The following is a 144,179-nucleotide window of genomic DNA, read 5'->3' on the forward strand; positions in this document are numbered from 1 at the left end:
CCTAACTGTCCGGTGGCTTCGTACAGGGACAAGTACGATCTCAAGTAATTCTTCTTGGTAAAGTCAGGTTCGAAAGGTCGGGTACACAAGGTCTTGCCATCGCGACTGACTTCGATTTTGGACACGCCAAAGTGTTGAAAGTAGAAAGGATTTTTTTCGGCAGCTCCGTTGAAGGCTGTATTCTCGACGATACCAACGATCAAACGTTTGGGTAACTGTCCTTGGAACAGATGATCTTCGATCATGGATCGCTGTCCCTTGGGAATGGTGAAGGTTTTCACTTCCACGCGTCGTATGGGATACTTGGCAGTCGTTCTGCTCAACGTCTGACTGATGTCGTTTCCCACTTTAGGTAACACTTCCACACGGCGTACGTAGAGTCTGGCTTCTAGGATTTTGGTTTTGTAACCGTCACTATCAGCCATCAAATGGAAAGCGGCACTGCTACGATTCAGTCTCAGGCGGACATCCACCCCGTTCAGCAAATACTTTTCTTGCAACCACATGTCCAAATGCAAACGATCCATCAGTTCTAAACTTGTGTCGGCTCCCGTGATTCTCTTTCTTCGTTCTACAAATCCATCATTGTTGTCTTTCTTTTCATCAGTTTCCAATATTTCAAACTTGGTAGGTTCGTCAGCTTCCCATACCACACAGGCATTGAGATGAGTGTTCTTGGCATCTATTCCGTACGTCAAGAGATTTTCCAGGTAGGCACGATAAGGGTAAGTATCCATGCTGCTGCTGACCAGTTTGTTATTCAAGTACAAGTCCACTCCACTGAACAAGGAATGCATGAAATTGTTGACGGGAGCTACTGCTTCATCGTCTATAGCACCTCCAGTCTTATCTAGAATTTTGACTTTCAGGTACAAGTAACTGCTATTCAGATCGATGTAATCTTCGGGCTGTCCTTTGATTTCAAACTCGATGGGAGCGGAATCGGTCAATGAGGAGACGGGGTGAAATTCCACCCACTGGGATTCTTGCATCGTCATCATCGTGGGGGGCATGGCAAACAGATCCAGTTCCGTCTTGGAACAAGCGCAAGATTCTCGGTGCATCATTTTTTTGTCTCTTTTCTCAATAATCGAAAACGTCTAAGTCTCGAACGGTTCTTCTTTTCTTGGCCTTTCTCGCTTGAAGTCTGGTGAAAGGGTGTTTTCTTCGTCGTCTCTTTCTGCCTTGTCCTTGCTGAATGCCTGACTCGTTAGCGTGCAGGGCATTTATAGGTGTTTCTCGGTGACCCAAAATGTCTTTGCCCGTTTGCAGCAAGACATTTTTGCCTGCCCTCATGAAGGCTTCTTTAGGGTTTTGTTTGTCGATGATGACATTTTGGAGAAATTCTTTGCCTTGCGTCAGTGCCGCATCTTTCAAGGCGTGCAATCCGCGTGTCACCATCGGTTTCAACACCGGGGCCACCGAACGAAAGGTCGATTTTAACATATCTCCTAAACCGTGTCCTCGCTGTCGAGTAACCCCTCGGTACACTGGATACATGACTTACGAATCGTGAGAAAACCGTTTTCGAAAATGGAGTTTCACCGTGACTTTTCCTTTGGTGAATGGAATATTTTGTCCCAAATCTCCTTTTATAGTAATGTTGACCGTGTCCAAATACGACTTACTGACAGGCAAATAGTGAGGATGTACAAATTCGCGGTGGACGTGGTAAGTGTTTCCACCTTCCTCGTCAGTGTTCGTGGCAGAATCCACTTTGAAAGGAATGACACGCAGTAACGGTACGGAGGTGTGTCCCACCACGTTATACTCCACCACATCGGAGTACACAAACATCAAATTCAGTCCTTGGTTCAGTTCTACCGGGGCACGAAATAACTTGCTAAAAGACTCGTTGTCGTAAACGATGGGTAATTCGCTTTTCTTCATCATGCTCATTCTCAGGTTCATGTCTCCGCCCAACATGTCATACAATTCAGGACAAAATAAAATGGACAGGATTTTACTCCGTTCAAATTTCATCAAGAAGCGACGAGCTGTTTTCTGGTACTCCATGGTGACACTTTTGTTAACATGCTCCAAAGCTTTCAGAAACACGGCATTAAACCTGGAGGCTATGGTGCTGACCAAATGTTGACCACTAAAATAATAGCCTGGGGAAATGAACAAGTGATAGGTGGTGTACTTTTGTGTACGGGTTTTCTTGTCATATTTGACATTGCTATCCATCCACTGTTGCAATTGTTCGTCATGAACTTCCACATCAAAAAAATTTTCATTGGGAAGGACATTGAGGACTTGGGTCGGGTGAATCATTTCTACTAAAGCCACTTCCCAATGGGCTTCGTGATCTAAGGGGATGGCTTGAGGTAATTTGGCCGTGTAACAGCACAACGTGTTCTTGGGAAACACCTCCATGGAACTGTCACTGGGTAAGGTTAAGTAAAATTGGTTTTGGTGACTCATAATTCCAGAGTTCTGTGGCTGTCCGAGGGGTTAGTGGACGTCAGAGGCGTGTCTCCGCCCAAAATGGGGTTCTGGTTGTGGTTGGAGTGGTGACTGGCACTGGCACCGGACACAAGGTTACCGTGGTTCCCGTTGGAGGTGAATTTCAGGGAGGGATTGGGAAGCAGGTAACCGATGCAACTGCTCAATAAAATGGTCCACAATTGTTTGTCTCCTTGTTGCAAACTCAAATTGGCGATGGCTGCCCCGATGACACAATACACCACGAAGATTTGGCAGAAAAAGACGATTTGCGTTTTAGGCACACGTTCTCCACACCACACCCACAAGGGTTGTTTTTGTAAATCTTGCACAGAAGAACTGGGTGAAGGAGGCGTGGTCGACGTAGCTGCGTCTGTGTGAAAAGGCATGATGGTCACTTCTTTTTATAGTCGATGACTTGCGAAGCGTCGATCCAAGAATCGAAACTGGGTGGATATCCTTTCCAACGTACTTTGACTTCTTTGACACGTCGTTTGCCCACTTTACGGGTTCTGCGTTCGAGAATGCTTTCGATGTCGTACACGTCGTCTTCTTTTTTGGTGACACGTTGTAACTCGGGGAAATAAAACGTTCCTTTGAGCACTTCTCCGTTCATGTCTTCCAATTTATAGACGGCAGGATGACGGCCATGCACTCGTCCAGTGACGCGAAACAATTCGGTCGTCCAGTTAGGTAAGTAACCTTTGTCGAAAGTGCGTTTGGTTTTGCCAATGCGCACCCAATCTCCTACGGCCAACATTCCACTTTTCTCGGGGACAGCCCTCGTCGGGGACGTACCAAACAGACGCTCAAACACCAACACTTCGTTCTCGGGAGTCACGTCTTGCGGGGCACGTCCGATGCTTCGATGGTAAGATTGGTTGTACGCTTGCACCAGGTGCGGTAAGATGTCGATGTACTTCAGAGTGTGGTGATGCGTAAAATATTTCCACATGCGTTCTTTCAAAGTGCGTTGAAAACGTTCCACGATGCTGGCTTTGGTTTCGGGATTCTCGGTGGTAAAAAAATGAATGTCACGTTTCTTTAATTCTTTTTGGAAAGCTTGGTTCAGAAATTCGGTACCTTTGTCCGTTTGCCATCGAAGAGGGTGACGACCGCTTTGTTTCAACACCCGTTACAGGGCTCGCACTAACTCACTGCTCGATTTGGAAGTCAAGGGTACGACCCAGGCAGATTTGGAAAAGACGTCGATGACACAAAACAAATATTTGTAGCCACGATTGTAGCTGGCCAAATGAGAGACATCGGCTAAATCGGCTTGCCATTGATGATCGATGCCTTCCACTCGGGTGCGACTTCTGGCAAACTTGCGTCGAATGGGTTTGTGTAAAGTGTAGGTAGCTTGTTCTTGTAACCATCGTTGCACTTGAGGTAAACGGAGACTTTTCAGTCGCGTTTTGGCAGCACGATACAATTTTTGAACTCCTGCGTAACCTGCAGGATGCGAGGGATCGTAGTAAATGCTGGCTAAGACTTTTTCCATTTTTTGTATTGGTTGGTGTGTTAATAAGACACCCACTCTTGGAGGATGCTACTCTTTTTCTCTTGAGGTATTTTCTTGGATTGCAATGCTTTGCGTGTGCGGCCAGCAATAGGTGTCGAAGAGGAGAAGGATGTCTGAGCGGGGGATATCGGTTCTTGTTTCACTTCTGTCTTCACTTCTGTCTTCACTTTCTTTTTCTCTTGAGAGGAAGAAGGGGTGGCCATCATCTTTTTAATCCATCCAATTCTGGAGGTAGGTGGTGTTGTTAACTTGCGTACTTTTTCTGGTGGAGTTTGAAACCCTTCCACTTCTTCTTCTCCTTTTTCTGTCTTGGTCACGGGTACTGGTGGTACTGGTACTGGTACTGGTACTGGTGATGGTGCTGGACTTTTCATCAAGGTCTTAAAATCTTTCAGAGTGGGTAGAGCTGTTTCGTCTAAAGCTTTCTGGTGAAAGAGTTGCAGTCGTTGCAAGAGTTGACCGTACTTTTGCGATTTTTCTGTTTCGGACAAATCTTGGCGATCCATCAAGGACTGCAATTCGTGTTGTAACTGGGACATCTCGCTCAAATGGGGATTGGGAGGTAAATGCGGGGTGTGTTGTTCTTGCCACCGATGGTATTCCATCCATCGTTTGTAAGGCACTAAAGCTAGTTTTCGTCCTTCCATGGGGTTGTCAGGGGTCGATTTTGAGATCTTGGAACTTCCGAGGCCTTTTTATCTTGCTCCCACCAGTCCTCCCAACATGGTTCCCAAGACTCCTTTCAGTATGGGGCCTAACAAGAGAGGTAAAATACCTCCACGTTGCACTAACATCTTCTTTTTTTGACGAATGGGAATTTTCTTTTGAACCATTTGGCGAAGAACGTGACGATGTTTGCCTAAGCATTGTTTCTGGTGTTTGGACAAAGGGATCGTGCCTTTCAAAACGTTCAAACAACATTCGCACACGGTATCGATGACCTCTTTGGAGGCCGTTTGAATGAGTTTTTTTCGTAGGGGTGGAGAAGCTTTGGACAGGACAGATAGCATGTCCCCATGTTTGGCTAAACGTGGTGGCAGTCCTTTCCTTTTCTTTCCTTGGGGTTTTCTGGAGGGTGACATCTTTGAGTCTTCAGGAGCACCAAAAAACACTGATACCCCGACTTGGTCACAGGCCTTTTTTATACTGGAACGCGTCGCCACTGATTGTCTTGACGTCGTATTAGTTTGAGGACAGGCATGACACGTCGTGCAGGGGTACGTAACGGACTAAATCGAGCCAGTTCTTGCTTGGACAAATCCAGTAAACCTTGTAACATGCCCGATCTTTCATGGACTTTGATTTTGGGAGAAGGTACTTTGTGAGCAGCAGCCACTGCCACTAAATTGGAAGGTCCTGCCACTGGGGAAGTTCTTTTGGGGGTCATCAACGGAGAAGTTCTTGGTGTGATCAACGTCTCCAAGTACTCTTCAGTTCTGGGTGTCATTAACGGAGAAGTGGACAAACGTGAGGCTGCCGGAGACGCAGTCACCGCCGTGGCAGGTCGTGGTTTGCGAGTGTAAGGTTGCGTCCTGGCCGAAGTGCCTCTCTTGCGACTAGTTTTCTGTGGACTATTCTTTTTCTGGGGACTTTTTCTCTGTTTCTTTTTCTGGGGGCTTCTTTTCTTTTTCCGGGGTGGTGGCGTCTGGTCAGAGGAGGGTCCTGCCACTGGAGAAGTTCTCCTTGGGGACCTGGTCTTTTTCTTCTTGGGGCTTCGTTGGACTTTTGTCTTGGGGATAACTTTGGGGGCATTAGGATCCCATCTTAAGAGTGAGCGAATGATGACCCCTCCTAGAGTACCGCTCCCTCCAGGTTTCAAAATGATTTGTTTTTTGGTTTGGGTGTCGATGCGGGGATCGGCCAGTTGGACCAAAGCGACTTTGTTTCGATCGAAAAAGCGTTTGGTTTGATGAGGAATCTGAATGATTCCTTGGAGTAATTGACGTGCGGTCACCGTGAACCATCGTAAGACTTCTTTGAGACTAGCTTCTAAGACACGAGCTCGTGTTTGTGGATCTTTTTCTCGACTGATGCCATACAAGGCACGAATCAATTTGACGGGAAGATGCGACTGAAGGGACGTCATGTTCACACTGTGTGAGACAGACGAAAAAGGGTCTGAGGTTTTTATAGATTTTTTTATGGAGAGTGAAATGAAGTCGAGGACGGAGACGTGTACAGGACAGGTCCTCCGTCTTGGCACCAGTGGTGAAACAAGTGGGTACGAAATCGCAAATCCTCGGGAGTCGTAGGTTTCAAATCGACGAGTAAATAGGCGTGTGGCGTTTGAGTGGCATCGTCGTACGCCTGAGTCAGCCAAGGCGTTCCTAACTGTTTGGCTAAGACTTGCACTTGCGATTTATCTCGAGGGCTTTTAAACAAGACCACGTAATGCGCATTGAGACTGATGGTGCGATGGGCTTTACTTTGTTGAAACAAATTTTGGGTGATGTAAACGACACTGGCATTACGGTGATGCCCTTTGCGCGTGAACCACAGTTTAATTTCTTCTTCGTCTTCTCCTAACATGTCGTCGAAAATGACCAAATGGGTTAGACGGGAGTCAGAGACGATGCCATCGTCTTCTTTAGGAATGCCTTCCACAAACACGATGAAATCGCCTTGACTTTCTCGCAAGAGGCTGTACGCCGATTGCCACTCTTTGTAACACCACACGATTCGTTGAGGGGGTCGATCGATCAAATGATGTTTATGTTCGATCAAACGTTTGACGAATTCGGTTTTGCCTGAACCGCTAGGTCCAGCAATGAGCATGTTAAAGGGATGGCGAAGATACAAAGCCTCCCAACTGGCACGATCTAAGTGTTCGTCGATGACTTTGACAGTAGAGGAAGAGGGAGCAGAGACAGCAGAGGTAGCCATAGTGTGAGAAATGTCACTTGTGACATGAAAAACAAACAAGACAAGAGTTTATATACTTTTTCAGAACACGTTTATTGAATGTTTTTTTCAAACATGAATACGAAAGACAAAAATACATAAAAGCCAAAGGCTTAAGTACAAGAATAAAAGGCACATGATAACCATGAACGTGGAATAAACACAAGTGTCTGTACAACATGTTTTGGGTAAAGTTCTAACCAGTTCTATAGTAGGGGGTAAGGTCACACAAGTGTCCTCCCGAAAGGGTCTTTCAGGCCTGTCCACGACAGTCCTGTCCTGGGTGACGGGTTCTTCTGGCACCGTCACTAACACAGGTTGAAAAGTAACTTTTTTCCTTGAATAACTCTCGTGCATACTGGGCCACCTCTTGTGTCCAAGCCTCAAAACCCTGGTCTCGGTGATGTCCAACATTTGACTCCTAACCAATCTGGTTTCTTCTTCGTCAACGACATGGTAAGTTACTTCAATGAACAATGAACTATTGGTCTTGGACGTTGTCCCTTTTTATATGCTGACCAATATCGATGTGACCGTACGGCAACGTAAAGTGATTGGGAAGTCTCACTCGCTTCTGGTACACGATTTGATAGATTTTTTCCAGGGGTCGACTGACGATGTGGTGAGTGGGTAAACGTACAATCTTGTTCGGTTGATAAGTGGTCACTTTAAAGTTTCCATCCTCTCCCGATTGCAAGGCTTCTTTCAATACCCCAAAGTTGACCACTCGACTGGTACGATGATTCAGAGTCAGTCCTTTCACTTTGCACGTCGTGTGCACTTCTCCTTGTTTGTCCCGGTATTCGTAGCCGTAATTTTTGGGACCACCACTGACGAAACTTAGAATCTTGTCGTCGGGATGCTCGTCTGTCCAGGCTCCTAAACGGTCTCCTTCGATGTCAGGGTGCTGTTGAATCGGGTGATGGATGTAAATGCAACTGTCCGTGTCAAAGTACAGGACGCGTTCTTCTAACAGTTCTAAAGCTTCGTACAATTTTAAGCGAGCATGAGCTGTCACGTAAGCCGCAATGATGACATTTCCAAAAGGGTCGTCTTGTACAAAGTCCAGATCTTCTTCGTAATTGACCAAGATCAAATCCTCTCGAACGACGTCCACGTGTTTCATGTATTTGGTTTTGTCGTGAATCATCTGGAAGTAGCGGGAAGGTTCTGTCAAATATTCCGTCTTGGGTAAACACGGTCGTTGTGCCATTTTACCCCACAAGCAATTTAACATCACTTTGGCAAACGATCGCCTGCCTTCGTTTTTTTCGATGTGGTCTAAAGAGATGCCTTCTTGTGCATAGTATTTCTCTTTGAATTGTATTTGGTCTTCGGGAGTGTGACACCAGGAAGGATAGCCGCTGGCTTCTTGTTTCAGTTTCAAAAAGGCATCCACGTAGCCGGCGAAAATGCCTTTCTGAGTAGGGTCACCCTTGTGGTACTGTTGTGTCTTGGGAAAGTGGCAAATTTCGTACACTTCTAACAGTTGGTATCCCATGTCCAGAGCTTTGAACAATTCCACGCTGACCCAGGTTCCCGTCAAGGCACGTTCTTCCTGGCTGTGATGGCAAGGTTGGTCCTGGTTGCACGTTTCGGCACAAGTACGGCACAAGGGAAACATCAGTTTGCCTTGACAATGGTGAGGTAAGACGGGATGGTATAGGTTCGTGGGAGGCAAAACTTTACACTTGATCAAGCCTTCGTATTGTCGAATGTTTTTCAGGTCGATGTGTTCCGTCAACAATTGCGGGTGCCCTACGGGAAAGCGACAATATTTGCACACGTAGGGATACAGCGAACACACGTCCAAGTATTTGATTTCTTCTCCTTTCTCTTCGTCGGCTTGGTACAGCAAACAGGTGGCATTGGTCCTTCCTCCGTACAAACTATCCCTCGGGTTCAGCGGGTCCATGAACTGGTAACTTTCCACGAGGCGTTTAAACTCGGGATCGGTTTTCAAACGGTGATCGTACTCGTGTTCCCACATTTCCACCACTTGGTATCCTTGCTGTTCTAACTTTAGGCGTCGCTGACAAGTGTCCTGGTACAAGTCTTCCATGGTTCGTTGCAAAAACTGATTTTTAGTGTCACGGTCAGGGTAACAGACGGGACATCCGTGAAATAAGCACCCGTTAAACTCGTACACGATCTTGGGGTTTTCCAAGTCCCAGCCATCTACCGAATACGTTCCGATGGTCTTTTCGCCTCCTCCGTTGCGGGCATGCTGAATCCATTTGTCTTCCTTGTCGCACAAGTAATGTAACCAACGTAGGGCTTTGACCGAGTATTGACGCTTGACATAGTGGGTCGTTTGAGGACTGATGACAGCCACGGTGTTTTCAGGCATGAATCGTTGGCGGTACACTAAGGAACACGCTTTGGCAATGGTGCAAGCTTCTTTCAAAGGATCGACCCCTCCGTGTTCCATGAACAGTTCTCGAAATTTTCCACAGCAACGTCGTAAAATGTCCACGTCGGAACGACAATACTTTAACATTTCTTCCTGAAAGTCGAAGGGGTCAGAGGCATGAGCCTGGTACCAAGCGTAGAAAGCTTCTCGTTGTTCGGTACGCATGTTGTCGGGGTCGTAATAGTGAGCCTCAGGTAAATGGGGTAGAACGGCATGTTGATTGGCTTCCGTATTGAAAAAGTGTGGAAAGTACCCTTTAGCCATTTCTGTCATTCCAAACGTTTTAGGCATTCGACTCAAAGGCATGGCTAAGTAACTCATCGAATCTTTAAACTGTACTTGTCCCACTTGCATGAAAATGATTTTGGCTCCGTTCAAAGTGACTTTAGGACGTTCGGTGCCTTGTTCCGTATAGTATCTGAGAAGAAACTGTCCATCGTATCCGGAAAAATTGTGAGCCATCACCGTGGCATGACGATGACAATCTCCGTAACGTTCGATGTCCTCTTGGCTCCACGTCTTGTCGATGGGGTCTAAGACCCATTGGGCAAAATCGGCTAACGTGTTTGGTCCCCGAAAGATTTTTTCACGCCCTCCGGGAATCTTGCTGCAGTGAGGGCAATGACTGAAGATAGGTTCTTGAATGCACTTCTCGCACGCTCGATGAGCCACGCAGAAATTAGGAATGTGAATGCCGGTCTCTTGCATGCATTCGAAATCGAAAAAGATGAAATTGCCTTTCTTCTTGTGACCGTCCTCTATCTCTAGTGGGGGTTGGTATTTTTGCACGTAGCATTGGTGTTCCAAGTCCACGATGCGGTGACAAATGTGACATTTTTTTTTTCCTGAACATACGTGTGCCTTGGTACTATTGGTACGTATGCATTGTCTACACGTTGGGCACAATCTCAAGAGTTGACAAGCACATTTCTGCTGTGAACCTTGCGTCTTCAGATGTTGTTGGTAACAGGTAGGACTGACAAACGTGCGCAAACAAGTCGAACAAGGCACTTGTCCTTCGCTCAGACAGGGTGGAGAGGCCAAACATCCTGAGCATTTCATTCCACAATGCTTGTGTTGCTCTCGATTGTTATAACCATAGTCACATTTCTCACAATAATAACTGTATCCCAGGAATCCAGTGATACTGGTAATGGTATCGAAATGGTCATCGTGATGATAGACATGAATGTATTTTCCGTCCTTAAAATCTTGGCCTCGAAACAACAGAGTTCCACGCATTTCTTGAGGGTGCACTTTCAAGGTGTAGCGTGGAGCTAGGGCATCTTGCAATTTTTGCATCTCAGGAATGCCACAGGGTGTGTCTTTGGACAGGCCAGCTTGTTGTAACAGGAGTTCTGCTTCATTTCGTTGTTTGGCTCGGTCGGATTGTTGAATAGTGTTCCAGGTTCTTTTCCATTCTACCGTGTCGTTCTTGTTGGCATAGGTTCGTCCCACCACGATGGCACGGGCTAAACACATCTGGTCTTGAGGGTTGTTAATTCGGACGAGACTCTTTTTGGTGTTGCGAAGGTCGTCCACCAATAACATCTTTTTGCGTCCTGTCCCTTGAGGAGGAGAGACGTGGGCCATTTTCAGTGTGGCTTTACCATCGGTGATGTCAAACTGGTCATTAGATTGTTGCACCTGTTGTATCTTGTCCATGACTTTGGAAGGGGTCAGTTCTGCGGGTCTGCTAAACTCGATCCAAACAGGGGATTTCAAACCGTCGTGATCTATGGATAGTGTCAAGCGATCGTCTTCTTTGGCTTGACATTGTCGCTTGAGTGCGGTGAGCAAAGAATCCCACATCTTGGTGATAAACCCTTCTGCTTTCTCCAAGGGTACGTCGGCCTTGAAATCTTTAAACTTCACCGTGTAGGTGTAAGCCATGGTTCTAAATTTTCTAGAGGAGCGCTTTTCCGTCTCTCGAATGGAATAGTACTTTTCAGGGTTGACTAAGGGTGGTGAACTTGGTTTAGAGGGTTCGGATTCTGGTTCACTCATGTCCTCTTCAAAATCACTGGCATGAATTTGTGCCAAGATTTCAGCCCTGGTACGAGGCGATAGATCACGTTTCTGCCTCTTACTTTCTTCTTCTTCTTCTTTCTTCTCGAATGAATAGGATCGTTTCATCTTGAGTGTAAAACGTCAAATGACTCAAGTTTAAACACCATAGACTAATTTATAGTCTTGGCAAACTAGCGTATATAAAAAGGGTGTGTGTCTTGTCCTTTCACTATTCATTTCACTCTCAAGCCGAGCACAACGATGGAAGAGACTACCCAGATGGAACGTTTCGTCAGAGCTTTGCGAGGGGTCATTAGAAAATTCTCTTCAGACCAGCCGACGGACTACTCTCCTTCCTTTCGAGATAAAAGTCAAGATACTTGCTATATCTGTCAGAAGAAAGGGCATTGGTCTTCAGAGTGTCCAGACCGTCAAAAAAGAAAAAAAAAAAAACAGGGGCTAAAAAAGACAAAAGTCAAGATACCTGTTATTATTGTAAAGAAAAAGGACATTGGTCTCCAGATTGCCCAAAAAAGAAACAAGAGGAGTCAGAAGAAAAGAAGGATTCTTCAGAAGAAGAGAGGGATTCTTCGGAAGAAGAGAGGGATTCTTCGAAAGAAGAGAGGGATTCTTCAGAGGAAGAAGAGGAAGAAAGAAGACAATTCTATTTAAAAGAGGCAAAGAAACAGGAGAAGAAAAGAAGAAGGGAAGAAAATGAGAAAAAAACGGTGAAGAAATTCAAAAAACAGAGAGGCTAAATAATGAGAAAGAAGAAGTGTACGAACTTTTTAAAGTGTTCTGTGGTGAATTGTGAATTGGATTGTAAAAAAATGGATAAAAGAATACATGAATGATATAAGGTAAGTGTCTTTGAGCTTTGATTTTAAAATAAGAAGCTACACTCAAGCACTCATACACAGACACGTACTATAAGGGTAAAATGGGTGGGGTTTATTTTTGAGTTATTGGCAAATTGAAATTGTATTTCTTTTCGAGAAATGTGGGTGGCCCTGAAAAGGGCCTTTTTTCTTTATGGTGTAGAAGTGAGTTTAACCAATCAACTTTAACTGCCTTAAGCCTTTGCCACGGCCAAGGCCTACTTCTGATGATTGGGTTGAAATCACTAAGGGTGGTAGGACAGGCTTAGTCACAGGGTTGGCGTGTTTAGCTCGGGAAGGTCGTATTCTCTTCGGTCGTGATAAAGAAGTCTGATACATTTGTTTCAGACTTCTTAACTCCGCTAAAATGTCCAACAGTACCGTAGCCGTTTGATTTTCACCCTCTTGTTTCTTTGCTGCTACTTCTTCTTGCTGTTGTTGCTGTTGTTTTTTTCTTACCTCTTCTTGTTGCTGTTGCTGTTGCTGTAGGAGAAAAGCTTGTTCCGCTTCCTTTTGTCGTTGCATAAATTTCTCCAATTCTTCTTTCTGTCTCTGTCTAAAATTCTCCATTTGCGGTAATGAAGAAGGTAACGAAGGTTCCGGAACAAATTCTTGCGAGGTAAGAAAATCCACAAAATCCCAATGTACCTCTTCTGAAAGTAAGTCCGGATTCCCTTGGGCAGTCTCCCCTGCTGGTGCACCCCAATGGATCGTTTTCTGAGTTTCCGTCATGTTGAATCACTGTCGCATAGATTGACTGCACACAAGCGCTAACAAATCTATATAGACCACGTGACGTCACAGACTGCTCTCTTCGGATTGGATGCGAGCTGACTGAATTTTGTAACGCGTGTTCGGATTGGTGAATGAATTCAATCTGTTTCAATCCTTCCTGTACCTATAAATAAGCGCAGTTCACTGCATTGATTCACCTATTCTCGTCGCTTCAAGATGTGGACCGCAGTTGAGTCATCCACCCTTGTGTCTTCCATGATGTTTAGGACGGACATGCTCATGTATGTCAGGTCCAAGTGGACTGTTGTTGATAGGACAGATACTAGTCAATGGATGAGGAGAGTTTACATAGAAAGACAAGGATGTCTCAAGAGGGTACTTGTGTATGGACCGGCAGTTAGAAGGAGTTTAAGAAGAAGAAGAAGAAGATGTGACAGATGCCATCTATGTTAATATTAATATTAACATAAACCCAAAGGCCCTTTTCAGGGCCAGCCATATTTCTCGAAAAGAGATAGCCTTTCCATTGCCTACCCCTTTTTTAAAAAAATTTAAAAAAAAAAAAAAAATCCCATGTTCAATTTCCCTTGACGCTATAAAGTCCCATCCTGTTTAAATTCCTTTGACGCTAAACCGTCCCACGATTTTTCTCCATGTTAATTTCCCTTGACGCTAATCTGACCCACGATTTTTCTCCATGTTAAATTTCCCTTGACGCTAATCTGACCCAGGGGTCTCTGTAATGCTAATTCCCATTGACGGTAAAGTGCCCCCATTTACTACTCATGTCAAGCAGAAATGAACTCAATTTTTGACAAGGTAAAGTCCAGCAAACAATATTACATTACAATAACATGTAATGAAATTTCAAAAAATTAAAACAAACAAACAATTAAATTAAATGTAAGTATTCATCTGCTGTTTATTGAAGATCATACAGACATCTTCAACATACGGCAGAGGAATGAAAATCGTTATTAAAGAAGAAGTTCGTCACCAGATCAGATCAGAATTAAACATTACATTGGACACGCCACAGTGGTATAATGGAAAGAAACTCTGGCTTCTTGATAGAACCAAGCTAAATTTAAATCTCATGGTAGTCAAACCAGATGTTCAAAAGATAAAGCTTTATCAAAAATATTTAATTTTACATCGTCTCTGTGACACCCAAACAATATGGATCTCAAGAGTGCAACCAATCGATTGTATTTCAATAAGGAAGAAAGGAAACGCTGGAGTCTCCCTCCATTAATATAAGTAATTCAAATTAACGGATACCATTTTTGCGTAGTGCGTTCCAAAAGCGTCCTGGCCTTTTATAACACATATTCAAGTTTTGCTATTTCCTCTGAATACTGGCTCGATATCTTTGGTAATGCATTTTATTACGGGTTTTGTTTATCTTGAAAGAGATGAGATCAACGAAGCACGCTAAATTATTCCGATTCAGTATGTATGCTCTTCATTCAGTTTAAACACATTTTATTTCTTTTATATTGTAAAATAACACGTAATGTAACTGGACAAAGATAATTTCGACTCGGATTGTATTCCCTAAAAATGATATTCAGATATGTAAATAAGAAACATCGCATTTAAAACAATTTTAATCAATATAGAGAGAGAGGGAGATAGAGATTGCATAATAGTTAATTGTTCGAATCTTCCAGTAGCTTTAACCTTTCTCTGAAGATGCCAAACTATTGTTTTGTCTCAATGGAATTCAACACTGCATAAAGGTTCGTAAACCTAATAATTGAATGAATCATTTATGCCTTGTCTTTATTAGTTTGGACAATTAGGAATAAATACTCGATGGTTTCATTTCCATCGTATGAGCAAGAAGGAATATGCTTCAAGTTGAATTTGATACAGATTATCACAAATAGCACTGCAACCTTAAAAGACTTACTTACCAGTAAGTATTATTAAATTATACTGCTGGTAGAGTATTTTTCCTAATATATTAATTTGATTTCCTGGTTATTTATTTTGCAGACACCAAATGATTATCATAAAATAATGTTGTTGTTATTAGACCTCCACATGGGGCCATCTTACGGTCACTGCTGTTTGGGATCTATAATTCCTATCATGATTTGGGTGATCAATGCAGTGGCATGGGAAATTTAATCAACTGAACGTGTACTCTTAACAAACAAATAAACACCATAACTTTTAAATTAAAACTTTATATCGTCGGTTTATATAGATCATATTTAATAAGAATGTCTGTCAGATTAGCAAACTTTCGAAAAATAACATTTCTTGTAGAAAGAATGTTATCGTAATGATGTTTTCTACTAAACTCCTTTTTTATAATGCGCTAACTGAACTGTCAAAGGATGCTTCTCTGCAATTTGTGTGTGTTGAAACAGGATTGGAAGAACTTAGCACAAAAAGGAAAAATAAAACCTTTTAAGGTGCATAAATTAATATAGAACTTCATACATGAATTTCTTTTTGGAAAATATTGATTACTCCTTTCAGTCACGTTGTTCCATAAACACGTTGGGAGTGTTAATACAAATGGTTCCTATTTACACCAGAATCTCAAGTGGCATACATTTTGGTTCACTCAACATTACCAGCAGTGGAATGATCTTCACGAGAGTATCAAAAATATGCTTCATTTCTCGTTTAACAGAAGTTTTAACGACGAATACAAATAACGACAATATACTGTTTATTCATTTTATAAATGTTCCAAAATTGAAATTTCATAGACAAAATTTTGCTTATTTTAGGTCAAGTCAGAGGTCATAGTCACTTATGCACTTTGTGGATTTTCTAACTTTGTCTCCATAGGGATCAAACTCGGAGGATTAGGAGCTTTGGTTCCTAACATAAAGCAGGAACCTTCTAGTATGGTACTGAGAGCAATGATAGCGGGAAATAAGGCCTGCTTTCTGACGGCGTGTATTGCAAGAAAGGGTTACCACTTTATCTTGTCCATTCTGTTTTGTTCTATTCTGGTTGCATGTCAACATGTACATGACAAAGTCTTCCACTGTCAGTAGCACCCGTCAAATTATGCAATCTGATCATGGTTCACCTTACAGGAGGTATGTACAAATCAGGTATGATTGCCCGATTCTTAATCGTTTGTTTTTATACATGGGATGAAACTCTGCATTAATGAGTTTATGCTCTAAAGCTTTTATGCTGTGTTTTCATTCAACATATTTTGCCAAAATATGAGGAACATGCTAATTTATGTACCTTGTATCTGAGATTAGTAAATGTGTGACTGGGGGACAGTTTTGACTACTTCTGCTGCCCTTTCATTAACCTTAATACCAATGTGACTAAACAGCCTACAGTAGTCAACGCTTTTTCCAGACTGTATGAGCAAATCACATTTCTCCAACAGCTGGGATATTGCTGAGCTTTCAACTCCTTGTGAGGAAGCCACTCAGTGTTTTTTTTTTATCTTAGCAATGGTAGCCAAATTTAAAAGCAGATTGGCTTCATCTGTACAAATTTCAGATCCCTCTATGCCAGATGCTGTCAAATGTTTTAGAACAATTTTTTTTCTCAATTAAATATTATTAGTAATGGCACCTATATCTAACTTCAAAGCATTGTTTATAAAAAAAAGTTAAATGTTTTTATATGATTGTATTCTGCCTTATCTAATCAAGTTTCTGTTTAAGTTTTTATAAGTTCTTTAAATGTTTTTTTCTTTCCTTGAAAGATTAGTCATGGTGTCCATAACTGAAGGAGGATCAGCATCATTTGTAGAAATTCTAAAGGCCATTATGCTAACACACACCTTGCCAAAATTGGTTGACACTATGCCAGCATTCTCTTTGTTCTGGCAGTTTTGGAGAAAAGTTGAAAATAGTAATTATTGATGGCCAATGGATGAAATTTTCTGTTTATTCTAATGAAGCCATATTTGAGTGCATATGGATGGAGGCTATTCGGTATTCCCTCACCCAAGCTTAATATTTGGCATGTATCATGTACGTATGTTGGTATGTATGTATTATGTATGTAGGTTGGTATGTAACTATGCATCAGATTTAACTGCACATCAGCACAAAACTGGTCATACTGTACCATTTAAAAGTTCTAATAATGTAAAGATAAGATACAAAAACAACTTTAGATAAACCATTCCTGATAAATGTAAACATGTAGTCAAGCAAGATAAAAGGTACAATTGTTAAAACTCCTTAAAAGATATGTAAAATAAATTTCAAGGATCAAAAATATAAAATCCTTAACATATTGGGTAAAATCTATTACATCAACTGAATTCTTTTAAAAAATCCAAGACTTTCTATCATGGTACATTATCATAAACGTTCTTAACTGAGTTCACATCAGAATATATTTTTGCAGGGTAGAATTTGATAAACAGGACAAAAATGTGTTCCATTGTCAGTGGTAGGGCATGTGTTCTAATCAAGATTTACCCTTCAAAAGGTAAGCTCGAGTTAAGATAAACACTTGAACGTTCATTGTAATGTGGGTACTGGTAACTCCTGACGTCAATGTGGTTAAAAACAAAACGCAGAAACTCCAGCATCTACAAGCAGTCATTGAACCATTGCAGTATTTATTGAATATTGCACATATATGAATAAATATTTTGACAACTAATTGTATAATATTGCACAGTCTGCATATAACACAGAAACATGTCACTTTATGATTTACATGGATCACAATCCTATTTCTTCACTTACTAAGCCAGGATATTGCACACAATAATGACAGTCACCTTTGTCAACTTAACATTTAAAATATTACTGCAAGCATTATTAAATTTACAACAAAATATCTATATCTCCTTCTTCACACTTAAATATATTCCTTAAAATGAAAGAACAAAACATGTGTTGGAATGTTCACTGGTCTATTGAAAATTTTATTCAATGCAATTTTCAGTTACAAGTTATTTATTCTAAGGACACAGTGAAATTTCATTAACCCAATGAAAAACATCAACAGCCATAAAGTTGGGTAAGTTCTCTTGCATAATATAAAGGTCCAATAATGAATACATTTCAATATATTAATCCTTTTTATAGAGTCCTTATTAGCACCACAGTCTGATAAACAGAATTTAATTAATAAGACACAACTGTAATTGGTGGTAATTAGTATTGGTATGGCTGTTAATATCATTCAGTAAATCTTGTAAGTAAATCATCAATATTTAATGGAATGTGCAAAATCATCACATCATAAATATAAAATTACCAGTTGAAATAAAAATAATGTACTAAAAATCAATAGCATTAAGAAAGCTGGTACTGAAATGTATAAAGTAATTATTTTTTAAAAATCACAATCATTACGAGCATATGGTCATTCTGACAGTTTGTGAACAGAGCAAAGTTAGAATCACTGAACCGCTAGGATGTCTTAAACATGCATCCCTCTACTATAATGCTGAAATTTAATGACACATGCTCTCCGAGTATATCTAATTTATAGCTATCAGCTACAGTGTGAGTTTTGTGCTCAAAATGTTTTTAGAATAAGGAGTATGATTTATGTGACACACCTTTGCCAAGATTGACTAAAAACAAGAATTCTTCAGTAAGCCATCTCATAATTCAAATACCTTACATCATTGCTATAGCAAGGAAAGCAGCTCTCTGTTGCCTACTTTTGCCACTGCTAAGTAGTACCTCCAAAATGAATATGCCCCTCAAGTTTCATGACTGTATATTCAAAATTGTCAGAGCTAATGCAAAACTTAACATGATCACTGGAGCATGAAAAATAGTCCCTGTAACCCTGACCTGCCAACTCTGTTAGTAAGGCAGTCAAAAAATTTCCATCAAGTTATACAATTTTTCAGAAAGGTATGATGAAATATCTACTGCTATTGTCAACATGGAAACATGCATCTAAAAATGTTCAGAACTGTGATCTGAGACTATTGCAGTGATGGCAAACATTATGTTCAACTAAGGTTAGTAAAGCAAAAGTAGGCCTTAATTACATCCAGTACAGTTCGGAAACTGCAGTTCCAAACCTCATGGAGCTCAAAAGCTTCTTGCTATATCTCTCAACTGGACATGATCTTTACGTTTATTTTGTATTTCAAGTGGCAATGATAATCATCTATCCTGCCAAGAGACATACTAAAAATCAACAAATAATGTCCGATAAATGTAATTGTTGCCTTTTCTGCTTTTTTTTTCTCCAAGAATTTGAATATTTCTTTCAATTGTTCTCTTAAAATTTCTACAAGGCTTACTGTACCTTTTATCTTCAAAGTATTTTTGTTTATTTGATGCCATTTCTAGACAATGTTCTAAGCACCAGCTTAATCGTGCAGGCACTATGTATGAAAATTACGAGCAATTTAAAGCATCAGAGTTCCTACTGAAAATGTTATACTGCTTCCCTGACTCCACTGGCTCTAATATGAAACTCAAATCTGGATAAGCTAGTTTCCAGATTTGACCATAACAGTCTTATTTGTGTAATTTTGTTATTATTCCAGAAGTCCATAATTTAAAGGCCAAAACTTGCAGCCAAATAATAAAGGTTGGCAGGTCTATGTTCTTTTGCTTGCAATGAACACTATGCTCTACAATGAATGCAACTAGCCTTCCATACAACAGTTACTGAGAAACTGCACCAATTGTAACTCAACATGGGCAATTATACCAAAAGCAACAGTGTAAGAAAATGATTCCTTCAGCAAGGTAGTTAAAGTCTACGAACACATATTAGCCTTGACTAGACCTACACAAGATACAGTTCTTTGTCATAAGTTACAATGTTTGTAGAGTGCAACCTTTAGGACCAAAACTTAATAAAGTAAAATTTTCATGAAATCAAACTAAATTTTTGGTCACACATTTTTTCTTCTTTAATTGAAATTAATTAAACCCTTCCTGGAAACTGAAACCCCCATGAAGAAAGCCAAATTTTTGCATTAAAATGAATCCATAAAACCAAATCAGAAAAACATGACAATCAATTTTTTCTTTAAATCGCTCGAAGTCATGCAGAGTAATAAATGAAAACAGAAATAATTAAAAATTCAATGAAATCGTCATTACCCACCAAAAACTATTATAAAAATGTACTGGCTAATGATGTTATGTGTCAAATTGTATCAGCATGTAGTGACTATTGATTTTATATGTCAAACCATATCAACATGTTTTGACATTTAATGTTATATGTCAAATCATATCAATATTTACTTGTAAATGAGGGGTCACCTGAACATATCTCTTTCTTCTAAAGCTAAAAACATTTTCCGTTAACCAAAGACTCCTCAAAACCAAATATTTAATATGTCCCCAAGGGATTCCAGTCTGAAATGGTTCCTCTGTACTAGTGTAAAGTATCAGTCCATCACCAAATTAAACAAACATCAGAAATGCACACAATGGACGGGAGGAACAAACAGTCTTTAAATAATGCATTATTTTTGTTTGCTCTTCAACAAGTTACAAATCTCTTTGACAAAGAATTGGAATTTTAGAGATGGATACATCATAGAAAGTAGCACTTAAGTGTAATACCAATATAAACAAACGCTATTAAAAAAACAAGACCCCTATCATGCATATGAAACGACTGGTTATCTTTTCAAAACAGATGACATATCAGATGCTAGGTTATCTTTTCAATACAAATGATATATTGGATGACAGGTTACCTTTTCAAAACAGATGATTTTCTTGATATTCCATATCAATTTTAACTCCAATAATATTAGATAGTAATAGACATTGGTTATTTTTAATCTTCTGTACATATACTAATGAACATATTAAAAATTAACAATCGCAATTAATTAAAATATAACAACTGTAATTAATTAAAATATAATAATTGTAATTAATTAAAATATAACAATTGCAATTATTAAAATATAACAATTGCAAATAATTAAAATATAACAATTGCAAATAATTAAAATATAATAATTGCAATTAATTAAAATATAAATGCAATAAATTAAAATTATTAACAAATGCAGTTAAACCATTATCAAACAACTTTAATTAAAATAATATTATATATATGAGACAGTAATGGACACTGGTCATTTTCAATCTTTACACATTTTTTTGAACAATTTCATGTTCACATTTCTCATTGACAAGGTAAATGCCTTTTTTTATTTTTACTAATGAACACATTAAAATATAACAATTGCAAATAATTAGAATTATTAACAAAATACAATTAAACCAATATCAAACTATTTTCTCAACGCAAGAGGACAATTTAAGCAAGTATGAGGTACAAACATCAAAAGACACCATGCTCCAGTAATTCACTCATTAAAAGAATTAAATATAATATTCAAATCCCAGTACTCCTCCAAAAGACTACTGTTTATAGGAGTGAACCTTCCTTATATGTTATCACCTTATAGTGAGGTCATTTGTACACAACATTACAACTAATAAAGAAATAGGAACACATACTCATACAAAACAATGTGCATGTGTCTCCCTTTGTTAATTTTCATATCATCTGACTTTTGTATAAAGGACACACTGTTGCTGTCCCTCAAGTGTCCTTTATAGACATGCTTTCTTGTGTATAATAAAATATACTTCTTTCAAAACCATGAGTCATGATCTGATAATGGTTTCTGGAAAAATATTAACCTTTTATTAACACTGAAATGGCTGAAATTCTACTAAATACATTGGTAACTGTAAGGTAATCAACAGACCATGAGTTTTTTCATATAAATTAGCAATTTGATAAAGTTACACTAGTGAGCAATTTGCTTCAAACGTTATTTTTAAATAAACGTTTTTCATGTGCAGATATATAAAATCATTATAACACAATTCTAATAACATAGCAAACAAAATTTTCTTAAAATAAACATCGGTGAACAGGCATGAAAATGCTAAAGAGTTAATTATCACTATTAAAAGCAAAACAGTAATAACACTTTTGTGACAAAAATCATATATGCCTCATATTTCAAGGTCAGTACTTTAATGGACACAAGAAGAATATAAAAAAGGCCATATAAAATCACAACATACATTTTGCTTGCACAATGAAAAAATATCTTTAAGTTTTAACAAAGTATATCTGTAAAACTAATAAACCTCCCTCAATAACTTGTGCACAGTGGGATCCAAAAACATAGACCGCACTATAAGCAAGGGCACAAGTTATCGAGGGACCTACATAACAATATGAAATGATACCATCCTCATTGGACATCAAATAAAACTGTGGAGGGGGGCAGGGCGAACTGGTCTGTTGAATGCCTGAATACTTGTTTTTAAAATCACATTGGGAATAATTGTCAATCAATCATACTGTCTAACAAAGTTATTTGTTTTTATGTAAAAATGACCTTTATTTTCAAGAAACCCAACAGATGAGAGATCGTTAACAATATTCCAACTGGTTTCATCAACATTCACATCTACACAAAAAACATGTTGTTATTGTTGTTATTGTGGGGTTTAATGCCATTTTTCAGCACACGATAGGCTATACATGGTGGCCAGTATTAATGATGGAGGAAAAACCCAGGAAAACCCCGGAAAGAACCACTGACCCATGAGAAGCTACTGACAAGCTTTCTCACATACCCACATTGGCTGAATCTTAGACTCGAACCGCCGCAGACAGAGGTGAGATGGCAGTGATCCATAATGAAGAGCGCTTTAGACCACTCAGCCACTTGGGGCCCCCACAAAAAACATTGTGTTTTACATCACTCCTTATGTTGTTGAGTTGTTTAGTTCCCTGACCCGTCTGCTTCCTGCTTTGTTCTTTACTCTTGTGGAATGCAATGCTAGGAGGATACTACAGAGGCAACCAGACTAGTTATTGGTTCAAATTCACAGTCAAACAAGATTCCTTTTATTTAAAAAGAAGGAACATTTACTTTGTGAAACAGCAGTCATCGTTGAAAGTCAATTTTTTGTTTGTTTTATTAGTCAAATAGTGATGCCATGATTTTATTGCAAGTAATAGTGAAACTTTTCTCACTGAGGAGGAAATATCCCAGTGCCAATTCAGGAATTACAAATTAACTACAAACTAGCTTCTCATCAACAAAACATATCTGAGAAACAGAATTTTATATCAAGTATTCATTTCACTTGGTTGTCTTGCTATCGTTGATCACATTTGTTAATGAGTATGATAATTTAAGGTAGTTTAATTACATTACATTCACCCAAACAAACTGTAACAGTGTTCGATTGACCACTTGTAATGAGTTGACATGATATTTGAATTGGCCACTAGCTCTTACACAGTTTTGGATTTGCAGGACTTTAACTTTTCATTTATTCCAGCCCCTTTATTTTATACAAAAGACGTAATTAACATGATAATACGAAGGAGGCCAGCTTTTAATTTGGTGCAACAATACAACAAATACTTATGCAAATTACATATCAAAACACTGTCAGCACTTAATTAGGTTCACAAAGAAAGCTTGCGTACATGGCTGTTATGGTAGACTGACATATTTCACGTTTAAATACAACAGGACACATTGTATTTATGATCAATACACTTGAACCGAACTGAAAGAAATAACTAAAACACGCATTTCACTTCATAAAAAAATCTTATTTAATGTTTATTTATTTATTTATTAAAGTGCTGTCTCAAGTAGGCGTTAGTGACATTTTCATTGATCAAAATTTTGTTGCATACTGTTATTTACAGTGTACCAAGAATGTTGTTTGGAAAGAAATTTTAACAAAATACATGACTTCTCAAATACATGACTTCTTATCAAAAATTAATAATTTTATAATGTTGATTCAAATCTCCAAGTCATATCAACCATTTTCAATGACAAAATGAGCAATATGATGGGGTTTCAGTTGTCAATTTTTATTGCAATTTTTTCTTTACATTCAACAAATGCAGGTCAAATTTTTGGTACTTTCTAGTAGGAAGGAAAAGGGATCCATGACTGACCCAGTGTTATAAAGCAGGTTCATGAGTTACCAGGGTGTGAGTTATTGAGTAGTATACTTAAGAGTCTGAATATAAAATAATACTATCATGGTTTGTTCCATGCTATTTACTCAGTCATGCTATTTATTATGCCATGCTATTTATTATGCCATGCTATTTACTATACCATCATACACACAGTATGTGATCACCTTTCTAGTAATGTTACTATCACCCCATTAACTATTATTTTTAGCTTTTGAGTCAAAAGGAAAAAGTACAAATTCATTCAATATAAATACCATTTTCAACATAACACCCACAAAATACTTTTAATTTGTCTAAATTAATTAGGTTAATGATCAGAATATTAGAGCACAATGATGATGTCATACTGTCCCCAACACCAGAATTGACATTACAAGAGTTAGCTCCCTATGTCTATGTTAAGACTTCTCAATTCCAGATGCTCATGCACTCTCCCCATATGGTCCTTTTCAAGAAAAGACATGTAAAAATCTGTTTTAGAGACTGATTTAACTCATAAATTTAAATGGTAATGACACCTTAGACATACATGATGGAAGGTACAGAGAAAGTAATAGATTTAGCAGTTTCTTTCCTCCAACTGGATATGCTTTGACTGACCCAAGTGAACTTAGAAGTGACAACTTCTATAAACATTTTAAAATGGATGTGTGCTTATTAAAGCATATGCAAATATTACACTGAATACAGCAGATGAAAATGTAAATTATCAGGGAATATTTTAGGATGGCAACTGTAGCAATATTTTAAAATTTACATTTTTCAATTACCTTTTATGACTCTGGTGCACATTTATTTTACAGGTTATTATTCACTGCTGCCTGATGTACCAATAATTTGAAATGTTTATATCTTGTCAGCCACGTTTTGACATAATTCAACTTACTTATAGAGGTTCATGTTTATGTCATCAGAATCCTGCTTCTTATGTCAATTTTAATATGTCTGTCTTACTAATTCACAGCACATCAACACAATGATGACAATATTGCGCCACTTTAAAGTTCTACAAATGTATATATAAAGAATTGCAAAAAAGCCTTGATGAAGATAAACCCTTCCAAATAAACTAGTCTAGTTCCAAGAAATATAAAAGCACAGTAAACCATGTATAACCTTCATACCATACAAAACAACAACTAACTTATAACTTTAATGTCTCAAGAATTATGCCATCTGAGTTCACGTGAAGAGAAAAAAGCTTAAAGAAACACTGATAATACCTTTCTTTCCCTTTGCATTGAACAATAAATGAATGCAACAAAATGCATCTACATTATTTGCACTTGAAAGCAAAGTGATCTATGGACAGTCCACTTTTATCCTTAAAATAATTTATAGCACAATAAAAAATACCATAAGACTGGGAAATGAAGATCCCACATTAAAATTACACTCACAGACAGTATACACAACGAAAATGTACCAATTAACAGACTACTGATGAGTTTATACTTTTTGTGACAAATCAAGCACATCTTATATGCCATGCAACATCTATGACATGGATAACAGTGCATATACAAATACAAAGCATTCCAACTATGTAGTATGACATGGATAACAGTGGATATACAAATACAAAGCATTCCAACAATGTAGCATGACATGTATAACATGAGACAACTAAAAACGTTCTGTTCAAGACAGGTTATAAGTTACCTTTAACACAAATTTAACTATAAAATGACTTAAGAGAAATATCATTCTTGAAGTAATTGTCTCTATGGCCAGAGATTGAGCACATGGCTAATTTTCTAAGGTTTTAATATATGACAATATATTCAATGTCAAAGAAAAACAGTTTGTTATCTATGTTTCTGGGTTGATCATCTCTACAAATGGTAAATGCTAAGGCAGCTCAACTAGCAATAGTTGAGACAAGTCTTACTCTGAAACTACACAATTTTTAAATGCAGCAGGCTGATATATAGGCACTTATATTAATAAACACTGCATATACACACTTATAAGTCAATGCTTTTTACTGAATATTCTATTCATGCAGACTATGGGTTGTCTTATACACACAACATACAAATATCTATTGTAATGTTGGAAACTCTGCAATAAACAAAGATACTGTCAATTCAAATATGATTATGTTTTCATGTCACTGTTGCCATTCACAAATGCATATATGGTATGCGCTCTGTTTATCCATATCATGACAGTATTTATTCCACAGTACTAGTATCTACAGTTATTTTGGATTTTAATAAATTGAAACAATTACAGTTAAATTAAATACTATCCCCCACAAAGTGAAGTGTCTGTCAATGTTGTTTACCACGGGAGTTAACTTGCAAGTATATCACTTTCATTTCTGTGCAAGTCCTAATAACATGCATTTGTATTAATATCTGTGTGTTGCTGTATAAACAGTGTTTAGTGCATTAAAAGTTTTGATTTAATTTGTATTTTCCTTTTCCATAAGTTAGATTAAATTCCCAAATGAATATTTCCCAAGTTTCCTGCAAGTGCATGTGGCCCAATAAGTCCTTGGCTTGTAAAGGGAGCACTCTGTTTTCCAGTTGACAAATCCTTTGATCGACCTATGAATTCAATACATGTAATTATTCTGTGTCAATCAGAGTTCTACAACTTCCTATGCTTGTCTGACCGTAATAATTTAGCTTGTAAAGGCAGCACCCACATGATAGCCCTTTGATCAAGCCATGAGCTTGATACTTGTGCAGTGCCAAGTAACAGTGGGTGGTCATTTCAATTGCCTGTATTTCTGCCACACAACTGAGATGTGTTCAGTTGCAGCCTGAATAGATTTCACAGACTGCATGATCAAAGTGTTACATACAGAGCCAAAGCAGTCTCTACATAAGCACTGACATATGGCAGTGAAGCAGAGGAAACAGAGTCAGGCAAGATTTACAATGACTAGACAGTGATGGAGGACTTCAGAAATTTATCTGACAATGAGGATGAATTCTTGGGCAATATATATATACCAGATATCAGACAGAGACATTTATACAAATAGTTAATCACAAAAATGTGGACTTAATTTTCATTTCTTTTTTGTAAGATGTGGAGTTAACATATTATGGAATACTGTGAATCAGATCATTCTGACCCATTTTTATACTGGTATGTGACCTATAATTGAATCCATGGAATTATCATATAGATATAAAATGTCAAGCATTATGGATTTTTAATGGATTTAATTAGGACAAGTTGTAAGTTGTCAATTTATTTTTGTCACATATTCCACTCAATAATATAATTGTATTTTACACAGCTTTCATCTATTTTTTATATCTATCAATCTGGCTTTGTTTATATTATATGGGGGTTGACTTATAGTCAAGACAACTTATAATCAAGTATATACTGTACAGAAAATGGTAATTATTTGCAACTATTTTTCAATTTTCCTGTTTAATTATAATTAGTACATCATATATAATAAGACATCAAAAACAAAACAATGGTTCCATCGAACACTGTATAGTAATGAGATGATGTTGTTTTGGGTTTAACACCATTTTTCATCACACGATAGGCTATGGTGGCCAGTTTATACTATGGAGGAAGAACCCAGGAAAACTCCGTGAAAAAGCACCAAACTAGGGGAAGCTACAAGCAATCATTCTCACATACCCACATTTTCTGAGCCAGAGACATGTGGACAGAAGTAAAATGGCAGTGACTGGTAAAGGCGAGTACCTTACACCACTTGGTCACCCTAGGCCCCTCTACTAATGACATTATTATCTATGCTTTTGTGAGATTTATAAGCTCCGACACAAAATCACAAAACTATTAAGTTACTGTAAAAGTCAATCATCTCAGTCATACTTGTCAAAGTTATAGAGACTGGGTCTCTGAAAAATATTAATTAGAAAAAGAAGATTTTATAAGCTGATCATAGAATATATAGGGAGAATGACATAGTTGTATTATGACTAAATACCACACTTTTAAGTCACTGAATACACAAATTAGCCAATATGAAAAGCATATGGCAGTACAAATAAATAATTTTAACATATACATCATCATGACTCACCAAGCACTGAGTACATCCTTAAGTTCATGGTAAATTGTGTTATATCCTTTCTAATCTTTTCTCTCTATAAAGACTTGAATGAAAAAATTGGCATGTGCTTCACCAAAACAATATAGGGATGTTATAGTGATTTTGGAGATTAAAAAAAATAGATAAAAGAAGCAGTGACTATACAGTCACGTTTTGTTCCAAATTGGCAGAAAGAAGAAGTCTCATATAGTGTAAGCATTCCTTTAAGGTGACACTGATCTTACATGCTATATAAAACAAGCTCTCTAATCTCAGCTTGGAAACAAGACATGAATGCAGTTTTGTAATATATTACATACCCTCTCTTTTATGTTTCCAAAAGGTTCCATGTGAATTGAATTAAAAACAAATCCAGTTATATGTAAAAGTATGATTTGATATTGACACCTGGTCGATAGTGAAAACATCTAATTAGTTCCAATTTGAGTGTACAACAGAGAAATATGAAAAATCATCCACACTGAATGCCAGATAAATACTGTAAGATTAAACTGGTATGAATGAAAGGAATTTATATGAAATATTTGACTTGCTGGGAAGCGTACAATGTCTGCCATTAATCTGTTAACACAGGAAAGCCAATAAGCACTTCTTTTCTGTACTTGCAAATAAGTATAGATATGCCAAATATTTTTCTCTATTTGTAGAAGAAACTTTCAATCTCACACATGTGCTTAAACAGGTTGGTCACTTTCATGGCACTGTTCTCATCAAAATTGTTAAGGACTTCTTCAGTATCCTCGACACACTTTTCCTCGAACTCTTGTAAGTTCTGGAGAATCATGTGACCTTTGGGATCATCCTGCTCCAACAGCTTAACCAACTTCTCATGACCTTTGTAAAGGTCATGACGACGATCAACTGTTCCCTATAATTGAAAAAAAGAATATAATGTAAAGCTGAAAAGAAATTCTTGCTTCTCCTTTCAGAACACTTGTACACATACACAGTAAAACCTGTTAGAATGGTCACCTTTATATAGCAATTCTCTGGTCTCACATTCTAATTTACACACTTCCTGTAAATTTCCAATATAAATGTCATGTATATAATGTTCACCTGCTTCCGTAGTCAGCAGCCAGGTGTTTTGTAACCAAATAAATTGAGCATTTGCCTCATGAGAAGGTATTGTTTAGATAAATGAATATCATGTGAAAAATGTGTTTTGTTATCTTGCTTGTACTCGGCATACTACGTCAATGAAACTCAAAGTTGACAATATCTGATTTGAAAATGAGGCAGGTTTTGTATTAGGGTAAAGGGTTAAAGCAATATAGTTTTCTCAATGGTGCAAAAAGTAGCTGTATGATCACGACAAAAATGGAAGTCACCTTCTGTACCTGTGTGGCAAATATAGTTTGATGTCTTCACCTATTTACCTGTAAATTAAGCTATCTCTGATGAAAAAAGTTCTTCTCTAAGAATCCATACAAGTTACATCCCATTTCACTAGGGTATGGGATCATTCAATATTTAAAACTTGTCTGTAAAGGTCTATCAAGTTTTGGTTCATCTGTCAAAATGAATATCCATATATGGCTTTTCTTGACTTATGACAGGCCTCTCACATAAGCCAGCTGTCTACTGATTCATCACAGGCCTCTCACATAAGCCAGCTGTCTTTTGATTCATCACAGGCCTCTCACATAAGCCAGCTGTCTTTTGATTCATCACAGGCCTCTCACATAAGCCAGCTGTCATTTGATTCATCACAGGCCTCTCACATAAGCCAGCTGTCTTTTGATTCATCACAGGCCTCTCACATAAGCCAGCTGTCTTCTGATTTCAAAGAGATGAACAAATGCCTAATCCAAATATTGTTTCTCAAGTGTGAAAAGCTGTTTCTAAGCCTAATTTAGTCAGGTTGACTAACCAAAGAGTCAGGACTCTGTTTTACAGTCATATAAGTTGACTAACCAAAGAGTCAGTACTGTTTTACAGTCATACAAGTTGACTAACCGAAGAGTCAGTACTCTGTTTTACAGTCATACCTAAGCTGTAAACTAGTAGTGAAATTAGTGTTTTGTCATGATGCACAAAACAAACCTAGATCAGTTATCATTTAAAGTGCCAGTGATAACAAAATATATATGACAGGTTAATGTGAATCTTGTGTGGAACCTAAATTTGTGAGACAACATATCACATATTTTATGCTTTTCTTGATTCATGTACATAAAATAATAATAATAATAATAATAATAATAATAATAATTGGTGCATGACATTTGTTTAAAAATCAAATGAAAAATGTTTACAAAGGCCAGTTTTGCCTTTCCAATAGGTGGTTGCTATTGACAGGTTTGACTTATTCCATACTTACCTTACCTTATTCCATACATGAATATTTTACTGTACCATATTCCACATAATAACATTTTACTGCCCCTAATTCCACATAAAAGTTTACTGCCCTTCATTCCATGTAATAACATTTTACAGTACCTTATTCCACATAATAACATTTTACAGTACCTTATTCCACATAATAACATTTTACAGCACCTTATTCCACATAATAACATTTTACTGTACCTTATTCCACATAATAACATTTTACAGTACCTTATTACACATAATAACATTTTACTGTACCTTATTCCACATAATAACATTTTACTGCACCTTATTCCACATAATAACATTTTACTGTACCTTATTCCACATAACATTTTACTGTACCTTATTCCACATAATAACATTTTATTACATCTTATTTTACATAATAACATTTACTGTACCTTATTCCACATAATAACATTTCACTGCACCTTACTTAACATAATAACATTTTACTGTACTTTATTCCACATAATAACATTTTACAGTACCTTATTCCACATAATAATATTTTAGTGTACCTTATTCCACATAATAAAATTTTACTGCACCTTATTCCACATAATAACATTTACTGTACCTTATTCCACATAATAACATTTTCCTGTATGTTATTCCACATAAGAACATTTTACTGTACCTTATTCCACACATGAATATTGTACTATTCCTTATTCCATATAATAACATTTTACTGTACCTTCCACATAATATTTTACTGTACCTTATTTTATACATGAATATTTTACTGTACCTTATTCCACATAACATTTTACTGCACCTTATTCTACATAATAACATTTTAATGTACCTTATTCCACATAACATTTTACTGTACCTTATTCCATACATGAATATTTTATTGTACCTTATTCCACATAATAACATTTTACTGCCCCTTATTCCACATAACATTTTACTGCCCCTTATTCCACATAACATTTTACTGTACCTTCCACATAACATTTTACTGTACCTTATTCCATACATGAATATTTTATTATACCTTATTCTACATAATATTTTACTGTACCTTATTTCACATAACATTTTACTGTACCTTATTCCATACATGAATATTTTATTGTACCTTATTCCACATAACATTTTACTGTACCTTATTCCATACATGAATATTTTATTGTACCTTATTCCACATAATAACATTTTACTGTACCTTATTCCACATAATAACATTTTACTGTACCTTATTCCATACATGAATATTTTATTGTACCTTATTCCACATAATAACATTTTACTGTACCTTCTTTCACATAATAACATTTCACTGCACCTGATTCCACATAACATTTTACTGTACCTTATTCCACATAATAACAATTTACTGTACCTTATTCCACATAACATTTTACTGTACCTTATTCCACATAATAACATTTTACTGTACCTTCTTTCACATAATAACATTTCACTGCACCTTATTCCACGTAATAACATTTTACTGTACCTTATTCCATACATGAATATTTTACTGTACCTTATTCCTCATAATAACATTTTACTGCACCTTATTCCACATAACATTTTACTGTACACTATTCCACACAATAACATTCTACTGTAGCTTATCCCATACAATAACATTTTACTGTACCTTATTCCATACAATAACATTTTACTGTACCTTATTCCATATAATAACATTTTACTGCACCTTATTCCACGTAATAACATTTTAATGTACCTTATTCCATACATGAATATTTTACTGTACCTTATTCCTCATAACATTTTACTGCACCTTATTCCACATAACATTTTACTGTACACTATTCCACACAAGAACATTCTACTGTTACAGTAGCTTATTCCACAAAATAACATTCTACTGTACCTTATTCCATATAATAACATTTTACTGTACCTTATTCCATATAACATTTTACTGTACCTTATTCCATATAATAACATTTTACTGTACCTTATTCCACAAAATAACATTCTACTGTACCTTATTCCATATAATAACATTTTACTGTACCTTATTCCACATAATAACATTCTACTGTAGCTTATCCCATACAATAACATTTTAATGTACCTTATTCCACATAATAACATTTTACTGTACTGTATTCCACAAAATAACATTTTACTGCACCTTGTTCCACACATCAATATGCTGAGAAAACACATAAAAGATATACTGATGGCCTTAAACCACAAACTTAAGGAATAAGAAGATATGGTTAAAAGTTTTAAGTAAATAATTATGTTCTTGGCAGGTTTTACCGGTTTCTACCCCTCCATGTAGCATTCAGGGAACTGACACACCTGCAATTAGGAGCAGATATTTTCATTCATTTTTTGGCCATAACAGCTGGGTGTGCTTATTCTGGCATGTGTAGTTATTATGACATATATACAAATCATGCTGCATTCCTCCTCTGATTAACAATATACTTTATACCGACAAGCTTCCTTAGTGGTGACTTATGAGTAACCACTTCAATTCTGTATCATTTTACTTAGTTAATATCATTGATGAATTGTTCTTTATGGCTGTTGTATTCTTTAATAATGCTCAATATCTTTAATTAAATAAATAAATAATGCTGAACCTGAAATCTGGGTACAAGTTTTGCTGGATCTTCATCTCCAAAATCTGGTGACTTTGTTAAAACCCCAACAGTAGCCCCTGGACAGAATATAAAGGGCTTATATATGCTGATCTTTGGATTGGGAGTTGCTGTAAACCAGTGGCATGCTGGGATTAATGAAGCACCAGGTGGCAGCAGAGATACTTGGCTCCCAACTGAGGCTCTGATTGTTCCACTAACACAAATGCCACTCTCCTCATCTCGAAGAATCTTCATCATACTCTTCAAATCAAACTGTGCTAAAATTAAAGCATTAACAAGCAATAAATACACGTTTTAGAATAAATGTTATGTTTATCTGAGAATGCTGACCCACTCATGTTAATGTCAGGAAATAAATTCTGCTGCCTCTTGAATCCAGCAACTGCAAAAAGATGTAGTTGTGTTTTTGTCATAGACAAAGGAAAGAAACTCTAACCAAACTCAGTGACTATGGCTATATTCTCAGTTTTAGATAGAGTGAAACATCAACAAGGATGCTTTCATTTGCTGGGGATTAACAGCAATGTGACAGGTAAGTATTCTCAGACAAAAAATAATTTACAAAAATATTTGTTTTCTACATTCTCCAATCACATTAATATTAGCAGAATAAATAACAGATGGTGGCAATACTGAGCTTCCTACCTCTACCAATGCCACCCTTCAAGGAAAAAAAATGAAACCACAATCCCTATAGGAAAAAAGTCACATGAGCCAGGTCCAGTCTACCAGGTTTAGAGAAAAGAAACTAAAAGTTTTCTTACAGAGACAAAGTTCTAGATGAATCCAGTAAAAGTGCTGACACATGCAAGTGGTAAGGCTATGCTGACTTCAAACTGGTCTGGTGATGGTTTGGGCTGAGCCACTAGACCTACCAGATTTAATTCTTGTCTCTGCAAAGATTGATCATGAAGACAAGAGCTACAAATAGTTGACTGGTCATGGTATACCAGTCCCTGAAAACCCAACACATTCCTTTATGCATCTTCAAAGTACCAGTTCTTCTAACTCATAAGCTTCTCTCCATGACCAACAGCATAAATTCTTGTTTCTGCAAGGTTGTCGTGAGGAGCTCCAGGCATAAAGGAGTAGCCTGTCTGAACAGTAATAAATCACATGTAACTGTGACTGCAGGCTGTGTATTGGAGGAATATTTCTGGAAATGTCTACACCTAGATCAGGAAGATCACTCACCCAAGACTTGTCCCATCTTAATTATTTTCAGCACCAGTATAATGGGGGTGTGGATGTGGGGTGGTGTAGGCATAGCCTGAAGATCCCTTCCAATTCAACAAATGCATTCACAGCCATGACTTCTAAGTCAAGGTCTGGAGAGATAATCATGGGCAGTTTGTGATTCCATGATCATTGGACAACCCAAAAGTGCATATGTCAAATATGCTGAAAGATTGACAGATGGATGGAACCATCCTCTGTGAAGGGGTCTGGCCTCTTCTTCACAATGAGTTTGCCAGAATACTAAGCCTGTCAGGAATATGATTTCAACCCCCTCCTCCCTCACTATCTCATACAGTTTATCCTTCCAGAATAAATGAGTTCACTATGGCCTCCATTTGTAGAAGCCTGATGTGATTGGATAAAACTTCTGGCCATCATTCATCTTTACCGGTGATGCAACTGGGCAACAGGCGGGAGGTCTCCCCAACAATATGAATTGATGAACATATAAATCGTATGTTCCAACGGAACTCCTGTTATGTGCCATTGTTGGCTGCGCTACAGATGATGGAAGATGCTATTTCATTTGAGATCATAATTTGTTGACAGAATTCACCAAAAAATGGGTGCCAATGGGCCAGAAGCAAATGATGCATGAAATAGGTGGCCAAAAAGAACCAAATCAACTGCCACATTGAACTGGCTAAGGAACTCATGAAACTATCCAGCAGAAAACCAATCCCTGTGGAAAATAATAACATGTGTCATATATGTAGAAGGCAAACAAGGTATAGGTTGGTACACAACTCCATGCTCAGGTATACAAAATGCTGAGATCAGCTGAGATCATACTTGTCCCAACTGACTAAAAAATCTGTCTCAACAGATGATTGTTTTTGCCCATCACCAACAATAAACTTACCATGTGCTTTTGGAAGATGTCATTAAGATATGCCATAATCACTGTTAACAAGGCAGACCAGAAAAGAGTGGAACAGTTGATGATATTAGCAAATGCCTATGGTATGATTTTGAGACCAAATGGGAGAGTGCAAAATTGATACATGGTTCCTTGGAATCTGACCAGAGGAACTTGCATGTAAAAGTGTTTATATGAAACTATGCGTCTGTTATGTCTAAAGAGTCCTTTTTCACAGAAAGTCTAACTGATCTTGATTATCTTCATCTTGAAGCCTGATGTGGCTATGTACACGTTGCCAAGTATAGCACAGATGAAGTAGTAAACATGTTTCACATTAACTAGGAGATGGCATGTAGGACGTTCTTATCCATCTTACAAAACAGTATGCTGCTCATGTTCACTGTTGTAACATTCTTATCCATGGATGGTAGCTCAGTGCAGTAATCTTCTTATCCATGGATGGTAGCTCAGTGCAGTAATCTTCTTATCCATGGATGGTAGCTCAGTGCAGTAATCTTCTTATCCATGGATGGTAGCTCAGTGCAATAATCTTCTTATCCATTGACGGTAGCTCAGTGCAATAATCTTCTTATCCATGGATGGTAGCTCAGTGCAGTAATCTTCTTATCCATTGACGGTAGCTCAGTGCAATAATCTTCTTATCCATTGACGGTAGCTCAGTGCAATGATCTTCTTATCCATTGATGGTAGCTCAGTGCAATAATCTTCTTATCCATTGATGGTAGCTCAGTGCAGTAATCTTCTTATCCATGGATGGTAGCTCAGTGCAATAATCTTCTTATCCATTGACGGTAGCTCAGTGCAATAATCTTCTTATCCATGGATGGTAGCTCAGTGCAGTAATCTTCTTATCCATGGATGGTAGCTCAGTGCAGTAATCTTCTTATCCATGGATGGTAGCTCAGTGCAGTAATCTTCTTATCCATTGATGGTAGCTCAGTGCAATAATTTTCTTATCCATGGATGGTAGCTCAGTGCAGTACTGTTCTTATCTATGGATGGTAGCTCAGTGCTCAACATTGAAAAGTGACAACAGTACCTAACATGATGAAAATTATGGTGGTAGCTGGCTTTTCAAGGAGAAAGCCTTAGAGTTACCCAAATCTCAAATTTGGTCTGTCAGATGATTGAATATATAGCCAGGTGATTTTTGTTTAACTAAAATATACTTTCACAATTGACTTAAGAGGTCTGCACCTCAAAATCATAGCCAGAATGTTCTGAAAGTAGATGTAATTAAACCAAACATCCTTGGTTGGTCAAGTCAAAAATGGCTCAGCAGATGGTACAGAGAAAAAGTTATAACCCTTAGGACTGCACACAGGGAAAGTTTTGAAAATATTTATTATGCATTAATTTTACTGTGAACAAATCCAAAAGCCTTTAGATTGCTTCCCAATGTAAATTAAGAATATTCAGCATAATCTGTTTGATACAAAGTACACAGATTGAAGTATTTGCTTTGATTTCCAGACCATGCTGGATAGGAAGCCATGTTGTATCCTTAGGTAAGACATTTCCCCTTCAATACCATGTTGAGTTCTTAGGAAAGACATTTCCTCTTCAATGCCAATGTTGTGTCCTTTGGTAAGACATTTCCCCTTCAATACCATGTTGTGACCTTGGGTAAGATATTTCCCTTTCAATGCCAATGTTGTGTCCTGAGGTAAGACATTTCCCCATCAATACCATATTGTGTCTTTAGGTAAGACATTTCCCCTTCAATACCATGTTGTGTTATTAGGTAAAACATTTCCCCTTCAATACCATGTAGTGTTCTTAGGTAATACATTTCCCCTTCAATACCATGTTGTGTTCTTAGGTAAGACATTTCCCCTTCAATACCATGTTGTGTCTTAGGTAAGACATTTCCCCTTCAATGCCAATGTTGTGTCCTTAGGTAAGACATTTCCCCTTCAATGCCATGTCGTGTCCTGAGGTAAGACATTTCCCCTTCAATACCATGTTGTGTCCTGAGGAAAGACATTTCCCCTTCAATACCATGTAGTGTTTTTAGGCAAGGCATTTCCCCTTCAATGCCAAGTTGTGTCCTTAGGTAAGACATTTCCCCTTCAATACCATGTTGTGTCTTAGGTAAGACATTTCCTCTTCAATGCCAATGTTGTGTCCTTAGGTATGACATTTCCCCTTCAATGCCATGTTGTGTCCTTAGGTAAGGCATTTCCCCTTCAATACCATGTTGTGTCCTGAGGTAAGACATTTCCCCTTCAATACCATCTTGTGTCCTTAGGTAAGACATTTCCATTTCACTGCCAATATTGTGTCCTTAGATAAGAAATTTCCCCTTCAATACCATGTTGTGTCCTTAGGTAAGACATTTCCCCTTCAATGCCAATGTTGAGTCCTTAGGTAAGACATTTTCCCTTCAATACAATGTTGTGTCTTAGGTATAACATTTTCCCTTCAATATCATGTTGTGTACTTAGGTAAGACATTTCCCCTTCAATGCCAATATTGTGTCTTTGGTAAGACATTTCCCCTTCAATGCCAATGTTGTGTCCTTAAGTAAGACATTTCCCCTTCAATGCCATGTTGTGTCCTTAGGTAAAACATTTCCCCTTCAATACCAAAGTTGTGTCCTTAGGTAAGACATTTCCCCTTCAATGCCAAATAAAAATTGCTAAGTCACAAAGGGAAAACACCTTTAAACACCAATAATTTTATACAAAAATTGGGATTAAGAAAGATTCAAATTGATGAAACTTAATCATTGCTGTGTAAAAATACTAGTTATACTATTCAAGTTTCTATACTTTGTGCATTTCTGTATATATGTTTTTCAGTTGATGTTCTAAGCAGTGATGGGGAATAAAGACATCTGATACAAAAAAAGTGGCAGCCATAACAAGACTACACACTATATATATATATATATATATATATATATATATATATATATATATATATATATATATATATATATATATATATATATATATATGACTTGACCAAGTTACATCTGTGATGTAACCAGGCTATCCACAATGAGACTAGGTTATACCCATGATGTAACCAGGCTATCCACAATGAAACTAGGTTATACCCATGATGTAACCAGGTTATCCACAATGAGACTAGGTTATATCCATTACGTGACCAGGTTATCCTTGTGTCCTGGTTATATCAATTACATGACCAAGTTACTGTAGCATAATCAGTTTTTGTGGGGGACCAATTTTCGTGGTTTTCGTTGCTGTCCCAAACCATGAATTTAAATCTCCAATGAAAAATGAGCCACGTAGGATGATGCCCCCCCCCCATTTTCTTAGTGTTTCATTCCTAGAGATTAATACAGCCACTTGTATTTGATAAATCAAGGTCAATACTGTAATCTGGTCATTAAATATTAGCTTTTACATGTGTTTCTTTTATTTTTCTTATTTTAACCTTTTGAAACAAGAATTATAATCATTTTATATTGTTTCAATGCACACATTCGATAAGGTATCCAATAGCTGTAATTTTACACTTACTGCCTTAAATCGATATGTGAGGTAAGTAAGGATAGAAAATAGAGACAAAGCATAAGGTATTCAAACAATAGAAATACTGAAAATGAAAGAAAAAATAATACAAAATAACAGCATATGAAAGTTAAATTTAATACTTATTCAAATCGATCCTTCATTCGAGTACAACTGTTACTGAAATATTTAAATCCTTCTGAAAGCAAATTTCATTTTATCCATGCATTTTTAATCCAAAAGAACAACAATCCTGTAAAATACTATAACTATTTCTTGAAACACTATTATTAATGAAACACTATGTACATACACTAATTACAGCAGCATATTAAAGCTCACACTGTATCAACACCATGTCAATCAAGTCTCATGTTACTCACAAATTCTTCTCAGGTAAATAATCCCCAAATTACTGAATTAAACAAGTCCAGCTTTCTCAAAACCATTGATAATTAGGTCTGATCTTTCACTCAGTGCTGCGTGAGCTGCAATTATCCATTCAGCATGATCTGGCTTGATTAATGAGGTTGCAAGGTTTACTAATAATATACACTGATCTTCACCAGTAACATCTTTTTCCGTAACGGTGTCCATGACCTATTTGGCATACCACTCATGGAAGTGTGATTTTAATTCTTCTTTGTACTCTTTATTTACAATCAAGTCTAGTGGTTGAAGTTGGTCTGTACATGAGGCAGGTCCAAACATTAGCTGCCTGGTAAGCAAGCGCCTGCACCAGGAACTGAGGGGGTGGGGTCTAAGTTGAATTTTACCAATCTTAAGTCACTGTGTTAACGCCATGATCATCAGAAAGTACTGATGGTGCAACTTGATGGACAGTAGTTTAAGTAAGAGATCACTCATATGTACTTTAATAATCTGACTTAGTGTTGTTGGCTGTGTTGTCTTCCTTTAATGTTGAGCACTCAAATGAAAACATGGCGAAAGTGATTAATCTTGACAGGTGTTTTATTTGTGCTCATGGAGATGGAAGTATTGTTTTAGTGTTGTTGGCTGTGTTGACTTTGACTGATGTTATTCACTTGGTAGAAAACATGGTGTATGCATTGAACTTGCCAGGTCTTTGATTTGTGCTTGTACAGAAGGTAGTATTGTTTTAAACATAAAAGTAACCACCGCTTGTGTCGGCATAGTTTTATTCTTTTGGATTCATTATTTTGGGTATTTGTAGAGGTTAAACCAGGAAATTAAATACCTACTAATATGTAAACTTTGAGAGGCAAAACCACGAATTTAAGTACCCACAAAAATGCCTTTATTTACAAAACCACGAAAATTAAGCCCAACGAAAATAAATGATACTACAGTATATACATGATATAACCAGGTTATCAGTAATGAGATTAGGTTATATCCTTGGCATGACCTGGTTATATCCATGATGTAACCAGGTTATCCATAACAAGATTAGGTTATATCCTTGGCATGACCTGGTTATATCCATGATGTAACCAGGTTATCAATAATGAGACTAGGTTATATCCTTGGCATGACCTGGTTATATCCATGATGTAACCAGGTTATCCATAATGAGACTAGGTTATATCCATTACATAGCCAGGTTATCGAATGTGTCCTGGTTATGTCAATAGCATGACCAGGGGTTATAACCATGGCATGACTTAGTTATATTCATGACATGACCTGGTTATATCCATGATGTGATGTTATATCCAAGACATGACCTGGTTATATCCATGATGTGATGTTATATCCATGACATGACCTGATTATATCCATGATGTGATGTTATATCCATGACATGACCTGGTTATATCCATGATGTGATGTTATATCCATGACATGACCTGGTTATATCCATGATGTGATGTTATATCCATGACATGACCTGATTATATCCATGATATAATGTTATATCCATGACATGGCCTGGTTATCCATGACCAGGTAATATCCATGATGTGAACAGTGATATCCATGACATGACCAGGTTGTCTGACCAGAATATACATGACATAGCCAGGTCATATCCAAATTTGTGTTATAAGGATGTATGATAACATTTTTGTAAAGATGAAGACGGATCTTAATGTACACTTGCTAAGTTTAAATTTTGTACATTTTCACCAACTGAAATTACAGCCACTAGTCTGATTTTCGTGATACCAACACATTATTATTGCTAGCATCACTGATCTTCTAACTAGCTGACACTCCTCTTTCCTAAACGAATAGTAGTTTGCATGAACTCAGTGATGCAAGTCACAATTCTTTTTGCATACCTTCATCTCTATTAAGACCATACCACTGTTTTTATATGTCAACAGTTCATCACAGCATCAGACTAACAGGATTCACATATATTGGACTCACTCAAAATCAGGGCCCCAGGTGTCAGAGTGGTCTAAGGCACTCACCTTTACAGATTGCTCACACTTCTCACCTGTCTACATGAGTTCGAGTCTCACCTTGACCAACATGGGTATGTGAAAAAACTTGCCAGTAACATCCAACAAAATATACTGGCTGCCATGTATTGCTTATCATGTGCTGAAATAAGGCACTACACCCCATAAAACCAAACTAAACCAGTCATAATTATACCAATGCTTGCATTGAGTGCAGCAAAGCCTTCTTAATAATTTTAGTGATAGAGCAAAAAGAGCATAATAAATGAATGGGACTCTGGCATGCAACATCTTTAAAGAAAAGGGCCAAGCCTGAAAAGTCAATAACTTGAACCACAGCCCATAATTTCATAAAGTATTCCAAGAAAATAAAACCATAGGCTGCAGTAATCAGTTCTGAACTAAATATATCTCCAAACACCAGAGCCGATTATAAAACCTTGGCATGCAACAGTAAAAAGATGTAATGAAAGCTCATCCCCAATGCACTAACCAGGCTAAATAACTAATTTACCATCTTTAGAAAGATCTTTTAGAAGAGCATTTCCTTTCTCAAATCGATCTACTGCTGTAGTGGAGGGATTGTTCTCCAGCTGAAAGACACTGCTAAAGTTGAATGGGCCATCTTCTTCCTTATAAAGGCCAGACGCCTTAGCTTCCTCCATCAGGCCGGGTGACATCAGGTCTATCTTCTCCTGAATTGATAACTGGTTGGAGATGTTCCTCACCCCTTCTGTAAAAACAAAAATCAGTGAAGAAAATGTAAATCTATTATAAACAGAACTGCTTGAATTATCTTTTATAAATTCATCTGTATGTATGAGAAAGTGTGCTCATGTGAAAAAGACAGGTGGGATATAATCAAACATGACTAGACTTGGTATAAAACTGATATTATCTTGTCACTAAGTATGTCTGTTAACAGTGTGATCACATTCATGTTAGTCATTTTGATATCACACCTTTTCCGTTGTATCACATTAATGTTAATCCTCATTCTGATATCACCACTTTCTATTGTATAACATTAATGTTAATCCTCATTTTGATATCACACCTTTCTGTTTATCACATTAATGTTAATCCTCATTTTGATATCACACCTTTCTGTTTTATCACAATAATGTTAATCCTCATTTTGGTATCACACCTTTCTGTTTTATCACATTAATGTTAATCCTCGTTTTGATATCACCACTTTCTATTGTATAACATTAATGTTAATCCTCATTTTGATATCACACCTTTCTGTTTGCAAATTATCACATTAATGTTAATCCTCATTTTGATATCACACCTTTCTTTTTTATCACATTAATGTTATTCCTCATTTTGATATCAAATCTTTCTGTTTTCCTGCAAAGAAATGATGACAAAAAAAGATGATCCTTAATTCCTGCCTATAAATTATGACATTTTAAGTGCAGCATACATACTTGCCTCACACAAACTGATTCAAACAATGACATTTTCAGGGTAGACCAGTAACTCTTTCATAATTTGTGGTATTTATTTCAATAGTTGCTGGCATTACTCTAATAATTTTTGAAAGATGATCTTCCAACATTGTTTCACTGACTAAAACTCCACTCTTCCAGTTATGCAACTCACCAAATGTTCACTCCCCCTGAATTAATTCTTATTCAAACAGCTGTTGGAGAAATATAATAGTTTATAATTTTAATAACCTCAATTCAATCATATGAAATGTTGTTTTCTGGAATTCGTTCTATGGTCCTTCAAACAAAAGCTGTAAGTAATTACAAAATCAGACCAATTCATTCCCTCTCAGTCAAGCACTGATTAGAAACAATGAACAAAGCATTTCTAGGAGCATGATCAAACAGAAAACAAACCTCCTGTACAAATTAGGGACTTTCAACTAAAAACAAAGTCACCAATATTCTTGACATATTTTCACATCAGATGTTTAAAACAATGGTGAAATACTACTAAAACTTTATTATATCAAACCTTTATTTACTCTGCATCACCTTAGTTCTTGTGTACCATGAAACAGTAACCTCAAAAGATAGATTACAGTAAACATTGGCTACAGTTACTAAAAAAGTCCCTTTTTCATATATTTATATGATGACATATTAGATAAAATTATTGACTGTATTAATATTGGATCTGGATAAATCCACTGAATTATAATTTGTGTATAATTCAGCTACAAACATTTCATTTATTATTCATAAATTTTTTCAAAGATCTTGAGTGAATTTTCTACAGGAATTTCATAGATAGCAATGTCTGACAGTCAGGTCAGACAATGCACAAAAAGTAACAGTCAATCATGTGTGTAATTATCAAGGAGTACCTTAATTACATACCCAATAAGCAGTACAGAAAAGGTGTCATTCAAGTCATAGTGCTTGGAATTAGGTAACAAAATAATGAAGTAACAGATTAATATCTAATGGATACCAGGAATCATAACTACAAAACAGCACGTGCATCACATATCAGCAGGTTCAACAACATGGCAGGCTGAAATTATGGCACACTGGGACCATGATGCTAAATGGCTCTGGCAAGAATAGTGGTATTTGATGTTAAATTAATCTCACAATTCACACAATTTTCAATCACTTTATAAACAAATCATTAGCCATTCATAAACTTGGCAACACTTTTTTAAAAATGTTGTTTAATCATAAAATGTTCTGTATCTCATGGTGTATTTGTCAAAGAATGATTTGATGTTTTGCTTTGTACTGTGCATCAGAAAAACTAGCAATAACATTTGTATGGTTTAAATGAAAAACTCATTTTTTATCTTCTCTTTCTTAATTGACTATATATTCACTCTGAATGTAATTACCAAACCTGATAAATTGTGAACTTGTCTCGACAGTTCAGAGGCTGAAATGGCACTCACCCAGCTTGAAATGGATAGTGAAAATCTCAACCTGTCAAGTGAATTTTTCATACCCTCACCTGACTGGGCAAATGCTGATTTTGTGATGACCAGTGCTTCTTTAAATTAAACGGATGTTCTGCTGAGATTATTGGCAACTTTGTTAACTATGACATGTCCTCATTGGAAAATAGCTGAGTATAAGGCACCATCACTTTTTATCCGAGTCACTTTTTTATGGATACCATCAAAAGCGTTATAATTAGGGACCTCTCTATCTAGTGGATGCCATAAACATCATTATAATTAGGGACCTCTCTATCTAGTGAATGCCATAAATATGATTATAATTAGGGACCTCTCTATCTAGTGGATGCCAAAAATGATAACAAGGGTATACTGACATATATAACACAGTAGTCATGTAATAAATGGTAATGTGATTTTACTGTTCTAGCTTTATGATAACAATAGAGCCATGGGCTGTACAATTTCATGGCCTTACCAGTAATTTTCTCAGCAGCCCACAGTTTGCCCACAGTCTCCAGGACCCAAGCTTCTGAACTGTCAGCAATCAGGAAGCTGTTGTAGTAGGTCCATTTACCACCCTCTGAACATGGTCCTCCCTGACCAGACTGACTTAAAAAGGATGTTATCACATCTAAAGCTTCTCTAGCACTGCCTCCTCTCTCCAATCCCAGCCTAAAGGTAAGTATGCAAGAATTTTAGTTTAATGAAGCTTTATATTTACCATACTTGTCATGCTACTCAAGTCCTGTTACAGGATGTCAGTCCATAGTGAAGTCCAGTTACAGAATGTCAGTCCATAGTGAAGTCCTGTTACAGGATGTCAGTCCATAGTGAAGTCCTGTTACAGGATGTCAGTCCATAGTGAAGACCAGTTACAGGATGTCAGTCCATAGTGAAGTCCTGTTACATGATGTCAGTCCATAGTGAAGTCCTGTTACATGATGTCAGTCCATAGCGAAGTCCAGTTACAGAATGTCGGGTCCAAATTGCTTTCTGTCACATTTGGTAAAACTCTGTTGAGTGCTTTCTGAGATGAAGTAGTAGACAAGTAACAACTTTTATAAAGTTTAAATTCATGAATGCCAGAATTTTTTCTTTTTTACAATTTGGTCAAATTCTTCTCAGTGGTTAGAGAACTGTTGTTGTTGTTGTTGTAGGGTTTAATGCCATTTTTCAGCACACGATAGGCTATACATGGCGGCCAGTATTAATGGTGGAGGAAAAACCTGGGAAAACCCTGGAAAGAACCACCGACCCACGAGAAGCTACAGGCAAGCTTTCTCAAATACCCACACTGGCTGAATCTGAGACTCAAACCCACGCAGACAGAGTTGAGATGGCAGAGATCCGTAACCCAAAAGCGCTTTAGACCACTCGGCCACTCGGGGCCCCCATGGTTAGAGAAAGTAGTAGTAATAGGGTTTATTGGCATGTCAGCAGAATATTGGCTATAAGGTGCAGATTAAAAGCAAAGTTATTCAAATTTAATTGTAAAGAATTGCAAATAAAGATAAAAAGCCTTCAAAAATAAAAATAAACATGAAATACTAAATGATAAATGTTGAAAACAAAGTTGTTAAAATTGTGTAAGTGCATATAAAATAAAAAAGATCATGGCAAAAGCTATAAAATCCTTTAAATATATGGTCAAAATTTCTAATATAAACTGCATTTACTCAAAAAGTCCAAAAGTTTTTCTGGTGGTACATGATCAAAGAGATTCTTCATTGAGTTCACATCAAAATGGTGTTACATGATCAAAAAGATTCTTCACTGAGTTCACATCAAATGGTGGTACTTGATCATAAAGCTTCTTCATTGAGTTCACATCAAATGGTGGGCATGATCATAAAGCTTCTTCACTGAGTTCACATCAAATGGTGTTACATGATCAAAAAGATTTTTCATTGAGTTCACATTGAATGGTGTTACATGATCAAAAAGATTCTTCGAGTTCACATCGAATTGTGGTACATGATCAAAAAGCTTCTTCAATGAGTTCACATCAAATGGTGGTACATAATAATAAAGCTTCTTCATTGAGTTCACATCAAATAGTGGGTACAAGATCATAAAGCTTCTTCATTGAGTTCACATCAAATGGTGGTACATGATCAAAAACATTCTTCATTGAGTTCACATCAAAATGGTGTTACATGATCAAAAAGATTCTTCATTGAGTTCACATCAAATGGTGTTACATGATCAAAAAGATTCTTCATTGAGTTCACATCAAATGGTGGTAAATGATCAAAAAGAATCTTCACTGAGTTCACATCAAATGGTGTTACATGATCAAAATGATTCTTCCTTGAGTTCACATCAAATGGTGGTACATGATCAAAAATATTCACCAAGTTCACTTCAAATGGTGGTAGACAATCATAAAAGTTCTTCAATGAGTTCATTAAAAAAATTCTTATTCACTGGGTGGACTTTAAACACACTGGAGAAGAGTCTAATCCATCATCTGGGAACACTGGCAAGATAATGACTGTTCCATCTTTCAAGAAAACAATTTATGAGTACATGTAGTGCCTAAAAAGAAACAAGACTGGTGTGATGATGAGATCTTCGCACCAGCTCAGTTCTTTTTAAGTACTATTTCAACACCCTCACTGGGTCTTGTAAGATGAGCATGAGTTTAAGGTTGGAGAAAGGTTTCACCACAAACAACTGATTGACATGTAGGAGCCTGTTCTTTGCAATAAAAGTAGAGTTCATCATGAGTGATACTGACCCATCCAGACAGAATTGTTGATAGTTTGGAGTGATGGACAAACCATGTATTTCACTGATCCTGTCTGCTGTAGCTAGGACAGGTGAGAACCAGGTCTTACGTTAGAAGTGGAAGAGTAGTTCAAATGTTGCCTTATTCAACAAACTTAGAACCTATGATAGATTCCACTTTGAGCACAAAGCAAATGCTTTTGGGCATGACACATCAAATAAAAGTCATCAGAAGATTGGAAAGGTCTTTCACTTCAAACAGTAATCTGGGATACTGATGCCTTAAGTTGAGAAAGGTGTACTTGCTTGCACTACTTTAAGCAAATTCTCCACTTTCCCTCACAAGCTTTCAAAGTGGTAGACCATCTTGCCTGAGTGATTCTCTCCACCACTTGATGCAATAATTGCTTTTAATTGAAGGCTTGTTTAATATGATCCAGATGTGTAGGTTCAACAGATCTGGGTTTGAGATGTTTCAGCAAATGAAGAAATGTTACTATTTTCCATGTGTTATGTATATTCAATTTAATTGTTTATTTGGTAGTTTGTTTATTTATTTTTTTTCATTACATGCTATTGTAATGTACCACTGTATGCTGGAATTGATCTTGTCCAAAACTAGGTTCATTTCTGCTTGACCTGACTGGCATCTTTTTTTAAACTTCATTTTATGTAAACAACTAATACATAGCTAAATTAATTTCCATGTGTATGGGCTTAATATCAGGATCTTTATTAACAGAAAAAGTAAATATGTTTATTTGGTCAGGGTTTTGGACTTTTATAAGTGAATTTTACAGGTTATGGTTTTGATTTTGTAAACATCAGGATCATTCTAGAACAGGGGTGCAGTACCCCTGGCCTGTGGGCTGGATCCAGCCCACAAACATGTTCTGTCTGGCCCTCAGGGCAAATTAAAACAACACAGAAATCTGACCCGTGAACAGTATTATATTAAAGAAATTAGTGTTTGTGGCTCTCAAGTGGTCTTAAAAAATGCAATCTGGCCCTTGGCTGAAAAAGGTTGTGCACCCCTGTTCTAGAAGGTTATTTTCCATCAGGTAATGTTTGTTTATAGAAAACGATAATTGTGATCTGAGGTCAAGTAGAGAACTATATAATCTTGTAACTGTGAGAACTTTGTCATTTATGCTTTAACATCTAGCAATTTCAAGTTGTATTATGTTGTTACAAGTTGAATTGAATTTTTTTCTTTCAAATTATTGAATTCAAGTGACTATTTTCTCTGGAAATACAAAAGTGCTCTGATAAAATTCTTGGATAAAGACATTCACTGGAATTTATACTGAATTCAAACCTGGAATTATATTACTGTGATTCAACAAAAGACTAATGGCACATCAATACTTTAATAGCTACCACAAAGATGTCATCAACTGCAGTTCTTGGATTTCTTCAGGACTTTTACTGAATTTTATTCAGGACTTCAAATTATTAGGACTTGTGTCTGTAATTATTGGATTATTTTGGGATTTAATTCGCATTACCGTAAGTTTTTTTTCTTCTTCTCATTTTCACTTTGTATTCTAGGAAATAAATTATGTGTTAAACTTTACATAGCTTTCCCACTTTCAGTTACTTATTTTAAGAGCAGACTCGTAACACCTTGGAATTTCCACTGCCAGATTTATCAAGCTGCTTATCCATGGTTTTTCCAACTTGACATGAGCAATCAGGATGAGGCAGCATAGAAAACGTCTTGCCTTTTGCAGAACCTTTGAAAGCACAGGCATCCAATCATTCCAATCTATGGATTCAGGTCTGGGGAAACAAGTTTTTGGAGTTTTGCATTCCACCTTGTTGCAGACAGATCCAATAGTGGTTGATCCCAGCAGGAACAGATACAACTGAAAACCAAGTGATGAAAAGGCCATTCTGTTTTTTGTAGCTGATTCCTTTGGGGCATCCAGTATGCTAGTACATTTATCCTGCAAAGAATCTGACAAACTTGATTTGTCACTGATGACACCACCTTATAAAATCCCAAATAAGCATGCAGCGGTCTGGGAATTTGGTTTGCCATTGCCTTCTGAGATAATTCATGACAGTGGAGTTGGTGTATAGAACAAGACTAACCTTTCCATAAAGCTTCTCCTGCCACCAATAAAGTGCTTTCTCTATGGATTCCATCTCTAGATACTGGTATATAATATATAGGTCTGAGTAGGCCACACTCCATGAACAGGTGACCCAGAGAGATCAGGTCCCATGTGGGTGAAATGTTGAGTTGGTGTGATGTTGGATTTTTCTTTCAAAACAAGGCATCCAAGACTAAGGCTGATGGGGAGTATAACAAGGAATTTCACTGCTATATTCCAACTACAGTTCACCTGCTATTTTTGAAATATGTCATCCATGTAATTAATTGGTTGTCATGGTTGCAAAGATGGTTCTGAAGTGAGACACTACTCAATCCATACTTCTGGTGAAGACCCCTGGGACTAGTGTTGATACCAAAAGCAAGTGCCGTGAACTGACATGTTGTATCCCTGAAGGTGAACAGAAGGAGCTTGCTGTTTTGATTTGTGAATTGGGACATGTAGGTAAACATCTTGCAAATTTAGTTATTACAAAATCTCCCTCCTAAACAGCATTTAAAACCTGAATTGGTGTCTCCATTTTATACTATGGTATGAAATGACTGACTGCCAAGTTCCATAACTGGTCAAAGAGTGTCACTGGCCCTTGACACCAAGAACAATCTTTAGTAAATCCCAGTGATTTTGTGTTGCAAACAATAAACACCTGGTGACTTTGTGTTGTAAACAATAAACACCTGGTGACTTTGTGTTGCGAACAATAAACACCTGGTGACTTTGTGTTGTAAACAATAAACGCCTGGTGACTTTGTGTTGCGAACAATAAACACCTGGTGACTCTGTGTTGCGAACAATAAACACCTGGTGACTTTGTGTTGTAAACAATAAACACCTGGTGGCTTTGTGTTGTAAACAATCCCTACCACCGTTTTCTGCAGTGTTTATTTCTCACTGCAATATGTTTAAAGTAAACTGAATAAGTCTTCTGAGATGTCTGTAGCTGAAAGGACTCTGGATAATGGGGGGGTGGCATTAAATAGGACATGGGGATCCTCTAAAACTAAATTGCCGGGTCCATGGATCACCATAGCAAGGTCTTTCCCATTCAAAAGCAAAGAAGGGGTGCCTTCTTCACACCAGGATATCTAATTAGGGCAGCGTGAGAATGGTGAGAAACTGGAGCAAAAGCGATCATCTTCTCTCTACTCTTTGTCCACATTCGTTGTACTGAAAAGTATGTTGACCATCCACTCTCTGCAATGGCTCTGTCTGTGACTGAGGTTTCTGCTGTGATGTGAAAAGGTCTACTGACGCTAAGGTCATATAATTGCCTCGCTAAACAACCCAGCAAGTCAGTCGCTCAATGAGACTGGAGCAACAATTTGAACACAGACTGATCTTTCTTGATTAAAATAATATATGCTGACACTCTGGACTAAGCTGTTGACAAAGCAGGAGGAGGTACAAAAAAATCCAGCAGTTAAAAAGCAAATGACTTCTTCTTCTCTTGTCATGATTAGATCAAAACAATGACCATGCAGCTTGTGAGCATAATTTGTCATCTCTGGTGTGGCAATGCTGACATTTCTTGTACAATCTTAGATGGAGCTGGGAACGATTGTTTAAAGTGACAACTAACCAAACTAGAAGCTGGTCCAAAATGACAAGATAACTTCCAGGCAATCAATAAGTTCAGCCTTTGAATGACATACACATGTATTCACATTGATTCCATTTAAAATGGGTAATGTGGCACTAAACTGAACCTAGAGTTCTTAGTAGAACTATAATCAGTATGCTGATAGAGCCAGTGTCTTGATGTCTAGATAGTATGCTAGACCAAGAGATTCCCTCTACTGACATTAAAGGTAAGACTAACTATGTGTTGACCTCTTGTGATCTGACTTGAAAGGCAGGGTTCATTCTTGAAAAAATAGTTCCATCTTACCCTCTACACCATCATAACATTGTGAAGTTCCTTATGCTGGGATGGGCTACAGGATATGTGATCCATAAAACTGGTTCCTAACTGCTTCATGCAAGACAGTAGCTGAGTTGGACTGGAATGCTCACAATCTGGCCCATACCTAGGATGGAGAGAATAAGACTGGTACTATTGAGAAAGGATTGTCTGGTTGAGGCAGCAAAGTTGTGGCTGTTGCTGTCACCAAAAGGGATCTCTTTGATTCACTTATTGGCTGGTGAGCCTTCTGGTTTGAGATACTCGTCCATCAGGAATTTATTGATCAGGAGGAGTAGCAAGAAAAAGATTTTAAAGGCTGTGATGCCAGAGCAAAACCATTTAAATTCAGGAGCAACTAGACATCATAATACGTCTTCTAGTGAAACCCCCAATCTAAAGAGGATTACAAATATGATTTACAAGATGGTTGCTGTGGAAGCCATTTTGGACATCACATCAGCACCATTTTTATTTACTACCAAATAGACATCATAGAATGTCTTTTGCTGGTAACTCCATGTTGATGTGATCATTCAGGATAAGTAGAGATAACAAGATTTTCAACATGGCTGGTGTGGCAACCATATTGGATTGCTGAGTGGTGGCATCTTCATTTATGACAACTTAGAAATCTTAAGTATGGGGGACCCCGAGTGGCCGTGTGGTCTAAAGCGCTCTCCATTACGGATCACTGCCATCTCACCTCTGTCTGCGTGGGTTCGAGTCTCGGATTCAGCCAATGTAGGTATGTGAGAAAGCTTGCCAGTAGCGGTGGTTATTTCCTGGGTTCTTCCTCCACCATTAATACTGGCCGCCACATATAGCCTATCATGTGCTGAAAAATGGCGTTAAACCCTACAACAACAACAACAAAAATCTTAAATATGTCAATATGACTTTTGATTCAGAAGGAGAAGCAATAACAAGATTTCAAGATAGCAGCTACTGGATATCCAGGGAGAACCATTTTTATTTAGGACCAATTAGATTTTAGATTGACACCATTTTCACTTATGACCAGCCAGGCATCGTAAGAATTCTTTTAATGAAACCCCCTATTAATATGACTATTCAATCAGAAGAAGTAGAGACAACAAGATTTCAAAATGGCTGCTATGGTGGACATATTGGATATTTGAGCTGTACCATATTCATTCAGGATCAAATAGATGGGATAAATGTGTGTCAAGTTCATGGTGATCTTCCAAGTAGTTTAGGTGGAGTAGTGATAACACACTTGTGGTAATAGATGGCCATGTGTCACATGTCGTAAAACAGACAACAGATGATGGACAACAAGATCATCTTTGTCTTGTCTATAACCTATTGAGTTAAAAACTAATATGCAGATAAGACAATAACGACTTTCCATTTTCCAGAATTAAAAATCGCGATTTCCGATATTAATCTGATAATTTGCTTCTTTATTTGGGTAAATGTAAATAAACTATTTAAAAAAATCTCATTATATACATGGTTATATAAAAGTAAATATGCACATAATGAGCATGTGTGAATGTGCATATTCCAAGGAAATGTGATCTTTCAGGATACCCACTGTCCTAACAACATTATCTGAAGAGATCACTGTATACAGATGTTTAATTGTTAACATAAGTCATTTTCAACATAAAACTTACCGAAGCAGGTCCATGCCCAGCAATTTTTCTTGAAGATCTTCATCCGAGTTGAGCTTGGTCCAGATGGCCTCATTTCCAATACAAACTCCCTGATCATTGGCCCCCATTTCTGCTCCCCACATCCAGGCAGGCTTACTCAAGATGACAGCATGGGTGTGAGGGGCCTGGTCAACCTCTATATATGTACACTGATAAAACATATTACGGAATTTGTACTTACGCTGAAAACACATTTCTCAAAAAAAATTATACATAATGTTGAATACTTTCTTAGGAAATTCATGCAAAAGGTTGAATAATTTGGGGGGAAATTGAAGCAACAAGTTAAATAATTTTTTGAGAAATTCATTCAACAGTTGAATAATTTCTTGACAAATTTTTGCAACAGGCTGAATAATTTCTTCTGAAACATATACATTGGGTTCAATGATCATGAATGTTAAGATTCCATTTACTGCATGATGACAATCACTGTTTCTGTTCGATGAATCACAAAACAATTAGTCAAGGTAACTTCTCACATACTACAAAGCTACAGACAATAAGTAGTTGCCTTTAAATGACATCATAAGGTGAGACTGAACATTATATGATACTGCACATTTCCAACGTGAAAAATGTTAAATGGGCAAACAAAAAAACATATCAAATATATGATGTAATACAGACAGATGATGTTTCATCTTGAAAAAAATATCACCTACAACAAACACACAAAAATGACAATGACCTTTAACTGTTTGGCAAATGTATTACTTATAAATCTTGCCCCTGAAGATAAATTAATTTCAATCCATCCATAGATCTTACAGTCTGGAGCTGAATTCTATGAGTGACTGTAACATGTCCCTAAATGTAACATATCCTCTGAGTGACTGTAACATGTCCCTAAATGTAACATCCTCTGAGTGACTGTAACATGTCCTTAATGCTATTCTAAGTGACTGTCCATGATCACACTGGCCTTATCATCACTCATCATTCCAAGTCTGTACAAATTCAGTGCATATCTAACAAAACTATAAAATCATATTTCAAGACTTTAAGATGACCTGAATGATGACTGGAATGCATAGATATATTGTTAAACCCATCAAAACCATAAACTTTTAGAGTCAAAGTTAATTTTCAGCTTTCTGGTTTTGAGAGGTTTGTTTTTTAGCCTATTACAGGTGTGAAATAAATGTCTTTATATATAAGATGCACAAGAACATCATCGATACAAAACTTGCAATTAATTTTAAAAAATCAGTACATTTTTAAGACCTAAAATATCCTGAATGCTTTTCTTTTTTTTTGACAGACACAGTAAGCAAATTTTATTTGCGTATAATTGTGTGAAATATGGAAAGAACTTATCTGACGAAAAGTGAATGTATTGGTGTATGTATGAGTGCAAGCAATTAACATCTGATAGTAGGTAAGAGTCTAAACAATTAAGACAACTGTTGCATTTTAAATACTTAATTAAAAAGATAGCTAAACAAAATACAATCCTTCCAAAAACTGTCCTGTTGGTTTCATCTGCAAAGTATTAAATATGAAGCTGCAGTACTGGTCATTAAAACCTGTGTTGATGCATACGTTCAATACATTTCTGGGTGACCGTCTCACCAATAAGCATATTGCAGTATTTGCTAACTATAAATAACCTGACCCTGCATTTATCAGGTATGTGTTTTACTTAAGGCATAACCACAGGCTATTTATGGATCATAAATCCATGAGTAACAACATTTTATTGAATTTATCAGCTAAAATACATTTTAAAGTCTGAAGCATGTTTTGGATGGTGACGAAAGGGAGCAGTTTAAGTGTAAAACTGAAATTTGGGGGTGAACATTTCAGTTTTCAGAGTAGCTGGAATTTAGCTTGCTATGGAAAAAAAAATGTTATTATAGATTGAAAACTTGGGACCAAATAAAAATGTCAATCTAATGGAATATAACATGTTGAGTGGTTTCAATGTGTATACATCAATACACACTGATTATATTTACCATTCTGTATTCAACAACCATCAACACTCTAATATTACTGATTCATTTTAAAAATTAGTAATAGACTAGTGCAAACAATTTCCATACACTAATTTCATCCCTTATGCATACAGGAAAAAATGACAACTAAGGATGTTTTACCTGATGACCCTGCCATATACAATCAGAAGTCTCTACCTGTAGTTTGTTTTAGGTTCAAATTTGGTCCTATTTAATAATCATTACTAACATGTACATGCAATGCTTGACAACAGGCTGGGGATCAAGACTGTGGTGAATGCTTCCTACATTCTGTTATAATGAACAAAATAATATTTAGTTTTCAAACACTGTTATAGGGACATTATAATCAGTGTGTGTGTGTGTGTGTAAAGAAAATAAAGGAAAAACCAACTGTTTCATAGTATGGAAAGACCTGCAAAATCTGTTTGCACGTGTATAATGTGGGCTGTTGACCAAGTTTTAACCTTAAAGTAATAAAAAAATTTAAAGAGTTCATGGACCAAAACATTAGTCAATATTCTATTTAAACTATTCAGTTTGTCCAAACTTGTTTGGGCTTAAAAAGTAAGGAAGAAATTCAAGCACATCTATTAGTAAGTACATGATGCAAACAGTATTTACAACGAACAATGCTAGAAAGGCATCAAAAGTCTTTGAACTATGGTGATCTGACAATCATTGGTTTGACATTTTCTCCATATCACCAATATGTTGCTGCAAGAAGGCCAGCTCTGAATCCTTAACACACATACTAAATATTACCTTATGGAGGTTGGCTCAGCATCATTTAACATATATGTATGCAAATTAATATTAATTATACAAAAGTTACTTCAAGAAGGCCAGCTCAGCATCCTTTAACATTTATGTAGGCAAAATCATACTATGTGTTACTTCAAGAGTTTGGCTCTGCCACCTTTAACATATATGCAGGCAAATCAGATTGCGTTACTTCAAGGAGGTCAACTCAGCAGCTTTTACAATACATGTGGGCAAATTAGGCTACAGGTTATTTCAAGAAGGCTAGCTCTGCATCCTTTCACATGTATGTAGGCAAATCATGCTAAGTTTAAAGGTACCCAGATACACACCCATTCATAACTACCCAGGTAATAAAATTAGCTACAAGGTATCCATTTAGTTCATGTAAAACCAACACAAAAAAACATGTTTCCAGAATCAGATCAAAGATTATATCTGGTGATGTCAAGATCAAACAAGATACAGAATAACACGTACAGTTCGAGGCTCATGTCAAATTACATTGATCCATTGTAAACCTCCATCTACTGATCTTTTAGTTTTTATGTGTGCAACAAATAGGCTATGTACGTCAAAAAGTTATTTTCTATTTATAGTAACTGTAAATTACACATTTCTGCACAAACAGACAGGTTTCTTGGATTTTAAACAATGTGTAACAGATTCATCATAGTCTGATATACACTTAAATAGCAGACCAGTCTATATTTAAAAAACATGATGCCAAATAATAACTGAAATGGCTTTATCAATGTGAGTCGTGGATGTTATACGAATAAAAAATGTTAGAGGAGAGGGATTTTGTTTAACTGAACATTTTGAAAGAGGAATTCTACAGTGAAGAAATACAGCCTTCAGAATTTATGGACTTTATGATCTTTCAGCAAAAGTTAAACATTTGATGTAGACTAGTTAAAGTGAATGTTGTGTATAAATAATTATCATTTTGTTTTGTGTCTGTATTCTCGTACTAATCCATGTGGGGGGACCCCGAGTGGCCGAGTGGTCTAAAGCGTTCTTCGTTACGGATCACTGCCATCTCACCTCTGTCTGCGGCGGTTCGAGTCTAAGATTCAGCCAATGTGGGTATGTGAGAAAGCTTGCCAGTAGCTTCTCGAGGGTCGGTGGTTCTTTCCGTGATTTTCCCGGGTTCTTCCTCCACCATTAATACTGGCCGCCATGTATAGCCTATCGTGTGCTGAAAAATGGCGTTAAACCCCACAACAACAACAACAACAACTAATCCATGTGGAGTTAGAAGATTTGTGACAAGAATTTTAACTAACTGCACATCCAGGTAAGTAGCAAAACTAAATGTAAATTTTTCATATGGTTTTCTGTAATTATTGCATGTAATGTATAGATTATTATTTTATGCTCATACTGCACTTTTTTGCCACTGATATTAGTTATTATTATGCTCATACTTCTCAAGGGGTTGATATGTATGAATTTACAAAAAAACCCAGTTCAGGTTCACATTTAATATAATTTCCCTTTGATAAGGTAGCAGGACAACCGATCGTTAGGATCACCAGGTACCCAGATGGCTTTTTTTTAAACTAAAGTTATCACATTTTTATCAATGATGCTTCATGGAAACTGGCTTTGAAGCCTTTACTGTATATGCAGGCAAAACCACACTACATATTCCTTCAAGGAGGTAGGCTCTGCATCCTTTACAATATAAGTGGGCAAATTATACTATATGTTACTTCACAAAGACCAGCTCTGCATCCTTTACCACATATGTTGGCAAAATGTACTACATGTTACTTCAAAGAAGAAGGCTCTGCATCCTTTACCATATATGTACACAAATTATACTATATGTTTCTTCAAGACGGCCAGCTCTGCATCCTTTACCATTTATGTAGGAAAATCATACTATGTGATAAACTGAAAGAAACTGAACAAAATCTACAAATAAAACCAATTATCACCAGCAGTTTTAAATCATGGACAAGTCACCTCTGTAATGAATAAGAGCAACAAACAAGTACATACCTCAAATATATATTACATTCTTGAAATAAATAAACCGAGCAATCAAAATGACTTAAAAATGCAGTAATTTAAAAGTATATTGCCTACAAATGTCACCAGAGAAAATTTAAGTTACCAATCAAATGAAATGTGGCAATAATCAATGGTACAATAACTGCAAAAACACAAATAAGTTCATTGGAATTCCAAAAAATGTTATATGCATATAAAACAACATTTTGACTTACTATACTACTAAACTAAAAACATCAGATGTTTTAATTTAAATACAGAATAAAATGGATTCCTGGAGTTCTATGTTACAGCATTTAGCAAAAGTGAAAACTGGTTACATATGGGTACATCAGTAGTAATCTAATTTACAGATAAGGGAGTTAACCTGTAAGAGTTTCTTCCCTTTACACTATTATGTTTAACTAAAGATATTTGTTATGTTTCAGGAGGTTTAAAAAATGTACTTGATGAAGAAAAAAAATATGCAGATATGGCCATCCATTCCATAGTAGTAGTGATAATATTTTCAAGATGGATGTTTGATGGGCACCAGCTTCATTTAGAATTAACATATGTGCTAAGTTTAATAGCAATCCTTCAGGTATTTTAGACAGATTAACAACAAACTTTGCTGATGAACTACAGACAACAAGATATCCAACTAAGGCCAAAAATAATTGTTATTAGCACACAAAATTATCTGGACAGCAATAACTTTGTAACATCAAAAACTGTTTAAAATGATGGTAATTTATGCCCAATTAAACTGTGAAATATCCATCCAGATAATAAGGGGACATATGGTGACATAAGGCCTAATCTAGTCACAAGAGTGTGGGCGTTAATTGGAAATGAAATTGGATTGGTCTTCAGTTCACCCAGGTCATATTTCAGGCTTACCAACAGGAGAAGTATTCCAATACCACAGGCCCTACTTAGGCTTACCAAATTATACAGGTCTTCAGTCCACCCAGGTCCTATTTCAGGCTTACCAAATAAGACATGTCTTCAGTCCACCCAGGTCCTATTTCAGGCTTACCAAATAAGACATGTCTTCAGATCACCCAGGTCGTATATCAGGCATACCAAATAAGACATGTCTTCAGTCCACCCAGGTCCTATTTCAGGCTTACCAAATAAGACATGTCTTCAGTCCACCCAGGTCCTATTTCAGGCTTACCAAATAAGACATGTCTTCAGATCACCCAGGTCGTATATCAGGTGTACCAAATAAGACATGTCTTCAGATCACCCATGTTGTATATCAGGCGTACCAAATAAGACATGTCTTCAGATCACCCATGTCGTATATCAGGCGTACCAAATAAGACAGGTCTTCAGTCCACCCAGGTCCTATTTCAGGCTTACCAAATAAGACATGTCTTCAGATCAACCATGTCATATATCAGGCGTACCAAATAAGATATGTCTTCAGATCACCCAGGTCATATATCAGGCGTACCAAATAAGACAGGTCTTCAGTCAACCCAGGTCCTATTTCAGGCTTACCAAATAAGACATGTCTTCAGATCACCCAAGTCATATATCAGGCATACCAAATAAGACAGGATTTTTTATCACAATTGCAGATACATGAATGAATGCTGCATAATTTTTATGATTGAAATTTGCATTATTAAATCCGACATCTAAAACGTTTCAGGAACATGAATAAAATGCAACTGGATTAATTGTAAAAAGTACCAAGAAAATTATTCATACTTTGGTTTTCATCCCACTTCTACTGATTTCTAGTCTTCTGTTAAATACAGATTTTTATTTCTTAACTGCAAATAAAAATAGATCCTTTCTGCAAATTCTATGATATAAGAATCCTACTTCATAGAACTAGTCTGAGTTATGGCACAGCAACACTCCTACTGCTTTGAAATGCATGAAAACAATTATTTCCAAACTATATACCTTAAGTTTTTCTCCCTGTGCATGGTCAGCAGCTGTCTGGTATATCACCTCCTGTACTTCTGAGGAAGGACGGTCCGAGTTTTTCCCAAATATCACATAGCCATTAGCTGTCACTGGCGGCAAGGCCACAAATGTGTCACAGGATCCTTGTTCTTCTTCCATTACCTTGTGAAAGAATTGCAAACTTTTGTAAATTGTTTAACCACATTTGATATACAAGGAAATGCTGATTCTTCAGTCACAGTGTTGATTACTATCCCTGCATGTAATAATCAATCATGTGTGTGTGGGTCTGTCTGTCTGTGTGTGTGTGTGTGTGTTATGGTTAAGATGTACATAAAATGTTTTCATTTATAATGTACTCATAATCCATCAAGAAACAACTTCAAACATTATAATAATTCACAAATATTCTCATCTGAAACACTTTCTTAATATATTTTAAGATTTTAGTGACCATCTGCAATTAGCACAAAACAACAAAAGATACATCATTGTTCCTTGCTTTGTTAAATTGGTATTGAAACTTTATTTGGGTAGAAAATGTAACTTGTGTAACATGATGGACAAACAAAATTGTGTTTCTTTTATTTCTCTATTTAATATGTATAAAATATTTGGGAGCCAGAGTTTGGTGCTTGATATAGCTACACCACATCTATTAATATTTTGTATTCAGTTTCTTTTGTGCCCCTTAATTTTCCAACTTTCTGACAAATTTGGCCACAAATGGAAATTCAGAATTAATCTAAAATAGAAATATTTAATATGTACAATTTATTATTTAGTATACTGGGTCTGTAATGTATCAGTACATTAAAATATTGATACAGTCCTAAATTCGTACTTTATTGCTTCATTTTCACTCACAACATAAAATACTGATTCTTCATGCATGTCTTGGCTTTTATGTATGCTCAGTGGAATGCCAACTTGCAAAGGGTGACAAAAGGTGACTTCTGAACTAATGTCAAAGGAAACTTTTTGGTCCTTATTGTTTATCTAATGCTGTTGTTGCTATAAAGTCCCGATTATATTTTGTGGAAGCACTACACAGTTCATATTCATATTGCATAGGTGCAATACTGTTGGCTGATAAGGTGTAAACAGTAGTCTATATTAAATGTTGAACACTTGTGCATACGGTCCATTTGTTATGGACAAAATTGCTTAAGTAGGAAATTATGCCAGAGACAAATCAATAGTAATTAAGACTGGTCATCCAACATAAATCAATGTGCATCATAAAAATGCACTGGTTGGAATTAACATGCATCAGAAATGAGTCAAATTTAAATTCCAGGCATCAAAACCCTTGAGTATATGTATATTGATAACCATGGTCAGTCCTGAACAACCTTGTCATTTGGTTTCTAGAAAAAGAAAGGGAACTGGCCATAAGCAGAATTTTATGAAGAAAATGACACAGTTCTCCATGTATTTTAGTAATAATATTAATTACATAATTTTTTGTCCCAAACATTATGAAGATCACCAAAATGAACTGTCAAGCATATTTTCATATTTTCTGCTCACATATCTTTCTGTACAAACTGTACATTTATCTATTCTACAGCAATTAAATTCAGTTTTTTATGCTTTATTAATTAATGAATCGTGAATGTAAGTCTCTAGCTACTTTCTTAATACCCTTAAATGAATTCAAGGCAAAATGTAAGACTTTGATCTAATATTTTCCCCTTTATGCAGGCCACCATCCAACCTCCTTTTATTATGCTTTACAAAGCACCTCATGTCTTTGCAGCTGAGTACACTGTACAGCGATAAAAACTAATTTATCTATGTTCAAATGTCATACATCAAACAACATAAATAGGTATCTATCACCACTAGTTCATATACAACTGATTGTACAAAAAAGTGTAACTCTTTCCCTATACATGACCTATTCAACACACCATAGAATCCACCACAGAAAAGCACAAGTATACATGCAAACATGGGCAGCTTCCTACAGGGTATAGTCCAGAGAAGTGATTTATAAAGCCACAATCTAAATTGTACATTAACATATAAAATTAGATCTCTGGCTGGATCCCAAGCCCACGGGAAGGATTTCGCCCATACCTCTATACATGCCAGATCCAATGTCACTAAGCATGTTGTGCTATACTTAATTTATCATTCACAATTAATGATAATTGTAACATCCAACAGAACTGACTGAAGTACTTTCTTCTATGTATGCAACTGCTCATATATCTTAATTGATCAGTCTGCAATTTTGTTAAAATTTGTCTTTTTGTTAATTTGAATCACACTATTACTTTGTGGGAAGGGCCTCCTCACACACTAATGGAAATGTTGTTGTTGTTGTTGCTGTTGTGGGGTTTAACACCATTTTTCAGCACACGATAGGCTATACATGGCGGCCAGTATTAATGGTGGAGGAAGAACCCAGTTAAACCCCGGAAAGAACCACTGACCCACGAGAAGCTACTGGCAAGCTTTCTCACATACCCACACTGGCTGAATCCGAGACTCAAACCACCACAGACAGAGGTGAGATGGCAGTGATCCATAACAAAGAGCACTTTGGACCACTCTGCCACTCGGGGCCCCCCAATGGATATGCATACCACAACTACAATAATTTCTCATACTTACAAGAAAATTCAATATTTACATGTATCTCATTTATGCAAGGTTTATTTAGGACCAATAGCTAATGGCAAGTTGTTTTCATTATCTTTAGATGTGTCTTAAGAATGAAAGGCTGATGATCTTAAGTAAGATATAAGCTTTGGCGAAAGAAAATAGGAAACAAAGTCAAATGTAAAGAAGAATATAAATCATTTTAGTTAACGTATTTCCAAAATATTTTGGAATTCTCTTCACTATTATCTGTACCATCCATAACTGTACTTTTAATATGTAAAGTCTGATAGCCATCATGTTACATGTATGCATATAATATGACTGAATGTCGAGGTTTACTGGAAGGAGAATAATATGATAGCCCCCATTACATGTGATGTTTGCTACTTGCATTGTACATAAGGCCCAATGTATATGAAAAATGTAATGCTTGTTGCATCTTGCTTAGTCATCATGCAACACAAAAAAAAACAATGCAATAGCTCAGTACTATCTCAATACCAATTACCATGATCTATTGTGCATAAAATTTTAGCATAAATAAATACCTTTTCCGCAAAACAGTTTGTTTCTGAACATTTAAATGGCACGGTTTTTTAAAGTTAATAATTTACAACTTTACACTTATTACGTAATGTATGTGATATTTGACTTATACCACACCACCCACCCTGTTAAGCCTACTTGCATTACCAACAACCCTTGAATCAAACACAGATTACCAAAATCTTTCAGTAATTTACTAAGCAACCATACATTTTCAGTGTGTCTATTCCCTGTCTATTATCTTATCCAAAAACAGAAACTGCAAGCATTATGGAAGTAGTTATTTGTTTATACTAATGCATAATAAATTCACCATAATTACACCATCGAAAATAGGTGATTTTTCTGAAACAATTCTAAATTAGTTCACGAGATTCTTGTTTAACGTCAAAAAATACGCAAAAATGAATAATATTTACAAGAAGAAATCAATTATTCTTTCCCAAAAAAAATAAAAAAATAAAAATAAAAACATACACCGTGGTGAATGCACAATTTGTAAGTCCGCAAAATAATCGAAATCTCGACTTGCTTCTTGGTACGAAATCGACAAGGTGAGGTCACGTCGCCAGCCAGCGAGATAACAGCTTTCCAGTCTGGTACTTAGTATTTCTTTTGATCATGAATTTAATGCTGTTTACTGTAGCAACAGACACGCGAACGAAAGTTTAATAACGTTCTTATATTCTCTATTTTTTTATATCTAAAATTACTTGCATTATTTTTAAAACATCATTTTGAGGTATCATAGTTGTATGTGTGTGTCTGTGTGTCTGTGCACATTCTACGTGTTGGTGTTGTTTATTTTATAATATGACATACATGTATTTCTAGAAGAAGCAGTCCATGAGCTACAACGTAAAATAATTGCTGCAGATGATGCCAGTTAACCTGCCTGTCATCACAAGCTAACTCAGTGTGATTTGTGACTGTATATCCCCGTTTGTTTGTACCCCAGCAGCAGAGGAGGTGAACAGACCACATGAAATGGAAGGTCCATTTTTGAAAACAAAGGCTTCCTACGAAAACGGAAAAAAGGGTGAAGATTTTTTTACCAATTACGTAAATTTTTCCCAATGTTCTCGAATTAAGTAAATTTCATATTTTACTAAAATGTTATGTGTATTATTATTTATTCAGGGGCTTCTTTACAGGATGTTCACCTCCTCTGCTGCTCTTTTTTTTTTTTTTTTTTTTTTTTGCTGAATTATTTAATTATATATCCTTCAGCGTATATCATCATAAAGATTACAATCGGGTATAAAAAAGAAAGTTTGAAATTGTATCGCTTTGTTATTTTAGGTATAAAATATTAAAATAAAATGTCATTTGGTTTCGGCAGATCTTAATTATTAAATCGTGTAGAAACATCTTCACGTGATGCAGATAGATTTTTAAAGGGATATTACAAAATAATTCCAAGAGAGAAAAAATACTCATCAGGTAAGATCATAGAAACACCATACGGTAATTTTCCTGATAGAAGTATTAAGACGGTATATTTAAATCTGACAAAGAAACAAATTGTCGAATATGATTCAATAAAAATGACAGCTGCTCATCTTGGTGTTTCGGTAGATGCAATTAACAGACCTTTCTTCCAAACATTTGATGAATCATTCTGGATTGATTTCCGAATAGATGATGAAAGACTTGATGAATGGATGTCTGATCCTTTCACAGACGTATTTACACACGCAATAAATAACCTTCCGCTCAAGAAGACCCAGGGACTAATTTGTCTCATGGACACGAACGAACGGCACATAAAAAAATTCTGTCAAATAGTTGTTATATAATAATCTGAGGCTTTATTAACAACAACAAAAACAGATCATCACATATGTGTTTTGTCACTGGCGAAAGTGCACCAATTAGATATTTTTGGTGCAGTTTCGCCACTCGCAAAGGTATATAAGTGTCGGACTGAATTCAAGATAAAATAATCCAGGCCTTAATTGTCTTTTTATATCACAAAAAATCAACATCTTAAGAAGAAGATACTTTAATTTCATGTTGCTGCAGAAACTCCTCCATTGTCGGATGGTTTTCTTTTCCTTTTCGTTCGTAATAATCAATCAATGATCGATATCTACTTCCTCCACAATCAGTACAAAGTTGAAATGTACCCCTCACTCCCTTCTTGCATTTTATACAGGGTTTTGGTCCTATATAATGTTTCTTTTTGACATTACTGTGTGTGGCCCGCAAAAGTTACCATAGCTATTTTTTCCGCATATTTTCGCCGATCCTTGTGGCAGTCACTGACATTTGTTTGTATCTAACATCGGGATTGGCATTTTATATATAATCTATCATTATTTTTATTTCAAATTTACATATAATTTTGTCTGAAAAATAGATATAAAATCTTAATTAAACAGTATATTTATAATATAATGGGGAAAAAATGTGAATAATCGTGTCGAAAAGGCTCACGAATGTGATATATTTTGTGAATTATTTCCAGCCGTTCGTCCGTTGAGTAATGAGACCGATTATATATATATATATATATATATATATATATATATATATATATATATATATATATATATATATATATATATATATATATATAATTTAAATAACAAAAATAATTTTGTAAATCCCGATAAAGAATACTGTATTTGTTTGGAAAATGATCTTGATTTTAAGTATAATTCTGACTATATACTTGAAGAAAATACTGAAGATGAACTATTATATATTGCCAGGAACAATTATTTTATCTTAAGATACTATTATTCCGTGATGAATATTCCTTCGCTAAAACAAACCTTGTTTGGACAGACGAGTAATTCGCATCGAGAAACATATTCGTGTGAAATACATCTTTTACTTCTTTTTATCTTACTTGGTTTGTAAGATCTCGTATTTGCTAGTTTTATAATGTGTAATCCGGCCTGTTGATCCACATGCCATTCTGGATTGTCTAATTTAGCTCTTTTTAGTAGTTCCATAAAGAAACGCACATGCAAGTACTTGAAAAATAAAATTGCAATTCCAGCAAAAACTAAAAAAGAGATGCTATACTTTGCTCATCAAAAAATTAATTACGTAAAATAATTTATCGTGGGGCCTTTATTTTTCCGCTGTTATTCAGCATCAAGTTGATTAAATAATAATTTTGTTATTGCAACATTATGCAGAAAATATAATGACCTGCATTGTTATTTTATGATAGAGTCGTTATTTTACTGTTCTTTCAAAATATTCGGCCCTAGTTTGAAATGACAGTATATCATGTCACTGGCGAAACTGCACTAAAATTATATTTTATAGTAATTGGTGCACTTTCGCCACTCGCAAGGACAAGTTTAAAGTTAAGATAGAGCCATTTTGAGGTTTCTTCCGCCGCTGATGAAATATCATTATGCCAAAAATATTTTACCTGATGTTTTATAATGCCTCGAAATACACACCTGACAGCTGAAGATGAAAAAAGACTAATTCAGATTCGAAATTTTAGAACCGCCGGTGAAATTGCAAGTGAGTATCATATTGGTTTGGCAATAGTTTATGAAATTTGGAGGACTCATAAGGTCATAACCTACATGAGCAAGTTCTATAATGATCCACGAAACAAGAAAGATGACTTCGATTTACATAAATTTGATATTGATAACATTGCAATTTGATACTGATAACATTGAAATGGACAAATCCGGACCAACCCGTTCCAGGCCGCCAGTGAATGATGCAAGACGATTTAATCGACATGATAACGAGATATCATCATCAAGATCTACAAACAACGATTATAACGAAGAACTAAAAAAACTTAAAATCTGACAACAGTAAAATTGTTGATGAAAACAATGATTATTGTAGTGAAATATAAAAATCTAAAAACAAAATTTAAGAGGATAAAATACAGAACCAAAATCAGAAAATGAAAAGTATAAAGCAATGATTAAATCTGAGAAACTTTCTGCGTTGAATAATGATATATCATATCTCATGAAAAATATATAAAAACTTGAAGCAAAGCTAAAAAAGTTGATTTTAAAAAAATATCGTTTGATTGATGAAATAGAGCATTATGAGCAGGAGGAAAAAAGATTGCAGGATGAGGCTGATAAAAATTATTTAAGACAACCGATAGATTAGATGCAAAAATTAAAATAATGTTTGAAAACACAATCTTTAGTATAAATCCTACTACAAAACGAGTTGTTACTTACTAAAAATAAAAAAATATAAAAAAATATAATAAAAAAAAATAAATAAAGATTGATTTAGCTGTTTTTCTTCTTTTGTCCTCCAGGTTGACCGTTACTATCATTGTTTACTGGTTTCTTCTTCTTCTTCAATTTTATTAAGCCCGAATATATCATCAACGATCATTTTGGCATTTATTTCTTCAGTGAATAATGACCTTTGAAGAAAATCCTCAATTTCAGTCATCGGTAAGGACAATAAATTTATCCTCTGATTAAATTCGTCAGAAAACACCTCGACAATTCTGTGTAATGAAAAGTCTGTTAGATCCGTTGTTTTACCGATAATCGGTACAATCTCTCCTTTATCAATTTTAAAAGTAATTACTGAATATCTCGGCGGAATGAATTATTTATCGCCATTTAGTCCTTGTACTAGTTTATCATGAAAATAATTTTCTTCTTTATCATCTAGATCAAGGATATTTATCGCAATGAGATCGTTAGCAGAACACATTTTACTAATTATCTATTTTAATTTTAAATGCCATGAAAAATTAATGACCGAAAAAATACTCAATTATGTGGAGGCGCGGAATATTATATTATATATTTATTTAATTTTTGATCTTTCGGCATATTTTCTTTGTAATTGTTCTCTAGCTATTTCGTATCGAGTTTTATATCTGAAAGTGCGTAATTGTGAGAATCCCGGATAAGTTTTATCATGGACTCTCAATACTATCAAATAATTAATTATTGTAAGAGATAATTTACATTCTGGCATGGGGTATTCTCTGATACAGATTATTAGATATATCTACTTTTTAAATCATGCGGCGTTTTTCGAGACAAAATAACGGTTATATCTTGAAATTTCGCCGGGTCTGAAATGATAGAAACTTCAGATTGATGAAATAATCTTTCTATCTTGATATGTGAGATTATCATCCCATCATATTTTTGTCATCGGACATCCTAAACCATCTGTTAACACTCCAGACATGAAATTTTAACATCTCGGAATGTTTGTATGTTATCAAAATATCATCTCCTCCGTAAAATCCTCGACATTCTGATTTCGCATTTCTAGAAATCTCTTGTCTGATTAATCTTTTCGCGGGGACTGATTTTATCAGATCGAAACATCGTTGTATCAACATACTGGCCGTTATTGAATTTATCGACAATTACCTTCTGAGCACATCTTAATTGGTTGGATTTCTTGTATAATATTTCAATCTCATCCGTGGGTAACTTTCCAACATCACACTGGAATAGATTATTCAGAAACGACTGCTTTGCTGCATATGGTTGTAACGTTTCGTCAGGATCGTATCTGTAATATTTCGTTGTAATTGTTTCTTTATCAGATTGTTTTTTATCAACACCAGTATTGTCAGTTTCATCAGATTGTTCTTTATCAACATTATCTATTTTGTTAACGACATTCTTTATTCGATTACCAATACTAGTCCTTTGAAACTCATTGACGTTAGTATTGTTATTAATTTCGTTAGGTGTTGGATTTTTTATCCGCTTCTTCTTCAGCCACTCCTCGTATTCGTCTGTTGGCGTCTGTATTATTTCATAACCAGTTGCTTTCATCATTGATATTAATCGCGGATTAAAGTACATCTTGGAATTGTTTTCATCAATAATATTGCTGATATATGCACAAAAAAAAATTCATCAGCAGCTTTGTTTTTCACACAATTTTATATTAAAATTTTTATTATATCTATAATCAACCGTATTATCGTATAAAGGACAATCAGCTGGGATTAGATAACAATAAATATCACACTCGTGTGCATTTAGCATGTTATGAATTTCAGTGTTCATTTTTTAAATATAATTCTAATCTCTAATTAGTTATTGTTATATCTGTTTTGACATGTTAGATATATTTGTATTGAAAAATAATGAAATTTATATATAAATGTTAACGCCAGTATTTGCAATAAACAAATGCCAATGGCTCTTACAAGGTTCAACTAAAATATGCGGAAAGAAATGTTATAACGAATTTTGCGGGTCACATATGACACAGTCGAAAAAGAAAAATTCTACATAAAATATAAGTATAAAATGCAAGAAAGGAGTGAGGGGTAAATTTCAACTTTGTACTGATTATGGAGGAAGTAGATATCGATCACTGCTTGATTATTATCAACGAAAAGGAAAAGAAAATCCTCCGGCAATCGAGGAGTTTCATTCGTACCGTGAGAAAGTATTCCCCATGAAGACAGAGACCTCAGAATGATAAAATAATCGTTCTGTCTTGAAATTCGGCCCCCGTATGAAATGTCAGTATACCATGTATGTTTGGAGAAACTTCTAAAATTTTATATATTTTAGTGATTTTAGAAGTTTCCCCAAACATGATAGAAGTCCCAGAACGGTAAAATAACGGTTCTATCAAAGATTTCGGGGCCCCAGTATAAAATGTCAGCATACCTTGTAGGTTGGTAAAACTTGCAATAATAATTGTAAAGTTTCACCAGTGACAAATATACGTAATGATGATCTGGGTTTTGTTGTTGTTGTTGTTGTTGTTTGTTTGTTTGTTTGTTTGTTAATAAAGCCTCAGATTGACAAGCTGACTGTTTTATTCAACTTTTTTTCTGCTCTTTTTTGAGAGATTTTTTTTACCACATGGTCAGAAACATCTACAAGAGGATCGCATAACCAATCATTCAACCTTTCATCATGTGCATAAAAAATACCCAATACGATTTATCCTCTGCCTGATAAACTTCACGACCGTCGTTTAATATTATAACTGTTCCTTTAGGAAGTTTGAGACATCTTTCAGTATGATACATCGAGTTGAATTTCCTGATTTTGTTTTTGTTTGTTAAATTAAAGCACACAGGTGTTACGCGTTTGCCGCCAAAAGCCTCAAGCCAACCACCTAACCAGGGTTCTGGCACTGTTACGCCTGAACCAAATACGTATTCGTCAAAACAATCGCCAACAGACATTATTTTAATATTTTATATCTAAAATAACAGAACGATAAAATTTCAAACTTTCTTTTTTATGCCCGATTGTAATCTTTATGATGATATACGCTGAAAGAAACCTTATAATTTAAAAAAAAAAAAAGCAGTAAAGAAGGCGGGGAATAAATAATAATACGCATAAAATTATTGTAAAATATGAAATTTACTTAATTAGATAAAATTGGGAAAAAATTATGTAATTCGTAAAATCTTTACCCTTTTTCCGTTTTCGTAGGAAGCTTTAGTTTTCAAAAATGGACCTTTCATCATGTGGTATATTCACCTCCTCTGCTGCTACCCCTAACGATTTCAATAACGAATAGGTTTAATGTGATAAAGGGTGACAGAACTAAGTCAATTGAATCATTGATTCATAACTTCTAACCTGACTAAGACCAGAATGGACTAATACTGGCAACCCCAGCACCTTTCATGCTTAACGGACTTTCATACTAACACGGCGCCATATTGCGTACACTGTGGGCTAGTTTATTTCCGTCAAACAACTTAATGACGTATTTCATCCTATTCGGTAACTGTCGGATAATTCCGTGAGTTACCATAACGTTGAGAGTTTGGAATTATATCCCTTTGCAAACATGAACATAGAAATTAAACTGCTTATTAAATCCACGTGAAAGGCAAATTTGTTGTTGTCATTATTTTCCTTTGATTGCTTAGACATTGTCAATATCGAAAGCAGACGACATATGTGAGTACATCTGTAGTCGTGCATACACCCCTTTACTGAAAATGGACTTGTCCAGGAACTGGAAATGGATCTCGAGCATGTCCGTCCATTATGTTGATAACTTCCGTTAAGTATGAAACGCGCAGGTGATAACGGTGATAGGGCCACTCTACTCAAAGTGAGTTAGAAATTATAAATCAATGAATGAATCGACTAAGTTCTGTGAACTTTTTATCACATTAAATTTACCTTTTTTTAAAAAAATCGGTTGGTGGGTACAAACAAACGGGAAGGTATATTAAGACTTTTAGATAGTTGAGAGTGAGATGTCTGGATGGATGGGATATGTTCATTTTCGACCCTCAGAATAATGGCGAAAACGGGATTCGAACCCTCGAATACTATACTAGTAAGGGCTTGAATACAATCTCAGATACCTGAGAAGAAAAAAAAATACCGGAATGTTCCAGGGAGGAGTCGAACCCTCGACCTCCAGTTTACTGGACTGGCGTTTATGGAGCAGTTTTATATTGGTCCCTTACCCAAGTTATTGCTACTCTCACCAATCACTAATTTCTTGCCTGATTCTCGCCAGCTGGCCCCAAACATGGTATTATTGTTCGCGTTTGAATGCAAATAGAAGCTATGTAAACATCCAGACAGACTGGTCGCTGTCTTATTCCGGTCAGTAGAACAATCCATTTTCATGAAGAAGAAAAATAAATAAACGATGTCGTCTGCATCGAAATTGTAATGTCTAGTTTAATATATTTTTTTTTTTATTAAAGAAAATGAACAAATAAAAAGGTGTAACTCTTGTACATAAGTATTAAATGGGAGGTAACTCACAAGTTACGGAATTATTCAGAGCTTATCCAAGACATCGAACTACGTTACATCTGTTGTCTGAAGAAGGAAAAAAAAAAAAAAGACTTTCTCAAGCTGATATGACAACTGTGTTATAAAAGACAAATTGTTCGGTTTGAAACGCCAACGAGTTGACAGTGTTTTTGATGACACTACGGTACTACGACTATATGGTCTTAAATCAAGTAACAGAAAATTATATAAAAACTTACAGTATTGAAATTTAAATCCTAAATAATCCCGAAAGTTTTATTACATGTCTAATTTATAATTTTGAATGTGCTGCTGTGCCATTAGCTGGTAATAGTGTTTATGTGCTAACAGTCTTAACGTATCACAATAATATAATCCAAAATATCTTTGAATGAATTCACAGTACTTCCTAAACAGTGACTTAGTCCTAACTTAATGATGAGTTCATTGTAATTCCAGTGAAAAATTTAAATAAATAAATACTCTCAAATAAAAGATTAATACAACTAAAATTTATTCCACTAAGATTTATGTTAAGATATGAAATGAGCAATTCTGAAGTTAACAACATTTATGTAAAAAGCTGACACAATAACAGAACCATGATGAGGGTCATTTTCCACACAAATTTGTAAACAACTTGATTCAAGTACATTCTTAATTTCTAAAATGAATATACGATGAACACAGCATTTGTAAAAATGTTTACCTCCAAGAAACAATAATCTTAATATATGATATATAATCACATATAAATATTAGCTATGTAATATGTTGTTTATAAAAGCAAAGATATTGGTCAGCTGGGCCGAACCCCTACCCTCAATTATGGATAAAGGTCGATTGCACAATACAAAATAAATATAATATATAATTATGGACAAAATTCAGCACATAATACAAATCAAATATCCATAGAACAGGTAAGTAATTATTAGTTTATGAGACCAAGTTTTGTGCATTTTATATATTCTTGATGTGTTTCGTTTTGAAAATAAGTATGGAGTACAAACAAACGGAAATAGGTATGGAGTACAAACAAACGGAAAGGTAGGTCAATACTATAGTCACTTTTTAAATATAGATCCCATATTGAAATGTAATGTCCCAATATCTGGTATGTATGGTATTACTGTTGCAAATTTCCTCATATATTTCTTTACGTAATAATAAACTTTGATGTTTGATAAATTAATGACTTTAGTCAAAGTTTTTGTGTTGTCTGTTTTTTTGATATATGACAACAGATTGTAATGGTCATTTATAAACAATATATTACACAGCAAATTATTGTCCATGATTCCATGATTGCAGAATTGGGAGGAAAAACATGGTCTACCTGATCTTTGCCATGTAGTTTGCTAAAATTTAGGTAAGCAGACCTGATTTTGTTTACGAATTTCATGGAAATTCCCACTGTGTCATGAGTCAGGCGACAGTCTGTGTATAAGGTTATTTATATTAAAATTCTTCATTCTTATTTTAACACCTGTCTAATGGAGTCGGTCTTTTAGTTGTGTAAAGTTATAATTTGAGAGGATTTTTTAAATTTAAATTATTTATTGGAATTATAAAGTGCTCATTGATCATTTTGGACTAAATTAGTTTTTGGATTATTGTGAATTCATTCAAGGACATTCTGGATTATATGATTGTGATACATAAAAATATTTAGCATATCAGCACATGGAATGATATTGGCACATCAACACATTCAAGATTGGAAATCATTAGGAACTCCGCTGGAATTCATTCGGACACTCGATACTTTGTGATTTGTGAATGAACTTTTAAGACTATTTGGAATTTAATTCACAATACTAAAAATTCCTTTGAAATTTTCGCTTTGTATTCCATGGAAATAAATTGTTTGTTGAATGTGAGTAAACTTGTTTATATATATATATATATATATATATATATATATATATATATATATATATATATATATATATATATATATATATTATTTTGTCTGTTGCTCATTCAAGACGATATAGTTGTAACACGATATACATGCAGATCTACTCTTGAGTTAACGCAGTCACTTAGCTGTGCAGCCCAACAGGAAACTAATGATTACATTTCAAATTCACATTTCAGCTTTATCGAACAATCGACCAATAAATGCCACCCACCCAAACACCAATCTGGCACAAAAGCGTAATGTTGTAATATCGTCTTCTAATAATTTAGAGCAATTTATAACATATAACGCCGAACAAGAATCGGACTTATTTTTTTTTTTTAATTGTTTGTTTTTTTTTTTTTTTTCTTTCGCATGTGTTTTGGCAAGATGCAAAAATAACTGACTCATCAAGAAATTCGTATCTCGGCACTGTCTTTGTGTGTGTGTGTGTGTGTGTGTGTGTGTGTAGAAATAACTGACTCACAAAGAAATTCATATCTCGGCATTGTGTGTGTGTGTGTGTGTGTGTGTGTGTGTAAAAATAACTGACTCATCAAGAAATTCATATCTCGGCACTGTCTGTGTGTGTGTGTGTGTGTGTGTGTGTGTGTAAAAATAACTGACTCACTAAGAAATTCATATCTCGGCACTCTGTGTGTGTGTGTGTGTGATTAGGATTTTTTAACGTAGCTTTAACAATTTTTCAGTCATATCTCTACGGTTTCTGCAGTGTGGCAGTTTATAGTGGTGTCTAGCACTGGGGGATCATGCCGCAGACACCAGGCCGACCAGTCTTAAAACTAACCTCTTAATGCTGAACGCCCAGCGAGGCAGCTGTTAATACCATTTTTGTAAGTCTTTGGTAGGACATGGCCTGGGTTTGAACTCACGACCTCCCATTTTCGAGACGGACACTCTAACCACTAGGCCACCGGAGCGGTCCTGTCTTTATGAATAACACACACACACACACACACACACACACACACACACATATATATATATATATATATATATATATATATATATATATATATATATATATATATATATATATATATATATATATATATATATATATATATATATATATGAACGGGTAAAGTTAAAGGATACGACAACACTAAAAAAATATGAAAAACTATTTTAACAATCCTAACGCACTAACGCACCACACCCAATATCGTCTGCTGATTGATATGCTATGATTACAAAGTAAACCCCGTGCTGTAAGGAACCAACGTAACATTTCATAATGAAATCTATGGCGATCAGCTTTTGATTAAATAAACTATACAATTGTCTACAGACGGCCGCTACATAAAAGGCATGTCAAATATGCGCCGCGATCAACATAAAAATTAGCTCTGCAATTAGAATAGGGGTTTAAATATAGTATACAAATTTAAAAACAAAAGTAAAAATGTCCAGTGTGCAGCTGACACAGAAGAGGCAAGTACCACAGTAACTGTGTGAACACAATACGCGCAGTAGGAAGTCGTATGTATACAAATAAATAAAATTAAAATGCATTGTGCGGTTACCCATGCTTATTGTTTATTGGTGTGGTCCCTCTCAGACTTGCATCATAGAAGGGATCCCCTAGTGCCGAAAGTTAAAGGATTTTATGTGTTTCTGTTTTCTCCCATCGTGTAAGTTTTGTTTGTATTAAGTTTATTAGAATTTCGATTTAGTTAATTTTGAACTAGGGTATATACACCCTCCTACTCTAGTGTAAAATATCTCCTTGCCTCTGGCTGGTCTTGGAGTTTTATTACAAAGAGTTATTGGATCCTTGCCATGGATCAGTGTTGTCCAGTGTTTGCTGTATGTGTTTGCTATTTGTTTTGTAACGTATCCTTTGCTTTTTTGTACAGACTGGCTATTAGAGATCAAATTCTTTAAGTTATTACTTAATTAGTGGTTCCATTATGGCTCGGGTATTTCAGCGGTGACACTTGTGAGCTCATAGTGTTGGTACCGTGCCTCTCGGTCTTTTGGAACCTATAATATAATTTTAGTGTATGTGCTTGTGTAGGAGAAAAGATATATATATAAGGATTTAAATAGGTATTTTCATGTTAAGTATGTGCGTGTTATGTGTATTTATAACTCGTATTGTTTACTAGTTTGTTCCCCGTGTTTCTGTTTTCGAAATGTTCTTGTTGCTGACCTTGCTTTTGGGGAGATCCGGTACGATACGTACTACCACCACACGTGAGTCTCGTAGATTATGCGTCGTACCATCATACATTTCCTAGTCAGCAAGGCCATATCCCTGTCCCTTGCATGAACTAATTTATCAACGAAAACGCTTGCGATGGCCACAGTTGCTACAGGTTGATTCTGGCAAGGAATTTCTTGGTGCAGTAACGTCGATGGTGAAACAACATAACGTCAAAATCAGACGAGGACATACTGCAATTCATCGTGATCAGGAACTCATTGAACGATTTAATCGAACACTTGCTGAGCGACTGTTTAGATATCAGTATGCGCAGAAAATATCCCTGAACAAAGTTCTGAAAGACATGACATCTCGTGAATGGGTTGCAAGACTAAGTGTAATAGCTGCGTTAAATAATGCAGTTACTCGGTCAATTTCTATGAAACCCATTAATGCGATCACAAAAGCACATATCAGCACAACGACATGACTCTTTTTCAAAATACCCAGTACTAGGTTATGTGACTGTAAGCTATTTATATGAACCTGGTGAACTTGAATCGGGTAAAAAAGGAGCAACTGATCATATTATGAATGTGACCACACATACAATTTTCAGCGTGGTAAATCCATGGGTAGACCTGCAATTTTTCTTCTTTTTCTTGGTAGCCTCTCAAGCCAAGGAAGACAAGTTGTGCGATCTCATCGACGGTGGACGCACATGTGGCTTTGGAGTCAAATTTCTGATGCAAACAGGCGGTTGCAGGTTGGGCTTGGGACACCGGTGCTTAGGGGTGGTTGGGATACAGCCATGTGACGTCTCTCACGAGCTTCAGCAAGACGCAGGCGGCGGTCAACATCGAAGGTGGAACAGGCTTTTCTGTTCAGGACTCGCCAGTGGCTTCTGTACGAGACAGCGAGCTCGAGCTGGTGGGGTTGAAGGTCTGTCCATTTTTTGTGCGTCTTGAGATTGTCTTTGTACCTCTTGCGAGGGCGGCCCTGGCTTCAGTTGCCTTGGGCTAGCTTGCCATAGAACAGCTGCTTTGGGATTCTGTTTTGATTCATGCGGATGACATGGTCAGCCAGTCCAATGAAGATGGGACTGTATTAGTTTGGCTTCGATGCTTGTTGTGTTGGCTCTATCAAGTTCTTCCTGGGTGGCGATTCGGTCCTGCCACTTGATCTGCATGATGGATCTCAGGGAGCGCTGGTGGAATTGTTCCAACTGACTGATATGCCTCGGTAGACAGTCCACGTTTCAGAGCCATACAAGAGAGACGTGAGGACAACTGCATTGTACACCTTCATGTTTGTCGACAGACTATGTCCTTGTGCTCGTCCGAGTGTTTGACTGGCTTTTCGGATCCTCGCAGTGATCTCTTTCTCCATGCAGCCATCACTGGATATTGTGCTGCCAGGGTATTTGAAACTGTCCACATTCTTCAGCTGCTCAGTCGCCAATGGTGATGCAGGGTTATGAAGGTACTATGTGTGGGGCGGGCTGGAAGAGGACTTTGCTAGGCTAATTTTGAGTCCAAATAGGTTGGAGACTTCAGAGAACCCGACCATGATTGCCTGTAGGTGAGTGTCTTCATGGACTATGGGGGCACAGTCATCTGCAAATAGTGCTTCAGTGATGAGTCTTTCTTGCGTCTTGGTTTTTTCACCTAGGCGACGGAGATCAAACACTGATCCATCCAGTCGATATCTGATGTATATACCAAAGTCAAGGTCACGGATGGCATGGAGCAGTACCTGTGTTAAGAAGAGGTTGAATAGTATCTAGTTCGAGTACACAACCCTGTTTGACACCGTTAGCTATGGGGAATTTCTCAGAGGGTTCACCGTCTGAGAGAATCTCTCCATTCATGTCATCGTGGAAGAGCTGAATGAAGTTTGTAAACTTCTGAGGACAACTAAGCTTCTTGAGCACTACCCACAGTGCGTCTCCGTTGACTGTATCGAAAGCCTTTGTCAGGTCCACGAGGACGGCATACACATTCATGTTTTGCTCAATGCATTTCTTTTGAACTTGTCTCACTGCGAAGATCATGTCAACGGTGCTGTGGTCTGGGCGAAAACCATACTGAGACTCGGGGAGTTTATCTTCTGACACTACCATAATAAGGCTGTTGAGAATAATGCGAGCAAGACTTTTGCCAGCTATGGAGAGCAAGGACAGGTCGTCTGGCACCTCCTCTTCCGTCCAGATGCTGATTAGCAATTTATAGATTCGATTCAACTGCTCATCAACGTGGATTTGTACGTGAAGAATTACAAGTAATTCCCTAGGTTACATAATTTCCACCGCCTTCACTTTTGTGAAAGCAGTGCACCAGCGCTCCGACGTCGATTACATTCAAGACAGGTCAGCGTCACATTTTCGCGTGTGAGACCGAGATTACTATTAATTCTATCCGCAGTAAATGGTCTTGGATTATTATTCGAAAACTGCCACAACATTACTGTGTTACAGCTCGCACAATGATTATTTTGTTGTTGTTTCAGTGTCATGATAAACTGAATATCAAGATCAAAGTCGCATTTTTTGTTTAGATCGCTGATAACCAGCTAATTGGTTCTTAACTACATCGTCGTTGATTTCCTGAATTTGATTATTATTCACTGCACAGTCTACGATAACACTCAGAAGCTGAGACATTTTTCGTACTAGAAAAACATTGCCAAATGAACTAAATTTGCCCATTCAATAGATCATCAACAATCCAAATATTTGTATCGATGATTGTTAATCTTAATGTCTAGCATGCTTGTCTGGCGTTTAATACTTTTCAACAGTACCAATCTAAACTAAAACAATATCATTTAATGCAAGTTTTTAGTTCTCATTAATTCCTGGAATTTCAACATCGATATTTTGTCGTCGAATATCTTTTGGGCGAAAACAGAATGGTACAGGTAGCTTGAAATGTTTTCTTTATGTAACAGAAATAATTGTTGTTGAAGTGTATCACAAACTATCTTTCTATTTGTAACTATCAAATCATCTGGTCTCCACATATTCCTAAAATCATTCATAGGAGTTTCTGGAATTACTTCACACATTATTTCACACTGTATTTTGTCTGTCTGCAGCCTGATTAATTTTTAAATTCTTTTAACGAATTATCAAGCTCTTTGTAATCATCATTTATTTCCTCATAATAATCTACGAACGTTTTTAGACATTCATGCGGAGATGATCCAACAAAAGGTGGCAGTTGACCATGATCGCCACACATAATTATAGCTGTATTTTTTGTTAATAACCAGTCAAGAAATATTGCTAACATCTCCAAGGGCAACGTGCATATTCCATCCCAAATAAAGATTTTAGGAATATATTTTTACCCATTCGTTCAGGAGTCCATGTATCACCAGAAACAATGATAAGTATGCGATTTTACTGCACGCTCGCTCATCTTTCTGGTGGGTCTATGTGTAGGTGTCAAAACAACCATCTCAAATTTCAGAAATATTTCAATCGCACGCTTCGTTTTACCAGAACAACCACACCCATTGAGATCAACATTTTTATGTCTAGCTGTATGCCCATATACCGTCAGTGCTGATGATAATTGTAATATTTGATTATTTTTTTAATAATAAATATCCTTAGATTCAACGTCGGCGGATTCAGAATAACTGAGCATCTTTTCTTTCTTCACTCTCCATTTGCTCCATGATTCATCAGCGCCAAGTAATGGTTATATCAATTCTGCGTATTTTTTATTTATGTAAAATGAATCTGTGGCAACTCTAACCGCGGTATCAGGAATCTGTTACCATCAATAATAAATTTATCAAAACATACGCTAATATCAAAGAACTTAAATGAGCAAACTGTGGTGAGTCACCATCAATATAGCTCACAATTGTTCCAAGTATAGTTCCATCCGGCAAGTTAGCATTATTCCGCTTTATAAATGTGCCTTTCTCTGTTGCATCAGTTATTATAAAATCAAGTTAGACATGGTCGATGATTAGTCGACAACAATGTCGTTTATGATCACATGAACCACACTGAGTAAATTTACCAATTATTTTTCTGCCTAGATCTTTTTCGAGTTTATTTTCATATTCAATTTTATACTCAATGATTTCGTCGAGAATAATTCCATCCCTAGTATCGATGTTAATAATTCCATTCCTGACGTCGTCAATAACTCTGTTCCTGACATCGTCATAGTCAGGGGGCTATGGCAACCAAACTTATTTCTGTGAATGATATGATATAATTACTGCACTGAGCATGAACGATGCTAGCATCTTAGCATCAAACATGTATCGTAATAGCACTATTGCAGCTCAACCTTTTTTTCTGAGAAATGTCTTCCAAACCAGACATAAACAATCGGGTGAAGACCACTCTCAAACTCAAATGATTCAATATATGCAAATCCAGTCAAATCAAAATCTGGTAAGGGCCCATTCATCGCAACTCTGGTCATCTCGTGTGTTGGATGAACAAATCGTTTTAAGTATTTAGCACATTCCCGCATTCCAAGAAAACTTCGGGGATAACATGCAACCATATCAATTGAGATAACATCGTTGTACTCATATTTGGTATTCCACAATCCGCCGTGTTCGTATTCGACACAGTTGTGTTGGGCATCGGCAAGAAATTCCGATCATGTCGATTTCCATGAATTTTTTTCCTGGCAGCATGGTCAGCAAATGATGAAACAGTAAAACAATTATGACATTGTCGTTGTCCGCGGTATATTTCAACGCAAGAATTTTCATTTCTGAGTGGAGAAACTCAGATCGATAAATGTCTCCTCTAGCTTGTACAAACTGATCATAATTTTCATATTCACAACTTTGAAACAACCATATAGATACAGGATCACTTTTATTAACCTCATTTTTAACAGTAAAAATATCACCTTTATAAAATTTTACAGTTCTATCTCGTGGTAGTGTTGTTATATCGTTCGTCCACGCGTGCGCGTTATGATCTCTATCGAAGCTCCTTTCGATTTATGCTTCGATTCGTACAAAATCTCGCCGGTTATTGTTTTGATCCTTATCGGAAATTTGAAATTTTTTTTTCAAGCTGGGTGACGTCGTTAATTATATCCCGGTGTTCCTTAATACGCTCAGCTCAATCATTTATTTTTTTACGTCGTAAATCCGTTAAACCATTTCCACGTATTGCGTTTGTAAAATGTTTTGTAACTCGCTGCACAACACAATTCAGGGTCAAAATTTTCATCGGTTTGAGATCATCAACGCTAGGTTTATCATTCAGCGGATGTGTCATATAAACTACTGCCGTCACAGGATATGCTCGTTCATAGTATGGTTTGTCAATACCGGTTAACGTTTCTGGTTTGGAATTTTTACTTAACTTTATAATAATTCCAGTGTGATGTAATCTAACAGGGTCACGTTTTTTACGAATAATCCATGTGTCGTCTACCTTGGCTTTATCTACCGCTACGATAAATTTTATCCTAAAATGTATCTTTGTTTGTCGAGATGATCAATGATTTTCTTTGCTCGTTGGTCATTCATTGTAGCATCAATACCACCTTCGGTCTCATGCATGATTTTGAATGTTGAACACATCTGAGCCGCGCCATCGTCGTGAAATTCCTTATCATCACGGATACGATTGATTAAGTCTTATTTGTCTGCATAAGCAATATGATGCTTGTTGACTGTTAGCTCGTTCAAATCGCCAACTTGGCGGCGCATTCTGTCAAGATCGAATCTAGCTTTAGAAGGCTTCATTGTAGATAATCTCGCAAATTCCTTCATATTATAATTAAGGAACACACACACACACACACACACACATATATATGGTTAACGATTGGCTCAAAAACACCTTGTAATCGGTCTTGCGAAATTAATTATGTGGACTTCACATGGAAAGCGTGCGAAGAGGGAGTCTAGGACCAAAGCATTGTTTAAAAGGTAGTTTTGGTGTTAGAGGAGAAACGCAGTTGAGTGTGCAGTGGGATGGTAAAAAATACATAGAGTTAAAACCATATCATGATTTAAAAAATAAGCCGCAATGACAAAATCATCAGAAAAATAAACGCAGAAGACTATCTCGCCAGATTTTCACTCTAACATTAGAATAATAATTTAGACAAATAATGTTATATAACTGGACGAAATGAATTTGTGAAGCAAGCCATCGTTGAAAATTATGAGGTATCTCGTGATGGTATTATCAAGAACTGTTGACTGACAAAACTAGTCGGTGTTGTTGATAATGCTGGTTATCTCAGAGTTACTGTTGGAAAAATAAGATATTTATGTAATAAATTTATATATGAATGTTTTCATGGACTATTCGAAGATCTTTTTGTGATTAATCACATGAACGGAAAGAAACTTGATAACTATTTAAATAGTTTATGAGCTATCAAACAAAGACAGAATTGCAAATTTGGTAAAACTGGTAATCACGATAAACGCGCAGAAGTTGTTAAATCCGTGAACGTGGAGACTGGCGAAGAAATACTATTTCAATCAATGAATGCAGCTGGACAATATTTTGATATTTTCACACCTTTAGTGCTACGTGTCAAGGAAAAAATATTCAGATTGTCGTATTCAAAGAAATATAATCAGCGAATACTATTTCAATATCTCCCGACTGTGTTAGATGCAGACAAGGACAGTCTACATTAACTCTATTTTGAATATTCTTCGATACAGTAAATAAGCAGTAGTCTCCCTTGTTGCTGCATAATATTATATCACTGTCGCGATTATTTATTTTTTTGTTGTGACTCACACACTAATTTTTGTCCCGCTTGACTCATCCATTTACTACATCAGTGTGTGTCCCTCTCTCTTGTTCGATCTCCGGCCGAGTCATACCAAAGACTTATAAAAATGGTACTAACAGCTGCCTCGCTTGGCGCTCAGTATTAAGAGGTTAGTGTTAGGACTGGTATGCCTGGTGTCAGGATAACGTGATTGGGTGGGACATCATGCTACATGTCTGCGGCATGATGCATCAGTGCTGGACATCACTATAAACTACAACAATGCAGACATTGTAGCGATATGGCTGAAAAATTGTTAAAGCTACGTTAAAAATCCTAATAACACACACACACGCTCTCCCTTGCATGTTACATCTTCTGACTTCGTCCCTGATAAATTCAGAAAAACCAGAAATATATCGTGTACAAGTTTGGTGTGCATTGTACATGCCTCCTCTGCGTGCAACCCAGGTAATTTTTTTTTAGATTTCCATATACTTTAACTCCCGAACGATATCCGGCAGAAATGTATGTGCGATTATTAAATGCAGGTATTTTATACAGTGTTTGGAAATTGAAACAAATCCATGCTGCAGTTAACCCAATTGTACAACAATTGTGATCCATTCAGTATACTGATCACTTGTAGAAATTGCCAGTTAGGTAACGTTAGTACTAACGTGGTGGATTCTCATACTCGAGGTCTGGCGTTCCAATCCCGCGAATGTCAAATTTGTCCACGGTGGACGATAATCACAATTTTCATTAGTAATAAGTGGGGATTTATCGAAGTTCAACAGAAAAATATAATGATAACTAAAAATTCATGGACACTTTCCCACCATGTCACCACGTGGTGGATTCTATTTTGCACTCCCAGGTTGATTTTGATGGAGGTGTGCAAATGTCTTCTTCTGCAGTTATCAGCATTAATATGTCGATTGTAGAGAAGGTCCCTGCGTGTGTGTGTTCCATTAATCGTATATAAATATAATACTGTAAATAGCTTCATGCTGTCAATAGCTTAATTGATTAATTGATGTAAGTATCTAATGATGTAAATTGCTTGATATGTATATATGTGCTGTAAATACAGTAAATATATGTGTTGTGCCGTCCTTAGAATTAAAATTATACATACCCTCTGGACCTGCTTAAATATCGTTTGGTAACTTAATGGTTGTGTCGTCCATATATACTACTGTAAATATATGCTGTGTAAATATTTTTTTAAATTTTAAATTCATATTTATCATATAATGAATTCCCAAAATATTCAATTATTTGTGAGATTAAAAACTTACATGATGAAGGTGTACAAATTTCTGATAAACTTGACTCTGAAAAAATTATTTGTCATTTTGAATCAATCAGGAATAAAGATACCAGGGTAAATATACATTACCAACCGAGTAACAATTCATTAGATTGCCCCAGCAGTCAATGACACAAGCCTTGGCAACCGTCGAAGAAACAGAAGTTAAACAATTCGTTTCACTCGCATATGCGATTGAGAAAATTCTATCAGAATTGTCTCGCGAGTGTGAAACAAAAAAGATTGTGAATGGGCGTGTAAGACAGTTAGGAAAGATTATTTGTGCGAGTGACATGATCCATTGTAAAAGTGAAAGTGAAAGCAGTGACACAGTCACTAGTGATTGTGAAAGTGCTGTCACCACAGACTGTGATAACAGCTAAACAAAGAGAAAGTATGAACTTCGATGACAAAGTCATTGGGAATTATTAATTTCTGGTTATAGTAAAAAAATATTTCTGTTTTAAATCTGAATCAAAATATTTATTCAGAATCAGATTATAATATTTGGTTTTTATTTTTGTTCTGATAATATTTATTCAGATTATATTTTTTTTTTACTTTTAGTCTGATAATATTTATTCAGATTATAATGTTTATTTTTATTCTGATAATATTCATTCTGATAATAATATTTTTATTCTGAATCTGATTATTCTTTTAAGCTTATCAAATTTAAGGTAAGAATGTGCATACTTAAGAATTTGGTAACTATTGCACACAATCTTAATAATATGCTATCGCAGTTCATTTAACTGTTCTTGTGTTAACAAAAATAATTTCATCATCATATTCATCAATAATTATATTAACAAAAAATTTTTTCTGTGTGGAACTGTCAAGATTGTTTTGACGGCACATTCAAGTACCTTATTGTTGTATACAAAAACTCTCGCATGATGGTACCTTCACTACACCACATAAGTAATTGTTTGTAAAACGCCAAATTGACTCATAAACAGAATTTTTAATACTTTTCTTGGCTCTGTCATGAGATCTATGAACACGCATATTGATTTATATTTAAGACTTCATTTCTTAAAAAAGGACAGAGTCCAGTATGGTCAGTAAATTTGAAATGCATCCATGATAATAGCGGATTATGACATCACAGATAAACTGGATTAACAGGCTCCATCACAATAAAAAATCTCAGCGGGTGCTTGAGGTGTAAACGTATATAAAATACTGCTGGCCTGACTGGACTTTTCAATATATACTTGATAACTACCATCAATTACATCACATACAAGAATAAATGCGATTGTTGACGTGATATTAACAATACCTTGAGAGACATGCCGACCACCACCGTATGGTTGAGGATATCATTTGTTGGTGGGATTATTTTTTTCCATGATTCTAATACCACTGGAAAATATTCATCAATCATTTCCTTGATTTTATCGTAAGCTCGTCGTCATTAAATTCAGGAAATACAAATGCTGGTAGATCTTCATTAGTAACTTTATAGTGTCTTAGAAACAATGGTTTGAATATTGTCTTGTAGGGGCGGCTGAAATCAAAGAACTAATAACCGGCATCAATCATTGTTCCAATGATAATTTTATTGACATGCTCGAGATCTGATGTAACCCGATTTAAATGTTGTATCGTTTCAATGATATGTTGCTTTATATCATCGTTGTAATATTGTGCGATACTGGAAAATAAATTTTGTAGTCTGCTGCTTATTTGTTGGTGTTCAGACTTAATTGCATAGGAAAATTATTTGATAAGTTTTTCGTCGATGATCGGCTTTCTATTATTGTCATAATCATATAATGGTTTTTTTTATCCCAGGAAGCCTTTTACCATGAAACGTAGTGAAATAAAATAATTCAGTACCCGATAATAAACTTGTATTATACGACCACGGGATAGTTTTATGGTTGCGGCATCTCTGCAAGTGCTGATGGTTGTACTTCTGGCCATCCTAACACGGCTCTGATCGATGATTGATACATATTGACGGCATAATCTAGCGAGTTTATTTCTATCGCGGCTGATAATGTTGGTTCATGAACCGAAATAGCAATTTTGGATTATTTTTCTATTATAGATTTGATGCTACGCTTGAATTCATCGTTGATTTGTTCGATATAACTGCCCGTATGTATACTCACACCATTCCAGTCTAGTGTTCCATCGGGTTTATTTTTGTATTTAAATACCGTTGAATAATTTTTCTTTAAACCCACCGATTGGTTTTACTCTAATATTTGGTCAGCTTTGATACAGTTGCAAATGTGCTAGTGCTATTTCTTTCGATGGAATCATAGTTGGAAAGCTAATGCTCAACTCAGGATTGGTTGAGTTTGTTGAAATCATCGTGGTTTTCAACGGTCTTGTATTAGCGACGATCTATTATAGTAATTCTTGTGATAACAACATTATTATTTGTTAAACCCCCGATTCTAAATTCAAAAAGAGGGTTTAATATTGTTTGTCGTAGTCGATGAAAATGATTGCATCATTGTCGTTGCCATGTGGTAAATCTTAATCATTTCTGTGAACTCTTGATCTGATATTATTCCATCGCTGAGATCTGATTATATCAACGAAGATAATATGGAGTATGCTAGCATTGCTGTATGCAACTTTAATATACACTCGTGTAATCTATCAACCGCAAATGTGGATATTTTATTTTGCGATGATATTAACCAGCAGCTCCTGTTTTTAAATAAAACACCAATTCCTATCACTGGTGCTATCATGTATGATGCTGACAATGCTGATGACCGTTAGTGTTCCAGCAATGACCGCAGATGCACAGTATACAATTATATCAGTAACAACAACACGTCTGCGGTATTTCTTTATTTTTCTTTTTATTTTACTGTATACCCTTCAATGTTGAACGTCGATTGGGGAGTTCATTATTCTGTGTAACAGGAACACTCTAAGTGATAGTTTAACGATTAATTTAAGACATCAATTTTAAAACAAACCGAGTTTTTTTAATTCTTCAGATACCACCACGAACGTTTCCTTGTCGTTTTGATCCAGTGTTACTAACACTGATCCAGAGGATCCACTAACTGGATAACGACGCAGTGCAAATGTGGTAGGTACCTTAAATGATTAACGCTGAATACTGAGAATCTGTATATGTCGGTAACCTCAGCACGATGTTTAATGGATTTATTGAGTGGTTCCCATAATGCTGATCCAGAGGCTACTGTATATACTACACTGTCGGTAATATTTTTAATGCCAGACAGCCTAATGTTGATGACTGATGGATTTCATAAAATATCCATGCATGGTTCTATTTGTATTTCTACGAAAATTTTTAAACATGGTTACATGATTAGAATATTTAGTTCTAAATATGGTCATTTCATCACTGATTGTCATTAACAAATTCATGATTGGAATATTGCTATCATCGACATATTTTTTTGTTGCAGCATCATCGTTTGATTCTGGTTCTCCAAGACCAGGAATCTTATTATTAGTCATAGTGAAAGAACCAGTCATTGTATCACCAGTGGATAGTAAACTATCATCAATCTCAGTTCTGATTATGTTGTGGTTACTGTCTACGTATCTTACTGTTGCCACATCATTATCTGATTTTGCTTCTCTCACATTAATATTTTTAATTTTACTCACGCCGAGTTCGCCATACATAATATCTCCAGATCTAGTTTTGTTGCACACTTAACAGATACAGATCATTTGCAATTATCAAAAATCAGAGATGAAGGTATAACTTGTCACCAAAAGTCTCTGAAGCATATATTGCGGAAACAGATTACCATTTTCCATGTGTTCAATAAACATGAAGGAACTGTGCATATTTTGTCTTTCATTTATTATTGTGTTATATATCATCTTGAGCCTGCTTTTAAACCAAATCTGATAATATAGATTGAAGCTTCCCCCACTTTTTTATTTGTAAGTCTTTTAATGGATACAATTATGGCCTAAATTAAAAATTTATTTGGATATATTTGACAGAGAAGCTTATGATGAAAATCTGAAGGGCCAACAGTGAAATCCTTGTATAACACTATTCATAATAATTCATGTATGCTAGGGTCATACCTTTGAAATGACTATATTTAGCTAGAGAACATTCTTACACAAGATATCAACCAGTGTTAGAAAGGGGTTCCCCAGTATTATCTATCTGGCCCCATTTACATTAAAGTAAACACTAAAATTTTGCTTGCTGACCAGTTTTATTTAATGTGAAATTTATTGCTGAAAAATCCATCAAATTAGTGTAGAATAAATCGGTTTACTTTAACTAAAGAAAACATTTTTCCTTTCAGATAATACAGTAAAATGCCATGAAGTTGCATACAGCATAAAATGGCGCTAGAATTGCTGAACAAGGAAAAAGTCACTAGAAAAACAGGATACAGTTGCTGTACTACCAACAGGATATAGGAAGTTGCTCATGTTTGAAATACTGCCCTATTACTCATAATATGTACTTGAAAAAGATGCACTGTTATTAAACCTGTACCATTAAACTCAATTCTGCAACAAGAGATCTAGAAGTTGAAGGTTCGAATTTTGCATCTTAAAACGGGTATTGACTTTGAACAAACTAGTCATATCTCCTATTTGATTGGACATCCCTGAAGACGCCGTATATCATGCTGAAAAGCCGGGGACAATATCCCAAAAATGTGACATCACTTATCTTGTAGTTGATGAGGCCCACTGCGTTTTAGAGTGGGGGGGAGGACTATTTTATACCAGATTTCAAGAGACTTTCCAATATAAGGCCTAGTATACAAAACTGCCTAAGAGTCCTTGCAGTTACTGCAACAGCAAGTCAGACAGCACAGAGACATTCACAGAAGCCTAGGAATGAAAAGGTTTACTATTTTAAGCACCACACCAGTTCTGAATGAAAATATTTCCATTAATATTAGGTCTCATAAATCATCAACTGGGGGAAGGCACACTGTAGAAGGTACTTATGATCATGTGTACAAGCCTTTATTTTTGGAGTTGCACAGAAATAAGCACGAGTTTCCATTGCCAATTGTATACTGCAAGTTGCAACAGTGCGCATATGGCATTGAACTTGCCAAGAAACTCCTAGGATCAATATTCTGGATGGATTGTGAAAGACCTGAGGAGACTCCATGCATGGTACAGTTTCATTCCCAGCAACCTGAACATGTAATTACTTATCCCATGTTTAAAACCCACAAAATGATTTATAATTCAACTAAAGAGATATATGCTGTATTTTGTGTGTATCACACTGGACTATCTGTGAACTCTGTGGCAATTATAGCTAAGCATATTATGGACTACTCTGTAAATTAGGCATTATGATAGTAGTTATAAAAAAGTTGATCCTGATGTGGCAACAAAACGGGATCTAAACTGGTTTCAGATGGCTCCATGTTAGACACAGAAATGATGCATTAAAGCGTATATTTTTATATCAGTTTCTTCTTCATGACACCATGGCAAATTCTTTTTAAAATAATGGTAAAGACAGGAAGAATTAAGACTATTACCTGCTAAAATACCCAAAATTAATAATACAAGATATTTTTCTAAATCCCATGTATTATTTAACAATTTTTGAAATCTTTAGTGGAATCAGCAAGCTTTTACTTTTACAATATCGTCAAAGGTAGAGTTCTTTTTAAAAAAATTATACCCAGGAGTGGATATACATTTTGAAAATGGAAGTAGTTTTAAAAAAATTGGAATTAGAGATAAAATAGATTCCGTTTCAGATAGAAAAGATACGAATGGAAAGAGAGAGGGAAGTAAGACAAATGCAGTTTCAGAAAGAGTAAATACAAATGCAAATACAATTTGAGAAAAGATGAAGATGCAAAAAGAGAGCAAATGCAAAGAAAAGATGAATGGGAATTTCAGATTAGCTTAAAAGAACTAGAACTGACAACGGGAAAACACTCCCCTACTTTTGAGGTTTCAAGAAATATCAAGTTAGTACCTCCTTCTCTGGAAAAAGAAGCAGACAGCTATTTTCCATATTTAAAAAAAAATGCTGAAGGTTTGAAGTGGCCAAGAGAGTACTGGAACCTATAATTGCAAATGTGTACTCACTGGTAAAGCTCATGATATTTACAAGGAAGGCAGCTGTTAGTACCATTTTTGTAAGTCTTTGGTATGACTCGGCTCGGAATCGAACCCACAACCTCCCGCATCCAGATGTTCATACAAGAACAAACAAAATTTTCCACGACGTTGAAATTGTAAAATTCCAAACATGTGAAACAACACCCGTACAGAATGAACCTTCTCAAACCGGAATGCTTGAAAAACAAATCAGTATTTGCTGGAGAATGATTTGATAAAGCCCAGTAAAAGTGACTGGAGTTCACTATGTATACTTGTTCCGAAACCATATAAAACTTTCCGTATGTGCACTGATTCTATGAAGGTGAACAGTGCGGCTAAACAGATTAACTTCCATTACCAAGAACTGATGAATGCTTTGATAAAATCGGAAATGCCAAGTAAGTCACCAAATTTGACCTTCTGAAAGGATTTTGGCAAATTCCACTGACAGCAAGAGCAAAGGAAATTTTGGCACTCGTGACTCTAGACAGGCTTCATCAATATAAAGTGATATCATTTGGGATTAAGGCTTCGCCAAGTACTTTTCAACGTCTAATGAATATGATTACCTCTGGTCTAGATAATTGTGATGCTTACATCAATGATGTTTATCATTTACATCGACACCTGGAAAGAACATTTAGCAACAATACGGAAATTCTTTGACAGACTCACTGATGCAAGTTTGACAATTAATTTATCCAAAAGTGAGTTCTGCCACGCTAGTGTAACATTTCTAGGACATATCTTGGGACATGGACAAGTTAAACTTATAGATGCTATGGTCAAGGCTATCTCTACATTCCCTGTGCCTGTTAGTAAAAAGTAACTGATGAGATTTTTAGGTATGGCTGGATACTATCAGAAATTTTGTTCCAATTTTTCCAAAATTGCCAAACCCTGACAATTTATTGAGCAAGAAAAACAAGCTTCTTTGGACTGAAAAATCTCAGGAGGCTTTTGATAAGTTAAAAGATATACTTAAAAGTGTGCCAGTTCTTACAGCTCCAAATTTCAGCCAATCATTTAAATTGTCTGTTGATGCAAGTGATGTTGGGGTGGGAGCCGTCGAAAATGGTGCTCATCATCCAGTGTGCTATTTTTCGATGAAATTCAATAAGTACGAAAGAAATTATTCAACAATCGAGAAGGAATGTTTGTCTTTGATACTGGCATTACAACATTTTGAAGTTTACATAGTTCATTTCCTTCTTTGATTGTTATGTTTAGTGACCATAACCCCCTTACTGTCATCGGCAAGATGAAAAATAAAAATAAAAGATTACTAAGGTGGAGATTGTTACAGCAATATAATACTGACATCAGGTACATCAAGGGAAAAGATAATTTAATAGCAGATGCACTTTCCTGAGTACAGAGATGTATTATTTCACGTACACTTTGTATAATTCATCTTGGTTTTTTTAAACCTTGTATATAATTAATCTATGGTAAAAAAAAGCTTTTTCGTATAAATCTTTTTCTTTATGGGGGATGTGTTATGTATATTTGATTTAATTTATACTTGATTTAATTTAATTGTTTGTTGGTTTTTAAACAATTCTTTTTTAAAAATTCATATACATGCGACTGTAGTTTTATTAACTGGTTTAGATATTTTCCAGAAATGAAGCTCAGTTTTTTGTAAACAATAATATGGAAACTCTGTATCTAAAGCTGGCCTATTTCCTAACCTTAATTCATGATAAGTAAACAACTTATTTTTATTCTTTCTTAGTGTGGGATTTATAGAGTGAAATCGAGTCTGTACCGGGAGTACATGATATCAGATGTAAAAAGCTTCTATGTTGTTCTAGAAACAAGTAGCAATTATTTTGAAATTCTGGTTTTTCTAGTGGACTGACCCTCATCATTTCATCTGTTTTTTGCAGTAGCCAGATTTAATAGTGATGTACTGACAAATAATTTCAGTCTTGCATTTACTCTGGAGATGTTCAGGTGTTTTTTGTTGTGACCAGTTTGTTTAATTTTTCTTCAAATCATTTGGATTCTAAGATATTATTTTTTACTGGAAATACTAATGCTCAAAATTAATTCTTGGACCAAGAAAGTTATCAAAATGTACAGAATTGAAACACTGGAATATTATTTTCTAAATTTCAACATAGAACTGTTGACACATCCATACTACACTGACTACAGCACACATCATCACTTTCCATTTTGGATTTCATTGGGACTCGAACTCAGATTCCTTACAACATTTTATTACTAGGACTTTTATGTTTTAATTCTTGGATTACTATTGGATTATTTATGGATTTGATTCTTCAAACCATAAGTTCTTGTTCTCATTTTTACCTTGTTTTTCTAGGGATTGTTTAATTTTACAAAGCTTGTTGTCTTCACTTTTTCTTGTTACTGTTTAAAAGAGCCTAAACACGTAACACAATGTTATGCAAAGCAGTTTTATCCATGTGACTCACATACATGTACTTCATCATTGTGTGAAGAATAATAACTATTTATTTTCCTGTCACATAAATCAAACATAAATTTATGGTGCTGAATCCATGCTTCATAATCTTGTTGGGATAAAGATCCATCTGTAGGAACAAGTTTCTTTTCAAATTTATAAAAGACTCTCTATATTTGTATCTTAAATAGATGAATATCTCTCAGGTCTTTGATAATCATCAGCTCTTCTTCAAAGGCCTTCTTTTTCTAATGCAGCTGAGCTTGAACAAGAACACCAGTGTGATGTTTGCACGCATTGGGGTGGGGTTCTTCCAATATATTTTAATTAAATTATGATGGAAGTTCCACCCTGGCTCATGAGGTTAGAAAGTTAAATTAGTGACGAGGTAGATTTACAGCTCTGAGCCCCCAGTCAGCTATGCTGACGGTTAAATTATAGAGAACACGAAGATGAAATTCAATCAATAACAATTTAATAAATTTGATAATTTAAAACGATAACTTCCAATCACTCGTCTTTCCCTCGACCAAGTGACAGCCTAATTCATCCCGTGATTTACAGTGTGAGTTCGATTTTCCCCATGTCTTTGCATCTACTCATCTATTTCTTTCCCGGTAATTCCTTCCTTCTTTCCGTTCTCTAACTCCACTTCGACTCCGTTTCCCTCTCTATCTCCTCCTCCAATTTCGCTCCCAGACTTCAACTTCTCCTGACTTCTCTCCTTCCTTCTCCTTTTCTCCGTCTCTCTATCTGAGACTATGGGACCAAACTGTAACTGGTCTGTCCCTCAAAGCTTCCTGTGAAAAACCACAAGGTGTTAACATATGTTTTATTGAATCTCACCTCACACTAGATCATCAATTAATCATCAGATAAGGCCATCACGGTTTCTGACACGCATGCGTACACATAAAAATTCCCACACACTTCTTGCAGGGTAAACAATGGAGTAATAACACAGTATCAGCAAACTGTCATACAGACATCAATACATTGCGTCAGACAGTATATACACATATATATTTAATCTCATCGTACTACAATCTGACAACAATCAGACACATGTCTGTACATTACAAATATTCAACAATGGCAAAATCTATAATCATATGAACACATGTGTTAGTCTACTATAAAATACCCACATAGCAACGAATTACAATATTAACTCTACGACGGCTAGCAAGCTATATAATTCTTTACAAATATCAACTCATTTCTTCAAAATATGCAAACATATTAACAAAACAAAGTAATTCTTCGTACTATGATTCTAGTAATAATAAAGTATACATACGACCTACAATTAAAATGCAGTCGCATTCCACAAAGACCAAACAAATAGCCCACTGACCTTATTTGAAGCTCTCTGTACTTAGAATTTCCTGCTCTAAGATTTTCCCACCAATAACGAATGGCTATTCGGAGTTATGCTAACCTCTCCTCTGGGTAATTTCTCTCAGCGAACTAATTCTTGCCGGCAGACGCGGAGATATCATTCTACCCAAATCAAGGTCTCTCCCCTATCTCGATTCTGATTGGGTGGCTCTGTGACCCTGTCCAATCGTCTTAGCGGCCAGTTCAACCTGTCTGTCTGTCTGCAGGGAAAAGAAGTTAAGACACTCCCACTTCTACCGGCAACTTCTTTTGATTTGGGATAAACATTTCCACACCTAGGTGACAATTGGCTATCTGTAGCTTCGCAACTCCGAGGTTTGGCTCTCCACTTCTAGCTACGGCAATCTTACGTAATGGACTAGTGGTAGCCTGCGGCAATGTTTAACATCAAACAATGGCTTGTCAGAATTACTTTGATTATACATGTTTCAACTGGGGCTACTCTGGGTCAGGGTAAACATGACAACCAGCAGCATGGTCATACTGTTCTGCAACATGGGACCTACCAGCTAGAGCTCATGATTTTCTTGAAATCAATCCCATGAAGCTGTTAGACCCAACATTTTTAACTAGTTTCTAAATTTTCCTGACAATATGTTCCATCTGAAGGTCCTCAGGAATATGTGAATCTATTTTGCCTCAGTGGTCACAAATAAACCATACCAAGACTTGTTGGCAGCATGCAAGCTATGTGATGCTTGCTGGTGGGCAAGAAAACGCAAAATTTCAAGTGCATATTTACTGTGTGAATCAACTGCCATCATGTACTCGAAGGCAGTTAGTAACCTTGTCCTGTCAGGTACTTGGCAAACATCAAGGAACTGCATATACAGGAGTCCCAGCTGTAGTACTATGAACATACTGCTTAACTCTTTTCTTGCTGAGCCTCAGACAACCTGTTATCCTTTGCTTTTTTGGGATGAAGACTGTTGAGATTGATCCTTTGGTGTGCAGGCCAAAAGAATCAGAGAGAACCTCAACCATATAGCCTTTAATAAAAGACACAGTGAAGTCTTTGTCATGATCATAATGATTTTTAACATCTGCATTAACTGTTGTTCTACGTACTAAATGAATTCTTTCTGCATTCACTGTGCCTTTGTCAAAGGACTCCTCCTTGTACAAGCACTTAAACATTACAGTCAACAAATTCATGGCAGTATGCCACATTTCTCATGTGATAGGGTAAAGGTGATTCAGTTTCTCTATTTCGGTGAAGCATCCAGATTTAAGTCCTTTGCCACCAGTAAACCGCTCTCTGGTAAGCTGATCACCCCCATTGTGCACTGGCAATTTCTCTTTACCAGCAAACATATATATTTCTTCCACTGCCGATTCATATTTGTTTAAAACAGAAACAACATCTGCTCATTCAATGAACCTGTAAAGGCACCACTCTATTCTTCTTTGTCAGCTCCTCACTGTATGTACCCGATATATGAGTGGGCTGGGTCTTGTAGAGAAAGTCCAACTGGGGAAGGAACTCCTTAGCTACCCTTGATATGAGAACCCTGTAAGCAATCTTTATTCTTTCATCCTGGTCAGAAGGAATAAAGTGATAAAACTAAATCTTTAGTCTGTTCATGACTTTCCTATGGCATTTCATCAAAAGACTTTTTAACATGACAGCTGACCCAAGCCAGTGCAACATTCCATCATGGTGATCAGTTCTTTCTTGTTTGACCCCTACAGAAACGTTAACATTATCCCCAATAATCCTGAAAGGCTTGCCATTTCTGACTCCTTCTATAACATCATTGTAACAATTCTTCCCAATATCCTCTATGTTGTTGGCAGTTTTGTAGGAAGTAGCGAGACATGCTAGATGAAGAAGGTCAAAGACCTGGGTTAAAAAAATATCACAGTAATTATTGCACTGACCATCATATGCAAGTCCAACTGCAAACTGCACAGACATAGATCTGCTGTTGCAAAATGAGTTATCTGTAGAAAAATAGACCTTGATCTACAAGTTCATTTTGCAATGGCAAATTGGGTTCTGCATTGTTTGCTGATGGAATAGGCTTCCACATGAGTATACATGGTACAAGATCAATGTGTCAATATGGGTTTATTCCTTGTCAATAAATTTGCCTGTCATATAGGTTCCTGGAAGACAAAACATGACTTCCAATGAACTCTTACAATGTTAAGTTATAATGAATGTTGATAGTACAAGGAATAAATCTATAATATTTTTTCAAACAATAGGTAAAACGACATTTTATCGCTGAAAAAGGAGTAAAATATGTTAGCATGTCCAATATAAAGTTTGTAATCTTTTGATCTGTAATAAGAAACAAAAAATATTCAATGTCAAAAACAATACTTGCATCACATTATGTTAATGTTATCAGAAGAAATAGCTGACATGTTGCTAGTTTGGCCACTAATTTGTGAAAATCACATTTTGAATTTGGGTAGTCCTTTTGAAATAGATAACGGTTGTCAGATCTAACACACTTTTGTGATGCACTTTTTGTGATATCCATTCAAATGGAATTCTTTACTGCCATTTTGATACTTTTGATTTGCAGCAATGTTTCAGCAATTGTGGCTGCATCAGTCTATAGCACACAGTGCAATAATTCTGCTGTCTTGGTTTGAAATATACCCAGCAACAAACCTTTGTCTTAAAGCATCATCAATCTATTTTTCTGCACCAGACTGTTGTTCCATGGTACTGTGTGGGATATTAATAAAACTCCGATAATGAGAAGACCTAAAAAAAATTTGGATTATAGTACCAAAAATGAATTGGGTTTATTTCACAAAAGTTTTTAAGGAATTGTATATTACCTGCCATATATTTATCAGAAATATCCATTTTCAAAGTGTATGTGTTTGTGTGTTTGGATTTTTAATGCAAGCTTTAACAATTTTTGTCATATTGCTACGATGTCTGCAGTGTGGCAGTTTAGAGTGATGTCTAGTACTGGGGCACAATGCTGCAAGCATACAGCATCATGTCCCACCCTGTCACATTATCCTGACACCAGGCTAACACTAACAACTTAATACTGGGCACCAAGTGAGGCAGCTGTTAGTACCATTGTTATAAGTCTTTGGTATGACTCAGCCAGGGTTCGAACGGCAACCTCCTGCATCCAAGGTGGATACTTTAACCTCTAAGCCACTGGAACGGTCCCATTATTAAAAGTGACTGTGTCTTTGACCACGGGTGGTAGGTGACTGGATTAGGCTATGGAAATGACACTTAATAATGATGTTACTGACCAAATATTGTAAGTATCCCTCAATGTTTTCTGAACTGAAGATCATGCAGTAAAACTGAAACTAAAACCTTCGGCAAAATGCTGACAGTGGTGCAATCACTGACAGACAAAACAAGTAACATATCTCTACCCTGCTAATGGAGGTGAGGCAATAAAATATGAAAATATTGACCAAATTATGTTCATTATGCTAAGGAGTTGTTTGAAAGCTTTGTTTTTAAAAACAACAGCCATTTGTGAGGGCTGATAGCAGTCATTTGGGTAAACTGTGAAGTGCTTGTAGTCATAATGCTACCGAGTCTGTTCATATTTTGTTCCTTATTTTGAGTACAATAAGTATAATAAAGATATCTGCATTTACATTTTGGTAACAGGAACCATGTAATTTGAATCATAATGGTCACTTACACAAATCTGAGAGAACTTCATGCCATCCTGCTATTTATAAAGATTGATTACAATTTGCCAAATACATTTTGAACAGTGGATATTCGCAATTTTTCATGGGCTGACAAGAAATCATACACGACATATGCAGTGCCAAACCATAATTTTACAAGTCGTGTGATCTGAGAGGAAAATAGCTTGAGACACATTAGCAATGAAATTTAGTATGGATGAAACCCATCATGATGTTTACCTGTGTATAGCAAACCTTGTACAGAGCAATATGTTTGTCAATAGCTCTTTGAGGATGCTATATGCAGGTTCAAATAGTAAACACATGCAGAAATTAACACATGCATTGAAATTTTTTTACTAAGTAACAAAGGAGCAAACTATTATATAATTGCATCTTTTTTCCTAAAAAAATAAATTATGTCATTTTCCACAAAATTAGAGCAAAAATAGTTAATATTTTGGTAAAGTGCTTTGAGTGAAAACGTACTGCTTTTCAATAACTGGGAGAGCAGGAGCAGTTTGTATATCATTTTGTCAAGGAAAAAGTCTCTGTATTCCTTTTGTGGATCCAACTGGTAAAAGATTCTTTACCTTTTGGTACCTGCTGCGACACATCACACCTGAATTATGGTAATAAATTTGAATAATAAATTACTACTGTTCAATAATTTGCATTTAGTCTGTACAAGCTGTAATAATGTTTTCACTCAAACCTGTTATTAAAAGTAACAAACTTTAGGCAATCACTGATTTCCAATATTCTTTCATCAACACAAATACCAAACTATGGAAAAATGAACCATTAATAAGACACCTGTATTTTATGATGAGGTCTGAATATTATAATACAATAAATCTCCATGTTCTACCATTAGAACCATAATCATACTCCACTCACAACTATTTAAAATTATTTCATATGTATGTTAGAATACTACACACACACACACACACAGACATATATATATATATATATATATATATATATATATATATATATATATATATATATATATATATATTCATATTTTCATCATGACACAAGTACAAAAGGAAAATAATGAGGATTTTCAGCATAGTCGAACCTAAATAGATATCTGCATAAGCAAAGAAGCCATGAACATACAAACCAATAAATGTATCAATAAGATGGCAGTTAAATTAAACCATTGATAATTTAAAAGTAAGCAGTCATCTCAGAATATGTATTCAGAATACTCAATAGTTATCTGACAACAAAGAAACAACATCAATACTCTGCCAGTCTTTGTTTAGCTCATTAGCACAGTCATTCCAAAATGGATTCAGTCTAGTGGTTGGTACTCCTCCTGCTTCTAAAACATATTCAGAAAATCTTTTTCTTCCTCTGACCACTAAATTCTCGACAAGGTAGGATCCTGGATAAAATCAAATACCAGCATGTGTGCATAATAATATTAATATCATTAATATCAGATGGAAAAGTACAAAATAAAGTGTAACTGATTTTCAAAATGTTACCATCTTATTTTTTTGTACAACAATTAACAGATCTATTACACCATTCAAGAGTCATCCTCCAAAACCAAAACCAAATTTTTTAAACAAATGCTATTAGTAATTAAGAAAATTAAATCTTTATTCTAATTTCATCTTCTTATTCATGTTAGGAATGTCTTTAAATCAAGTTTAAGATTATAAACATTTTATGTATATACTGATTTCAAATGATACTTATTTCATGATCTTAAGAACTGGGTACCTTGAGCAATTGTTTCTTTGACACTTGTTGAGTGGTTTTTCCAGTTGGCCATGAGGAATCTCTTCCTCTTTTTCCCTTTCGAACATGAGATGTCTTTGAACAAGTGTGGAAGAATGTTGGAATTCTCTATCTTCAGGCCACTGGCATTTATACACGAGTGTGTGTGTGTGTGTGTGTGTGTATATATATATATATATATATATATATATATATATATATATATATATATATATATATATATATATATACATATATATATATATATATAAAATAATCAAAATAAATATAATGTTTGTCAAGAAACTTAAGTGGGTGGGTAGCTTGGGGGGGGAAGACGGTGCACATAAATGTTGTTGTGGTTGTAGGGTTTAATGCCATTTTTCAGCACATGATAGGCTATACATGGCGGCCAGTATTAATGGTGGAGAAAGAACCACTGACCCATGAGAAGCTACTGGCAAGCTTTCTCACATACCCATATTAGCCGAATCCGAGACTCGAACCCACTCAGACAGAGGTGAGATGGCAGTGTCAACATACATGCCAACCCCTGAGAAGGAAAAAGTGTAATCCAAGTGGACAAAAAGAGGAATTCAAGCAGAAAAAGAGGAATCCACATATAACATGCTAAAAATTCAATAAACTGATTTATTTGCCCCTCTCATATTTTAACATCCTTTACTGCTTCAAGTTTTCATATGTAGCACTTTTAGTTTTAGAAAGCAACAGATTTTCATGTTGCATTTTAAAACACTTCGTACCAGCTGAGACCATGAATGTTTTGCACACCAGTAGAGTACAAAATACTGGGTTACTGAGCCTGGATCGGAATTCACTTTTATTTTTGTTAAATATACCGAACAATCTCTCACAGTCAGCATTAGAATGGTAAAGAACCAATATTCCTTTCATAACCTGACAAAGAAGAGGAAATTTATATCTTCCAGTGATTGTGTCTTTTAGCTGGGAAATAAGGTGCCACTGCACATCAACTCTATCTGCATTAAGTATATTGTCAGGTAGAATCCCAACTTGATACTTCAGGAATTCTCCTTCCAGATGATCCAAAGTAGGCAAGGATGATAAAAGAAAGGGATATCTCTTGACAAAGAATCTAACACTTTTGAAGCGGTTTCACTGTCTCTCGGTTACATCAGCAACTGAAGCATTTAAAAGCACTTCATCTCCATAGGGGAATTTCTGGAGCATGTAATCACAGGCTGTAGCATAATAATCTCTAACATTATCATAAAACATCTTCACAGCTAGAGTAAAATTGTGTTTTATGAATTCTCTTGCTTCTGTACTAATAGCAAGATCTTCATTATCTTTCTATTAAGAACTCGGTAAATAACACCTCTGCATTTATAACTTTCATGTCCGCAATTTAGTTCTGCTGTAGATAAGAAGTTACCTTAGTATTGGAGTTCGTAAGATGAGCTAATTCAGTGTGTTTCATTGTTTTCAAGTGTTTCTCCACATCAAATGTACCACTATGCCCAATATTAAAATCTTTTCTGCACAGACTGCAATGAGCATGATGCTGTCCTAGAACACAGGGATTCGTATCATTGCTTAAAACTGATTGTCATACATGTACTATATAGTATAGTGCACAAAGTACTGGGTTAATCAACATATCAATCATGCATTTGTCAAAAATATAATATAGTATATAGTACATGTATGACAGGTCAATTTTAAGCAATGATATGAACCCCTGTGCCCGAGAATGGAACGCTGTATTATGCCATTCATATGTTCATCTTTGAATGGTTCGTTTTTTTTGTCTTTTTCTGATCCACCTGTGAAATTCTTTGAAAAAAATATATGTGCTCTAACACAAACATCAACTAGAAAATAGAATACATCTGAAGACTTTTAGTGCCAAATAGTAAAATTCTTTCCACACTGCCTGCAATAGACGTCACGTGATGCTGCCCTCGTGTCCTCATCTTTGGAGGATTCTGTTATTTTTTGTTTCGTTTATTTTTTGCCTTTTTCTTATCCATCTGTGAAATTATTTGAAACGATATATTTGTGCTCTCATACACGCATCGACTAAAATAAATTATACTTTTTAGCACCAAATATCTGTAGACTGGTTCTGTACTAAATATAAATTAGAAAAAAGAATCTTCAAATAAAGATTAAAAATTAGAAAACCAGTCTGTTCTCTCCTTACTAAGCCATTCAGCTGCTATAAATAAAATATGAAGTTGAAAGTAGAACCAGCATGTTTCTTGTAATAGGATAGTTGCTATAAATAGAACATAATACTGTTAGGAAAGTGCATGGACAAGCGTACTCATATACTGTAGTTACGTAGAAGCCGTCTTTTCTAAAATACAGTCTGTGGGATTAATGGGATGTTAATAAAAACAAGAAAACAAACAATTGGGGTTTTTTTGGAAGGTGGATATACCGAAAAAGCGTAATCCATATATGTTTATGAGTAAGGCGTAATTTAGTGACAAAGGCATAATGATTTATGCCAAAAGCGTAATGGTTGGCATCACTGAGTGATCCGTAACGGAGAGTGCTTTAGACCACTTGGCCGCTCGGGGCCCCGCACAGAAATGTAGTTTGCAGGAAATATGCTGTAAATATTAAAGAAGAGGTCAAAAATACACTTTAACACATATTCTACTTACATAACTTAAAAGCTCAACCTCATTCTACATAACAACACAACATATTAGGTAGTGCTCTACAGTTTCAAATTTTGCATAAGGTTAGAATTTTAAAGAAAAAGAATTTCCCCGGCTTTCCTCACTGGTTATACTGGCTATTTAAAAATGACCTTGTATATCTTAGGTATAATTCAAAGAACCTTTCATTCCCTTTATTTTGATGTATGATTGATGGGTGTAATATGGGTTATAGAGTATACAGCTTGGCCTTACTCCAGATGTGCATTTTTCAAAAAAGTGCTAGCTCCACTTGATCATCTTCACTTCCTGAACTTCAGAAGTAAACTACAAAAACAGAGTCGATAACGTTTTTTACATTTTATATATTTGGTAATTCATTCATTGCACTTTCAGAAGCTGGTATTGTCTAGTCTGGCAAAATTCATTTTCCCTACTTTAATAGCTGCTATGGATAGTGTACTTTAGACTAATTCAGGCCGATTTTTTAGCACAAGGGAGCAGTCATTTTAGTTAGTAGTGTGCTTAAATCATGTACAATTTCCAAATGTACAATATCCAAAGAAATATCATACATTAATACAGCATAGAGGTATGCCAACATTCTCTCCATTGTGTATGTTTTAAATGTGAACAACTTCACGTTACATACATCACTCTCTCAAAAGTAAATAATAACTGGTGAGCGCCCCCTTAATCATGCATTTGTCAAAAATTGTCCTGGACGTGTTAATGTTGTTCATCAAAACCTCAGTAATAATTTAAGAATCACGGATGTCTTAAGGCCTGGATCTATTTCAAACTATCTAACTTTACCGTTGCAAAAACAAAATCAGTATAAAAAGACTAAGCCACTCCTAGCTATGTACAGGGTCAAGTAAAATGATATTTACACCCCACTCCACTTACGCGTGCTTTGTAAATTAAAATGCTGTACAAAGTTCTACGAGGACTTAACACAGATTTTAAAGAATACTAACAAATAGAACTCGTCGTAGTGCACCATTTCCCGATATAGGACACTTTTTAACACTTCTATGCGAGAATATTTTATGTTTTGAGCCATACTGATCAAAATGCGTGATTACCTTTCCATGTCCATTGCACAATTTCAACATGGCAGAAGCAGTAACCTGACCCTCATAGTTTATGAGTAACGGAGTGGAGAAAGGTCAGGGGAACCAGACTACAAGTTGTAAAGTTCTTCAGTTTTGGAGGTAAGTACATCTTGCATGTGGACATAGAACACAATTAATTTTACTATATGTTCTCTAGATTTGTTTCTCAGTACTGACCTTTCCACTGTGTGACAATCAATACAAATCATATATTAATCTAAAATACCTTCAAAGATGACTTCACAGTGAAGTTATCGTCAAAGATTGACCTGCTCTTTTTTTTAGATGCTGGACTGTCAACATAGCAGCATGGAAACAGAACACAGATTTCACTTCCAGATCATCACCAAGGTCTTATTACTCACTGTGCACAGTCGCTGAAATACACACAGACAACAACACCCTGAGCTCATATTCTCAAGAACCAACAATTACCTTTAAATCCCTACCAAAAAAGCATAAATAAAACTCTTCTATCACCACCAAAATGAGATGGGAAAAATGTTCTGAAAATAGACTAGAACTACATTCGTGGGTACTGAACTGGAAGTATTAATTGTGACCCGATTCCTGACAGGGTTAGACAATTTTACCTCCATGGACAAAACTTCCATCCATGGTCAAATCAATGTCTCTTAAATACTGCTGCAAAGTTTTAAGGAATTTCATCCATGAATAGGACAGTTACAGGCTTTTAGCTGACACCACTGTAACACATGTACAAGCCAATTCCAAATGGCCGAATTTCAAAAATGCACAAAACTTAAAGTTTAATTGTGATTTTGCTAATCAAGATAAACACTTCAAATAAACTGTAATTATTTTTTAGTTCTAACACCAATCTGGAAATTACAGAAATTAAATTTGGCTGTTTAACTTTCTCAGAAAATTCAATTTTAAAAAATGATACATATTTTGATATGAAAATGTAAATTTAACTTAAATTTTAATGAAAATTTAAAACCTGAAGTTGACAAAATTTGTTCTATGGCAAAGTCTCTCCATTCTTTTGTCATAAACATCAATGGTTTTCCTTATCAGGTGTGAAGCAATTAAACCAGAGCTTGTCAATGAAAGGTAACACCTGAAATCTGGTAGCATCTAAATACACAAGCTAGGTCTAACCAAGTACATGACATCATTTCCACCAAGTTAGGCTTCCAGTAGTATTGAAGAGTTGGTGAAGTTCTCTGAAACCAAGCTAGCATGTCTTCTCCTAGTTATATAAGTGAGAGCGAGAGGATAATTCTTGTATTTTACATGCAGTTATTGTAACTGAAACCATCAAAGGGTACAAGATGAGAAAGACAACTTATTTTTAAACCTGGATATTTCCACATAACAAAGGAGTCACATATCTGACTGATGATACTCTACCAAGTTCCAGTGCTGCATCTGTTCCAGTGACCAGAAGAATTGATGCAGACAAGTTCTCTCTCATAGCAGTGACAAAGCCAACAAATGGGGGTCTCAAGTCAGTTCAGGGACCAGACTGTAATGGCACACCTGGGTCTGCAAAAATTCTACGACCATCATCCAAAGCAAAACTGGACCTGAAAGAGACAAATTTGAATGAGCACGATGGGACACGTATGATCTGAATGAATAAAAATGTTGAAATGTGGAATGATATCATTCATCGCCATGGTAACCAAGTCAACATATATGGCAGACCAGAGTTCTAAATTGCTAATGAAATAAAATGGGGACTTGCTTGGAAGCATACTATGATGTGCAAAAACTGCAGCTTTAAGTCACCAGAGTATAAGCTGTTTGAGGAGATAAAAACAAGCTGAAACTAGTCAGACAAGTTAATTTTATGCATGGTGTTCAGCATCATGAGCAAATAAATGTTGCTTTTGATGCAAGATACAATGCCATTAGCTTTGGACATGAAAAGAAACATGGTCAAAGTGCATCACAAGCTGTTGGAATTGCCTGCGAAACTGTTACAGAGAAACAATACACTGTGGGGACTACAGTAGAAAACAAGCTGAAGGGGAAAGGTTTTGATGTGCAATGTCCAGGAGGCCAAGTTGACTGCACAGTAAATCTGTCACCAGTTGCACCACATTCAGAGTATGAAATGGAAAGTGAAATGGAAAACAAGTTTGTGCTGCAAGAGATTCTCATTAGACATGCAACAACAGATGGAGATGCACAGGCTGCTGCTGGCTTCCAAAATGCTTACACCATTCTGCATCCAATGTGGAAAGTAAAAAGACTGTCGGATCCCATCCATTTGGGTCGTTTACAGTTCAAACAGTGTAATTCTGCAATATTTAGTGAAAACATGTTTCCAGGAATAAGAACAAGAGAAGGAAAAAGGCTCAAACAGAAAATTTTCAGCCAAGACATTAAAGCACGTTGCGGTTTAATCTTCAAGCAAATGATGGAGGACAATAGTGGTGATGTTACAAAAATTAAACGTCAACTTCCCCAAATACTGGATGCCACTCTGCGCTGTTATTCAGGGGACTGCTCAAAATGCTGGCATTATTCAAAGGTCGGTGGGGAAGGAAGTACTAACAGCTGGTGGATGCGATCAGCATACCTGGGCCCTCATCAAGTGACTCATCTCAACATCACAGAAAATGATAAGAATATCCTGCTAGAAGTTCTGAAAATGAAACTCTCCTGTGATGCTGTAGAAAGACTGTGACTGAATACAAACACACAGAAATGTGAGGCGGTGAACAGATCAATCAGTGTTTCATTACCTAAAAATGTGAACTATTCCAGAAACTTTGAGGCAAGAGTGCATTCAACAATACATAGACTCAATAACAGCCTGGGATCATCACTGAAAATAAAAGTGACACACTTGGGAGGTAAACTTTCAACAAGGACTCTGAGATCACTGGAGACAATGGATAAAGACTGCACTTACCATCACTTGTATCAAAAGCATCCACAAACCAGGAAACATATTCTAGCAAGATGAGGAAATATGATACAGGCCCATCTGAGGTACAGGACACAGCAAGGCAATAGGAAGTCTGACTACTGCAAAGGACTGCTAGACACCAAGGGTGATCACTCCTATGCAAAGGTTTAGCAGGAGCCAATGGATACTGCAGACAGAAAAAGTTATCTTAATTCATGTGCAAAATGAAAGTGCTCAAAGACACCATGAAGAACACATTGTACAGAAGAGAAAACTGTAGTGGGGAAATCTGTAGGTAACACAACACATGTTATGTGCAGTTGTGTTACTTACTACCACCTGATGAGAACTATGGAGAGGTCGAAACAATTTTCTCTCAATATGAAGACACAAATAAAGAAATTAAAAAGCAAAATAAATAAAGATTAAAATATTCAAAATTAAAATAACATGACAAGACATGACTTACTAGACTAGCTGAATGAATGAATGAATGAATGAATGAATGAGTGAATGAAATGGAAGGAAGGAAGGGAGGGAGGAATGTATTTAAGAAAGCACTGTCATACCAGCATGTTCTACTAAAATAAAGACCACACTCTTTCCTTTCTCCTTGTTACTCAACACATCCATCATCCATCCATCCTTCCTTCCATGGCAGACATAAATTGATATGGATGTGGGTGGGTGTAAAGGATATATCATGATACCTGAATTTATTCCATATTACAATTTCAACTTTAACATGCAGTCTGGATAGTCACCATGGCCAATGCAATGACCATAACCTTTGCAATACTGCCTATTATTGTTAACGGAATGATGCTCTAGAATCAGATGATCCACATTCACACACAAACTATTATGGCATAAATGGGATGCATCTAGCTCCTTTGGTATAGTCAGACTTCTCAATTACACCATCAGTGCCAGTCTGTGAACAAATTTCTTCTTTCATGTCTTTGTCACAGGATCCTTATATGACAATAGGCCATATAATCCATTGGCTGTTACATTTCCTGTCCATATTTTATGAACACTATTATGTGCTATTACAGAATTTAATGAGATTTTTGCTGACAGGCTTTGAAAAAATCCTCCGTTGCAACTTCTATATGGTGTATGAATACACTGCAGCTAATAATAATGAGTGTCTGAGTGTCATCTCCAATAGATACCATTTCTGTGAATTTATAGGGAAAAATTTAGCTTTAAACTTTTAAATTTTTAAAATTAATTTAAAAACAAATTTAATTAAATTTTTTAATTTTAATTACATTTTCTGATTGCTACAGTCAATATACACAAGGTGTGAAAATCTCATGTGTCTATCTTTAATAATAAAATTTTTATAGTGATTTAAAGTTGAATCAATGCTGCCCTGATAGGACATAGAACACAATTAATTTTACTATATGTTCTCTACATTTATTTCTCAGTACTGACCTTTCCACTGTGTGACAATCAATACAAATCATATGTTAATCTAAAGTACCTTCAAAGATGACTTCACTGTGAAGTTCTCGTCAAAGGTTGACCTGCTCGTTTTTGAGATGCTGGACTGTCAACATAGCAGCATGTAAACAGAACACAGATTTCACTTCCAGATCATCACCAAGGCCTTATTACTCACTGTGCACTGTCGCCGAAAATACACACAGACAACAACACCCTGAGCTCATATTCTCAAGAACCAACAATTACCTTTAAATCCCTACCAAAAAAGCATAAATAAAACTCTTCTATCACCACCAAAATGAGAGAGGGAAAAATGTTCTTAAAATAGACTAGAACTACATTCGTGGGTACTGAACTGGAAGTATTAATTGTGACCCGATTCCATGTAGTCTGTAATCCCATAATGCCTAAATAAAAGTGATCGGTTTTTTATATAAAAAATGGAACTTAGGAAGTTTGGGGTTGCATGTCTTGGTTTTAAAAACAAGCCCGACACAATTTGTAATATCATGTATTATCTTTTCTTTAAATGTTGGTACTCCAAAAGTAGTATTTTTGTTTACTTGGTTCTTCCTAACTGAGGACAAATCCATCGAGAGGAATCATTTAAATATAAAGCTACAGGGGGAATGGGGATAAGATATAAATGCCACATTGTAATTCAATTCTGTCTGTTTCATCTCAGTATTTGCAGTGGATCATTAGAATAGGGATTATACTTACCGTCTGGATACAAAGGTTAGTCTGAATAAATTTATTAATTAATAGCGCGCAGTCCGATCATCCGCTGATAAACCGGCGGACGCTTCAGCACAATTAGTGCATAACATCGTAAATTGGTCCCTGGCAAATTTCTTAACTTAAGGCTATGGTGTGACTTTTTCAGCTATTATTGTTTACTGTTGATAAATATGGATATATTTGTGAACTTGGTGTTTCGGGCTTGTGTTGTTCTTGAAACTGATGTCAGGCATTACACCTTCCATAGTTGCTCTGCAGTATGTTGATAGTGAAATACCAATAGTCGGCTAGGAAGAAGAAATAGCCTCCCATAGCAGTATACACGTGGGTTCAAGGCAAGTAGAGTATCTCAAAAACGGCTTGGATGACAACTATTCTGAATTGCATCAAACTATTTAGTACTAGTAGACAATGTTTTTCAAAATTTTCATCCAGGGAAAGAGTTTTCGTTTGCACTGTGAGCACCACATGCTGTCAAAAATGGCCTTTGGATGTGAAAAATGCATGTATAAAATAGGGGTTGGGGTGGATACAATTCTTCTGCTATGAACTGCCATTGACTTCTCTGGTCAAGTGAATACTATTCTTATGCTTTGTTTTAATATAGGTATCTAAAAATATGGACCTTTTTGACCTCACTTGTGTATTTGATTTTAATGATTTTTTTTATACTAGGTCGCTGATTGCGGTATTAAATTTGTACAAAAAAACAGGTTCCTGCCACCCCCACCCCACCCCCCAAAAAAAGAGGAAAAAAAGGTGGAGAACAACTTGCTTGTCTACCCCATGTCCTACATGTAAGACCTGACGCTGATATTTATGTTTTGGGCGTCAGGGTCTTACAGCCTAACTAACGGCGCCGTGTAGTGTGTTTTGATGTCAACTAACATCGTTAAGAAAGTGAAATTTTCAGGAATATTTCACACAACTGACAACTAAAATAACGACGCTTTTCTGCAAAGTAAAGTGATAATGTTTTAGTCAGACTTTACTTACTCGGATGCTTTTTCTCTAATAAATTCAAATTCTCAGAAAAGAAATGGACCCGTTTTCAAGTTTCTTTGGCCTACATTTCAGTTGGCTGGAAAGCGATGAAAGCCGAGAATGCCGAAATCAAGTTAAGTTGAAATATTATTTGTTAACGAAACGAATAAAAAAATATATTATGCCTGTTGGAACTGTTAGCAACGGTTCGTTTCGTTCAAGAAACAGATCCCCAACATGAACCTACTTGAACTTACTTCGGCATACCTCTACTACAAATTCAAATGTATGTCAACGGAACGTGAAAATGCATCCATTTGCTAGTGTCATAGTTTCATTCCACCAGGAATAAAGACAGCACAGTAAGTATATTAATTACATAAAAATTGGTGAAAAAATTTCGATATAGGCTGCCAAGTGTGTGAGATGTTCCTGAAACTTTGATTACTCATTCCGATGTCAACTTCATCGGAACACACTATACAATGGCGTTATTTGGATAGTAAGACATAGCATCTAAACAAAATCAACATGTGCTATGTCTTACATGTAGGACTAGTCTTCCCCATGACCCGTTCTGACATAGGACCCTCTCTATCATAATATATATTATGATAGAGAGGGTCCTATGTCAGAACGGGACATGTGGGTAATCTAATGTATTTTTGCCACTCTGTATTATTTTTTCCATTAGATTATTGTTGTTGTTTTTTCTCAGTATCAAGCTCGCGTCGAGCACGTGTGCCTTTACGTTGTTAACTATCTCGTTAGTCTGCCATGTTTTGTTTATAGTATATATTTAAATTAGAACCACCTGACTCATTACCGCTTACTGGCTCAAGATGACGTACCCGTTTTTGTGGTCACGTGGGATTTCCGTTATTAATAGTGACCTACAAGTTTCAATTAAAGTGGGTCCCCATAAAAATTCATTTTCTCTTGTTTAATTTTTAATTATCTAATTGAATCTTCACACACTCTTGGTTTTTGTGAATTATTTCTGCTTATAAGCTGACACAATTACTTTCATGATCTTTAAAATTCATAAAAACAACAGACACTCTGCCCTATTGTGCCTTTAAATGTGTATGCGTGTAATAGTGAGAGGTTACTTCCTGCTGTCATTTCGGCCATATGGAAATAAGCTCTAAACAAGATAAAATGTTTAACTCATTAACATGAACACCACGCATATAAAAAGGAGTGGGTTATATATTATTGGCTTAAACGGCGACTATCAACGAGAAAGAAGAAACTTATATCGGTAAAATCAACCGTGTTACTGGATGTTGTTTGATCACAAAGGTAAGTCGAATGTTTCAGTGGGTATATATATATTAGAACTTCAGGTCATTTTATGAAACACTTTTGTCTTGATCAACAGCAACGCGAGACCTGAAGTTAAGAGCTAAGCCTGAAATCAGACATAGTTCTTCAAAACATTACTTACACCTTTCAAGTATCAAATAAATCTTCAGCTTTTTTTTTAGTGTTGTTAGAGAAGCTCTCTCTCTCTGTCTCTCTCTCTCTCTCTCCAGTAACGATCTTTGATTGACACTCGGATGTGTACAGATTCATGTACTGAACAGTACATAAGAAATATAACTCTGTCAGGACTAGTCTGGGCTTAGAGTTCTTGTTGATGTATCACATTTTTTAAAATCATGAAAAATATAAATAATGATCCAAATATAAATTAACATAATCTCGCATGTAACCAAATGACTCGACCTTTTTTAAGGCCGGATTGAAACTATAACTCTCACATAATTAGTCCAGGAATAATCTTCTTCAACGTCCAAAAAACTTATAATAATGATTTTTGCACAATGCTTTTGGTAAGGTCCCCAAATTAACATGTATGAGAAAAGTGAACGTATACGAAATTTCGGGAGCCACGTCGAAATAGTGTTATATCGGAATTCGTGTTATAACGGAGCGTGATATAGCAGATCACTAATATGTATACCCTTATGAAGATCGCGTGTTTATCATTCTTCCGTCAAAAGTGGTAAACTTTGAACGTTGAGTATAAAGCGAAGCATTTGATCTATGAATGATAAACAAATTTCATGTGTTACAATAACTAGTGCTTACGTGGCTTTAACGTTTCGAAATTGCCGATCTCATCTTCCCAAAATAAAAGCAGAAATGACATTCTTTTTCATAAAGTATCAATCTGAACTTTTGCTGGGTTCTTCCTCCACCAGTTATAATGTCCACCTTGTACAGTCCATGATTTGCTGAAAAATGGCTTTAAACCCACAACAAAACCATTTTGAAAGAAGATATTACATTAATTTATCGACTTACATTTCAGTAACATCATTTCTAAATCATTTGATTTGAGAATCGGGATAATTTCCAGTTTCTTAATGTCAGTCTTGTATTTCAGTTACAATATCTCCATGAACAAGCACTTCTAGTCTGATGTATTCAACAATGCAAATCGGTACGTTTCAGTTCACATAGTTAAGAAAATATAATTCTCTTGATCGCAAACTTATATAAATACGTAAGAAACAATAGGAAGACCAGGAAAAAAAAATGTATTTCACAAGTTAGCATCTAGAACTTATAAGGTCAAAAGTCCATGTAAACACGTTTACAAATATTTTCTCAAAATATAATCTACAATCGTTGGCAAAAGTTAACTTCACCTCTGAAGGGCTCCGGTGGCCTAGGGGTTAGAGCTTCCGCCTCGGATGCGGGAGGTCGTGGGTTCGATCCCCGGCCGAGTCATACCAGAGGCTTAAAAAATGGTACTTACAGCTGCCTCGCTTGTCGTTCAGCATTACGAGGGTAGTGTTAGGACTGGTTGGCCTGGTGTCAGGATAATGTGACTGGGTGGGACATCGCGCTACATGTCTGCGGCATTATGCCCCAGTGCTAGACATCACTATAAACTGCCACAATGCAGACATCGTAGCGATATGACTGAAAAATTGTTAAAGCTACGTTAAAAATCCAAATCACATCACATCACACGTCTGAAGCTCCACTTACGCTTTCGGTGGTGATTAATCGAACTCTAATATGCATCATGCACATTGTACTATTTTTGTTTAAAGGATTGTATGTTACAACGCTTCAAACATTTTGTATCCAGGATGAGCTTTCCTGCGTTTGAAATACGCAACCTTAAAAAGTCTGGAAATCTTTGATTACTGATTGTGAATAGCAATGCAAATTCTGAATTAGTCACTAGGATTGACTAAGGTCCAGGATATGAAGCCGTTACAATTTAAAGTTTAGAATCAATCTTGAGGAACAAGAGAACACAGTTCAAAGAAATTGTGGATGCAGGGCTACTTTGTTTGTGATTCTGTTTGCTCAAACTGAAATATTGGTACTTCCAATACTTGTCCTTGACCCCAGAAATCATACGGATATTCGATCTGTGGATACACGTTCTACCCTATAGCTCGTCAAACGTCAGTTTTATTCGGCAATACATGGCATCGATTAACTGAAATAAATTATTTAGTTAAATATTGAATAGTAAATGAGAGCCAATATTTTGTTAGAAACTAAATGAAAAATTGCGTTGCTTCTGAAATAAGGTATTTATCTCAATTAGTTGGACTCGACTAATGTTTTCCTTTTTATTTGCTTCGATGTATTTACAGGTCGCAATATGCCTTTAGAACACGGGCAGATGAAGGATGACGAAGTACGAAGGATAAAGAAGATCTACTTGAGATTAAAACGTGAAGTGGATCCTACAGACTTGATTGACTTCTTCATTCAAGAAAACCTCATAGACATCTCTGAAAAGGAAGATGTGATGTGTTACAACCCAAACACAAAAGAAAATAGATGGCTAGGTTTCGAAAAGCTCCTGTTTACAAGCGGACCTAGAGCTTATGGCGTTCTTCTGCTCGCTCTAAAGGAAACTGGATATAAGGCACTTGCAGATGAAATAGACCAAGATACAACTGAAGGACTATTGGAAAATATCAGCGCATTTAATCAGCCAGCAAATATAACTGGTAAATTTGTAACACGCCTTTGATTTGTTGCACATAATTTCAAATATGAATATTCACGAGTAAAGGCAGGACTAATTAAATTTTAAACAGGCCTATCTAAATTAGAAAAGTTATAACACTGCATAGAACATTCGCATAATTTGACAGAATATGCCCAATCTTCAGTAAACCGATAAGTGAAGAAGAAGAAAAAACCCAATTCATCTGATACCGATGACTGATGCAATCCTCTACTCTACATTTGTCAGCCCTAAGTAAACTGGACTGCAGCGCTTCGGCTTTTATAAACATTCATAAGATGACATAAAAATCGATTAGACCTACAGAAAATGTTTTTAGAGAAAGCATGCGTTTTTGAGTAAAATAAGAAAATGAGTTTGCTTCTGGTTGCACAACATGATAATCTAATCTTTTCCCTAATCTCACTGTAGCCCCCAAAGTGGTCAACGGGACAGTTATAATTGCCAGAATAGTTTGTACTGCATCAAATCAATCACTCGATTTGATTCGTTAATTTTTCTAGAGTTTACAGTTTAAATTGGAATGTTCCACTGGGTGATGAATGCAAAGAAGCGGATTTTCCCAGGAAAGCAAACGGAGGAACATCATTACTAATATCGGTATTACTGTCATTGAATAAAATGGATATTTGATTAATCTTGTCATTTAAGTGGTCTGCTTTTCAACAAAATATTTGTACACCCTAAGAGTTACTGTTCATTACATGACTGTAATTATCTGGGATGATATTGATTTTGAATGTTTCCAGTGTCTGAAATCTTAAGAAACCGTTTCTTGTGTTGAAATTATGTTTTGAACAACTTAAAGTACTTTTATATGCGTTGTTGATATAGATGTCCATTGAATAACGAGCGCACAGGATCTGATGTTTATGAAAGAATGCGGGAGCCCTCACTTAGACCTTCGGGCTAAAACCCGTCCCTGTGTTCTTGAAAACGTCTGCACACAGCAAATCGTGTATGAAATAATGTTTGATGTATCATTGTTGTTTTCTTACCGTAATAGTACATGTTTAAACTTTATTTCTTTAGTAAAAGAAAATGTTAATTATTTTAATAAAATATTGTAAATTGTTTGACACACAAAGGTAGATTTCGGGAGAATTATCTGTCAAATCTAATTTAGAATAAATATACATCAGAATTCAAAATCAAGTATCAAAGGTCCAGCTCTTACTTGCCTTCTACATTTTCGAAGACTGATTTTTTCCCTAATGAATGGCGTTCCGACAACTTTTACTTTTCTACGGTGATATTTGTTTGGCTAGAGTGCAAAAGAAATTGATGTTAATTCCGCTTGTGGTTTCTTCCAGATTCACCATTCAGAAGAATCAAAGAAAATTTATTGGGAGGCTACAGATCGATAACATCAGTACAGTTATCTCCATTTGATGAGAATGAAACTGGTCCATTGGAAGATTTTTACGTGGAGGTGAGCATTGATAAAGACAAAAGTAGGAGCGAAGAGTCGCATACAGATTTGATACTGCGTCAAGATGAAGTGGACGAGAATCACAGGAAGGTCGCTTTCAAGGAGAAAGTTCGGTCCTATCATCAAATATTTTCCCTGTTAAACAAGAGACTGTACTTAAGAGGTGTTAGCGGAACAGGAAAAACAACATACTTGAGAAAGATTGTTAGTGACTGGTGTAATATTCACAATTCTGGAAACTGCACAAACAGGCTCTATGAATCAGCCATCCATGATCAGCTACCACTTGCTCAATACGAGTTCTTGTTTTATGTTAACTTTGCCAAATATAATGGAGAAACGTGCATAATTGATATGGTGTACAGTCAATGTCCGATCACAGAAGAGGAATGTCCAAAAGCAGTCGTCACCAGATTGTTCGTTGAATATCCTGATAGAGTCTTAATTATTCTGGATGCCTTGGATGAGTCTTGCTTCTCACCATCCTTTCTATCTGATATTCTTTGGCGGAGGCTTTACCCCAGAGTCACATTTTTTACATCTCTCAGACCTTGGAAACTATTAGAAATGAATCTTAGACAGGAAACACATATAGATGTTCTATTGGATATCGAGGGATTTGATGAAGAGAATGCAATAAAATTTGCTGGTTTCATTTTGCATAGGTATTATGGGGACAAGGAATCTATTGGGGACTTTAAAAAGTCCCTTCAAGAAAGAGAAATCATTTCCTCCTTCAAGAGAAATCCTCTACTCCTCCTTTTTCTCGTGCATGTTTGGTACCGAAATAAATCACTGCCCAAACAATATCATGAACTCTACATTCAAATTCTTGATTGCCTCGTTGAAAGGTTTATCAGAAAAGCAAAGAGTAAACAAGCTTCATCAGTCGTACAGTTTCCTACCTTGTTTGGAAGGTCAGATTCCAAAATTCTGAGTCTGCAATCTACCTTACTTGTTCGAACATTTGGAAACTCGTTCTTGAAATCGTTATGTCGTACAGCGCACCATTTCCTGCTCAATGCGGAGCAAACTGCTACACTGGTTATTTCTAAAGAAGAAATACTTAAAGAATTAGGAACAACGGATGAAAACGTTTTTAATTTACTGCTCGAAATTGGTATTTTGTCCAAATCAGATTCATTGTCTCCGCTTAACAAACTGATATCCGTTTCTTTCTTGCACACAACAATACAGGAATTTCTGGCATCTGTATTTCTCATTTTTGAGAAACGTAATCTTGATCGGTTTTTAGCCGCCTTGAATTCCTTGGATGACATCCTCAGAAATGAAAACATTATAGTTTATGTGTGTGGTCTTCATCCAAAGAGCGGTTGGAAAATGTTCAACCGTATATGCAAAGTCTGCGACACTGATCCAGATGTTCGTGGATATAGGGACAACAATGACGAAATCGTCAAGAAAAAGATCGAGAACCTCAACAGAATTCATCGTACTTGCCTAAAAACGGCTCAGGAGCGTTTTCCTTTAAAGATGACCGATCTTCGAGTCAAGTCATTTGAAAATGTTGAAGCTCTATCGTATTTCCCAAAATGCTTAGAAAACGTAAAGTCTGTTTGCATTGTTGGTGGGAGAAAAATTTATTCTCTGATGGACATACTGAATATGAAAGGAATTGAACATCTTTCTCTAAATTATGTACAACTTTTGAGCGGGAATTTGAATCTTTCAACATCCAAGGATCTCCATTATTTAAAACTTCAGTCAGTCACTTCGAATACAAGAATGGAATCGCTTTTGAAAGGTATCTCCAAGTGTAAAAACCTAATGGAGCTTTGCCTGAAAGACATGCCAATGAATGACCAGATCCTGGATTTGACGAAACTCAGAAACTTAACTACACTCAGGCTGGAGGGACTCAAACCTATAAGTATTGAATGTAGCGAATCTATATGCAGGAGCATCTCCAACTGCTTGCAGCTAAGGAAGCTACGCTTGCTGAATAGCACACTCAGAAGTTTTTTCCCAGATTTATCAAATCTGTCACAGCTGACCGACTTGGCCATAGGACCAGCTTCTAGCATCGACGGCAGTGGGCAAGCAATGTGCAGACAGCTCACAAACTGCCGACAGATGCGATTTCTTCTAATGAAGGACATTTCATTCCAGGACTGTTTGCTAAATTTTGGCACATTATGCCACATCACTGACATTAATCTCATGTCATTAAGAATGAATGATGATTGCTGTAAAGCTCTGTGCTCTAGCTTGTCAGAATGTACTCAGCTGAAATCATTTCATCTTAAAGACACTGCTCTTAAAAACGGCGTGCTTGATTTTTCACGACTAACTGAATTGACTTGCTTAATTTTGTGGTCAGTGTCGATATCTACTGAATGTAGTGCTAACCTTTGTCGTACTCTCTCATCATGTACACGCTTGGAGATACTGGACTTTCACTTTTTAAATTTGCATAAAGCTTTACTTGATCTGAGCAGTTTGACAAAACTGAAGAAGCTGAATCTCTCTAAATTAACAATGACAAGCGAGTGTCAACAAAACATTCTTAGCTCTCTCAATAAATGCACTCAGCTTAGGATTCCGTACATCTCTCTGACGAAAATACGCGATGAAAATTGAGCTGAATGATACAGTTTTCCTCCACTCATAGACTGTTGGCCCTTTGCATATTGGAAGTTTGTAGTTGTTTTGATGATTGGAACTGGATTCGTTAAAAGTGAATCTGTCAATTATTTTGAACTTGAGTACATACACTTTGGTAAGTCACACTTTGTACATAGTTTTCAAGATACCTTCTTTTTGTTCATAATAGATACTGATCTACTGGAATCTCTTCACTAGTACCTGATATCAGGAATTTTTGGTCCTGTACATATATACATGTGATGGTTAAATTCCAAAAAACATTCTTTTGCCACAATGTATCAGAACGACATTTGTTCTTTTTTGTAAGTCGTCGGGTCAACAATACCCTCGAATCGTGTTCGATAATTTACTGCCTATCCCGCATCCAGAAAATAAATTCTTACTGAACTCGAAGTGGTTTATATGGATCCTTAGTCCACTTTTCTTTGATGTTCTTTACCTCTTCCGTCATCACTTTCCTCATTACGTCTTCCGTTTTTGTTAGCTGGTCCAACCCCCATTTTACGTATCGCCACTCCGTCCAATTCAATATCTTTTCTAAGAAGCACCTGACTTCGATGACATTTTCAAGTGCTTACTTTAAACTTCCCACTCTTACATAAGGCGGGTCAATCAATCCTCTCAATCTCTTTTCCTCTTCTTCCATCATTCCTTTTACTATCTCCTTTGCTTCCTTCAGAGCATTAAAACAGTCAAGACACTTTTCTAACTTGAATTCTTTCTCTATCTTTTCCATGACAAACGTAACATCTACTATCCAATAATAATACCTATCAAATGATTCAGTAACGCTGTTGCTACCACCATTTTCTTTGTCTTTATTCCGTGGAATGGGTTCTAATGGCTAACACTGTTAGCTTTATAGTTAAAGCGCGGACGTGATGGAAAACATCCCCCTAAAACATAAAATTGATATTACCTCGATTATCACTTAAAACGCGCAGACGTGAAGGAAAACATCCCCCTACTTTTCTCATTTCATATTATCTACTATCCACATACGTGAAGCAGCAATAAACAAACCCCAAATCTACTCTCCCCACACGCCAAACAGCAAAAAACATGATCTTAATCTACTATCCACACAATCATATACACAAACACATACACTCACACTATTAAAAAGAGTCAGTGTTTATATTCATACTACTCTACATACACACATTGGCAAATCAATTACTATTTCTTTTCTAGAGATTTGGGTAGCCCTGAAAAGGGCTGTTTGTTTTTGAACTCCAGTGACACCTGGTTAATGATGGCACCTTCCAGCCTGGCACCACACACACATCTTCTTCCCCAGTCTCCTTTCACTCTTTTTTGGGGGAGAGCAGAGGCGGGATAACTGGCTTCAGAATCCCAATCTTCTGTCTCTGGGATTCTGAAATTTCCTCTCTCCTTTTCCTTCTCTTCTTTTTTTCTTCTTCCCTCCTCTTTCATCCATCCCTCTTCGACGATGGCCTCCGCGGCCAGTTCATTTAGTATGCGCCTGGCATATTCCAGGTGCATCTGGAGTTCTAGAAGTTTAGCTAGTCTGGTGTTCATTCTGGTGTTGATCAATCAACAAGGGTAGCTAGACTGCCAGGCTAGTTTCAATTTATACTAAAAGCGCGGACGTGAAGGAAAACATCCCCCGAAACAAAAGTGATCTTACCTAGATCATAACCAAACAACGCGAAGACCTAAAAGAAACACTCACTCACTTTTTTTTATACTACCCATTATTATCCTAAAAAATGTTATTAAACAAATAATATACTATCCACATACGCAAAGCAATCAAATCAAACCCCAGATATAACTCTCCCCACACGCCAAACAGCAAAAAACATGATCTTAATCTACTATCCACACAATCATATACACAAACACATACACTCACACTATTAAAAAGAGTCAGTGTTTATATTCACACTACTCTTCATACACACATTGGCAAATCAATTGTTATTTCTTTTCTAGAGTATTGGGTAGCCCTGAAAAGGGCTGTTTTTTTTGTTTGCTATGGCAATCTTTTAGTTTCTAAGAATGCGACGTCCTCTGAGGATAGACTTTCTGACGATAGGTCTGCTTCTTCGGAAAGAGAAGAAGAACTCTTTGGTGTCGATACGACAATCGACAAAGCCTCTGTCAGGTTCAGGTTGCTGCTGCTGTTGCTGTTGCTGCTCCCTCTGCTGTTTCTGAAGTCTGTACTTCTCTGTCCATTCTTCTTTCTCCCTGTTCACTTCTTCTCTGAAGAGCTCTTCTATCAGGTCTTCAGTGACTTTTAAGATTCTCACATTCTCTATCTCTTCTGGCTTCGGTATCAGACTGTGTCTGACCCTATGCAAATTCACGTAGGCTTCGTTTAGCTTAGCTAGTTTGGAGCACATCTTCGTAGGAGGATGAGTCGGCAATGGATGGTTAGACTGGAGGCTACCCCCGGCTTTAAAGTCAAAGCGCGGACGTGAAGGAAAACATCCCTACACGGTTTTCGAGCCGGAACGTTCGATGGGTGCTATGAGAGGTCAAAGAGCATGAATCAAGATTCCTATACTCAAACAAACCACAAAGGCATTTTTTTCTTCAAAACACAACATATTTTATTCAAAATCACTTAACACTAACAAACAACTCTAACATTTTTAACAATAATACAACAATATAACATCAAACATTTTTTAAATACCAAACATTTTTTTTCCAACTCACATATTATTTTGGACAAGGCTGACAACGTTGTGAATGAAATTGTGATTTCCACTGTTGGAAGTCATTAGGCCATTGAAGGACACTACATTTTCTAGCTTGAGACAAAAGATAAGCATAATGGTCACAAAACCATCGATCTACTTTCATATCGTTTCTAGAAGAAGAACGAGGATCAAAATGAGTCACTAAATGTTCTAAGGAATAGCCCAGGCTGCGATGATGCAGAAAATACACACAATATTGTCCACACACCAAGGAATCTGTGCCTTGTAATTTCACATTATTGAATCGGGTGGTCTGAGCATTTCTTCTCATAAAGCCAATGATATCGTCTTCCAAAGAAGGCAATCCATACAAATCGAAATATTCCACACATCCTTCTTGAGGAAAGTAGACGGCTACCCATTGGGTTCCTGGGAGATGACTGTCGTCCGTGTTGATCACATAAGCTAGATGGTCTTGAGGTTTACGATGAGGGAGTTCATCTTTAGTACAGACGACAGGATTCCAAGGAGCCGTGTATGAACTGTGGTTCAAAAGGTAAAAAAGCTCCCAGGTATCCATTGATTTGTGTGGTTTTCTTCTTCACAGGTAATAATAAGTCGTCAATTCGATCCTGACTTTTTGCTTGAAAATGTCTGACAAATAACCGTTTCTTCGCTTCGTCTCCTCACTCTGATTCAGGAGAGCTTCGATACGATGAATCTCTTGAGTGGCTAATGGTGGACAAGAGTGTTCACGCAAGTCTTTATACCACTGATGCAACACGACTTCGTCCGAGATGAGACTCCAAGCTTCGTCCAGATGCTCGTTCAATATTTCTTCTTGACTCAGCATCAGGCATTTATCGTGTTGAATTTGACTGGGATGATCATTTTGACATCCATAGCACTCTTTTTTGATCAATTCCATCATTTTTTCGACGATGTGTTTGGCAAAACAGGAGACTAAATGGGCTTCTTGTTCTGGCCATCTTGACTTCATCATGACAACTTTTTCGTCTTTGTCTTGAGATTCATCTTCCACAGTCTCCTCACATTCCATCTTCAAGGTTTCTCCACTAGGTAAAGAGGGATAACAGTCTTCCATGGCTTCTAATAATCTAGAATGTCTTCTCTCAAACTGTTGATTTCTATCGTATTGTCGAATTCTGCATACAGGATGACGTTCACCGTTACATCAGGGACTCGGTCTGCAAACTGAATTTCCACACGAATCTGACCGGATTTTATAGGGTGGAAATGACCCTCGTCGCTGCCTTGGTCTGGAATGAAATCAAAAGCCCACAAAGCATAGCCTCCTGCATAATCGTCGTACGTTATGCCATGACTGGTGTTGGTTCCTAACTGTCCCGTGGCTTCGTACAGGGAGGTTCCTAACTGTCCCGTGGCTTCGTACAGGGACAAGTACGATCTCAAGTAATTGTTCACGGTAAAGTTAGGCTCAAAGGGTCTGGTACACAAGGCCTTGCCATCGCGACTGACTTCAATCTTGGACACGCCAAAGTGTCGAAACTCAAAAGGACTTTCGTTGTGAAGTCCATTGAAAGCTGAATTCCTGACGATAGCAACGATCAAACGTTTGGGTAACTGTCCTTGGAACAGATGATCTTCGATCACGGATCGCTGTCCAGCAGGAATGGTGAACGTTTTCACTTCCACTCGTCGGATCGGATACTTGGCGGTGGTTCTGCTGAACGTCTGACTGACGTCGTTTCCCACTTTGGGTAACACTTCCACACGTCGTACGTAGAGCCTGGCTTCTTGGATGACAGTTTTGTATTCGTTGTTATGGGCCATCAAATGGAAAGCAGCAGTGCTACGATTTAGTTTCAGGCGGATATCCACCCCGTTCAGTAAATACTTTTCTTGTAACCACATGTCCAAATGCAAACGATCCATCAGTTCTAAACTACGTCCTTGCAGAATTTTATTTCTACGTGTGTTAAACCCCACATTGTGAGGATTGTCATCTTCTGTCAGGGCTGTATCGTTAAACGGGGTATCACCCGCTGTGTCAGGTTTCCATACTACACAAGCATCCAGATGAGTATTCTTGGCGTCTTTTCCGTACGTCAAGAGATTTTCCGGGTAGGCACGATACGGGTAAGTATCCATGCTGCTGCTGACAAGTTTGTTATTCAGGTACAAGTCCACTTCACTGAACAAGGAATGCATGATATTGTTGACAGGAGCTACTCTATCATTGGCTCCAGCATTGGTGTTGTCCGCCGCTTTGATCACTTTGACTTTCAAGTACAGGTAACTGCTATTCAGATCGATGTAATCTTCGGGCTGACCTTTGATATCAAACTCGATGGGAACTGAATCCGTCAAAGAGGAGACGGGATGAAATTCCACCCATTGGGATTCTTCCATGGTCATCATGGTGGGTGGCATGGCAAACAGATCCAGTTCCGACTTGGAACAAGCGCAAGACTCTTGGTGCATCATTCTTTCTCTGTGTCTCAATAATCGAAAACGTCTAAGTCTCGAACAGTTCTTCTTTTCTTTGTCTTTCTAGCTTTAGACGTGTGAAGTCTGGTGAAAGGGTGTTTTCTTCGTCGTCTCTTTCTGCCTTGTCCTTGCTGAATGCCTGACTCGGTAGCGTGCAGGGCATTTATAGGTGTTTCTCGTCGGCCTAAAAGGTCTTTACCCGTTTGCAGCAAGACATTTTTGCCTGCCCTCAAGAAAGCTTCTTTGGGGTTTTGTTTGTCGATGATGACATTTTGGAGAAATTCTTTGCTTTGCGTCAGTGCCAAATCTTACAAGGCGTGCAATCCACGTGTCACCACCGGTTTCAACATCGGGGCCACCGAACGAAAAGCCGATTTTAACATATCTCTTAAACCGTGTCCTCGCTGTCGACCAACCCCTCTGTACACTGGATACATGACTTACGAGTCGTGAGAGAACCGTTTTCGAAAATGGAGTTTCACCGTGACTTTTCCTTTGGTGAATGGAATATTTTGTCCCAGATCTCCTTTTATAGCAATGTTGACCGTGTCCAAATACGACTTACTGACAGGCAAATAGTGAGGATGTACAAATTAGCGGTGAACGTGGTAAGTGTTTCCACCTTCCTCGTCAGCGATCGTGGCAGAATCCACTTTGAAAGGAATGACACGCAGTAACGGCACAGAGTTGTGTCCCACCACGTTGTACTTCACCACATCGGAGTATACAAACATCAAATTCAGTCCTTGGTTCAGTTCTACCGGGGTACGAAATAACTTGCTAAAAGACTCGTTGTCGTAAATGACTGCTGATTGGTCTTTTTGTTGTTCTACGTGCTTCCTCAGCTCTATGTCCCCGCCCAACATGTTAAACAATTCAGGACAAAATAAGAAAGACATGATTTTACTGTCAGAAAATTTCATCAAGAAGCGACGAGCTGTTTTGTGGTACTCCAGGGTGACACTTTTTTTGACACTTTCCAAAGCTTTCAGAAACACGACATTAAGTCTGGAGGTAATGGTGCTGACCAAATGTTGACCACTAAAATAATAGCCTGGGGGAATAAACAAGTGGTAGGACCACTTTTGAGTTTTGTCATCATAGGTTTTGTGATCATATTTGACATAGGTATTCAAGTACTTTTGCAATGGCTCGTCCTGAACTTCCACCGTAAAAAAATTTTGATTAGGAAGAACATTGAGGACTTGGGTTGGGTGAATGATTTCTACCACAGCCACTTCCCAATGGGCTTCGTGATCGAATGGGATGGCCTGAGGAAATTTGGCCATGTAACAGCACAACATGTTGTTGGGAAACACCTCCATGGAACTGTCACTGGGTAAGGTTAAGTAAAATTGGTTTTGGTGACTCATAATTCCAGAGTTCTGTGGCTGTCCGAGGGGTTACTGGACGTCAGAGGCGTGTCTCCGCCCAAAATAGGGTTGTGGTTGTTGTTGTTGGATTGGTGACTGGCACTGGACACAAGGTTCCCGTGGTTCCCGTTCGAGGTGAATTTCAGGGAGGGATTAGGAAGCAGGTAACCGATGCAACTGCTCAATAAAATGGTCCACAATTGTTTGTCTTCTTGTTGCAAACTCAAATTGGCAATGGCTGCCCCGATGACACAATACACCACGAAGATTTGGCAGAAAAAGACGATTTGAGTTTTAGGCACACGTTCTCCACACCACACCCACAAGGGTTGTTTCTGTAAATCTTGCAGAGAAGAACTCGGTGAAGGAGTGGTCGACGTAGCTGCGTCTGTGTGAAAGGGCATGATGGTCACTTCTTTCTATAGTCGATGACTTGCGAAGCGTCGATCCAAGAATCAAAACTGGGTGGATATCCTTTCCAACGTACTTTGACTTCTTTGACACGTTGTTTTCCCACTTTACGGGCTCTGCGTTCGAGAATGCTTTCGATGTCGTACACGTCGTCTTCTTTTTTGGTGACACGTTGTAACTCGGGAAAATAGAACGTTCCTTTGAGCACTTCTCCGTTCATGTCTTCTAATTTATAGATGACAGGATCACGGCCATGCACTCGTCCAGTGACACGAAACAATTCGGTCGTCCAGTTAGGTAAGTAACCTTTGTCGAAAGTGCGTTTGGTTTTGTCAATGCGTACCCAATCTCCCACGGTCAACACTCCACTTTTCTTGGGGACAGCCCTCGTCGGGGACGTACCAAACAGGCGCTCAAACACCAGCACTTCGTTGTCGGGAGTCACTTCTTGCGGAGCACGTCCAATGCTTCGATGGTAAGATTGGTTGTACGCTTGCACCAGGTGTGGTAAGATGTCGATGTACTTCAGAGTGTGGTGATGCGTAAAATATTTCCACATGCGTTCTTTCAAAGTACGTTGAAAACGTTCCACGATGCTGGCTTTGGTTTCGGGATTCTCGGTGGTAAAAAAATGAATGTCACGTTTCTTTAATTCTTTTTGGAAAGCTTGGTTCAGAAATTCGGTGCCTTTGTCCGTTTGCCATCGAAGAGGGTGACGACCTTTGTTTCAACACTCGTTGCAGAGCTCGCACTAATTCACTGCTCGATTTGGACTCAGGCAAATTTGGAAAAGACGTCGATGACACAAAACAAATATTTGTATCCGCGATTGTAGCTAGCCAAATGAGAGACATCGGCTAAATCGGCTTGCCATTGATGATCGATGCCTTCCACTAGGGTGCGACTTCTGGAAAACTTGCGTCGAATGGGTTTGTGTAAAGTGTAAGTAGCTTGTTCTTGCAACCATCGTTGCACTTGAGGTAAACGGAGACTTTTCAGTCGAGTTCTGGCAGCACGATACAATTTTTGAACTCCTGCGTAACCTGCAGGATGGGAGGGATCGTAGTAAATGCTGGCTAACACCTTGTCCGTTTTTTTGTGTGTTAATAAGTCACCCACTCTTCGGTGATGCTACTTTGGGTGGGTCGAAAGGGTGGTTTGGAAACGGATTTACGTGTCCGATGGGATACGGGAGTAGAAGTCAAAGGTAGTGGTGGTGGTGGAGGTGGCAATGGAATGGCTTTGGTCTTCTTGTCTTTTTTTCACTTCTGGTTTCCCTTCTTTCTTTTTCACTTCTGTCGAAGGAGGAGTGGACATCATCTTTTTAACCCAAGCTTTCATTTCTTCTCGTTGGGGTGTGGGGGACGGGGTCAACAAGGATACTGCAATCTTACTAGACATGGGAGCTGCTGACGGTGTTTGAAACACTTCTCGTATCTCTTCTTCCTCAGGTCTTCGTGGGGTAGCATCTCTGGGGGTCCTTGGGGATGGTAGTAGTGGTGGTGGTGGTAGTGATGATGGTGCTGAACTTTTCATCAAGGTCTTAAAATCTTTCAGAGTGGGTAGAGCTGTTTCGTCTAAAGCTGTCTGGTGAAAGAGTTGCAGTCGTTGCAAGAGTTGACCGTACTTTTGGGATTTTTCTGTTTCGGACAAATCTTGGCGATCCATCAAGGACTGTAATTCGTGTTGTAACTGGGACATCTCACTCAGATGGGGATTGGGAGGTAAATGCGGCGTGCGTTGTTCTTGCCAACGATGGTATTCCATCCATCGTTAGTAAGGCACTAAAGCTAGTTTTCGTCCTTCCATGGGATGTCAAGGGTCGATTCTGAGATCTTGGGACGTCAGAGGGCCTTTTTATCTTGCTCCCACCAGTCCTCCCAACATGGTTCCCAAGACTCCTTTCAGTAAGGGGCCTAACAAGAGTGGTAAAATTCCTCCACGTTGGACCAACATCTTCTTTTTTTGTCCAAGAGGATTTTCTTTTGAACCATTTGGCGAAGAACGTGACGATGTTTGCCTAAGCATTGTTTCTGGTGTTTGGACAAAGGGATCGTGCCTTTCAAGACGTTCAAACAACATTCGTACACGGTATCGATGACCTCTTTGGAAGCTGTTTGAATGAGTTTTTTTCGTAGGGGTTTCGAAGCTTTGGACAGGACAGATAACATGTCCCCATATTTGACTAAACGTGGTGGCAGTCCTTTCCTTTTCTTTCCTTGGGGTTGTTTAGAAGAGGGATGTTTTCTGGAAGGTAACATCTTTGAATCTTCAGGAGCACCAAAACACTGATACCCCGACTTGGTCACACACCTTTTTTTATACTGGAACGCGTCGCCACTGATTGTCTTTACGTCGTATTAACTTCATGACAGGCATGACACGTCGTGCAGGTGTACGCAACGGACTAAATCGAGCCAGTTCTTGCTTGGACAAATCCAGTAAACTTTGTAACATGCCCGATCTTTCTTGAACTTTGATTTTGGGAGCAGGTACTTTGCGAGCAGCAGCCACTGCCACTAAATTAGAGGGTCCTGCCACTGGAGAAGTTGTTGGGGTTATCAACGGAGAAGTTCTTGGTGTGATCCACGTCTCCAAGTACTCTTCAGTTCTTGGTGACATCAACGGAGAAGTTAATGAACCTGAGGCTACCGGAGACGCGGTCACCGCCGTGGCAGATCGTAGTTTGCGAGTGTAAGGTTGCGTCCTGGCCGAAGTGCCTCTCTTGCGACTAGTTTTCTTCTGTGGACTTTTCTTTTTCTGGGGACTTTTTCTCTGTTTCTTTTTCTGGGGGCTTCTTTTCTTTTTCCGGCGTGGTCTCTGGTAAGAGGAGGGTCCCGCCACTGGAGAAGTTCTTGCAGATACAGGTCTCCTTGTGGACCTGGTCTTTTTCTTCTTCTTGGAACTTCGTTTGCTTTTTTCTTGGGGAGAACTTTGGGCGCATTAGGATCCCATCTTAAGAGAGAGCGAATGATGACCCCTCCTAGAGTACCGCTCCCTCCAGGTTTCAAAATGATTTGCTTTTTGGTTTGAGTGTCGATGCGAGGATCGGCCAGTTGGGTCAAAGCGACTTTGTTTCGATCAAAAAAGCGTTTGGTTTGATGAGGAATCTGAATGATCCCTTGTAGTAATTGACGTGCTGTCACCGTGAACCATCGTAAGACTTCTTTGAGACTAGCTTCTAAGACACGAGCCTGTATTTGTGGATTTTTTCTCGACTGATACCATACAAGGCACGAATCAATTTGACGGGAAGATGCGACTGAAGGGATGTCATGTTCAAAACTGTGTGAGACAGACGAAAAGTGTCTGAGGTTTTTATAGATTTTTTTGTGAGTGAAGTTAAGTCGAGGACGGAGACGTGTACAGGACAGGCCCTCCGTCTTGGCCCCAGTGGTGAAACAAGTGGGTACGAAATCGCAAATCATCGGGGGTCGTAGGTTTCAAATCGACGAGTAAATAGGCGTGCGGAGCTTGAGTGGCATCGTCGTACGCCTGAGTCAGCCAAGGCGTTCCTAACTGTTTGGCTAAGACTTGCACTTGCGATTTATCTCGAGGGCTTTTAAACAAGACCACGTAATGCGCATTGAGACTGATGGTGCGATGGGCTTTACTTTGTTGAAACAAATTTTGGGTGATGTAAACGACACTGGCATTACGATGATGCCATTTGCGCGTGAACCACAGTTTAATTTCTTCTTCGTCTTCTCCTAACATGTCGTCGAAAATGACCAAATGGGTTTGACGGGAGACAGAGACGATGCCGTTGTGTTCTTTAGGAATGCCTTCCACAAACACGATGGAATCGCCTTGACTTTCTCGTAAGAGGCTGTACGCCGATTGTCACTCTTTGTAACACCACACGATGCGGTGAGGTGGTCGATCGATCAAATGATGTTTATGTTCGATCAAACGTTTGACGAATTCGGTTTTGCCTGAACCGCTAGGTCTAACAATGAGCATGTTAAAGGGATGGCGAAGATACAAAGCCTCCCAACTGGCACGATCTAAGTGTTCGTCGATGACTTTGACAGTGGAGGAAGAGGGAACAGAGACAGCAGAGGTAGCCATAGTGTTAGGAATGTCACTTGTGACACGAAAACAAACAAGACAAGAGTTTATATACTTTTTCAGGACACGTTTATTGAATGTTTTAAACATGAATACGAAAGACAAAAATACATAAAAGCCAAAGGCTTAAGTACAAGGATAAAAGGCACATCAAAATCATCAAGGTGGAATAAACACAAGTGTCTGTACAACATGTTTTGGTTAAGGTTCTGACCAGTTCTATAGGGGGTGAGGTCAGACAAGTGTCCTCCCGAAAGGGTCTTTCAGGCATGTCCACGACAGTCCTGTCCTGGGTGACGGGTTCTTTTGGCACCGTCACTAACACGGGTTGAAAAGTAACTTTTTTCCTTGAACAACTCTCGTGCATACTGGGCCACTTCTTGGGTCCAAGCCTCAAAACCCCCATTTTTCCAGTCACGGACATCTGTCCAGTGGGAGAGTAAGTCACAAGCTACACACACATCGTCATACACGTCTTGGGTAGCTAAAAGTTGACGAATCTTTTTTTCCTGTTGAGGCCGAGAAGTATCCAGATGAAAACGTAAGGCTTTGAGCAAAAGAAGTCTTTCATGAACATTTAAAGGCACCACTTTCATGTTGAATGGGGTCGTAAATTCTATTCGTAAAGAGTCCACAAGGAATCGGCTGGTAAACGAAATCCCAGAAAACAAGTCACTAAGACACACACTATGCGTCGTCCCAAATTGATTGGATACAGTTCTTGTATTAATTGATGGTAATGATCCACGGTTTGAATATGGTCATTGAGTTCCTTCCACGGAATCTGTTCAATCACATGTGATAAAAACCTCGGCATGACAGCCTGTTTTTGTACTCTCTTTTTTTTCGGATGCAATACAAGTACTTTCTAGCCAGAGTTCGTTTAGGAGTTTCCTCTTCCGCTAAGTAGATTCCACGTAAAATATGTTGGTAATCCTTTAACTTGTCTCCCTCAATGCGTTGCTCTAGGTGAATCTCGAAGTAACCAAAATTATGAACATGTCGATCATTGGCGACCTCAAAGTTTTGAAAAATGTCTGACTACTGAAACAATTTCTGACGAATTAGTTCTTTTATACCATTCAGGTACCAGTGGTTCAAACACCGGTGACGTAACGGATGCAACTGTTCTTTACGCTTGACTTGTATTTTGACCAGCTCTCGGTAAATGCGTTCTCTCAACTCCACAGGCAAGCCCAAACTGTTCTCTTGTAAAGTATCCATAAGTATATGCACCGTTTTCGGAATCCTTGGGTGGTGGCCAATAGCCTCGTTTACCTTTGTGCCTGATGTAATATCCACTCATAATCAGTCTTCTTATACTTTGGAACAGAGCATAATTTAAAAACGGATGAATAACTTTGCGTTTGCGTTTCACTTGTATTTTGATCAGTTCTCGGTAAATGCGTTCTCTCAACTCCACAGGCAAAGCACGAATGTTCTCTTGTAAAGTATCCATTTAAATATATTGTCCTACTAAGGGTAAGTAATGACAACTGGGAGACCATCGAGCATGTTCCAGGTAGGCCGAATCTTGCGGTTCCCAGTGGTGAAGTGACACACCGCAACTGAAGCACTTGACTTTATCTCCTTCGCCCAAGTAGAAAAATCCGGCTCTGGCTAATTCTTCGGGGGTCGGTCCTCCCAGATACTTAGGCCATTTTCCTTTGAACGATCGAACACGATTTTCAAAGTTGCAGTATTCCGACAAACGTACAGGGAACGAATATTTCGTCTTTCACAGGTTCGTTTCGATGAGGGGTGGGTGACATGGACAGGGGTTTGCTCAGGGCTGGATGACATCCGTAGGGAGGTAGACGTGAAGGTGGACATCCACACTGACCATGAAACCCAGTAAAGTGTCCAAGAGGACGAGCGACATCGCTTTCGCATCCCTCAGGTTTGACACGCACAGCATCACTTTCCATGATAGGGGTAGTGACACTAAAGTTCCCATGATGCTTTACGGCATCGCTGAGGTCACAACGTACAGCATCGTTCCCATCGCAAGGCTTACAATCGTATTCCACTTCAGAAGCCCCAAACTTGAATTGTGCCTTTCTGAACTTGTTTTGTGTTTCTCTGAAAGTATTCATCTTGTTCGCTTGGTTTTGGTAGTCACAATGAACTATCGATCTTGACCATTGCCCCTTTTTATACTAGTCGCAATGCAGTCTCAAGCTTGTACATCGTTCCTTTTATATGTCTTGTTTTGGAAGGTACCTTCTCTAAGGTGCCGTCATCATTGTACCGTAATGTCATGGGTGGAAAGGCCATAGAAAGGTAAGGGCAGTGCGGAGACCATCGAGTATGTTCCAGAATAGCTGAATCTTTATAGATGCATAGATCCATTCGTAACTTCAGTCCGCAAGCGAAACACTGTACTTCGTATCCCAATCCTGACTCAGGTCCCAAGTAGACAAATCCTGTTCTAGCTAAAACATGCGAAGAAGGTAATCCTTTCCTATCCGTAGGCCATTTTTGAAACGTGTCCAACCGACGGATACAATCACAATAGTCAGGTAAGAAGACCGGAAAATGGTAGGGTTTGAACTTGGAGTTCTCATTGGATTTCTCACTCGATTCTTGCTGTGGCGAAGTCATCCTTCTGGTGGTGGCTATCCTCTTACAACCAATGTTTTATACCGACGTGTCCATACGGTAAGGTGAAATGATTGGGAAGTCGCACTCGCTTCTGGTACACGATTTGATAGACTTTTTCCAAGGGTCGACTGACAGTGTGATGAGTGGGTAAACGTACAATCTTGTTGGGTTGATAGGTGGTCACTTTAAAGTGTTCATCTTCTCCAGACTGCAAGGCTTCTTTCAATACGCCAAAGTTGACCACTTGACTGGTACGATAATTCAGAGTCAATCCTTTCACTTTGCACTCCCTGTGTACTTCTCTTTGTGGGTCCCGGTGTTGGTAGCCGTAATGTTTAGGACCGCCACTCGCGAAACTTAGAATCTTGTCGTCGGGGTGCTCGTCTGTCCAGGCTCCTAAACGGTCTCCTTCGATGTCAGGGTGCTGTTGACTCAGATGATGGATGTAAATGCAACTGTCCGTGTCAAAGTACAGGACACGTTCCCCTAACAGTTCTAAAGCTTCGTACAATTCTAAGCGAGCATGGGCTGTCACGTAAGCCGCAATGATGACATTTCCAAAGGGGTCGTCTTGTACAAAGTCCAGATCTTCTTCGTAATTGACCAAGATCAAATTCTCGCGAACGACGTCCACGTGTTTCATGAATTTGGTTTTGTCATGAATCATCCGGAAGTAGCGGGAAGGTTCGGTCAAATATTTCGTCTTGGGTAAACACGGTCGTTGTGCCATTTTGCCCCACAAGCAATTTAACATCACTTTGGCAAACGATCGCCTGCCTTCGTTTTTCTCGATGTGATCTAAAGTGATGCCTTCTTGTGACCAGTATTTCTCTTTGAATTTAATTTGGTCTTCGGCAGTGTGACACCAGGACGGATAGCCACTGGCTTCTTGCTTTAGTTTCAGAAAGGCATCCACGTAGTCAGTGAAAATGCCTTTCTGCGTGGGGTCACCCTTGTGGTATTGTTGTGTCTTGGGAAAGTGGCAAATTTCGTACACTTCTAACAGTTGGTATCCCATGTCCAAAGCTTTGAACAATTCTACGCTGACCCAGGTTCCCGTCAAGGTCCGTTCTTCCTGGGTGTGCTGACAAGATTGGTATTGGTTGCACGTTTCTGCACAAGTACGGCACAAAGGAAACATCAGTTTGCCTTGGCAATAGTGAGGTAAGACGGGATGGTACAAGTCCGTGGGAGGCAAAACATTACACTTGATCAGACCTTCGTATTGTCGAATGTTTTTCAGGTCGATGTGTTTCGTCAACAATTGCGGGTGCCCTGCAGGAAAGCGACAATATTTGCACACGTAGGGATACAGCGAACATACTTCCAAGTATTTCATTTCTTCTCCTTTCTCTTCGTCGGCTTGGTACAGCAAACATGTGGCATTGGTCCTTCCTCCGTACAAACTATCCCTCGGGTTCAGCGGGTCCATAAACTGGTAACTTTCCACGACACGTTTAAACTCGGGATCGGTTTTCAAACGGTGATCGTATTCGTGTTCCCAAGGTTCCACCACTTGGTATCCTTGCTGTTCTAACTTTAGGCGTCGCTGACAAGTGGCCTGGTACAAATCTTCCATGGTTCGTTGTAAAAAGTGATTTTTAGTGTCACGGTCAGGGTAACAGACGGGACATCCGTGAAATAAGCAACCGTTAAATTCGTACACGATCTTGGGGTTTTCTAAGTCCCAGCCATCGACTGAATGCGTTCCGATGGCCTTCTCGCCCCCTCCGTTGCGGGCATGCTGAATCCACTTGTCTTCTTTGTCACACAAGTAATGTAACCAGCGTCGGGCTTTGACCGAGTATTGACGTTTGACATAGTTGGTCGTTTGAGGACTGATGACAGCCACGGTGTTTTCAGGCATGAATCGTTGCCGGTACACTAAGGAACACGCTTTGGCAATGGTGCAAGCTTCTTTCAAAGGATCGACCCCTCCGTGTTCCATGAACAGTTCTCGAAATTTTCCACAGCAACGCCGTAAAATGTCCACGTCGGAACGACAATACTTTAGCATTTCTTCCTGGAAGTCGAAAGGGTCTGAGGCGTGAGCTTGGTACCAAGCGTAGAAAGCTTCTCGTTGTTCGGTACGCATGTTGTCGGGGTCGTAGTCTTTAGCCTCAGGCAAATGGGGTAGAACGACGTGTTCATTGGCTTCCGTATTGAAAAAGTGTGGAAAGTACCCTTTAGCCATTTCTGTCATTCCAAACGTTTTACGCATTCGACTCAAAGGCATGGCCAAGTAACTCATGGAATCTTTAAACTGTACTTGTCCCACTTGCATGAAAATGATTTTGGCTCCGTTCAAAGTGACTTTAGGACGTTCGGTGCCATGTTCCGTATAGTACCTCAAAAGAAACTGTCCATCGTATCCGGAGAAATTGTGAGCCATCACCGTGGCATGGCGATGACAATCTCCGTAACGTTCGATGTCCTCTTGGCTCCACGTCTTGTCGATGGGGTCTAAGACCCATCGGGCGAAATCGGCTAGCGTGTTCGGTCCTCGAAAGATTTTTTCACGCCCTCCGGGAAGTTTGCTGCAGTGAGGGCAATTACTGTAAATAGGTTCTTGAATGCACTTTTCTCACGCTCGATGAGCTACGCAGAAATTAGGAGTGTGAATGCCGGTCTCTTGCATGCATTCGAAATCGAACAAGATGAAATTGCCTTTTTTATTCTTGTGACCGTCCTCTTTCTCTTTTGGGGGTTGGTATTTTTGCATGTAGCATTGGTGTTCCAAGTCCACGATGTGGTGACAAATGTGACATTTTTTCTTTCCTGAACATACGTGTGCCTTGGCATTATTGGTACGTATGCCTTGGCCACACGTAGGGCACAATCTCAGGAGTGGACAAGCACATTTCTTCTGTGAACCTTGCGTCTTCAAATCTTGTTGGTAACAGGCAGGGGTGACAAACGTGCGCAGACAAGTTGAAAAATGCACTGCTTCTTGTCCTTCGCTCAGACAGGGTGAAGAGGCCAAACATCCTGAGCATTTCGATCCACAATGCTTGTGTTGCTCTCGATTGTTATAGCCATAGTCACATTTCTCAGAGTAATAGCTGTATCCCAGGAATGCAGTGATACTGGTAATGGTATCGAAATGGTGATCGTGATAATAGACGTGAATGTATTTTCCATCGTCAAAGTCTTTCCCTCGAAACAACAGAGGCCCACGCATTTCTTGAGGGTGCACTTTCAAGGTGTAGCGTGGAGCTAAAATATCTTGCAATGTTTGCATTTCAGGAATGCCGCAGGGTGTGTCTGTGGACAGGCCAGCTTGTTGTAAGAGGAGTTCTGCTTCACTTCGTTGTTTGGTTCGGTCCGATTTTTGAATAGTTTTCCAGGCTCTTTTCCATTCTGCCGTGTCGTTTTTGTTGGCATAGGTTCTGCCCACCACGATAGCCCTGGCTAAACACATCTGGTCTTGAGGGTTGTGAATTTGGGCGAGGCTCTTTTTGGTGATGCGAAGCTCGTTCACCAATAACACCTTATTGCGTTGTCCGGTCCCTTGAGGAGGTGAAACGTGGGTCATGTCCAGTGTGGCTTTTCCATCGGTGATGTTAAACTGGTCATTGGCTTGTTGTACGTGTTGAATCTTGTCCATTACTTTAGAAGCAGTCAATTCTGTAGGGGTGCTAAACTCGATCCAAACAGGGGATTTCAAGCCGTCGTGTTGTATGGAAAGTCTCAAGCGATCGTCTTCTTTGGGTTGACATTATCGCTTGAGTGTGGTAAGCAAAGAATCCCACACCCCGGTGATGAACCCTTCTGCTTTCTCTAAGGGTACGTCGGCCTTGAAATCTTTAAACTTCACCGTGTATTTGTAAGCTGTCGTTCTAAATTTTCTAGAGGAGCGCTTTTCCGTCTCTTGAATGGAACAGTATTTTTCAGATTTAACTAAGGGTAGTGAACGTTGTTTAGAGGGTTTGGATTCTGGTTCACTCATGTCCTCTTCAAAATCACTGGCATGAATTTGTGCCAAGACTTCAGCCCTGGTACGAGGCGATAGATCACGTTTCTAACTCTTACTTTCTTCTTCTTTCTTCTCATATGAATTGGATCGTTTCATCTTGAGTGTAAAATGTCAAATGACTGAAGTTTAAACACCATGGGTTACTTTATAGTCATGGCAGACCAGCGTATATAAAGGGTATGTGTCTTGTCCTTTCACTATTCATTTCACTCTCTAACCGAGCACAACGATGGAAGAGACTACCGAAATCGAACGTTTCATCAGAGCTTTGCGAGGGGTCATTAGAAAATTTTCTTCAGACCAGCCGACGGACTACTCTCCTTCCTTGCGAGATAAAAGTGAAGATACTTGCTATATCTGTCAAAAGAAAGGGCATTGGTCTTTAGAGTGTCCAGACCGTCAAAAAAGAAAAAAAGGGGCTAGAAAAGACAAAAGTCAAGATACCTGTTATCACTGTCAAGAAAATGGACATTGGTCTCCAGATTGCCCAAAAAAGAAACAAGAGGAGCCAGAAGAAACGAGGGATTCTTCAGAGGAAGAAGAAGAGGAGGAAGAAAACAGCCAGGTGAAGAAAAAGAAACAGGAGAAAAAAAAAGAAGAAGGGAAGATAGTGAAGAGGAAGAGGAGGAAAAGACTGTGACGGTGAAGAAATTGAAAAAACAGAGAGACTAATCAATGAGACAGAAGAAGTGTATAAACTTTTTAAAGTGTTCTGTTGCGAATTGTGAATTGTGAATTGGATTGTAAATATTTATAAAAGAATAAATTAGGTATAAAAAGGTAAGTGTCTTTTGGGTTTGATTTTAAAATAAGAACGTACACTCACACATTCATACACACGTACTATAGGGGTAAAATGTTTTTTTTTTTTTTAGTTATTGGCTATTGAAAGACTCTTTTCGAGAGACGTGGGTGGCCCTGAAAAGGGCCTTTTTTTGGTGTAAGGGTGAGTTTAAGCAATCAACTTTAACTGCCTTAAGCCTTTGCCACGGCCAAGGCCTACTTATGGACTGCGTACTGTTGATGATGATGATTTGGTTGAAATCACTAAGGGAGGCACGGTAGGCTTAGTCACAGGGTTGGAGTGTTTAGCTCGGGAAGGTCGTATTCTCTTCGGTCGTGATAAAGAAGTCTGATACATTTGTTTCAGACTTCTTAACTCCACTAAAATGTCTAACAGTACCGTGAGCGTTTGATTTTCACACCCTTATTTCTTTGCTACTGCTACTTCTTCTTCTTGTTTTTTTTTCTTACCTCTTCTTCTTGCTGCTGTTGCTGTAGGAGAAAAGCTTGTTCCGCTTCCTTTTGCTGTTGTATAAATTTCTCCAATTCTTCTTTCTGCCTCTGTCTAAAATTCTCCACGTGCGGTAATGAAGGAGAAGGTGGCGATAGTTCCAAGAACAAATTCTTGCGAGGTAAGAAAATCCAGAAAATCCCAATTCACCTCTTCTGAAAGTAAGTCCGAGTTCCCTTGGGTGGTCTCCACTGCTGGTGCACCCCAATTGATCGTTTTCTGAGTTTCCGTCATGTTGAATAACTGTCGCATAGATTGACTGCACACAGGCGCTAGCGAATCTATATAGACCACGTGACGTCACAGACCGCTCTCTTCCGATTGGATGCGGGCTGACTGAATTTTGTAACGCGTGTTTGGATTGGTCAATGAACTCAATCCTTCCTCTACCTATAAATAAGCGCAGTTCACTGCATTGATTCACCTGTTCTCGGCGCCTCAAGATGTGGACCACAGTCGAATCATCAACCCTTGTTTCTTCGATGATGTTCAGGACGGACATACTAATGTATGTCCGATCCAAGTGGACAGTTGTCGACAGGTCAGACAGCAGTCTGTGGATACGTAGAATCTATGTAGAACGTCAAGGATGCCTCCAGAGGACTCTGATTTATGGCCGTGCAGTAAGACGCAGCTTGAGGACAAGAAGATGCCACAGATGCCCTTTATGTTAAGGGCATATTAACATAAATCCAAAGGCCCTTTTCAGGCCACTCCAATCTCTCGAAAAGAGATATACTTTCAATTGCCTACCCTATTTTTTATTTTTATTTTTTTTATTTTTTTTTAAAAAAAAATCCCTTGTTAATTTCCCCTTGTCCCTATACAGGCCCACGATTTATTCCCATTGTCCCTATACAGGCCCACAATTTATTCCCATGTTAATTCCCCTTGTCGCTATACAGGCCCACAATTTATCCCCATGTTAATTCCCCTTGTAGCTATACAGGCCCACAATTTATTCCCATGTTAATTCCCCTTGTCGCTATACAGCCCACGATTTTTCTCCATGTTAATTTTCCATTGTCGCTATACAGGCCCAAGGGGTATTTTAATGCTAATTCCCATTGTCGCCAAATCGCCCCACTTAACTACTGTTGTGTATTTAAGTCGTGATGCTATGTTCCTACGGCAAGGTCGTTTGGTATTCCCCGAACCATTGGAATGCCCACCAATCCATGCTTTGTTTACCATGTTATGTATATTTAATTTATATTATATGTTGGGTTTTGTCCATGGTTATATGCTATGTATATTTGATTTGTTTTGTGTAAGTGACCTTTGTCCATGAGGGTAGCAGTTGTGCCTACCTGGCTATAGTCTTTTTATATAAACAAATTATTACATAGCTAATTCTTGTATATAATCATTATTATTTGGAGGGAAACACGTTGACATATGTTGGGTTCAAAGTCTAGTTTTATTCTTCATAAATTAAGAATGTTCTAAAAGCAAGTTGTCTGCGAATCTAAGGAGAAAATGACTCTCATCCTGGTTCTGTAAATGTGCATTAAATTTTTGTATAAATGTTGTTTACTTCAGTATTACTCGGTCCATATCTTAACATCAGTCTTAGATTAATCAATTTAAATTGTGTTTTTGTTATATGTGAAAGGATTTTTTAAATTATTTGTTATAATTACAAAGTATTCAGTAATAAGTTTGGACTAAATCATTGTTTTGGCATTATTGTTAATTATATTTAAGGACATTTGGGATTATAAGTAGTGTAGTGGGATACTTTACAGACAATTGGTAAATACATTACCGACCCCCCCCCCCCTTGGGAAAGTTTAGGGACACGACTTTTTAGATCACCCTGGGAACATTTACGGAAAATAGGAATTGAGCATGGGGAATACTGGGAGTGTATACGGACAAGGGAAAGTTGGGTTGTTGTTTAGGGATAAAAGGATGGAATAGGTGAGGTGACGTCACGGTACTAGACATTGGCAACAACGTGGCAAGGAGATGACCTCAATCGGGCCAAACAGCAAACAGTGACGGGGGTAGCGGTAAGTTCATCTAGTTCAGCGGGTAGCGGGTGACGGATAAATTCAGCTAGTTCAGCGGGTGGCGAGTAAATTCATCTAGTTCATAAACTATACCAATAAAACAACGCTTGGCGTGGGTGGGACTGACGATATATAGATATAGACATAGACATATAAAACGTATGCAACATCTAATATATAAAATCGACTAAAACGATTTTTAGGCAAGAAAGCAAACTTTTCGAGGCAATGGAGTGGCCCTGAAAAGGACTTTTGGGTTTCTTCTCATTTCTTCTTTTCCTCCACCAACTTCTTATTTACTGTCCTACATTCTTCTTCTTCTGTTTCTTCTCCTCTTTCTCCTTCTCCTCCTCCTCGCTTTTCCTCTTATCATTCTCCTCTTCTTTTTCTTTTTTTTTTGTTCCAGGCTCTCATCTTCTTCTTTTTCCTATTCATCCGCCTTCTCCTCCTTTTTCTGTTTCAATAACTCTCGTAATCTTTCATTCGTCTTTCTCAAATTGTTGATTTCCATCTTCACTCGATGTGGGCTATAAGAATAGAGATCACCATTTAGTTTGACGAGCATCTCCTCCACTATACCCATATCGTCTACTGCTTCCCGCAACGTCTTCATTTTGTCGATTGTGTTACAATCCATCTTCTTTTTGGTCATTCCGTAGAATGGCGCGAATGTTGTTGTTGTTAGTTCGATTATAGTGGTTTTCGTTCTTTTGAACATGTACCACTTGTTTATTCACGCACTGCGTGCTTTTTAATTACTCCTGGGGGAAGGAAAAGGAGCCTCATCCCCCAGGCTTTTATGTACTCAATGAGTACTTTTTAATTTAGCCACTCAGGTGTAGGACTAACTAGTCCTTAACAACCTGACTGAAAGGCTAATAAACATAAGTGGGAATAGTCACACCACACACTCGTGTTTCTTAGTTGGATTGAAATGCCCCAGGTGTCAAACCAAGCAGTTTGTGACTCCCGCTACGATTGGTCAGCAGCGATGACGTCACATTAGGACACCTGGTCTTGTGGCAGGTGGAAATCGTTCCACATACTGCCACGTGTACGTTGTCCGAGCGTGGTAAATGAGGAAAGGTACTCGGAAAGCCAGCCATGGATGTCATGTACTCCCCCAGAACTCCAGCCCATACTTATTCCAAATCATATCCAGTTTTACTAATGGACAAAATATACCAATAATGTGTTAGCCACCTCTGAAATTAATCAAATCATAAGAGTTATAAATTGTGAATAAAATTTTCCGAACAAGTTTGAATTTAGTGTACACAGTGTACATACTTACTGAAATTAAAAACCAATCGGTTAAGTCTAAACGACTTATAGCAATTGAGTAACGCATGGTAAAAGAGTAAGTGTGAGAATTTAAACGGCGGTACCAAAACAGATCAATTCAGATGTAAGACTAGTTGATTTAGGAGGGACACCAAGCCAAAATGGGTCCCTTTTAGATATTTACAGGCAATTTTAGTAGCCCTAAGAAGGGCTTTTCGATTTTAGGCAAACGTTCCCCGTCTGTCCTCTGCTTCCCTGCATAGTTGGGCTGTTTGCTTTCTTCGTTAGTTTCACCTGGAAAGGCATAACCATGAAGTTTAGCGAGGTATTTAGCCGTCTCAGTCAGTTGGCGTAAGGAGAACTGAGTAAGCTTCATAATAGAGCGCCAATTTATGTATTGGATTGCATTGACAAAGTGGCCCGTTTTTTTTTATATCATCAATTGCCTTTCCCAGTCCCATATTCCGGTAGACAGAGCCTTCCTTTTTTCCACTCTGTTTAGGTGGTGCAGGTTCATCAGCTTCATCGCCGCTGGATGATGATACTTCCAGGGCCGCTGCCAGTGTGGAAGTTTCAAATTCTTCAGGGTCGTCTGCCAACATTGCCTGGATTTGGCTGAGTATGTTAGTAGAAATAGCTGTGGAAGCTTGATTTAAAAGTTCAGCCAGATGTTGTTAAGAGACAAGGAGACGGTTAGGAGTATTTTTTTTTTCTTTTTTTTTTTTTCTTCATGAATTCCTTATTTATTTTGATTCCTTATCTTATTGGTTTGGAATGAAAACTTGTTTTATGGTTGTTTGTATGTTATTATGGAGTCCTGTTTTAATTAATTCCTATTTTCCTATTTTAATTTTTTGTGGCCTTAATTGGTTTTTATTATTCGGGCTATGAACGGCTGTGTCAGTTTTTGAACCTACGAGACCTAGCAGGCCGTCATAATTCCCAAACAGTGATTTTGTAATATTCGTCCTTAACTGGTTTTTATTATTCGGGCTATGAACGGCTGTGTCAGTCTGTGAACCCACGAGACCGAGCCGGCCGTCATAATTCCCAAACAGTGATTTGTAATATTTTTAACTGGTCTTTGATTTACTTTCTTAGATTTTTTTTGATTAGATTGGATTCGTGTATAAATCTTATGATATTTTTGAATGTTAGATTAATATTGGGGTTTGTGTTCATCAAGAATTCTGGGCATGTTGCAGGGGATCCAATATTATGCTGTTTAACTTTAAACTTAGCCCTTTCTTTTTCAAGTGTATGGCAGTTGTTAAAAATATGCTCTATGTCTTCTGGGACCCGGCAGTGGTAGCAGTTAGGGTTATGTGGTTGTGGTCCTATGTACTGTCCGAAGCTTTTAGCCAGCTTGGTTTTGCCCGTGAGTATTCTATTTATGAATTTTTGTTCACTGCCTTTTGTTTTGGGTGGTTTCCTATTTCTACATACTTCTTTAATGATGGTTTTTAGTTTCCTGCCTTGAGTGCCTGTGTTCCATATTTCCTGCCATTTATTATCAATGAGGGTTTTAGATATGCTATTGAGTTCGCATATGCTATAATCTAGGTTGATGTGAGTGGTTTCGTTTAGTTTTTGTTTAGCTGTTATATCTACCATATCGTTACCTGGTATGTTAATATGGGATGGTATCCACATAAATTCTACTTGTAAGTTATTATTGTTCAGTATTTTTAACAATAAATTGGTTTGCCTAAGATAGTTTTCTCTTGATTTGGTGTTGTTATTAAGTATTGAGTTTATGACGCTTAGAGAGTCACTTATTATTACCGCTTGGGGTATTTTGTTCTCTTTGATCCATTTGAGTGCTTCAAGTATGGCCCAGAATTCAGCTGTGTATATGGAGCAGAGGTTAGGTAGTCTTCGTCCTACTTTAATGTTGAGTTCGGGGATTACGTAAGCTGCTGCTGTTCTGGGTGCTTCTGTAATTTTGGATCCATCAGTGTAAATCTTAATATAGTTGCAATATTTTGAGTTGATTTCTTCTGTACAGATTGTGTTTAGTTTGAGTTCCTGTTCGTTTTTATTGCCATATTTCGTAATTAGGGTGTTAACTGAGGGGTTGATATTGTCTATAGGAAGTTGTTCAACTAATTGATGGACTAATTTCCCTGCTGGTATGTTTTGTGATAATTTAGTTCTAAAAGGTATGTTGCATTTATTTATAGCTAGCCGGGTGGGGTGTGTGTCGGGGTGTGTTGTTAGTCTGGCTGCATATCTGAGGGTGAGTTCTTGTCTTCTAAGGTGGAGCGGCAGTTCTCCAGTTAAGATTTGAAGTTCCACTAGTGATGTGGATGGTAGTGCTCCAGTGCAAATAATTAGGACCTTTCTTTGTATGCTATCTAGTTTCTTGAGGTTATTTAGGGGTGCCGAGTTGTAAATTTGGCATCCGTAATCTAGTTTAGATCTAATTAACGATTTATATAATGCTAGTAAGGTTTCTTGATTGGATCCCCAGGTGGTTCCTTTAAGGGTTGTAAGGAGGTTAAGGTCTTAATTGCACCTTTTGACTAGTTCGTTTATGTGGTGTCCCCAATTTAGCTTGGAGTCATAATGCATTCCTAAAAATCGTGCTACTTTTACGAATTTAATTTCTTGATTTTCGATGGTGAGTTTTGGAAACTGATTTTGTAATTTACGTTTGGTGGTGAATAATACTGCTATGGTTTTTTCATGGGATAATTTGAAACCCCATTTATCAGCCCATTTCCCTATTTTGTTTTAACTTGTTTGAATATCGCTGAATACTTTGTGGTTGGAGGGGTTTCCTGCTCTCCATAATCCACTATCATCAGCAAATTGTAAGAGTTCAATTAGTTTTGATGTTAAGTTTGTGTCCAAGTCATTAATCATGATGTTGAAAATGGTTGGGCTGAGTACGCTCCCTTGTGGTGTACCGTTTTCAACTCTGATTGATATTTTACGGTCAGCGAGGAAGTTTTCAATGAATTTAAACATTCGACCTGTGATGGCGTAGTGGTTGAGTTTGGCTAATAAGCCTTTAGTCCAAACAAGGTCGAATGCCTTTTCGAGGTCAGTAAATACTGCAATTAAATTCCTATCAGCTTTGCGTTTGGAGTTGAACGCTAATTTGATTGCGGTTTCCAATCGTATTAGTTGATCCGTGGTGGATCTTTTGTTTCTAAATCCGCATTGACTATCGGAGATTAAATTATTGCTCTCTAGGTGGTGTTTGAGTCGGTTGGTGACTATGGTTTCCATGATCTTACAAATGTTGTTTGTTAGGGAAATGGGTCTGTAGGAGGTAATATCGTTAGGGTCTTTTCCTTGCTTGGGTATTGGAATTACTATTGCGTGTTTCCATTTATCGGGTAGTTTGCCTGAGGTCCATATTTGGTTTAGTAATTTAATAAGTGTTTGTTTAATGTTATTTGGGATATTTTTGTATATTGTGTATCCTATTTGATCTTCCCCTGGGCTAGTTTCGTTTTTGGTTTTTAATGCTAGGTCCCATTCGTAAGTTGTAATGTCTTTCTTTAGGTTGGAGACTTTGGGACCGAGGTCTTTAAAGAGATTACTATGGGTTCTTTCTACTTTGTCCCTGTGTAATTGAAATGCTTGGGTGTGGTTGGTGTTGCTACTCATATCTGAGAAATGCTGAGCTAGTCGGTCAGCTTTTTCTTTATTAGTAATGGCACCAGCTATTTTTGGGGTGGTGTTAGTTGTCTTTCCTCTAATTGATCTAATCTTATCCCAGACTTGTTTGGTACTAGTTGTGATATTGATACTCGTGCAGTAATTATGCCAAATTGATTCCTTTGCCTGTTTAATTATGTTTTTAAGGTTTTTCTCCTTTTGTTTATATATAGTGAAATCAATAGAGTTTTTAGTGCGTTTGAATTTATTGAGGGCTTTTTTCTTATCAGTGATGGCTTGTTTGCATTCATCATTCTACCATGGGATTGCTTGTTTATTTGGGTTACCACTAGTTTTGGGTATGTTAGTGGTGGCTGCCTTTAGTATGGTATCAATCAGGTCTTCGTAATATTTATTAATATTATCATTTTCTATGTTTTTGGTGTCTATTTTGCTTAGTGTTTCATTAAATGTGGTCCAATCTGCTTTTGAATATATCCATCTAGGGGTTCTTTTTAGCGAGTTGTATTGGACCGTCATCTGCAGGGTGACTATTACTGGAAAGTGGTCACTGCCCAAGGGGTCAGTTTGATCCACTCTCCAGTCCGCCACCTGGGTTATTGATGGCGAGCAAATGGTGAGGTCGATGGCGGACATGAGACCGTTTTCTGGGTTAAGGCGTGTTTTTGTACCGTCATTTAAAATGGCTAAGTTAGATTCTGCGGCCCATTCTTCAATCAATTTGCCTCTTTTGTCCGTCACACCGCCCCCCCCCCCCCCAGCTCGTTATGGGCATTGAAATCTCCACAGATGACGATCTGATCTACTCGTTTGTGATCATTCATTTGTTTGTAAGTAATTAAGTTAGCTGTGCCTGATGTTCCCCCTGGGTCATAAATATTGAATATTTGTATTTGACCCTTGCCTGTATGAATTATGAGGGACTGAATTTTGAATGCTTCGTTGCTACCTGGGGTTGGTGTTATGGTTATTGTTGTTACATTCGGGATGTTATCTGCTATATAGATGGCTAAACCCCCACCTCCTTGTCCCGTGGTTCGATTTTTGAAGTGACCTGGGGCGCATCCTGGGAGTTTGGGTATTTGTTTGGTTCTACTTGTTTTTTTTTGTTTCTTGAATGCATATAATATCTGGTTTGTGTTCTAAGCTTTGTAATTTGGCTTTGAGTTCACTGATATTACTTATTAACCCTCTAGCATTCCATTGCCATATTATAATGTTCCTGTTTGTTGTATAATCCATTATTGGGGTGGTCATGTATTGATTGTTTTGTGTTGAGGGTTATGATGTTAACTTCAGCTTTGATTCGATTTTGCTTATTATGCTTATTATCCGTGTTATTTTATCCACGATGGAGTGGTGGTTGTTGATAAGTTCGGCTTTGATCTCTATGAGTAACTTTTCTATTGTCGGGTTTGACAGTGATTTGTTTTTGGTGTTAGTGTTATCTGATTCTTCGGGGTGGAGTTGTGAGTCTTTGTGGGATTTGATTAAGAATGTATCTTGTTTATTTAATCTTGTTTGATCTTGTTTGACCTTGTTTGACCTTAGTTGATTGGGTGTTTGGGCTGTGGTTGCTTCAGTTGCTGGTTTGTTTGGGGTCATGATGTGGTGATTTTTATTACTGGGGGTTAGTTTTTTCGCCGCATGATGCGCGAATGATGAACGTCCCCTTTATATTTGTCAAGCACGGACGTGAATGAAAACATCCCTTACCATAACTTCACATATTATCTACTATGCACGCAGAAGAGAAGGGTAAAAAACCCAACATCAACTATCAAAACTCAATATTTACTATCCACGCAGAAAGGAAGGGTTTAAAAAACATATATACTATCCAAAACTTCGATATCTAATATCCACACACGAAAGGAGAAAAAAATATATATATCTACTATCCACACAAACGTACGCGAACGCATGCAAACCCAAAATATACTATCAAAAACCCCAATATCTACTATCCACACACGGGAAAGAGAACAAAAAACTCCACAATATTTACCATCCACACACGAAAAGGAACACAAAAAACACCACAAAACAAACATCAAAATCTACTATCCACACACGGGAAGAGGAGAAAAGGAAAAACAATATACTATCCACACACGGGAAGCAGCAAAAAAAATAAAATAAATAAATTTAAAACACAAAAAATAAAAAAATAAAAAAAAATGTCCACATACGTGAAGGAGCAAAAAAAAAAAATTACTATCCACACAGGGCAAGAGGACCCCCCCCCCCCAATATACTATCTAAACACGGGAAGGAGCAAAAAAAATAAAAATAAAAATAAAAAAAAATTCTACTAACCACACACGGGAAGAGGAGAAAA

At 37.2% G+C, this 144,179-nt stretch overlaps 2 protein-coding genes and 3 long non-coding RNA genes across 12 annotated transcripts; 2 read left to right on the forward strand and 3 right to left on the reverse strand.

Annotated features, from left to right (window-relative positions):
* Positions 1 to 17,451: 17,451 nt before the first annotated feature.
* On the reverse strand, positions 17,452 to 63,546 carry LOC149776271 (secernin-2-like). The gene is made up of 7 exons (XM_089942706.1): positions 62,481 to 63,546; positions 58,839 to 59,003; positions 52,150 to 52,337; positions 44,232 to 44,428; positions 41,375 to 41,593; positions 32,840 to 33,117; positions 17,452 to 28,782 (listed from the first exon to the last, which is right to left on the reverse strand). Exons 2-7 carry the CDS (start codon positions 58,998 to 59,000, stop codon positions 28,552 to 28,554), a joined length of 1,275 nt encoding a protein of 424 aa, XP_089798832.1. The 5' UTR covers positions 59,001 to 59,003; positions 62,481 to 63,546; the 3' UTR covers positions 17,452 to 28,551.
* Positions 63,547 to 69,996: 6,450 nt separating this feature from the next.
* On the forward strand, positions 69,997 to 88,250 carry LOC149776272 (uncharacterized). Its single transcript, XR_016416279.1, has 3 exons — positions 69,997 to 70,043; positions 85,806 to 85,900; positions 87,117 to 88,250. It is a non-coding gene; the product is annotated as an uncharacterized LOC149776272 (long non-coding RNA).
* Positions 88,251 to 91,800: 3,550 nt separating this feature from the next.
* Positions 91,801 to 93,558, reverse strand: LOC149776273 (uncharacterized). The gene is made up of 2 exons (XR_016416278.1): positions 92,700 to 93,558; positions 91,801 to 92,142 (listed from the first exon to the last, which is right to left on the reverse strand). It is a non-coding gene; the product is annotated as an uncharacterized LOC149776273 (long non-coding RNA).
* Positions 93,559 to 93,912: 354 nt separating this feature from the next.
* LOC149776274 (uncharacterized) lies at positions 93,913 to 108,076 on the reverse strand. Of its 5 annotated transcripts, XR_016416274.1 has the most exons (6): positions 107,974 to 108,071; positions 104,782 to 104,965; positions 103,269 to 103,444; positions 97,638 to 97,778; positions 96,869 to 97,001; positions 93,913 to 94,586 (listed from the first exon to the last, which is right to left on the reverse strand). It is a non-coding gene; the product is annotated as an uncharacterized LOC149776274 (long non-coding RNA). The 5 variants fall into 5 exon arrangements; XR_016416273.1 differs by having other exon boundaries at positions 93,913 to 97,001; positions 107,974 to 108,073; XR_016416275.1 differs by adding an exon at positions 102,118 to 102,268 and having other exon boundaries at positions 93,913 to 97,778; positions 107,974 to 108,070.
* Positions 108,077 to 108,227: 151 nt separating this feature from the next.
* LOC149776275 (uncharacterized) lies at positions 108,228 to 116,426 on the forward strand. Of its 4 annotated transcripts, none has more exons than XM_089942708.1 (4): positions 108,239 to 108,323; positions 110,357 to 110,413; positions 111,591 to 111,953; positions 113,287 to 116,426. In XM_089942708.1, the coding sequence occupies exons 2-4, from the start codon at positions 110,392 to 110,394 to the stop codon at positions 116,004 to 116,006; spliced, it is 3,105 nt and encodes a 1,034-aa protein (XP_089798834.1). In that variant the 5' UTR covers positions 108,239 to 108,323; positions 110,357 to 110,391; the 3' UTR covers positions 116,007 to 116,426. The 4 variants fall into 4 exon arrangements, with proteins under 4 accessions (XP_089798836.1, XP_089798834.1, XP_089798833.1 ...); XM_089942707.1 differs by lacking the exon at positions 108,239 to 108,323 and adding an exon at positions 109,093 to 109,266; XM_089942710.1 differs by lacking the exon at positions 110,357 to 110,413 and having other exon boundaries at positions 108,228 to 108,323.
* The last annotated feature ends 27,753 nt before the right edge of the window (positions 116,427 to 144,179 follow it).

This window comes from Sinohyriopsis cumingii, chromosome 18, assembly GCF_028554795.1.
Source record: "Sinohyriopsis cumingii isolate HCF-2022 chromosome 18, ASM2855479v2, whole genome shotgun sequence".
NCBI classification, from domain to species: Eukaryota; Metazoa; Mollusca; class Bivalvia; order Unionida; family Unionidae; genus Sinohyriopsis; species Sinohyriopsis cumingii.

Coding starts and splice junctions, on each gene's coding strand:
- LOC149776271 (XM_089942706.1), bottom strand. CDS start 59,000: ATGGAAGAAGAACAAGGATCCTGTGACACATTTGTGGCCTTGCCGCCA. Junction 44,429..52,149: donor CTGGGCATGGACCTGCTTCG/GTAAGTTTTATG, acceptor ACTTACCTTTAG/GCTGGGATTGGAGAGAGGAG. Junction 33,118..41,374: donor AAAAGATCTTTCTAAAGATG/GTAAATTAGTTA, acceptor CTTTAATTTTAG/CACAGTTTGATTTGAAGAGT.
- LOC149776275 (XM_089942708.1), top strand. CDS start 110,392: ATGTATTCAACAATGCAAATCG. Junction 110,414..111,590: donor GTATTCAACAATGCAAATCG/GTACGTTTCAGT, acceptor ATGTATTTACAG/GTCGCAATATGCCTTTAGAA. Junction 111,954..113,286: donor TCAGCCAGCAAATATAACTG/GTAAATTTGTAA, acceptor GGTTTCTTCCAG/ATTCACCATTCAGAAGAATC.